This window comes from Zonotrichia leucophrys, chromosome 5 (assembly GCF_028769735.1).
Source record: "Zonotrichia leucophrys gambelii isolate GWCS_2022_RI chromosome 5, RI_Zleu_2.0, whole genome shotgun sequence".
NCBI lineage: Eukaryota > Metazoa > Chordata > Aves > Passeriformes > Passerellidae > Zonotrichia > Zonotrichia leucophrys.
In genome coordinates, this window is record NC_088175.1 from 46,358,932 (window position 1) to 46,476,931 (window position 118,000).

The window sequence follows — 118,000 nt, forward strand, 5'->3', positions numbered from 1 at the left end:
AAAAATCACCATCCCCTCCCTTGCCCTTAGCTGCTTTCTGTGGCTGGGTTTTGCTCTGGGCACACCTCCAGGAGCCAGGTAAGCTGGCATTTTGCAGCAGGTGACAGCTGCCACTCTTGTATTGACTGAGGCACAGAGGAGGAGGAGGCTTCCTCCTGTCAGGTGTAGCCATGATATTTTCTAAAAAAATCCTTTCCTTAGGATTTTTCTCCTGAGAAGCTGAGAGGCCTCAGGAACAAAATGTAAAAAATTATTATCTGCTGCTATGGAATGCAACAGGAAGATCTGTGATTGGTCTTACAGAGTTGTTTCTAGTTAATCTAAACCAATCACACTCAGCTTGCTTGGACTCTCCGTCCTAGCTACAATCCTTTGTTATTCACTCCTTTTTCTATTCTTAGCTAGCCTTCTGATGAAATCCTTTCTTCTATTATTTTAGTATAGTTTTAATATAATATATATAATAAAATAATAAATCAAGCCTTCTGAAACATGGAGTCAGATCCTCATCTCTTCCCTTACCCTCAGACCCCTGTGAACACCGTCACATTCAGGCATAAACTTGGCCAGCACAGAAGTGTTCCATGGCTCTTTGCAGTGTGCATAGCAGGCAAAACCTGAACTAAGAACTATTGAACAACAAATAGCACCTCAAGTGACTACTTCAGAATATTTCAGCTTCCAAAGTAAATTTTTCTCTCCTTAAAACTATGATCCCTTGATTTCCTGATCCCCAGAATCATCAAAAAATGGAGATTTCATGGCATATGATTTGGAAGTCTACATTGCCTATTGAATAAATTTCCCAATGAAAAAAAGTAAATAAGGGCTTGGGCTGCATTAGATCAAGTTTAGCAGCTAGACAGCATGAGGGAGTTTCCTTGATGAATTCTGTATTTATATATATATCTCAAATAATAAAAAAAAATCAAGGTTTTCTTTTATGACCTGTTTTTTTTCTCACTGTACTAAACAGGCTTTGCTTCATGGAATTAAAAAAACTCACTCTTCAAAATGTGTTTAATCAGAGAAAAAGCTGTAGTACCACACATGTATTGAAACAGAGAAGGATGTTTCTGGTTTTTTTGCTTTTTTTCACACCTAAAGTGATTCAATAAGGTAGTTTAAAGAGCAGCATAAGAATGTCATGCATGATTTGCTCTGACTTGGAGAAAGATGAGACGAACTTACCTCCTGAGTGGCACGTGTCCCTGGAGCTCTGTGGCTCTGCTGTCCCCACAGGTGCTCCTGGCTGTTCCCCACACCCCCAGCAGAACCTGTGCTGTGCAAAGCAGACTGCCACAAGGGAGAGTGAAAACCTGCCTGGGAGCAAAAGATGTGTCCAAAACAAATGGGCAGCAGCAAGAGGTGCTGTGGGATGGGCTGGCTCCAGGGATGCCCAGAAACAACCCCAAATTTGACTCAAGTTCCTTAGGAAGCCCTTGTTTGTCTCCTCAGCACGGTTTGGGTGCAGCAGCATCCAAAAGAGGAAAGGAAGAGAGTTGACATTTTGTTGTGACAGGTTGTGCACTCCACTTATCTCTTGCACTTACAGGATGCAATCTATATTCATGAGAGGAAAAGCATTTGCATTTAAGCTTGCTTAATTCAGAAAAAATTTGTGGACCACTATCCTTGCAGCATTCTGTTCCAAAGGATTATCAGAATGCTGTTCTTTGCTGCTCACCCACACCAGACCTCCTCGGGTTCCTTGGATTTAAATAAGCTTCAAGTCCTGCTCTCCACATTCCCCTATTCTTTATTTCTGTTATGTGAGCACCCCAAGGTCCCAGTCAGAATTTCAGGAGTTCCCAGGATGGTTCATACTGACATTCCCTGTCCCAGGGGGTATCTGAGCACTCGTGTCCATCACTGCAATCCAGCCCTGGCAGCACCCACAGAACCAGGGAGAATATTTAAATAACACAGAGTTTTCTGTGTGATCAGCCTGTAGCCACCACACTCTTCCAGGACCTCTGTACTCCTGTATGCCATTTATTCCTTGCCACAAAAACCAGCATCACCTTCCCACAGCAAACAGCTGAATGACACGCTTGTGTCTTCCAAATCCACACCAAAGAGCCTGGGTGGACACATCCACTGAAATACAAATCAGTTCTTGTCACTGTGATCAAAGGAAGCTAAGGGTCAAACAGGCAGTTGAATAAATTCAGGAGAAGATACTGAGATAAGTTTTATGAAAGTTTGATAGACTGACTAAACCTAATAATCTAAATATAATATTAAAAAAAGAAAACAATCAGAAAAACAGTATTAAAAATTATTATAGATTGACTTATTTTCAATTTCCTATGACCTAATTCTACTTTTCAATTCTAAGAAATTAAGCCAGTGAATTTAACGACACTGTGGAATAATCTTAAAAGCATTCTGGGAACTTGTGTCTTAACACAGGCTTTCACCTTGTTTTCCTTGGTTTGGGGGTTTTTTAAATTATTTTTCATTTTAAACCATGTGGTTTGGCATTGTTTTTTTTTGTTTGTGTAGGTTTTTTGGTTTTGTTTTTTAGGAAAAGTAATCAGATGAATCTACAAAGTAATAAAACACTTTGGAGTTACTTTAAGTTGTTTATCCTGTCTTCATGCAGCTTGTTACAACAGACTGACTGACTCCAGCTCATCATATAGGAGACATTTTTAGAATAATTTTTAGAATTATTACCAGGATAATTCTGGTATTTTAGTTGCCAGAATTATGTGCACCATTAAATACATGTGCATAGATGCAGGCTAGTAATGTATTACATGAAACAGAATGCTATGGTAAGCAGATGTTCCCAGGATAAAGTGTATCTGATGTGCAATAACTTGTTAAACAACCTTTAAATTTGTCAAAACTATTATTTAGCAAAGAAAGGTAACTAAAAATATTACCCAAGAACTTAATGCAGCTAAAAGTTCACTGGTTTATTTCTCTTATCAAGAGTAACAGTCTGAAACATTTTACATTAATTTACAACCATCAAAAGCTCCTTGTGTTTATCTGACATAGGTGACATTGGGTAGTCCAGTTAGCACTAATCATTATCCCAAAAATTCAATCTTTTTTAAGAGGTTAAACATTTTTGAGTCATTTGTTGCCAAAACACATGATCAGTCTACAACCACACAGAAAGTAGAAATTTACATTTCTACAGAGCCGCTACCATCACTATGAAGACACAATGCCAAGTTTACAACATTCTGCAAGTTCTCACTCTTCCCAGCATTCAAGGCAGCAAAAATTCCCTCTTCACTTCTTACTGCACACAGAGGAATTACAGTAAAAGGGGAAATTTTGATCCATAATGTCACATCAAGGGTAACAGAAGTGCTTCTGGGTCATTTGCTATTTAAGTAGGAAACGAACAGGGCTGTGGAACAATGAGGATTCTTCTCTGAGAAAGGGCAGGTTTTCTCCTCAGCCTCAGTCTGTGCACACTCCTCTCCTCTCCTCCCAGCAGTGAAAATGGCCTGAGCTCATTTGTGGGGCAGGAGAAGCCAAGCTGAGATCCCTGAGGGTCCCTGTGCAGATGTGCAGGGCTGGGCAGAGCAGGACAAGGAGAGGAGGTGCAGTGTGACAGCTCCAGAGCTTGGATCAGTAACTCACATACAGAGCAGCACAGCCCAGTTTCACCCATTGGAAACATCACAACTTTGGTTTCCATGAGTCCCTGCTGCGTCCCTCAGCAGCCAGAGCAGAGCTGTTCAGAGCTGCTCAGCCCCCCTGGCAAAGAGAGGAGCTGCCCTGCTTTCCCTGGCACCAGCCTGCAGCCCACAGCACAGCCCCTCTGCTGGGCTAGGCCAGAGGCCAGCACAGCACTGTCCTTTGGCCACTGGCCTGTGCCCACAGTGCCCAGCAGAGCAGGGCTGCAGCACCCTGGCCACTCCAGAGAGCTCCACAGCCTCACAGGGTGCCTGGTGGCTCCCTGGGGCTCCCTGCACTCTGCTTCTGCCATGGGGAGCCTCCAGCAGCGTGGGCTAGGGGCAAAGGGACAGCAGCACACTCCAGCAGGATGCAGCAAAGCCTCTCACCACCCCTCCTCCTGTTCTGGCATTCCTCAGCCATTCCTGCCCCAGGCACACTGCTTTGTGCCCTCTGCCTGGAGTCCCTGTCCCCTCTCCCACAGAGGCAGCAGCAGGACCCTGTTTGGGATGAAGCACAATGCCAGGAGCACACAGAGCTGTGTTCCTCCTCTCTGCTTTGCCAGCTCTCCCTGTGGCTCCTGCAGCAGCCCTGTGCCCTGCCTAGGCCATGCCCAGGGCAGCAGGGACACACAGCTCCCTCCTGGCAGCAGCACAAACCATTCCCCACCTCTGGCCAGGCTGAGGCAGCTCCTCCCCACAGACAGGAGGGGCACAGCCCCATCCTGAGGGGCTCTGCTCCCCAGCTGTGGCCAAAGCCATTGTCCCTCCCTGTCACACCACGGCCAAGATGTGTCCTTGCCCCACACACAGCTCAGCAAGGCTGAGGCAGGAGCCCCATTTGCTCAGAGATTCAGAGCCCAGCTCCTGGTGAGGGTTTCTGCTGTCACACTGGGGTGTTGTTCACACACAGCAGTCAAACTCCTTGTGCCAATGCAGTGAAACCCAGCAGCTCTGGCTCCACACCCTGGAAAGGGAGCACTGGCCCTGGCTGCCCTGGGAAATGTCAGTACCGCTCCTAAGAGGGCACAGAGGGGAGTTTGGTGCCCACTGCAACCCTTGGCATGGCCAGTGGCCAAAGGACAGAAATCACAAGTCCATTTCCAAATGGATGGGACTGTGGCTGTCTCCCTTCAGGGCAGAAGGTCCTCGAGGTGCATTACTCAGAGAATTGATTGTATGGCCAGAGGAGATGTGGGTGTGGGCAGGACAGCACTGAGACAACATTTTGATCAGCACAGATTTCCCTAGAGGCCCTCTCAGAATAGCTTTGTCTCCAATGGGAAGCACAGCCTGAGGAGAGGGACACAGAGCCTGGGAATCCTGAGGAACAATTTGCCATAGACAACTTTTTGTCTGGCTGAATCATTGCCCCTCTCCTTCTCTCCAGCCAGACAGGGAAAGCAGCTCTCCTCTGCTCCACAAGGTGCTCAGAAAAGGTGGAGAATACCACAACTGAGGCTCATACAAGAACCTTATTCAGCTTTAAAGAGTGCTGTACCAAGAGCATCATCTATGCACAGCCTGCATTTAACATGGGGCTCTGTGTTCACCTGCAGGTGCTCAGAGGGCAGAATTTTACATAACCTGGAAAATGCCTTTTGCTGTCCCAGGCCTATGCATGGGGACAGCACTGGGATTTAGGAAATAATCTGATCTGATGTAACAGTTGCAGACAGCCCAAAATGGAAATGTCCAGGGGGTCAGGGCCTGTTTTCCACTGCTGTGGTGCCCACAGTTTATCCTGGTATCACTCCAAGTAAGCCAATAGGTCACTAACATGGACACTGTGTGAGCCAGACCCTGAACATGCAAGCTGATATTCAACCTTTTGCTTCATGCCACATGTAGTTCAGAGAAAAACTGCACCTTGTGCAGCTCTTGGCCTCACTGGTTTGAGTTTAAACTGTGTCAGCCTCAGCTCTGAATTTCCTGTGTAGCAAATGTTAAGAGAGTCATCAATCCTGTTCTCACTTTCAGCGAGGCCGAGCATGAACCCAGCTTTGTTGAGGTACCATGCATTAATGGTTCTTCCCAAACCACACTGCTGAGCCTGCCTGTCCTCATCAGCTTTTAGAGGTGCTGATAAAGCAACGGGGCAGAGCTCTACAAACTTCTGCTTGGCGCCCTTCAGTTACAGAAACCATGGGCAGTCTCCAATTCAGGGACCCGTGAGGTATCCTTTGGTACCCAAATGGTATTATCTGGAAAGGAATCAAAATTCTGTTCACCAAAATATTTATATTAGCTGAGAAAGCCAAACTCTGCCAAGAAGGGAGCTGGCCAGCTTCCCTGGAGTGTCTCTGCCAATGTGTAAAACACAGCCCCACCTACCACAGCCCCTCTGTGCATGCCCAGGGCTGGTTCAGCCTTTAAGTTCAGTGCCAACTATTTGTAAGGCCTCAGAAATCTGGAGACTTTGGAGCGCAGCAGCCGAATGAAGGATCTCGGGAACATCTCTCTGGACTCCTGGGCTGTGTACTTGAAATAGTTCTGTGGGTGTGCCAGCACGTCAAACAGGGCTTTTATCAGCTTCTTGTCCTGGGAAAAGGGAAGCAGATTTTATATCAGCTCCACAGAGGAGTTATGGTCAGTATTACCGAAGTTTAATGCCTGTCTAACTCTAAAAAGATTATGGGGGATTTTACTTTTCAAGTGTTTAAAGGGTTTGGAAGCATAGCAGAGCAAGGCTGACTTTCAGGCTCCTGGAAAGTCATTGGTGTTCCAAATTAGCAGCTCCAGAATTTCTTCCCTCCTCATACATCCAAGAACAGCAAACAAACCACAAAATGAACACACACTTGAGCTGATATCCAGTAAAACAAAGGCATGCACTCAACTTGCCCATGGAAGTCCCCTAACCAAGGTCAGAGAAATCCACAAAGAGATTTCTTTTGCCTAGGGAGGAAAAGCCTTTGCTAACCTACAGGCTACAAGGAGCAGCACCCAGTGCTTTCCCAATAAATTTTCAGTTTCCGTGGTAGCTCTGATCAACCTTCAGTCCCCCTGAGAAAAGGGTCCCCTATCCCCTGCTCTGCACAGCCAGGATCTGCTGGGTCACCCCATTTCCCCGGAGCAGCTCATGCCTGGTGCACCAAGGAACAGCCCTGATGTAGAGCAGGAAGCAAGCTCACTTGCACCAAACAATGTGATTTCCAATCAAAACCAACATGTTCAGTGGAAGGAATGTACCTTAAGTATTTCTTGGTGATTTTCAGATGCATAAAGTCTGCCATCCCGAACAATGTCCTCTATAAGCTCCTGGTAATCCTCTGTGGGGAATGCACAAGAGAGTCATTTGCAGCTTCACTTCCCTTACAGACTCAATACCTCCAGTGGTTACACATGGAAGCCCTGCCTCAGAAGAGCCAGTAGTACCTGACATATTAGCAGTAAGAAAATATTCCTAACACTTTTCTTTTTATTATGAGAACAGTGTGCTCTGCTGAGCTGTTCAGCATCAGTCTGTCAAAAGCAAAGGAAATCATAAAGCACCAGAGATTGGAGTGCATGTGGTAACCAAGTAACCTGCCTTAAACCAACTGAACTGCAGGGACCCATCTGTACACACCCACAGCCTGGTTATTGACGTCTTTCTACAGGAAGAAGGAATAAAAAGATTATGTAAGAGGATGCTGTCTTAAAAGTATATATCATGACCTGAAATTCTTCAAAAGGAGAGGTCTCCCCTGAAAAATTACTTTTCCACCACTAGTAAAACTCTGCAGACCAGAGCAGGGATGGCTCCCTCACAATTAATCCAGTGTGAGCAGAACATACAATATCACCTCACTTATGCTGAAGTGCAAATCCTCAGCTCCAGTTTCACACCTCGTGATTCTGACAAGGCTGAGGTGAAAATCTTTCCCCTCAAGCCTCTTTTCAATATGGGTATTTTGCTACCTGATTCTAGGCCACAAATGGTAGCAGGAACACCATAAAACACAGGTACTTGGGCTCTACCTAATTCCTAACTGGGGCCACCCAAAGAAGATGGAAAGGCACAGAAGTGCATGAAACTTAGATTCTATGTCTGAGCTCTGTAATTTGCAGGCCAGAGCCCAGAACCCCAGATTTTTGTTTGGAAGACATGGTGGCACTTCAAAGACTGCAGTGCACTGCAGAATTCCTTAGATTAGGTTTAAATGGACCAGCTCCTGGTGACACGGCTGGGCTGCCCTGCTGCTTAGGGAGGGGAACCCTGCCCTGCTGCAGCTGCACCACACCAGCCCAGCTGCTCGCTCCCACTCACCATCATAGGTCACATAAGGGACCTGGAATCCCTTGGCACTGTTCCCTTCATTGGACTTGAACTGGATCCAGAGTTTCTTGGACCTGGAGGTGAAGGCTATGGGGCGCTCGTAGGTCTGGCAGGTCTCATACGTGGTCACCGAGTTGGAGGAAGCTTTCAAAGCAAAAGCACAATAGGCAGCTGTGGGACAATACTTCTTGCTACAGGGTTGTTAGAGCTGTTTTCTGTTACCACCAGAAAATGCTTGCTGGTGTTAAGAAAACTCCTCAAAATGTGGCAGGCCATCAGTGGATGGCAGGCCCTCAATGAGGGACTTCTTGGTGAGGGAATATTTTCCTTTTTTCTAAAATAACAGTCTACTGTTTGAAGGACGTGCCTACACTAGAAACTGAGATTGTTTATCCACACATCAGGCACCTGTAAGGATTAGCAAGCATTTCCTCTTTCCTAACCCAGGCTAGAACTGCTTAGCATAATGCATGACTGGTTAGCTTGAACCACCTACCCCTTCTTAACAATATTTCTCTCAGTTCACTGGCACATCATGGCCTTGTACCCTCTGAATTTCACTGAAACCTATGGGGCAGCATTGCCAAATAGGACTTCTTCATTTGCCATTTAAATAAATTTCTGCTTTTAAATAGATGCCAGGCAGACTACATTGAGTTTCTGCAAACAGCAATGCCTGTGTTTCACGCTGTGTTTCCCCCCGAGCTGTGCCCCAGTGGGTGTTCCAGACTCACAGCTTTTCCTCATCACCAGGTAGTCTCCACACTCGTCCTCGATGGGCAGGAATATTTCCGGGACCACGATGAGGATGCGGCGCTTGGGCGGCGGGTTGATGCTCCAGGTGCACTCGGTGTTTGCAGGGTAGTCCCCAGGGTAGTTGGGTGATTCAATGTACCCAGTGTAATCTCCCAGCTCCCCTCCACACTGCCTGTCTGGAAAAGGAGCACACAGTGCAGGACAAGGCAAAGAGAGGCCGCCCTGCAGCCCTCCTGCAGCCACGGGGGGCAGACACACATTTCCCTTTCTGCATCTGCTGCAGGTACAGCTCTCTTTGCCAGCCTCTTACATCCCTGTGTGGGTGTGTTTACAATGTGTGTGTGTGTGCAGGCACTCCAGAGCTGGTTCTGAGCAGTCACCTCTCTGCCCTCCATTCTCCCTCCTTAATTTACCCTCAGCTACCACAAATCCAGAGCAGTGGCTCCCTTTGTAATGGACTCCTTCAAAGGTTGTTATTAACAAGAAATGGGGAGAAAAGTTTTAATGGCACGACCCCGAGCAACCTAGCACCAAGTGGCAAAACACAGCCATCCCTTACCTTGACAGGGCTGATGGAACCAATCTGCAGAAATGGTGTCTCACAGACCTCAGTGAGCCATGTGGGGTGAGATGCAGGCAGCTAAAAAGGAGCAAGCTCTGCCTTCTCTCCAGCTCCCTGGAGCAAAGCTGAGTTTTGCCCTTAGGCCCACCCCAAACATTAATGGCCTGGTCTTTTAATTTGTAAGAGAGCATCAAAACCATCTTGCTGTACTTACTTTTGCACTGTGTTATGTTTGTTGAGCCATCAAAATCAGTAGTGGTGTTTCCAGGGCAGGCAACGCAGTAATTTTGTCCAAACTCAGGCTGGTATGTCCCGATTGCACAGCGAATACATCGGTGGGTTGAGGTGTTGTAAAAATGGCCAGGAGAGCACTGAACTGGACAGTAATTAAATAATCATGGTTTAAAAGTGGAAGCAGCATACCAGAATATGCTTTTATACATTTGTGCAAGACCTAGTGTCATCTCAGAAACTGAAATACCCTATTAGTAAACTGTGGGGGTAACAAAAAAGAGGTAATTAAGCAAATTTTAGTTCATCAGGTTATTCTGTGCAGGTTCAAATTTCCCAAACAAACACTGTAGAATGGTTCTGTGTGAAAGCAGCAATAAAACCACAGTAATAAACAATGAGAGAAACAAAACAACTTCAGTTTATCAGGTTATTTTGTGCAAGTTGCAAAGATCTACTAGCAAATGTAGTTTTCTGTGCTGCACAGTCTCTTTTTTTCCTATTCATTTTAAGCTCTGCTTACTCCCAAATAATTCTTGCTGAGTTTTGGAAGCTAGCTCAGCCAGGAGTCCTTCCCTACATGCTGCCCCAATCCAAATGCTTCAGATAAGCTCCAAATAGTTCTTGCATCTGTGATTCCACGTCTCATGTGGTCTCTTCCACATGCAAATTCCTGAGCTCTTCATTCCAGTTAATAGAAAGAATTTCTTTAATCTCCACTCCAATTTGAAAACTGAACCTCATTTATAGACTTGTTTTTGTTTATGTTAAATTAAACTGAAATCAGTTCCTCTTATCTTGATCCAGAGTTTTAACATCATTTTTTAGTACTTCAGTTTCACAAAATTAAGTATGAAAAGGCAGTCTTTGTGGGTTCAGTGGTTCTACACTGAGGGAAAGTATTAGATATCACACTACTACCAGCAATATTAATTCTTCAATGATACTGCTAAATTCTTACAATATGTTGCAATTCTCAGTAAACATAACTGAAATGAGAGATCTCTTAATCCAAACCACTACCAAATGTTTGCATCAGGACCTTATTTCTACCCCTTATTTCTGTGTACTTGAGGTAGTTCTGCGGGTGTGCAGAAAATATACTCTGCAGCAGTAGATTTTCTGTTAAAGACTTTGTCCTCTAGTGATTTATATAAGCAATTTTCTTTTACCCATGCTTTTGGTAACCAGTTTTAGAAAGAACTGAAACTGAATTTCCTCACAGCCAGGCCAGGCCATCTTGCTGTGAGATTCCTGCAAGGACTGACCCTCAGAAGGAGAAAGAGCCTTCTCTGAATGCCCCACCTGAGCAGCAGCATTTCCTTTTGCCGCGGGCCAATGCAGTTCAGACAAACCCGGCTCACCTTTGGTCTCACAGTCCTGGAACAAGGCTGCCCCGCTGTGCCTGGTGGTGAGGGCTCCTCCACAGGGAAAGCAGGACACCCTGCCAGCCTCGGGCTGGAACGTGCCCAGGGGACAGGGCAGGCAGGGCTTGAAGCCATCAGCAGAGTATTCACCAGGGGGGCACTGATCTGCCATGGGAGAGCACACATTAGACATGAAGGAGTGTTGGAGCCTGCACAGGACCCACAGCCCCACGGGGAAGCTGCTCTGCTTTGCAGGGGCAGCTGGAGCAGGGATCCAGAAAGGAATGCTGGCAACACCTGGAGCTTCACACCCCCAATGTGCACTGTGGCAGCCCTTGGGGCTGGGGAGCTCTTCGGGGAGCTGGGATGGATTTCACACCTTGTGCAAGGCCACACTGGACACCCAGCCTGTCCAGGGCTCCCTGCTCCTCTGGACAGTGCAATGATGGAGTGATTATCTCCTCATTCTGGCTAGAGAGCTCTTGAACTCCTTCCAAAGGAAACAATTTAGCATTGAACCTAAGATGCCAAAAACATACTTCCAGATTTCTGTTCAATCTTATTATTGAACATTTATATCTCATAACCATTAGTATTACTAATTGTGTGAAAAGCAACAAGTAATTGTGCAAATTCAGTAAACCAAACATTATGCCCCAAAGACTTTTAAAGCAGAAATACTCTTGTCATTCCTTTGATAATCTTGGGTAATGGTTATCTGTGCACTGAGCTGCTGTGTTCTGTATGGTGCACAGACAGCACTAACCCAATCTAACTGATTTTCCTTCATCACACACCTCAGTATTATCCAGCAAGCCCAGCAATATTCATGAGTATCTTTGAGAAGTTCTGGTTTTCAAGCTCTTCACAAAAGAACTGGCTTCAGTGTCAGCATTTAATAATTACCCTGCTCTGGAAAGGCACAAAACACTGTTGCAGTTGTTCAGCTGTGCTGAAAAACTCTGTCCTTTTAAGACCTGTTACGATAATAAACTGTTAGTTTTAGTTTATAGCTCCAATAAATCACTCAGTGAATAGCTGTTTTGTTAGGAAGTTAAATTGGCCTTGGCTTCATTTCAGGATGTATGAGTAACAACAAGCAGGGCATTAACTACCGGTCATGATCAATGATGAAGAGTTTTGTTTGTGGCTGATATACCAGGAGGAATCGCTGGGTGCTCCTCCTTGGCTTAAAAATAAAATGCAGCAGGTTAAGCAATGCTCTGTGGCTTATCAATGAGAGCTTGTGAGCAAGTCTCAGCTCCTGGTTCTAACTTTTTCCACCACACATCACTCCTGCCCTCATAAGGACACACATTCATTTGCTCCCACACTTTTCAAGCCTTTCTCCATTTTATAAACATTCCTACAGAACACTCATCTCTGTACAATTTGTGCACTTCCACAAACATGAATTAATTCAGGCTTTCATTGCAGCACTCCTAATAAGGTAAGGAAAGAGCACTATTTACAATTCCATGACAAGGAAAGACAATTCAGGGTTAGGAAAGGTGATCCTGAGAAGTGCCTACTGACTTCAGAAACCTGGAGGAAATAGAAAGACCTGAGCAAATCTTCCCTCATACAATTCCATGGCTCCATGGGAAATCAGTGCTCTGAGTGGCCTGGCTGGAAAATATCAGCTTATCTTTTTCCATTCATTTTAATTACATGTCAAGTTTGGGGTGGTTTGGGGATTTTTAGGTTGGTTCCTTTTTTTTTTTTTTTTTGCATTTGGGAGAAGGGATATCTCTGTTCTGTGTTTTCAACAGAAACACTAACCCTACAAATTCGGGCTTAAAACTGCACTTCAAGTTTCCTGAACTTGCTCAGAGTCCAGCAGAACATCCATCAGAGCTCAAAGGAATCCTGTCCCAGGCAGGAATCAAACCCACAGCTCATGTGCAAATGTTGCATTTGAGAACTTATCCCATCAGATCTCTCTTGACAACTTTGCCATCTGCATCTTACTTGTCTTGAAACCACATGTTGGGAAAATTGTGGAGCTCCCTGTGGAATACAACTGAGTTAATCTAAATCTTCTTGGGTTACTTAACAAAGTGCCTAATTTTTGAAAATTTGCATTGCGGAAGTAAACTTAAAAAAACCCATTCAGCCACCACTGAGATTCTCCATCTGGGCCAAAGGAGAACTTGTCCATTAAATCAGAACCATTTGAGTCAAGTGTTTCCTTCTGATTTTCCTAAGAGAAAGAAACAAGGCTGTCTAGCTACCACCACTGCACCAGGGTGTTCAAAGCTGAAAAAAGCTCTGCCTTCTGAGACACACCAAACACTTCAGGCTTTGATTGATCCTCTGCATTTGAGAAAAGAGGTCAGTACACCCACATACAGATTTTGCTATTTACAACCAAACAACTACTCAACATCCAATATAAATATTGGAATTACTCCGTGCCATATCCAAGTTTTAATGCCTCAAACTCACAAATATTTCTGTTTCTTCACGTGACTACATCAAATCAAGCTTTTCACAGTGGTACAAGTGTCCAGACAGTTCGATCCATAAACACATTCCCTGTAAACTGCCCCCAGCTCCTCCTCATCCTCCACCTAGAAATGTTTCCCTCATCCAGCCCCAGTGGAGCACAGAGCTGGGGGAGTGAGGAAAGGCTGTTTAGAAGCTCACAGCAGTCACAGGGGCTCAATTTAGCATAACAAATAAGACTTAGTGTTAGATTCAATTATAGTAACATTAATAATAGGGCTGTTATTTCAACACAGAAATCATCCAAACTCTATAGGGCTGTGCATAAAATTAGGATGAACCTTCTCTTAAAAAGAAGCCCAACAAAATTAACAAAAAACAAAAATCCACAAGAAACACCTCTACGAAGTTAAACTTCTCCAGATATTTGCTTAAAGGAAACAAGTACAGAAGTTTGTGAGCTTCAGTTCTGAAAATTAGAAACTGCATGTTCCCACCTGCCATGTGGGAAATACCCAGTCAGAACCAGATCTGAAGATTTGCAAATAATGACATTAAATCACAATTCCACTGGCTGGCTTTGCTCTTTTTTTCCAGAAACTTGATTGTTTTTTCCCCAAATGAACAAAAGAACCAATTGCCTCTGGTAGACTTCATTTCTGCAGCCACTGTCTTTGTTTATCTTCAATGCCCATTAAAAACCTGGTCTTGAGTCTCATGCAGCAGTTTTAAAGGGGGAAAAAAAGTGAAAGCTTTTCTGATGCAAAAACAAAAAGAAAAGGGGGGTGGGGGGGAAGAGAGGGGCCCACAGGGAACCAGGATTAACAGTTACAAAGACATTTAAAGGTTCTTCCCCTCTTTTCAGCACATTAGCCTTTGAGCATTTGCTCCTATAGACAAACGCCGTAGTATCTCAGGGGCTGAGAAGGTGAACCTCATAAAGGAGGTCATGATCCACCAGTTCACCATTTTCTTAAGAATGATGCCTTGACTTTATAAGGAAAATCACCAACAAGTGATGCAAATTGATTCTGAAGCGGCATCCTTTAAGTTATTGTGTTTGAGCAGGTCACACATTTAGGTCACATGAGATGGTTTCACATCCCAAGGATTTATGTCTTGAGTCTATGATTTTCAGGGCAAGCAGGTTAGCAGGAAAAACAGCCCCCTTTTCCCCCATTTGATAAATTCATTTCTTCTTCTTCTTGCATTTTCACAAAACTGTAAGAAAATACTCACAAAAAACAGCAGTTGTGCAACACAACAATTATAATGACTGCAAAGGCAGGCAGCACTTTGATTTTCCTTTTAGATACCTCTCTCATACTTTTATAATGCCAATATCATACCACACACAAACCTTTGAGACGTGGTTCATCATTTTGGATGAAATGTTATTATCTTATTTGCATCCTCTCAGTTGAGGGGACAAAGCTGCTGAATGCTGAGCAACAAAATGCACTGACACCTCCCACACAAGATGAAGCTGCTCATCATCCCCATCCTGTGCCAGTGCGGCTCATGGCTGCTGCTCTCTGAGGTGACAGCCCTTTGGGGAAACCCACTTGCAACTGCTGTGGAGCAAAGATATGCTGTCATATCCTTTCTTGCATCCATTTCAGGGAATGGTGATTCTCAGAGCCTCCTGTCAACTCTGGAAGTATTGGTGTGACCAACACAATAAAAAAAAAGACATACAAAAAAAAACCAACCAAAAAACACAAAAACAAAAATATAGATCAGGCAAGGTGTGCTTTTGACACCATGGGATGTGATCAAGGTATGACAGAGTTTTAAGCAGTGCAAGAGCAGCTAGATTGCTTGTTGTTCGAACTTATTTTCTTTCAATACAGAGGTTTCTGGTAAATCACTTTCTGAAAAGGAACTGGCAGTATTTAAACACTCGTTCTTTGGCTGTTAAATCTCTCTGAAGTCAAGCTCATACTGGACCAGGAGTACTTCTAGCCAGGCTAGAGAGTGAGACTGCATCCTCCCCAAGACAAATCTCCTCTCAAGGCAGCATGCAGCATTTCCAGCATGCTCAGAGGGCTCACACACAGGCTTGGTGCACTGACATTCCAAAATGGATCTTTGTTACCTTAAGATCTACTTCAAGGCAGAAAAATCACACTTCTGCTAGGAGAATCCAGTTTTCTGGGAAGGCTGATGAAGGTTCCATGTTGCAATATGCATTTCATGGGATATCCATGGTTATGGGCCTATCACTGGTTGCTCCTTGGAAGCCACACTCAGGACTTCACGGGATTAACCAACACAAGCCAGTGCCAAATGGGCTCATCATAGATACAGAACTCACACATAAGAAGGTAGAAAAGTGCAACATCTGAGCCCCTAAAGCATCAGAAAATCCCAAACAAAACTGTACAATAAACAGCAAAGTTGAAATAAACCACACTATCTCTTGCAATCAGCAGTGAATTCCCTTTTACCACAAGCAGATGTTTAAAGAACAGCAGGCACACAAGTGCCAGCATCCAGCATATTAACAATGATAAAATACCCTGGAAGCCACACGCAATGTGTTCCTGGTGTCTTTCTAATGCATTTCTTCTCTACTGTGCACCACTCAAGACCATAGAAGTCAAGACAGGAAAATCAGGGATAGAACTACCTTACCAGAAATGTGAAACCAAATGAAATTTATCTTGCTGCTGCAATTGCAGGCCAGTTACCCAGCACAAAAATTGTCAGAACAGGAGTTTGACTCTTCCTCTGACACTGCTCAAATACAAATAATGTTTCAGACAGTGCTGTGCCAGGGGAATTCTACAAGAGGACCAAAACTATAAGAAGACCAAATACTCCAAGTATTTGAAAACAATGAACTAAAACCTGCATTTTACTCAGTAACTGCATCAAAGAAGACTTGTAAATCCCTTTGGCTTGCTTTGTTCCCTCACTGCTTCCTACTCCTCTGGCCAGTCTCAGCCAAAGTCCTTTGCTGTCCAGAGGCTGCATCCACCACCTGCCCTGCATCTATCTCCTGACCAGTATCTCCTGCTGTGCAGCCTCTTTCTCCCCAGAACCACCAGCCTGTCTAGGTAAGCAGACCCCAATCCCATCCAGAAGCAGCTCTGCAAAACAATCAGATCAAAACAAAGGAACAAAACCAAAATTCCCTCTCCCACACAGATCCCTGAACCAGCTTCTTGCCTTTCTCCACACTATTCCCACTCTATTCTCCTCTGCCCAGCCTGTTTCTTAGCTCCTTCTGCCTGGCAGCCCAAGCAGCAGCAGCCCCCAGTCCCACCTTAGCCATTCACCCAGGGACAATCAGCTTTTCCAGGGAAATGAGGCATTCCTAACAATTCTCTACTTTTATGTCCTCTCAGCAACTGGGAGCTGGCTGCCCAGCTCCAGCAGCCTGACAAGTGGTGTAGGAGGTGTCAAAGATGCTAATTTTCTGTACATTTAGTGAAAATAAGCAGGGGAGCAAGTGCAAGGAGAGAGCCCTCACATCAGTGTAAGGGAAAGGCTGTGGTGTGAGTTCCACCTCCTGTTTGATCCCAGGGAATCTTCACAAGGATTTGGTCTGAGTGACTCGGCTGCAGAAAGGGAGGTTCAATGAGGCATTGCACCTTGTCAGGCACGAGCAAACCCAGCCTGAAGGCATGAGACACACAGGGCCATTCCAGTGCTCACAGCAGCCCTGTTGGGGTGCCCAGAACAAACTGAGGCACCAATTCAGCATCAGAAGAGGCCTGACTTGCGCAAATTGTTCTTCAAAACCTTTGTCTTCACATGCTCAGTGGCTCTGCTTTAACCATGGGCAGGCTGATTGGGCTCACCCCACCAAAGAGCTTTCTGGGTAGGCCTTGCCCAAAATTCCCTTTTCTCTCTGAACTTGCACAGAAATGCCACGTATGCTTCTCGTTTGTGCTGCGACATTAAACTGATTCTGCAGCTATCTAAAAAAAATTGTGTTTCTTTTCCGTTCCAATTTCTAATTGTAATTCACATTGCCTTCTCCACCTGCAACATTTTTAGCTTGCTCATCGCTGTTTTTTCCAGATGAAATCACAAATATCTTCAGAGTCATACTGTGCTCTGCACAATTGGAATGACAGATTTCTTCAAAGCCTTTCTCTAGCATCCAACAAAATAGCTTGAATATATCCTTGTAAACTCATCTTGGTGAACTTTCCAAAATTTTTAGATTTATTGCAATGTTCCAAGAAAGAAAAAAAAAAAAGAATTCTTAGAGCTTTTTCTGAGATTTCCTGAGTAATTCCCTGCTTGCTTGCACAGATGTTTTAAACAATTTGTCTGTTCTATGAACCCAAGTTTTTCTAGAGTTAGCAAAACTGGATTGGAAAATCTATTCTTAGGCCAAATGCTGGTGATGGAAGACATACTAATTCACTGTGACAAGCATTTTAAAGGCTTGCTGATTCACAATCCACCTACAGACTGCCTGCCCCGTGCAGCCTGAATTGGCTGTCATGGTTGTTAGGCCCCTGTGAGGATGTAACATCTGACCCCTCTCCTCAACTTTTGTGCTTTGGAAGAACTTACCATGGGCTGCATTATGGTGGTGCCCTCCAGTGCCATGATAATTAAGACTTTTCTCAGTGATGGCCAATAAAATCCCCATGAATTTCTAACTCTGTCAGGGAAACTCTCTGGGACTCTGAGCTTAATCAGCAAAGTGAGTGTGACTGTATCAAATTCTGAGCAGCATTTTCCTTGGGACGAGGGAGAGGTGAGGCTGTGCACAAGCTCAGGAACACAGCATTACCAAATTATTACTAAATTACTAAAGCAAAGTAAATGTAGTCTTAAAAGTAACATTGGTGATGTCAAGGCCATTGGTGCCTGATGTTATTCCCAGGATTTCCGCCTTTGAGCTCATTGCAGGCTGGGCCTCAGCTGTAGTGCAGTTCAGTGAGTCCTCGCTCTGCTCTGTAACACTTGAATTGCCAATAATAAATGCACAGGGAGAATTCCAGTAGCACCTCCACTTCTGCACACCCAGTCCTGCTCTCTCCTGGATGGGTGAACCCCGATCCCTCCGAGCTCCAGGCCCGAGCAAAGCAGGGAGCACGGGAGGCGCTCCATCCTCCCCAGCTCCCTCCCAACTCACCACATCTGAGCCCCGGGTGCAGCTGTCCCCCACCACAGGCCTGCTGCGGCTCTGAGGGCCTGGGAGCCCTCCTGGCCACCTCGTGGTCGGCGCCCGAGAGGCGGATGCGGAACTGGTCCCTGCTGACGGTCTTGCGCAGGGTGCGGATGGTTTTCCGGAACCGCTTCTCCGTCTTCTTGCGGGCGCAGCGCACGTCGCATGTGTCTGAAAAGCACCGGGGGTGAAAGGGGTGCCCTGAGTGACTGTGCACAGATCCCACCCAATTCCAATCACCAACCAACTCAAACCACTGAGACAGCCACCTCTGGGAACAAGTGTGAAATCCTCAAGGACAAATACACTGGGCAGCTCTTGGGTCTTTGGAGCTATCCCCATGCCTCACTCTTTCTGAAGCAGTGAAATAATGTTCAAAACAGGAGATACTTTTTATCATCATTTTGCATACAGGCAGAAGCGAAAAATACAGGAATTAAGGAGCAAATGGCAAGAAGCTTCAAAGCGCACCTGGAATTATTTCCCAACCAACCTGTCACCTCCTTCCGGCTCGTCTCAAGCTCAAAGTCCGCGGTGATAAAAATCTCTCTGGTCGCTGCCAGTCTACTGAGGGCTCCAGGGACTTTCTTGCCAGAGCTGCATGTTAGGTTTACATAGTGGAAGCTCTCCATTACTGAATTTTGTCTCTCTGCACGAACAAAATCAAAGGAAGCAAAAGCTTGGCCAGGTGTGTTATTGAACGTTCACCGGCGGGTCATCAGGAAGAGTTAAAGAGGAGCAAACCATCACCTCCACTGGCCAGTGAAAGAGCAGTTTGGCCAGGCTCTCACCTGGTGCACCCTCACAGAGTCATGACCATTCTCATGGCTTCAATAAGGAAATAAGGTTTAGGTAAAGGAAACACCCAGAATAAGCTCTGGTTCTGGAGTACATAACTTGTCACTGAGCATTCAGCACAGTTCCTCACTGTTACTCTGCTAAGGACAAACAGTCAGACACACTGATTCATCATATTGTTTAATGACTCCTTTCTCCATTTTTTCTTTTATTTTTTAAAGTACTCCTACTAATTTTCTGCTGACTTGGTCAATTCCCAGCCTATTCTTTCTGCTTTGGAGCAGATGGAAGAGCTGACCCCACTGCATCCATCTGGGGCTGCTGAAGAGTGAAAGGAAGACAAGAGACAAGAGGAATAACCCTATGACAATAGAGTCAGCATAAAGGTCAGGAGATTTTTCAACGAGGCACCAGACAGCAAGGAGCAGGTGAGAAAGGAAAGAAGAGAAAGATAAAAAGAAGAAGAGAAGGAAGGAATCAAATTTTTTAAAAGTATGGTTGATTTTACTGAGAACTTATCAGCAGCATTACAAACAAAAAAACAATAAGGCCTTTCCTAGCAAGACTGTGAGGATGGCACAAGGAAATCCTGGGATCTGAAATAACTGTTGCAAGAGACATGGCCAGGCAGGAAGAAGTGAAGAACAGAAAACCTTCAGTCCTCTATGCTTTGCTTGTGGTGTACTTCATATCTGGAAAGCACTTAACCCCTGAGCTTTGGCTCTAACCTGCTTACCTGCATTTTTATATCCATACCTGGTATCATCTGCTCCAGACCTTCTTGAAACATCTCAGTCTTTTTCAAACTACATTTTCCTTCATTTAATTTAAAGTTTACGCTTATCTTGATGGCTGAAGCATCTTCAGGAAGAAACAATGAAACACATTATTTTACAAAAAGGAGTAGAAAATTGAGATAGCCCTAATGCCACACCACAATGATGACTAAAAAAAATACAAAGTGATTTGATTTTTCACTGATATGAAGTGATCATCACAGAAAACCTAATGAGATGTCAGAACTCTCCTGCTGTGAAGCTGGTTCACAACTGGAATTAGAATGATGAGTAGTACATTTTATTAGGGGGCAAAAAAAAGTGAGAGACAGAGAAAGACCAGATCTACTATTGGGTGAATTAAACAAGGGTGAGCTGAAATCAAAGGAAATACTCCAAATCATTTCAGAAAATAGTTTATGTCTATGGCTGTAAATGCCTTCTAAACTTTACAGTCCAACAGCTCAACCTAAACACATTGTGTGTTGCCAACACTGTCCAGGTGTGGAAGACTAAAAGGAGACATAATTCCTGGCCTAAGTGTTTATTTCACTTTTTCTTTATTTTTAAGTCTCAGTGTGAATGATGCTGATGAAGCAGTATAAAGGGAATTTTCTGCAGCAATCATGAACTACAATCATGAGGAAGAAAAAGAGCAATAGATTATAAGAGGAGGGGGAAAGTCAAGAGAAACTTTGTTTCACAGTTATCAAAGAAAATAAATCAGTCAAACTATGTAACAGTAAATGTGGTGATTACCCAGCCAGCTGGAAGCATTTGCACTTTGCTGCTTTTTCTTAAGCTGAGAGGACCTGCCACAGGTGAGGGTGTAGGTATCTTGTGTTCCTAACAGACAGACAGACAGTAAAACACAGGCACAGTGCACACACTGAGGACTCCTGCAGCACAAAACACATTTTGAATTCGTTGACTGGCATCAACACACAATGTTGTTCATAAAATATTCCACATTAGAGCTTGTCTCTTCCTAAGCCATTCAAAGGATTCAGGAAAAGAGCATCAGTGCCACAAGCAGCACTGAGTCCTGAGGGATGGAGGGGCTGTGTGGGCAAAATCCCAGACCCCACGCAGGGCTGGAATGCCTTGACCCCATTCACCAGTGCCTCTCAGGGCCAATTAAGGAATGGCCCAGGGAGCACAGAGAATTCTCCCCTATCCTCCCCAGCTTCAAAAAGAAACCTGTTGTGAGAAGGGAATCTGAGGGTAGAGTGTGGTTGTAAAAGACAATGAAAAAGGGGCTTTCCTGGACACTGCCAGGGATACAGCCCTTTATTATCTGCAGTGAAAGAGGAGAGATCTCTGTTTATTGACTGTTTCTTGGGGCTTTCCTGACAGGGAGGAGTTTGGCCTCCCCTACACTGTGTACAGAGCCACATGCTCAGTTCTGTCAGCTCTGACTTACCAGAGAACACCTGCACATCTGGAGAGCAGCTCAAAAAGCATCTGTCACTCCCACCACTCTTGATGCAGTGCAGCAGCACCTTGGGTGACACACTATCAGACAAGGGATCTTTTGTCTCTGAATAGGATAAAACAAACACTCACAGGATTAAAACATCCACCTTCACCCTACCAATAAATCAGCATGCAGCTGCTTTTATAGCCAGCACCTGAGAGCACCCATGCAATTAATATGCTGCTCAGACAGAAAATTCAAGCCAAATAAAATCACTGGAAGATCACACCACAAGAGAAACTTCCTTTATCATGAGCAAGCCTTCTCATGCAGAGGAACAACAGGAAATAGAAGAACGAGCTAGATAAAAGCACAGGAAAGAAAGCATCAAAATCCCTCAAAGTATCTCCTGTTTTTGGGGTTGGTTTGCTGTTTGTTTTCATGAGTTTCAACATCACTACCATCATGCCTTGCTAAAAATTAAAGCAGAATACCAGGAACAATGACTCACACCACTTAACTGGACAGACCATCAAATTTGACTGTAACCACATGGCCCACCAGACACATCAGGAGCAGAAATGTATTTATTAGACACCTTACCAACACAGTCCTTTTTATTCCAGTGCAGCTTGTAGTTAGGCTGGCACAGGCATTCATAATCTCCCAGCGTGTTCACACACAGCTGCTGGCAGCCACCATTGTTGATGCTACATTCATTTATATCTGCAGAGAAAAGGTAAAGATGCTTTTAAAAAGTTGCTCTTCCCAAAGTTATGCACTGCAATTCCACCAGGTAAATGTGGACACAAAAACTGCTCAGTAGGGTCTTGAAGAGACTTCATGAATGCTGCCTGGACGCCCAGTTTCAAGAGAAACAGTTTGTCTTCATGGAAATCCCTTGGTAAATGTCAGACCAGATACTGGTGGCTCATAATTAAACAATATCCAGCCTCAGCAATATGATAACAAATCAACTCTAAGAAAAGCAGATCAAGTCAAATCTCTGTTTCACTGTGTCGAGTTAATTAAAATTTCTAATTTTAAATAAAAACAGAGAACAGGGCAGGATTCACACTGACCAATCCTCCAAAGTGCTCTGATACATGCAACTACTGTGGAACACTTTGGCTCTGTGAGCAAACACCACCATTGTGTGCGCCTTGTCTCTTTTGGCCAAATATCCAATTTTGGAGCCTTGTCCTGCCCAGGAAATGCCAAGAGGAGGAGAAATTTTTGCCAGCGCAGCACATGCTGCCTGTGGTGCACCCTTGCATGCTGCTGCAGGATGCAGCATTGGGCAGTGCTGCATGCAGGGTCAGCACTGGGGCCAATGCAATTTATCCTCCTCATTAAACCTGCATGGTGGGACAAGAGTTCACCCTCAGCAAGGTCACAGATGAGACAAAACTGGGAGGAGTGGCTGATGCACCAGATGGTTGTGCCACTATTCAGAGGGACCTTGACTGCCTGCAGAAATGGCTCAATGGGAATCTCATGAATTTCAACAAAGGGAAATGCAAAGGTCTCTGTCTTTGCTGCTCAGATGCACCCTGAGGAGGGCTTCCCTTCTCTCCCAGGGCTTTATGGCAATTGTACATAAACCCAGAAAGCTGCCATCAGGAAACCTGATCCAAGTCCTATCACATTTGTGCATCTGAGGGTATCTGCTTCCACACACACTTATCTCATTGCTAGAAAGTTCTTGTCACTGCTGTCCCCAGACTGGACACCCTCTAAGTGACAATTTGTTACAAAACACTGTGAAACACATTACAAAACCAGTCCGATTTGGGGGGGGAATGTGCTTTTGACAGAACTGGGACAGCAGGGGTAGGAATAAGCAGCAGAGGAATAATGGAGAAAGAAGGCAACACCTTTAACTGGTACTGCTACCTAAAATACCACAAATTTTGTTTTCATTGACCTTTTCTTATGATTTCAACCTCCTATCTCCAACACTTATTGACTTTTCCCACAGAAGTCAGAAGGTGCTTTCTCAGTGTCCTATCAGCTCTGACCAGCCTGTGATTGCCAGTCAATGAGGGACTTACTGTGGTATGAGAATTAATTAACATCTTCTGCACAGGGGTATGACAAGAAAAGGCCAATTAGCAGCCACAAGCAATATTACAGCTCCTTTTCCTCACTGGTAGCCAAAACAAATTGAATTAATGCAGAGGAATTAAACAGAAGTTGTCTCCTACTAAGTAGAGCACATGACAGTGCTATTCTTTATGTGGATAAGTTTCTGTGTTCATCAGGATAAAACATGGTGATGATGTAGCTCTGTAATCTTATTTGCAGAATTTCTAGAGGCAGAGGGTAGAACAGACAGGCACACAGGGATTTCTGAATTGTTATCTCCAACTGTTCTCATTCTGCCTGAGAAATAAACAGGTCTTAGACAGAATTTAGTAAACTTTGGACTCAGTAAGGTCTTGCCTAAAGCTTATATAAAGCAAGCTTGATTCCATTTAGTGTCCCAGTTATTCATGTTTCCTCATGTTAATTCTGGGAATTTGTCAAATGTCGAGCTTCTACGAACAACTTGCTCTTTCCTTGTAGGAAAGACATAAAAATTTAAGAGTATTAATCTTGGCCAGCGCAAAGTGGCACTACATCAGCTAAATTCCAGCCTACATCACATGAGGATCTGACACGTGCACCTGCAGAATTGTAATTTTCAGAGTCATTCAGAGCTTCCTGTTCAAGCCCTACTCCAGTGACTTTTCACTGAAGTCAATGATTCTTCTGCATGTGAACATTGAATTATGGACTTCAGATCCAAGCACAAAACCCATCAGTTTCTCCTAATAGCTACAGGTCCCATTTGCATGCAGGGTGTGAAGGCAAAAATCACTTGAGCAAAGCCAGAAACGAGCAGGATCAGTGTCTCCTTTTCATTATCGCAGCAAGGGGCAACATTTCCTCCGTAGGACACCTGGGTGTGCCTCAGTGTGTGTCCTGCAGGGCAGGGGGAGGCTGTGCCTGTGCCAGGGCTGTGACTGTGACTCACCTCCACAGTGGGTGAAGCCATAGAGGGCATATCCCTTGTTGCAGGAGCACTGAAAGGTGCCGGGCTGGTTGGTGCACGTGTGGTCGCAGGCGCGTTCGAAGGAGCACTCGTCGATGTCTGCAGGGGACAAAGGGACAAAGGGGACAGAGGGACATCAGCACCCCCCAGGCTGCCCAGGGAGCCCTGAGAGCCTGCAGCTGAAAACTCTTATTTCATTGGGATTACTTTACTTAGAAATTAAAAGTATTGCCTCTGGTTTTTCCTCCCTAAATGAAGTTCTATATGAATATACAGTGCCTGATTTAGGTCTGCTGAAAATCACAGTGCTCCCTGAGAATGCACCATCAAAAGCACCTAAAATTTACCTTACCATCAAAAGCACCTAAAATTTCTGTGCTAGTATATTTTGCATGCCAGGTAAGAGCGTTGCAAGACACAAAAAAAGTTCACATCAACTTCACTAGCACTTTTCATCAGCCTTTTTTCTTGGGCTTTGGCATGAAGCATGATATCACTTCTGAAACAGCCTAGGGAAAGCAACAGAAGTGACAGGGACAAAAGGGAGATGGAAAGCTTTAAGACACAGTCATAAACAGATTTCATTTAAATAAAACCCAAAAAAATCTCAAAAATCAGATGTTTATACAGTAAGTTTTTTCCATATAAATAGTTGTCCTTCTTTGCCTATTTACAAGGCATAAGAATGCACAAAAAAACTCAGGTGAAAATTACATTCTCTTGGTCAGTTCAGTTTTCTGAAATGCACCTTTAATGTCATCTGGTTGCCTAGGAAATCACATAATTCACCATTTGGCTGACTCAACTGACATTGTCTCATCCTGTTGCTTTTCCACAAGCACAGACCATTTTGATCTTCACATTTTTTTGTGCATTTAAGCAGCTTAAATAGAATTGCTAAATCTATATGTACAAACCACTACAGAGCAAAGCAAATATGCTTTGTGAGTCTCACAGGAAAATCCATGTCATCCTCAAAAGCAAATGCTCCGTGACGCTTTAGGGAACAGAGACTCCACTCTGTCTACAGACCCATAATTTCAGAGATCACATAATATCTTTTTCCTTTAATAATGAGCTCATGGCAACTAAATATCCTATTAAGAAATAATAGTTTCACTGCAATGGTGAATCAGTCAGGAAGATGGAGAGAGACACATTGCCTAATTTTCCCTGTAAATTATTTTAAGATCATCAAGGCGGGGGGAAGCATTAACCTCATAGAGAGCTTTTTAATATGATGCTGTCTCTGTCCCTTCCAGATAATAGCCCACTGTGCCATTAAACTTATCTCCTACAATAGCATCAAGCCAACTGTATTAACTCAACAGCTGTTTTAGAAGAAAAAAATCCAAACTGAGGAACAGAAATTATTCTGGAGTCCATTATCACTTCATCATTGTAGTAGATGTCCAAGCCACGCTGATTTGTCCTACTTTTGTTGTACCATTGTCTCTCCAGTGCACATACCTTGACAGGACTTCTCATCTGTTAATAATTTAAATCCTTTTCTGCAGCTGCAATCAAAACTGCCAACAGTGTTTTTACAGAAATGATCACAGCCTCCATTATTGGACTGGCATTCATCAATATCTGTAACAAACAAACAAAAAAAGGCTTCAGCAAATTAACACAGAGCTTCAGCACTCAACCTACAGCCAGATGCAGAAAATAGTCACGTCCAGTCAGTTGGAGGAGCCCAGAAACAAAATCTGGTGAGACTCCCACAAATTAAGGAAGGAAGGAAGATCAGATCCAACTCTTAAGAATGATCCAGCCCATTCAGCCCCAGGACAGTGTTATTTGCTCTCATTTAATGTATTCCTGCCAGTTGCAGTTCGGTAACGCATTCATAAAAGACCATTCCCTAAGTTATGTTTGGAAACACTTTGGCTCCAAGGCTCTCTAAGAGGTTTCAGTATTTTAAACATTCTCTCCGTTTCCTTTCTGTAAGCCCTGCAGAAATCTCAGGCAGAGACTTCCTGAACTACCCCGTCCTTTTCATGGCAACATTAGAATGAGGCCTTTATCTAATATTAATTGACTCAGGCCTGGGGATTTCATCATTTTTACTTAGCAGAACAGCCTTAACATCTAATTACAGGAAAAGCAATATAATATACAGCCTAAGCGTGCCTTTGCTGCTTGCCAGAGCTCTCATTAGAGCTGCTTGGAGCAGTGCATATTTATAAAACACATCCCTGTTTACACACTGGTGTTTACTCACCAGTTCTCCTGATGCCCAGCCAGGCTGGGGTTGGGTACCTGTGAGCACCCACACCTGCCAGTGCTGACCTCTGTTTGCTGGTTCAGCGCTCCCAAACCTGACCTCTGGAAAACGAGGCACAGGAGGTGGAAGTGGAGAGCGGGAGGGCAGAGAAGAGGAGATTCTCTGCATATGATACACCTGGTGTGAAGGAAAGCACAGCCTCTACCCCAGTGCAATTCTTCCTGCGGTCAGACTGCGCACAGCAGCTTTCCTCTGGGCTGCCTCTCTTTGGAGATGTGTATCTTGCAGGGCCTGGGAACACCTAGCAGGGGTACAAAGCCCACCTTTGCACGTCTTGCCATCGAACTGGAGGGTGAAGCCCACGGGGCAGCTGCAGTGCACTCCGGTGGAGGTGTCCTTGCAGGTGCGGTCGCAGCCGCCGTTGTTCACCGCGCACGTCTCTGCAGCGAGACAGAGCTCAGGGAAACCACAGTGGCACCAGGAACACCATGGGACACAAGGCACAGCCCCAACACACTGCTATTCAAACATTCAGCCCAGAACACACCAGCAACGGCTAAATACATGTGTTGGCAAAATCCCTGCCTCAGCCACTTCCAGGCTTTTTGTGGGAACCCTACAAACCAAAATGCATTCCATTTGTGTCTGAAACACAAATCCCTGCTCCTTGGTGATGAATCTGTTACTGCCAGTCAGTTTCCTTATGCCCACAGTGGATTCTGGCTGATCCCCTGACAGTTCTCACCAATGAGACACCTGGTCACACTCAGCACTACTAAATGAGTTTTCTTGAATCCCTCCCAACTCCTCTTCCCTACTGCCTGTGCTCCCAGTCATGGTGGGTAACACTCCCATGAGCATTCCCTCAGCCTGGGAAACCAGGTGCCATTCCCACCAAAGTTTGTTCCTCTAACTCACTAACTATCCTTAACAAAATCCCTCCTATGCAAACCATGCCTAAACCTCACCAAACCTTGCTAGTGAGCACTCCTAAAACACAGTCCTTCACATCCAACCAAACAGAAATAATCACACTTTTTAAAATTCATCCTCTTGTCATCAGTCTAACCACCTCAATCAGTCTAACTGACTGGACAAATATAATTTTACATGGCATGTATTGATTGAGAGAGCTGCAAAGAACGCTTTTGTATGTCTGCTTTTTGAAATTTACTTTCTAGCTCTGTATCCTCATTTTCTACAGCATCAAGCATATGCTACTTATTGTCAAGTTTTGAGAGTTTTACTGATTTATTCCCTCCCAGTCTCTCATCTCACATGCAGTATTGGCAGGCTGTATCCAATCTCCAAGGGAAGACAGAGTGCATCTTCTTTCTTCCTCTGTCATTCTTTTTTTTTTTTTTAGTCTGAACACTAGTGAATAACATTATTTCCTGAAGAGAGAGTGGATCATCTTAGGCAGAATTCAGCCCAGAGCTGAAGGTTCCATAAAAAAAACCAAAAAAGCCCCACACTAATTCTTCAGCCTAAAAGGTTTCAACAAGCAGCAGAATTATTTTGGAGCAGCACTTTTACCCATAAGCAATCGTCGCTTCACTCTCTTGTCCACATCAGCTGCTGCTGTGGTGTTTCCCTCAGAAACTTCTACAGCAGCTTCTTCCCTCTCTGTAAGAAACATGAAAAAAGCAAGTGAGTAAAGGTGCCCTGACTCATCTGACATCCAACACACACAAACGGCTCCATCACACACTGAATCAGGGACAGTCAGAACTGACCAGGCAGAAATAAGTTATTTTTCAAGAGCAAGTAGTAATAAAAATCATGAAGACCCTTCAGTCAAAACCATGAGAACGCTTTGCTTTTGTGGCTTCCTTACAAGTCATGTTTGCTTCAGTGTCCTTAACAAAACAAAAGATGTGCTACAGATGTAGTGAACAGCAGCAAGATGAAAGAGCTGACGGAGCTGCTCTGTTAGGAGTGCCCTGTCATCATCCATCGTGGGCTAATTACAACAACCAGCCAGCCATGCCTCAGCATTTGATTTCAATCAACAGACAGCAAACTCTCCCAGAGGCTGCAAGAGTTTATAAATCTTAAGTGCTTTCTTTACTGGATAACTGCCTTGCCAAAACTACACATTAATTGATTTCAGAGTCCCAGTTTTTACAGACGTACTCCTTGCTCACACTACTGAAGAAACTGAACCCAGGATATCCCACTGCTTTCGTTAGTGACAGGCCTCCTGTTTCAGGGGGACCAGTGATAATTACAGGTTGCAATAGTATTAGGTAGCTACTTAAACAGGGAAGCATAACTTGCCTGGACCCAACCAACTCACCCATGTGCTATCAGGTTCCTTAATTTTGAACTCCTTGACATTTTCTAGCCATACCATTATGAGGAGCACTAATCTTGCCCACAGAGCAGCACCACACCCCCTGGGGCTGGGGATCCCCAGCAAAGCCCTTCCCTGCAGTGCATACTGACCCAGGCAGGTTTTGCCATCCAGGTGCATGACGTACTTGGGGTGGCATCCGCAGACAGGCCCGTGCTCAGCATCGTCACATGTGTGCTGGCAGCCCCCGTTCCCGTGGTTGCACGTCACTGGGGAGAAAACACAGGGCACTCTCACTTCCAGCACCTCTGAGGGACCCTGGGCAGTCCCACTGCCACCTGAGCATCCCATGCAGCCCTGTCCTGAAGGGCTCCGAGACAGTGAGACACTACACAGCTCCCTCATGGAGCTGAACTTCCAGGTGTTATGAGTGATGGCACAAGTCCCAAACTACAGACACTACAGCAATCAACAGACTTGTGTGACAGTACCCAGAAAAAAACACCAATTCTGGTTCAGTTCAAACACACACAGCTCAGGTGTGCCATGTTAGCTAAAACACACCAAGCCCCATCTCACTGTTCCCTTTGGGAACCATAAGCACATGCAGAATGTTGCCTACAAATGCAGCTCCTCTGGTTCTTGGACAGCTCAAATCCCGGTCGGCATTCACAGGCAACTCCTCCTTTGGGTGTTTCTCTGCAGATGTGGGCACAGCCATGGTCTTTGTTCATGCAGCTCATGCCTTCTGTAAAACAGGAAAGGTGCCAGAGCATCAGCACCCTCAGCAGCTCTGTGTGCAGGCAACAAGGTCACTGCAACACACACACAGACTGAGCCTCTGGCTCTGGGAAGGCTCTGCAGGGTTGGGACAAGAAGTTTCAGAGAGGAAAGGCAGTGAGTCCAGTCCTGCAAAGTCAATAACCCCAAGGTTTCTCCTTCTGTGATCATTTCTGTGCCTGTTATTTGACTACAAGGTCAAAGAGCAACATCCACAGATTTGTACAGCACCTGCATTTTCATCCAATGCTCTCACTTTTTACTTCTAGGTGTTCATAAAACCTCCTCATTCCTTTTACAAAAATGGCAACATCCAAGTCTAAAATGAAGTTCTTATTTCTCTGCTGAAAAGAGCAGCCTGCTGACACAGGAATGTTTAGAACAGCAATCACAGGGGTCATCCCAATTTCAATTCCTGGCTTACAGAGCAGATTCCCAGAGTTATAACCTATCTCAGCAGTGAGCAAGAGCTGAGTCCTATCTCAGATAAGGCCAACATGCAGATCGCACACATGCTGTACATAAATTATCTCTATCATTAACCATTTTGTTTTCAATTTTTTTCTGATTTCAGTACACACCACCCAAGATAACCTCACTGGGTATTATCACAGTGTTGTGTACTTCTCCTCACCTTCCCAGTTAGACAGAATTTAGTGCCAGTGTCTGCTTTAACCAAATGAAGAACCAGTGTGACACTAATGACTGGATTTCTTTCGCTACACCTCCTGCCATTTTTATCTCTGCCAGCTCATGCACAGCACTCAATTGCCAAAGTGCTTTTCTTGGCCTTTGCAAAAAATATCAAGTCAATTAAACAGGGAGAAATAGTTTCTAAAATTATTGCCAGAGCTTCTTTCCCCTTGCTCCATGGCTCAGTGCAAGCAATGTCTTTGCCATTTGCAAGACGGTGGTGCAGCCTGCACACACACAACACAACAACACCCAGCAGCTGGCTGAGTTACCCAACGGCATCAACAGACCAAATTAAACAAATAGGTGTGCTTTTAACAGAATACCACAGGGTTTTTATGGAGACCTCTACAAAACCAGGAAAGAGAAGACATCTGAATGCTGTCCTTGGGTGTACAGAGAGCACACCTTTACCATCAAATTCTCTGCCTGGGCACATTTGGGTCCTTTAAAAGGACAAGTTACACCAAAGTGCTCTTTCTTCCCAGTGAGAACATTCCATTTATGAAGACCAGGTGGAACATTCTTTGGCTACAAGGGCTCGTCCCACACCACCCCAGTGACCTTCTCTGGAGCTGAGCAGAGGCACAATCAGGAGCAGAACAGCAAGGGTGACCATGCTGCAGGAAAGGGACTGTCAGTTCCACACCCTATATATTTTTTAAACTTACACAGCCCTTTTTTCAGCCTTACTACCAAGAGAAGCAAACCCCCTGCATTGTGAGGCAGAGGTCACCATTATTCCATTCCACTTCAATTAGGTCCTTTCTCCACACTGCTATTCTCACCCCCTGGAGCACCAGCTACAGGACCCTTTCTCTATTAAGACAGCTTTAAGCAACAAAAGAATGGACACTGCAGAGCCCAGATTATTCTGCTCTGCTGGCTTTTTGATTCCTTTCCCACAGTGAGGGCTCTCCACAAGTCCAGCAAGACAATGAGGCTTCAAATCCTGCAGCACACAGGCACAGCCCAAGGAGCTCACAGGAAAGCTGTCACCCATTATTGTGTCAGTCAAGGAAGGAGACAACCCATGAGGCCACAAATTAGCCTCATTAGCTCTGGTGTTTTTGTCAAAGTCCTGCTCTTAAGCATGCAGCATGGTTTGGTCTGTTAGCTCAGAGGGGTTAGAGAGCATTAAGAGAATTAGCAGCTTAGTTTCTGTCAACAAAGTTATTCTTTTGTCTCTATTGAGCTACCAAAGGGGAAACTGCTCAAGCAGGTACTTTGGTAAAGTTCACTGGCACCAAACAAATGGTTTATATGCTCCATTTGGGATTGCTCCATTCTGAGGGAGCAGACTTCAATCAGGTCTCCGCAGAAAGCTCAAACTGTGCTTTCCAGACCAGGATGCATTTTAATAACAAGGTGTCCATTGTGGAACAAGGTACTCCACCAAACCCACCAAAATCTGGCTGACCTAAAAGGCAGTTTCATAGAGGATACTCACATCCACACATTCCAGCACTTACTTTGGGACTGCTCTTGTTTCCAAAGCTGGTAGATCTCTCTCAGCCCCGTTTTACAAGGTTGTATTATCAAAGAGATGTCTGTAAAGCCATAAATGCTGTGTGGCTGCAAACCCCTTGGTGCACACAAAGTCTCCCAGGTCACATTGTTCCAGTGCTATTGCAATGGCAGACTGTGCTCCACAAACAAACCCCAAGCAAATTTTGCTCAAATCTCCCCACACACTTCCCAGACACACAATTTCCTCTGCAGGAGACCCTGTCCTACTGACCCACGAATATCCTGGGATGGATGGCTCTGGATTGTCCCACTCAGCCAGGAGAGGTGACTCCAGTGCTTTCATGCTTGAGCAGACCCTGAGCCAGGTGGGACCTTTCTGATGACAGAACCTTCTTGAAGTTACCCAGGAAACCTGAGATCTGAGCACTCCTGTCACAGGCAAAAAAAGCCAGCAGCATTTCCCCACCAGGTGACACTAAATTAATCTCTTACATGGGTATGACCTGGGTTCAAATATTTGTATTTTTTTGCACAGAAGGTGTCAGGACAACATTCCCAACCTGCTAAGAGCATTAAGGCTCCATTTAGGGCAGGCTCAAGCAGGCATTCTGCAGGACAGAGAGAGAGGATGCAATGGGACAAAGAGCTACCAGACAGTCTGAGAGAACAGAAAAATGGTGAGGAGCATCAGCAGAGGAGCAAAGCAGGACATCCCAGGAGTGCTTTAGTCTTTCCTTGTGTTAAGGCAGCTTTTCCCCAAAGGTTCCCCAGCCATCCCTGCTCTCTGCAGCCAAGGCTCCAGGAGGGACAGCTGGGATGTGCCCTGTGTGTGAGTTCACACAGGATTCCACGGTGCCTTTCATCCCACAGATCCCCTCCATTCCCACCAATCCAGCCCAGCTATGACTGTGAAATACCACAAGGGAGAGGAGCAAGATTTGCCAGCCGGAGCAAAGGCAGCCACAAAGATGCACCAGGTATTTACTCACAAAAAATTCTCTTTTCCCTCAAGTTTTTATATTCCCTATTATGAAGCAAGTGGAGCCAGACACAAGGTGCACATGCATGGCTGCCCTGCCAGCTGCTTTAACACCCTCCCTGGGTAATTCCTTCTCCCACACACACGAAGAGCAGCCCATTCCAGCAGGAAAACAAGGATAAAAAAAAGGACTGTGCACAACCTCCCAGGACACCCTCAGTTCCTGTGGTTTAACCTCCAGGTCCCTCTGCTCTTGTGTGTTCAAATACCAATTTTGCAGCCCACAGGGAAGGCGTCCCAGGCTTTGATATATGGAAATTTTAATGGGGCTGGGAGACAAGGAAGGAAATATTCCCTCACTTTACAGGTAAGAAGCAAAACTGAATGGATAGTCTAGGCAGTAGGAGCCAAAATCTGCTTTGATCAATGCTGTGAGGTCTCAGAACCAGCAAAGTACAAACACTGAGCAATGCATACACGAGGCAGAGAGCAGAAATCCCAGAAATCAGCAGAAAAGCAGAGAACAAAGTGAGGGTGTCATGGTTTGAGCTTGGCACAGAGCCAGTGCTCCCCATGAAAATGCCTCACCCTGGTGTCTGCTGTGAGATGTGACCAGGAATAAGCAAAACAGGCTCTAACTTAAACATAAAAACCACTTTATTACTTAAACTACAGGGAAATAGGGAGAGACTATAAGGAAAAAAGAAGAAAAAGAATTGAAAACCTTACAAAAAAACTATTTTCTTCCTCCCCACCACCTGACTTTCTCAATCTAATACATTCTCTCAAAACAACTGCCCAGCTTTGGCTCCACACGTTAGTATACTCAAACTGCAGTTCATGAAGAGGAAAGGAGTCTTTCTTGTTCTATAGGCTTCTGGAAACACACTGAAAACTTCGGATGCTTCCTTGTCACTTCGGCACCGCCCGGGGAGGAAAAAAAAAGTCTTTTTGCCGCTTGTGACATGTTCCTTCTATGCCCAGTGCTCTCACCACTGAGACATGGATCAGAGTTGCTTTTAGGGTTGTCTTTCAAGGATGCCTTGTCTCACTCTAAAAAGGCACAGTCTCTGCTTTTGGGACAACTGTCCCCCCCATATTTTTCTAACCCCCTGGGGCCGGGGGGTCCCCACAAATGAACTCTCTTGGTTTTTGAGGCACTGCCTCCCCCTAAATGCAGTCTGTGTCACAGGAACAATTGAGTCTATGGCTACAAGAAAAAGTCTAGCTAAAAGGCTACTCTAAATCATCTCTCCCCATCTAATCATCTCTACAATCTCCGGGCCAAGTCATCTCATCTCTCATCTCTCTTTTTATTCAGCTTCGAGGAGGATTAGCATTTTTGTAAGGCTCTAATCATGCAAGAAAGGGTTAAAAGTTTTCAGTCTCTGTCTGTCGGTCCCGGAACGGCTCTCACGCACGCTGCCCACACGCTGCCGCTGCGGCCGGGCAGTCTCTCTCTTTCTCTTCCTGGCTGGCTGCTCTCCTGGGGGGAAGGGGGGGGGGAGAGGGGGGGCTGGCTGCCCGAGGGCTGACTCTCTGGGACCCTCCACCCTTCCATCCTCGAAGCCCCCCCCCGAAGCCCCCTCAACCCCATCTCTGTCTAGGCCCCGGGCCTACCACGTGGCTGGCCCCTCCCCCGCCCAGCAGCAGCGGGCCGGGCGGGGGAGAGAGATTTGAACTCCTCGCCCGACGATGTCCAAAAGAGGAAGTGCCAGGGCAGTGCCCTGCTTTTAACCCCTGTGTATTCTCGGAGGTGTGTCCAAACCCCACTGGCTACACCAGGTGTCAGTATGAAACCCAAAACTTTCATTGGTTTGACCACAGCTTCTCAGAATTCTCACTTCTTCCTGGTCAAACCATGACAGAGGGGAAAGATAAAGAAGTGAGATTTGGGTTACAACCCAAGGGAAAAAAAAAAGTAAAAAAAGGTGGGGAATCCTCAGCAGCACTTTACAGTAATGAAGGGGGGAGGGGGCAAGGTAGAAGGGAAAGAGTCACAGCACGGAACCTGAAAAAATGGCTTCCAAAGAAAGCAAAACAAGCACCAAAATGTTTTACTAAGAAGAAAAAGAATGTATCAGGCAAAATAGTGTGCTGAGGGTTTTTCTTAAGACTGGCTTTGATAAAGATGTATTTTATTAGATAGACTTTATGGGAAAAAAAAAATCCATCTCTTTGTCCTCTTTTTTTTCCTTTTCAAAGAAAAATACCTATGTTTAGTGGATGTTTGTTATTATGGAAAAAGGACCTTTTAGGGGAAAAAATTATTAAGAGAAATTAAATGCATCTTTAAGAAAAGAGACAGAATTCCAAAGGTACAAATATTAGTGACAGGGAATGCTGCTGCTGTCAGTTCAAGAGAGTAGAAGGCACTGAAGTAGCAGCAAGTAGGAAAAAAGAGTTTGAAGTGTTTCCTCTCTTGGCATCAGACAAGACAAGGAGTTCAAGCAACCAATTTCAGTGCTTAGAGAGCCCCTCCATGGGTGCACACAAACTCACAGCCCTGCTGTGCCTGGCCCAGCCCCTGCAGTGGCAGCCTGAACCAGACCCCTGTGGGACCAAGCCCAGGGCCAGAGGAGCTGAGGACACAAATTCTTAACCCAAACAGAAGATCAATTCAGCTCTGTCAGACAGCAGCCACCTCAGCACCCTCATCTGTGGATGGCCATATATGTCTACAAATGTTGATCTCTTCACTTTGGGGATTTTTAGAGTGAGATTTGTTTATTCATGCTCAGATTCCTCTTATAGTTATGCCAACAATAAGCCATAGATTAAAGAAAGCCTTGCAGCTCTAAGCACTTCTAACTGAGATTTTCACTGTACAGTTCAATGGACAACTCCCTGATCTGAGCAACCACTTTAAAGCATCCCCTGAGGGCATCCAAAATAATTTTGTTCCATCTGATGCCTAATCAGATATCCAAGACTCTGATCTCTCAAAGGTCGCTTCACAAAGGTTTCACTCAAAACAAAGCACGAGATTTGAATACCTTTGGGGCTGACAAACAATAAATCTCTCAGCTGAAACCTAAACATTCTACGGGGAATCTAAAAGGTATCTGAAGGCAGTGCAGCTCTTGCCCTGTAACTAAAGCCACTGAAAATGGATATTTGTGGCCATTCCCTGGGTTGGGGCAGAGTTTTGGTGCCCAGCAGAGCAGCAGGGAGCCAGGGTGCAGCAGCACAGCCTTCAGCAGGCTCAGCACCGCACACACAGCCAGCATCAAAGAGAGGAAGAGATGCAGCTCTTCAAAGCCACTTGGAACATCCTGACACGCTGCTCCTTTCAAAGGCAGCAGGACTCCAAGCCCTTCCCAGCCTTGAAAACCCTGAGAGCCCCTCAGAAGGGGTTTGTGGCTCTGCCTGCGGGCGGGCGGTACCTTCGGAGCGGTGGATGCAGGTGTGCTGGTTGTCGCTGAGGAAGAAGCCCTCCTTGCAGCGGCACTCGTAGCTCCCCACCGTGTTCACACACACGTGCTGGCAGCCGCCGTTGTTGAACATGCACTCGTCTGTGTCTGAGGGAGAGAGGGAAAGGCAGAGGTGAGCTTGGTGCCCTCACCATGGCACAGACAGACAGACACCAGCTCGGGCTGGAGGCACCCAGGCAGCTGACACACCCCTTGGTTTGTGATCCTCGTCCCTCAGGCCTGGGACACCATCACCCATCATCACTCCTGTCCTTGACCGACTGCAGTCAAGGACAAGAGCAAGGACAAGAGCACAAGTTCTGGGAGCAGTTTGAATCTTGATTTTGCAACAGACTCTCAACAACACCAGAGAACACAGAAGGGCTCTGCTTGCAAGAGAACCAACACAACCAAAGAGTAGAAAAGCTTCAGCTAAGCCTCTGAACAACAGGACGCCCATCCCAATCTCCAATTCTTTGGAATTTTACCCCTTAATAAGCACAGGTTTTTGAAACCATGAGTGCCAAATACTTCTCCTAGCTTAATTTTCAGAAATTTTTAGCAGGAACTGAAAAAAGTCCCTTAAAAACAGAACAAAACCTTGCTGAGGCAAAGCACTGGTCTCATTTGCAAATTCATCTGTAACACCATGTTTGCTCCCTGTTCTGTCCATTGTTCCTGGCTAATAGTACAATGTTTTTAATTTAACATTGTAGCATTTCTGGCAGAAAACAGCTGTCTTTAAAAAAAAAGAGGAGAAAGAGAGGCTTTTAGTAAGAAGCATAACATAGTATTACAACAGATTTAATGTCCACTGAAGGCAGTGAGTAAGGCAATTGGAGGCAAAGGAATGTGACCTGCTGGAGAAAAAGAGCGGCTGACATATCTCCATCACAAAGAAGCTGAGTATTTTAGAGTTCTGCAGCGATGTGAATGTGCAAACAATCATGAATAAACAGCCACCACGAGCCTTTAGTGCTACAGATTTGAACTCCAGCAGATGTTTCTGTCTTACAGACCTTGGAAAGCTTTCAAAAAAATCATCTCTTTCCAACAAGTAATTGTCTATTTGGCTTAAACCCAGGCACACAGCAGAGATCTTCAAAAATAAGGGTGAGAGGAGGGCAATCCTGGCGTGAACAAAGTAAATAAACAGATTAAGAGAAGATGTGATCCAATTTGCTGCATGCCAAAATATTTATTTAACGTTTACATCACAACTCAAAATTGGCACATCAGTGGTAAAAACCTCACTGTATGTCAATGACATTTTGTTTTGTTTTATTTTATAGGTCTGCCATGCAATGCTGAGCAGCTTCCCAGCCACATAGCAGGTGGGAGATTTTGGCCTAGGTTGTGTCAGTGGTCACAAAGAGTTCAGCTGAAGCATGCCCTGGGTACAAGGAGAATACACACATGGCCCTGGTGCCATTGTCAGGGGCAGTGTGCTCCTCCACATCCAGCCCTCCGTGGTAACCTCAGCTGAACTCCACTCTGTGCTTACACAAACGCAAAAATAAGATGGATGTTCTGTTATTTTAAAGCATCCGCAGATATTTTGTTTCCTTCTCTACTTTATTGAGATGTTTGGAAGTTGGGGAGTTCAGCCTCTCCTCCACCTACACTGCAGAAAGCTGGGCAGGCAAGCAGGTAAAACCCAACACAATCCCACTGAATACTCCAGAGTTTCCTGATTTGTCCCTGCAGAAGACACAGTCTGGGGATGGTGTGACCCCCAGCTGATGTGCCACACACCAGTGGGAGCAGCCAGCCAAATTAACTGCAATTATTCAGGAAGGGCAAGGTTCCCTCTGACTGCCCTGGGTGTGGAGGTGTGTCCAGCACATCCACAGGAGTGCAGCACTAGAGGGAAACTGAGCCATCCCTGGAAAAGCAAATGGCACAGGGTGAGCACACAGGGTGCCCAGGAAGCAGGACAGCTCCACCAGCTTGAGGCTCAGTCCCTCTGCTCTTCAGTGGCCTCCATCACACACACTCCAAATCATCCTCTCCTTTTGGGAATACTCAGAGTGAGAAGCCCCCACATTACAAGACAACTGATCCTAAGCTAACTGTGGGACAGAGAGCACAATGATAGCACATGTTCCTTTATATAAACTCATTTAACATCATAACAGATGGCATTTGGCACGGGGGGAAAGAGCCACACAAGGATGATACCTCAATACCTGAAAATCCTTAGACTCACGAGCAACATTTCCTCTCTGTCTGCACTGAGTGAGCCCAGGAGACGGGCAGGTGTTGCCCAGGGGTGTGTTCCAGCATTCCCCACCCTGCCCCTGAGCACACCCCTTACCCAGGCAGTTGTGGCCATCGTGAGCCAGCATGAAGCCGTCGTAGCAAGTGCAGCGGTAATTCCCTGGAATGTTGAAACACTCGTGGACACAGCCCCCATTGAAGTCGTTGTCACATTCATCAATGTCTAAGGAATAAAGCAAAAGTCAGTATGATGGATGCTTGCCTGAGTGTTATAGACAGGGATGTGACTGCCTAAATGTGAGCAGCAACTGCTGTCCAAAACGGTTATTGTCTTGCAAACACACTATATTTAATGCATTTCTTGCTGAATGACTGAGAAAACGCCCTGAAACCCCCTGGCAGCTTTACCTTATGCTTTTTAAGGGCATAAACAACAAACTCATTATCAGGCTGAGTGAAATGAACAGGTGAATATCCATGCAAGGTTTGCCTCTGATTTTGTAAACAGGTGACAAAACAATCCCTATTTTGATTTAAAAATCATCCTTGGTAATTTTCAGTGGCTCTATTTTCTCAGAAATGCTCCATGCTGGCACAGAGAGAGCGCTGTGCTCTGCTCCCTTTACCTTCACATTTCCTCCCCTCGCCAGTGTAACCCATTTTGCACATGCACTTGTACAGCTTCGGGGTGTTCTGGCAAATAGCATCTGGGTGGCAGTCATCCAGCCCCAGGGCACACTCGTCCACATCTGTGAAAAGACAGCAGGCTCAGGAGGGATGTCAGCAGCAGCAGGAGAGCAGGGCACGGCTCCTGAGCACATCCCTGAGGGGATGACAAGGCTGAGCATCTCTTGTGGTGCTCACAAGAATATTGTGTGGTTTTGTGTGCCAGGACAGAAACAGGCAGAGACAGCATCTGCGCTTCAATTTCTGGCATATTCTACCTGCACATAGATATATTTGTATGCAATTCAGATAAGCCCAAGGTAAGCTTTTCTGCACATTTATAAATGCACCCAAAACAAACTCATAAAGGTTAGATGCTCTGTGAAATTCAGCTGATAGGTTCACAGAGATTCATCACAGATTGTCAATCTTTCTGATTAAAGGCAGTCATTGAAAGAGTTAAAACATTAAAAACAAAAAACAGTCACTGAAAGAGTTCTTGATCACATCCATGCATCACCTGCAGGAAGCCCAAGGATTTTTAAAATAACAAGGGGAGAGGATTGAAATGCGCTTTCAAAGTCACCACCAACAAGTTAAAAGACTGACTTACCATTAAACAGATGTATAATCGTAAAATATTATTTTTTAATACAAGAATAGTGTCTGGGCAGCAGCATTGCCAAATCACCTGGCCAGCCATCTCAAAGCACAGGAAACTGAAGCAAAATATCCAGGTGGAAACTTCAGAGAAGAGGAAATGAAGAGAAAGGGAAACACCAACAGGAAGAAGTCCTGGAGATGAAGAAGTGTAGACAGAAGAGGAAGAAAAGTTACAGGCAGCAGAAGACAGACATCAGCACAAGCTTTTCACTCAGCAGAAGAAAACTGAAGGATGGAAACAGGAAGATTTCCAGCAACTGGTTAAAAGGGAGAATTGTAGGAGCAACACCCTATGCAGGTACAAAAAGTGCCTCATAAAACAAGAAGTAGTGCATGAGTATCAGCAGAAAGCAACTACTTCAATAGCCAGCCACTTTTTATGGTGGGGATCACTTTCCAAATGGAAACTTCAGCCAGCACTTCTCCCATTTACAATTATAGCATTCATCCTGCTCTTTTTTTTTTTTCCTTTCCCCCAATCACAAAATATGCCTGTAGGTACAGCAGCAGCTGCCAACTGCAGAAAGTGTTCACTTGGTTTTAACTCCTAATGGGGTTTGGCAGTGGGAAACGAGGCAGAGAGCCAGTGCTAGCGCAGCCGTGCCTGCCTGGCTCTCAGGTGCACACAGCTCCAGGGATGGGGTCCCAGACACTGCCACCAGCAAGAAAGGAGAAGGTGCAAACAGTGGGAAGCAGCTGGGAAGGGCAGCAGAATCGGCTTCCTCTCAAAGCAGAGAAGTCAAGCCATTAAAAAATATGGGAGGCAGGGAATTGAAGGAGCAAATCATGCAAGGAAGGGTGCGGGCAACAGCTGAGGGGTCTCCAGCTAGTGGGACTCCGGTAGGTGGGGCAGACAGAAAGGATGGGCAGGAAGGACAGACAGAGGGCATAAAGGAGCACCAGCCACACTGTGTGCCCTCGACACCTCAGCTCCCCCCTGCCCGAGCCAGGGGCACAGAGCTGCCCCGGCAAGAGGGGTCCCAGGAAACACCCGGCAAGGAGGGGCTTCCCTCTAGGGCAGGACACAGAGACAGGGAGCAGATCTCGTGGCAGCTCAGCTGGGTTATCTTTACACCGCCCCTCTGTGATCTGCAGCGTGCGGTAAAGAAGCGCAAAAAGAAGCCGCATCACTAATGCATGCAAAGGCGTGGAAAAGAGAGCTAGGAAAAATCCGTAGGCACAGAGAGCGAGATTTCCCCTTACGGTGACAGCATCCCGAGCCCAAGAGAGATCCTGCAGGAACGAGACTGTGAGCAAACATCGCAGCCTTCAACTTGGCAGGAGGCGGCGGCGGGAGAACCCCGGGCTGGTTCCGCGGGGTCCGAAGGCAGCTCCGCCCGCGGCACACACCATCCACACCCCGCTCCCCAGGTGCCCGTCCCGGGGCTCTCCCCGCTCCCGGGACAGCGGGAACCGCCGGGAAAGCGGCGCTGGCAGCACCCGCGGAGCCCGAGCGCCCTGCGAGCAGCCCGGGCACGGCCGCAGCTCGCACCGGCACTGGCACCGGCCCCTTCCCTTGGCCGCCGGCCCGGAGAGGAGCCGGGACCGCGCGGTGCCCACGGGGGGAGCCGCGGTGCAGGGATGGGGCGAGCGGGGGCCGGGACCGGGCAGGGTCTGAGGGCATGGACCGAGGCACTCACCGGGCAGGGACCGGGGGCATGGACGGGGGCGGAGGGCACTCACCGGGCAGGGGCAGGGACCGGGGGCACTCACCGGGCAGGGTAAGGGACAGAGGGCACTCACCGGGGCGGAGGGCACTCACTGGGCAGGATAAGGGACCGGGGGCACTCACCGGGCAGGGGCAGGGATCGGGGACACTCACCGGGCAGGGGCAGCGCGGCGGGCCCGGCCGGCGCGGGCAGCAGCAGGAGCAGCAGCGGCAGTGCCCTGGCCCCCGAGGCGCCGCGGCGGCCGCCGGACCCCATGGATGGCGCTGCTGCCGCTGCCGCCGCCGGGCGGGAGGAGGCGGCGGCCGAGGGAGTGTCTGGGGCGCCCGGCCCGCCTCGCACTGACAGCGGGCGCGGGGCGGCGAGGGCTGGGCGGGCCTCCCCTCCCTGCCCGGCCCAGCCCTGCCCCGCTGCTGCCCCGGGCGCGGTGGGCGCTGCCGGCGCACGAACCGCCCCATCCCGCCCATGGGAGCCCCGGCAGCCGCACACCTGCGGAGCCACAAACACAGGTGTCCCATGGAGCCGCTGGAAACCCGGCAGCGGGAACCCCTCACACCAGGAGCGGGTGCTCCCCGCGCCCGGGAAGCATTGCCCGGCAGGACGAGCCTGTGGCAGCCCGAACACACCCGATGCGCTCCAGCCTCCATTGCGCTGGTTCAATACGATATTGACATTTTTACCGTGTAATCACACCCCACCGCAGAGCGTGAATCCCCCCCGGCTGCAGGCCATGCCAAAGCCACGCATCACCCCACCCCCAAGCCAACCCCATCTCACCTCCATTCCCAGCCAGGGATTTCTCACAGCTGTCGCTCCTTTGGCAGGTAAAATTGGCTCATACATTATTCACTGAAATTATAATTTCCTAAATAATGTCTGACCTTTCAGGCTGCGAGCAAGAGCAGGCAGTATTCTCTCCCACCCCTCCCTCCCATCCCCGTTTCACTGCCCTTTCCCTTTTGTTTTGTTCTGTGAGAAATACCGAGCTGTTTCTAGTTGCAAGGGCGGTTTATACACATTAGTAAATCTTCAGAATGAAACTTTCCCTCAGTCTTTGTTTCCTTAATGGCAGCTATAAATTACCACTCTCCTTTCTCACTGGAGCATCAGGCTTCATTGCTTTTGAAATGATCAAAGTTCTTCTCTTTTTGAATCCAATGAGAAGCAACCTTTTGTGTCTCCTGGACAGTTTCAGTCTTAGGCAATCTCATCTATAAATACATAAAGCTGCTCATTAAACACTCCAAGGATTCTCCAGCCCTAACCAATAAATGAATGAAGGGTTTCTCGAGAGTTTCCATGATCTCCTGAATAAACCTTCATACTTGGGGTGGGAACTGGCACACCTGCACATCTCTCATCCAGGGATATCACTCAGGTTTGTCTCCATAAACAGCTCTCCCAAATGGACTGAACCCATCTCCAATCCAGGCACATGGCTTCAAACCCCCTCACAGAAAAGCTGCCACTCACTTCAGGCACTGCCCAGTCCCCTCAATGAACTCGACCAGTATTAATTAAATTAACTTTCATCACAAGATTTGCAAAAGTCAAAGTAAGAACACATATGAAGAGTGCAACAGAAAAAGCAGCAAGAGACACTGAAGAGTTGTGTGACCAAAATATCCAAAGCTTCCTGAGGCACCCTAAAAGCAAAGCATCTTTCTTACTTCTGTAAACTAAAACATAAAGGGAGACATAAATATTTGGGAACGCCTGAGTTAGATCAAAAGATCTCACTGCAGCTTGGAAAACAAACAGAACAATATCAAATTTATCTTAGCTAATGAAGCCATTTCTTACACATAAATCTCAAAGTGTTTTGTGAAGGATCCTGGCTATTATTTCACATATAACACACATTTGTTTATGATGAGGAATTGACATTAAAATATCTTTTTAAAGACACAAACCAGACAAGCTCAGACCTCAACTCAGATGCCTTTCTGCAGCCTTTTTAACTATTTCTATTCACCCACAGAGTCACAGTGACAGATGACTGCTCTGGCCATGAAGACCTTTACTGGGAGAGAGAAGCTACAAAAATTCTTAAGATTCAACTTCAGCACTACGTATGAGGAAAGGAAAACAACCCCACCAGGGCAGTTGGACAGGAAGACAACCAAATGGGACTGTCGGGGAATTTTTTCCAGCAATTTTAAATAAAATCAAGTAACAAAGTTTCAGGGAAGAAAATAGATCCTGGAAAATAGCTACTTCCATAGAGGTAAGACCCTCAGTTCCCCTCCGCTCTCATTTTTACCATCACATGCAGCTGCCCCACACTGAGATGGAGACTAAGCTACCACAGAGCAGCTGGATATAAAATCTGCTTCAGAAACTGCACACCTCATGTCCTGAGGAGAGATGAATACTTTTGTCTGCAAATTTGGGTTAAAAACTGCTTTATGTTTCATAATTCTTGTTAAATTTCATTATTTAATGATGACCAAACAATACCTGAAGACATGCAGATTGCCATTTCATCTGCACTTCAATGAGAAGTATCAACTCTGCTGGCCTGCATCATATTGACCCAAAATTGAGCATGATGAGTGCTTGTGACAGCAGCTGAAAACAACTGGGAGGGCTGGGAGATGCCAGAATGATAAAAGAAAAGTAGGATGCTGACAAGCGAGGAAATACTTTCAAGTATTTAATTGTTCCAAAGCACACACAATATGTCTCAGAGCTGTAGTTTCAAGCCTTGCTCATCTCCAGGTGTACACTGAGTTTTGAGTAATTGTTTTTCTTTGAAATGTATCACTCAAATTTTTGCACTTCCCATCGTAGTGTCCCAGGCTTGCTGAATTCTGTGTAAAAATAACACATCTTCAGTAACCAGCAGGACCTGCACAGGACTCATCTGAGACAGAGGAAATTTGTGCATTCTCTGGTCACAAGGGGCATTAAAAACCCCTCCCCTGTAATTTATATGCCTTGTCTAAGTCTTTTTATGTCATTTGTAGAAAAATATTCCCCAAACAAATATCAGATCCACCAGTGACACTTTAAATGTTGCAGGATCTGCATCTTAATGTGCCACTGTCACTGAAATGAAGAACAGCTCCTGTTTATTGCAGAACTGAACACAGCATGGCCTATTAAGACACACACATTTCTGAGTTAATAGGGAAAAAATGGAGACACTTTATCATGTGAAATAACTTTTAGACATTTGTATTTCCTTGTGAGAACTTTCCAAGTCATTGCTACAACAAATGGTAACATTTTGGACCAGAGCAGTCAGTGAAAACAGCCCCTGCAGTTGCACAACACACTCTGCCCACCAAGGCCCTGCTCTGGGTGCTCCTTTTCCTTGGAGGAAACCTGAAAAACCTGAGGTGAGGTGAATGAAGCTGCACTTACCTCAGCCCCACATCCATCCCTGCAGAGGGTCAGGAGCAGCAGGTCCATGCCAGCCCAGGGAGCAGAGCTCTGTCTCTCACAGGCCCAGCACACCCACAGCAGGTACCAAATCCACAAATGCATCCCAAAACCTGCCCGAGGATGAGGCCAGAGCATGGCTCAGGCCAAGCTCACCCTCTGGCATTCCCCAGGATCACCCCCAGCTCAGGCAGATTGATGCCTTCCCCCAAGAGAGATATTGATATTTTTATTTGTTATTTCCCTTTGCTTACAAAAAGCCTCCACCACAGACCAGGTGCAAAACCTCCCATGCAAAACCAACCCAGGGGTGTGAGAGGTGAAGCACCAGAGATACCTCCAGATGAATGATCCAATTCCTTCCCTTCTGTCTTCCCTGGCGGAATAGAGCATCCAGAGATGGTCTCACACACTTTCAAACTGAGGGAATGGCAGCACATCTGAGGGTGTGTGTGCTCACAGACCCTCCCAAGGTCTGTGTGGTCCCTTTGCCTTCCCTTGTCCCCATTCCCTGACTCCTGAGCAGCATCTCCTCCACTGCTGGCAGTCTGACTGACAGGGATGGCCTCTGATGTCACCCTGGTTTTTTAAGATTTTCTAAGCCTTCCGATGTTGACATTCTTGTAGTGAACTTTCTCACACACTTTCTGTAAATAACTCATTGTTTTTCATTCCTTTATGGAGGAGGAGAGAGTTGATGGACTGCTGGTTTGACCAGTGTCATTGCAGAGGTGTCAATGTCACCTTCCAATCCACTGTCACTTTTGTAAAACTATAAATATTGGAGTCAGAGAACAAAACTTCCCTTTTTTCCCTTCACCTAGAGAGTGGTGGTGTGCTTGTGTTCTCTCGTGTCTTTCAGCGACACTCTGGAGCTGGGAGGGAGCAGCTGTAGCTGGACAGATCAGACACCAAACTGTACAACAAAGATCTCCTGAAATGAGCCACTAATATGTCCCACAGACCTGCAGCCAGGCAATGAGCCAGATGATCAGCAAAATTATACCAGACTTTTTGAAAATAGCACATTAATGCTATTTTTTCATGTTAGAAGACAAATTTTATTGCAATTCAGCAAATGAGCTACACCTGTAAAACCTCTTTGTATATCCAATTCACATTTAATGTCCAATGGATTGAAATGTCACAGGAAAAAATAAAAAAAGGAAAACAGTACCTGGTTTTGTCATTATAATGTAAACTTCAACACGGCCCTTAAAAATAACAAGCCAGTGATTTCCCCATGTAGTAAAATATATAGTTTATAAGGTATTGATGCTTTATCTTAGTTTAACAGCCAATCTCTAGGTATAAAATAAAGAGCTACAAAGATGTGAAGTACGTGTACAATTTCTTCAAGTATTTTCAAGTACCCTATAGTCTCCTCACTACGGACAAAATTCATTTGACAATATACAGAAAATGTTAAATCTGAATAGTTTCACGGCAGAAATCTTAACATATTCATGAATTTAAAACACATAAAAAGTATGGGTCATCCAGCTAGTAAGTCCCATTTGAACAGTTTGAAAAATACTCTTTGTAATGGAAAAAGTTGTGGAACAGTCCCCAGCTCATGAATATGTTTTCAGCTACAGAACATCAGGTGGTTAAAGTTTATGGGAGGTAAAGGCTTTTTTTTTCTTTTGTATAAACTTACCATCATAGTATTTAATTCCATTTAAACCAAACTGTTAATTTGCATTTTCTTTTTGTATAAAGTATCATTGTAGCATTAACCAAAGAAGGCTAAATAATTGATAGGTGATAGCCAAATTTTTCCTCTCAAATCAGGTATGAGCCTGTAAACATGTTTGGCTAGTTTAGCACTATGTACTTACTGCATGATGAACTGCTTACTTTTTTAACACTGCATTTCTCTCTTTAGAATGAATGTGTGCTGTTAAAAAGATTATCTTTTCTCATTAACAGTTACCAAAAAATCCCCACTGAACAACAGAACAGCACAGCCACACTAACTGTACCTACCAAACCTGCCCCCTTATTTTGGAAAAATAACAAGAAAAAAAGTTAAAACTGCATTACTCTGAACAAAGGGAGAAGGATTTTACAAAGCTCTGGATAAAAAGGTGCTGATAACACTCTTTGTTCCCATAAAGTTCAGCAGACTGGCATGGCAGGAGCAAATGCTGGATCCTGACCTTATCCTGTGGGGCTCCTGCTAGAACAGCCATGAGAGAAAGGGGTGGGTTTGAGGTGGGATTGTGGCTGCTCCTACAGCCTGGGCTGTTCTTACACATGGAATCTCCTCCCAAAATCCTGTATTTAATATCTTGCTCTTCCTTGGCTGCCTTTGGAGCTAACAAAACCAGCTTTGGTTCTGCTGCATCTCAGAACCTTCCACTGCTCCGTCAGTGGAGCAAATCCCTGCAGCCTTGGAAGTGCACAGCAGAAAGTGCTTTGAACCCCAACAGGATCAAGCACAGGCTCCCTGTGAGAGGAAGAGGAAGGTCTATCTCAAACTGGTTTTTAATGTGGGAATAAAGTAACCTAGGAGGTGGAAGAGGATCTTTGTGTCTTCCCTTTGCACTGGACAGCCAGAACTCACTGATGGGCAGCACCATCCCCCATGGGCCAGCCAAGGAGCTCACCCCTGGCAATCACCAAATCCCAGCCTCTGTCCATCCCAGCCACCTCAAACTCTCCTAATGACAGCAAAACAATCCACACCAAAACAGCCATTAGGCCAATGGTATCATGTCTCACTAGGTAAATTTTTGTGAGGAAAAAAAAAAAAAAGATAAAAAAAGAATCTTAGTTCAGGGTAATTACCTCATGCAAATAAAATTAATCCACCCTTAATACTATGAGATATATGGTTTTAACAGGATCAACTCAAGTGTTAAGGTCAAACTATGGAATCTTCCTTTCTTACTTAATATTCCCTGTGAAATACACAGGCCTAGTAAAGTCATTGTCAAGACAGCAGAAACAAAAACAACAAAAGAAAACAAATGAACAAAAAAAACCCCAAAACAAAAAAAATTGCTATTATTAATGCACAAACAATTTAGGGCAGGTGTAAAAAGACTATCCTAACATATTAAGTTGAATAAATGAAATTCTTAGAATGCAGTAAAACTGTTTTTTTATTTTTGCCCTTCCAAAGCAGGAAGAAAAATTTTAAAAGCACCAAGAAAACCAACCCTGCACACAGAGAATACTCCTGTGAAATGCTCCTGGAAGCTGTGAAAGAATCTGCACCCACCCCATGTGAGGAGTGGCTCAGACATTGCCCTCACATCCTCCTAATGCTACTGTGAAATCAAAGAAGAATCTTGCTCTGATAAGTAGTGACAAAGGAACTTCTCAGTTTAATAATGAAATAAATAGGACAAAATTAAAAATAGTCAAAAATTTAATACATGTGCTATACTCATAAATTATGGAAATAAAACTATCACAAGATGTGACTAAGCTGTAGGTAAAGGTGCTACAACATTCTATGAACCAAAAAACTCGGATTCTGCTTCTCCAAAGAGAGACAATACTGAGATAAGTTTATACAGTGGAGACCTCTTAAATACACAGCCCTGAACTTCTGTACAGTAATTTGTGATGCTGATAAATCAGCCTGTTCTTAAGTCACATATTCATTTCAAAGAGATTTTTATCAGAGGAGTCAAATGAACAGAGATGCCTTTAGGCATTTGCCAAGTTCCAGATCTCCAATAAATTAAGCTTTCAAAATGTTTGTGTTTCATAGCAGAAATGGCCTAAACTTTCTTTGCTAAAAACAAAAGCCCAAATGAAGCAGACTGTGACAATGGGATCCAAGACATATGCACTCAAAAGGAAAAGAAAAAACCTTAATACCACTGTCCTTTCAGAAACATTAAGAAATCTTTTTACTTGTTAGTAAGGTATACTGTTATTACTTCAGATGGGACATAAAGATTTTTATTTAGTCATCTGGCATCTGGGGAACTCATGTCCCTCTTTATTAGCAGTTAAGAGAATTACCAGCAGCAACCATATACCAAGCTTCAAAAGGCTGGTTTAAGTGGAAATGTTCTTGTGTTATGAACAATTATTCCAGGTTTTTCATTTAAGTGGGCTACACTGTAAATTCTGAATTGCAACATAATATAGCCAGTTGTATCATAGAAGATTTTTTTTTTTTTAAAGACAAACTTACAAAACACAATGATAGGTTAAATAAATAAAAAACATCAGTTAAAAAACAGGCTTAATTTCTTCTTCTGTGCAATTACGTACCAATATGAAAAATATTACTTTGATCTCTGGACATTTCACGGTTCAGTCTCCTGGATTTCACTAAAAATAATACTGACAACAAAAATAAAGGAAAAAAATAATTGTTGACAAATCAGTGCTTTGGAGCTATTAAAAGCAGAGATCAAATCTGTAGTTCCCTTGCAGCAGAACATGACCCAACACCTTAAAAATCAAACATTGGTAATAATGTTAATATATAAAATATTAGTTTAAAAACTATAGAATGACCTTCTCAGCAGAAATGGAGTGTATACACTGGGGTCTATGACATACAGCATATCTGAAGGCAAGTTCACAGAATGCTGAAAGGCTCACTGCACATTTTCTATGGCAAGGAAATACTGCAGCTTTAAAATAAGCTGCACAATACTCATCTCTATCTCTTTCACATGAAAGTGTGTAAAAAGCAAATCAGCAAATAAACTCTAAAATAGATTTATACGAAAATCCTCTTTTTTACATTGAGTTTACAGCTTCTATCCATTTGCCTGTACTATTTCTGGAGTTTCCTTCAAGAAAAGTCAAAGTTGCATTTCTGGGCCATGAACAAGTTCACGATACAATGTACTGGCAAGACAGAACTTTTGCATACTAACAAGGCTCACTCCTTGTTGCTTTTTGTTGGGTGTGTAAAGACAGTTTTTCCTGTGGGACAGGAGGTCAGATGTCAATTCCTTTGACCAGAGATGCCTCCAGGGTGATGTTGAACTCCTGCAGGGTCTGCAGCACCCGAATCAAAGAATTCACCAGCGTGTGATCCTTAATCAGGGCCATGTCCTCATACATCTGGGCTGTAATGGGGCAGTCTGCAAGCAGGGCGATCCAGTGGTGCAAAAGGTGGTCTCTGACAAGGGCCCAGTGGGCAGTTTGGGAATAAAAATAAAGCCAAGTTAATTTCACATCTGCACAGACATCATTTTTATTCTTTGCTTTAAGCAGACCTACCATGCTCTCCCCTTCTCTTTATGAGACAGGAAGTGGGGAGTAAGTGCCCCATGTGCAACATCTTTTTCATTTCATTAAAATATTACTAACAGCAACAATTATAAAGAAGTTTTTTTGTACCTGGCTCCAAGACACACCAGCATCTGAAACTTGCCATCCTTCCCAATGTTCCTGGGGGTGTTGTTGATAGCAGTGATAAAGCGACAGAAATTCCTGGCCCTCGTCTGCCAGTTCTCCTCTGGGACCATCTCACTCTGCTCAAGGGTCTCATAGTATGTTTGTGCTTTTTCTTAAAAGAATGGTGGGAGATAATGAAGTTCCATCAGTGCATTTAGGAGAGAATTAAAATTGAAATGCCTAGGATCCATGAATTTCCTGAATCATTACCTTTAGGCACTGTCTGTTTCAGTCCTGTGTTCCCCTTGTATAAAACTGGGATTCCACTTCCTCCCCTCTGAACAATGCTAAAGAGGTTCACCTATCTACTGAATTTGAGTGCAGTAAAATGATCATGTAAGGGGAACAGCAATGTTAATGTAGCTACTCAAAATGTAGAAACATTATTAAAAATAATTCCTTTTTTAAAATGTGTTTGTGAACTCAGTTGATTTATTTAGCTTTGTGTCAAGGGATCTAGACCATTGTGTGAAAAATGCATGCTTATAATCCCTTTACTACAATATCCAGTATCTATCAACAGCACTAGATCCATCTGCTGTGCTCTGAAAGACAACTCAACCTCTTACAAGTGTGATTTCTTGCTTTCTCTGTGCTCAATTAACAACAAAAAGGTTACCCCATGTCAATTCACCATTCTGTTTATGTGCCCCTTCCCCAGTAAGAAGGTTTGTTTTACACTGTTACTGCCAGAAGGACAAAGCCCAGGTGCTGCATTAAGTCAAGTCAGCTTTGGCAGAAGACAGAGGCTCGCTCTCTCTCATGTCAGCATGAGCAGGTAGGAGCTCTTATGGCCACTCAGCTGCTGAGATGCCTCCAACAAATCTGCTCTTCACACCAGCTGAGACACAACAGCAGTGATAAGGAGCACAGCTGGAAGTGTTTCAGACACAAACAGGCTCTGGGATGTCGGCCTCCCACTCACCTAGAAAGTCCCAAATGAAGACGTTCTTGAAGAGTCTTGGTGATTTAAATCCGTGCTGGAACACTTGCTCCAGAGCTGACACAAGTCCACTTTCTCCACACAGCAGCAGGGTCAGGCTGCCTCTCTGCCAGCACACACAGAAAGCACACACTCATCAGCTCACCTTGGGACTCTGGGACACAAGTGTCCCGCTAAGTTTTTAAATAAACAGATGACTAAAGTTCAAATCTGCTGTCAAACAGTGACCCCGAACAGGATGGCTCAGCTCTCACAAGCCCTGAGCATTCAAAAATGGATTGACTTCTCTACGAATGAGGCTGAGGAAAGCATTGTCAGGGCCTCACCATCATCATCATCAAACAAAGCCTCAAACAGGCCAAGATAATGAGCAGGTTTTACCTATAATAATTATCACTAAAGAAAATTAGGAAAATATTTTCCTCTTTTTTAAAGTAACAGATCACAGACCCAGTGTAGCATGTGCCTCTTATCAACAAAAACACTTAATGCTCAGTAAAAAACAAAGTCCAGCTTCAGCACATGATGGTAAATTCTATTCTACAAAACCAGTGTATGACCACTTGAGATTACTATCAATGTGATCACTGACTAGAATTCCACTGGATATGAATCTGTCAGGCCATAATGAATTTAGAAGTCAGGTGTTACAGGAATGTAAGAAAATCCTGACTGCCAAGAGCCATCCATCCAGACCCAGCACTGCTCTACACCTCTCTGGCTCACAAGAGCTGGACAGGGGCAAGATACTTAGATTTGTTTCATAAAATCACTGCTGTGTCAGCTGATCACATGTGTAATGCAAAAGAGTCTTGAAGCGCACTTCTTCTTCACTTTCTTGGGGGTGGGGGTGTTTTCAGGGTGGCCTTTGTTTCTTTCCCTTTTTTTTAAAATGGCCCATGGGTTTTTGTGTTTTAAGTAGCAAGATAATGCAAAACAGACATTAAAAACCTACTTAGAACTCAATGCAGATGGAAAATATCAGTTAATTCAGAACAAACTAAACAGTAAGCAGTGCTCTTGACAGTGTATGGATAGAACCCTTGGTGGAATTTGACTAACAGCACAATTTCCAATACCAGAATGTTAACATTCAATTTAACAGAATGCTCCACTTAGCAGCAACACACAGGTATTTGAGGCTGTGTTACCTCAGTATCTCATTTTTGCTGCACTTCAGGAATTCCCAAGCACATGGCTGTTCATTCAGTTTGGTTACTTCTGCTATATATTCTCTCAGAGTTTTAGGACAGGAGTGCCATTACACAGACAACAATCTCTCACCTCCTTCTCTGGCTTGTGGAAATGCTTGACAATACCATTAACAGCTTCACCAATAGCTTCTTGTATCTGACCAGTATTTAACTCTGCAAAACACAAAAATATATCCAGTTACAGCTTCAGAAATTGTACCTTGTGTGTGAGGGTTATGGCACAGCATAAAGCACAGCAGAGGAGCACTAATATCACTCATTCTGTTAAGGAAACAGTGCTGGGCTGTGGGTAATGAAAACCCAACTCTACATTTATTTATTGTTAAGGAGGTAGGAATGGAGATGGTTTGGTTTTATATTGAAGTTAACACTGTGGTGTTTCAAAACACCAACAGTGGAAATGGTTTTTACACATTATGTGAATGGCCAGACCAGGACCCAAAGCTAAGAAAAGGAGCAGTGCTTTGCTCAGGACTGAGAAACCTGGAAATACCTCCTGTGGTAGTTTTGCTGCAAACCCAAGTATGGTTGGGAACAAAGTAACCACCTGATTCATCAGGAATAAGACAACAACAGAACACTGACCTCAAGAGCAAACAAAGAAGTCTGTGAACAGAAACCACTAGCAAGATTCTTCATCCATGAAGGACAGACAGAGAAAAGGCAGCAAATTTCTACCTTCCTCTGTAGCATCCTTTCCACAGGTGAAGGACAATACAAAAAACCAGGAGCACAGACAGATCTGCTACCCTTTCAGATTTCAAAAGTTAAGTAGACAGAACAGGATGCCCAGGACTGTAATTTGGAAGTTAGTTGGAGTTCAAGCAGGACACTGGGCCGAGTATCAGAGGTTCTGCCCAAACTCCCATTGTGTTTGCAAGCCCTCAGGTGATGATGCAGAACAGGACAAGACAGGACAAGCCCCAGCACTCACTTGGCTTGTTGTTTGGTGAGATAGTGACAAATCTCCTGATCATGCTTGGAGACTGCTGCAGGGGAGGGGTCCGGCACTGCCGCTCGTCGGCCTCCGTGTGGGAAGTCAGCAGCTCTCCCACCAGGATCCTCTCCAAGCTGCCATCATCCATCCCCTTCCCCAGCCACCTTCCACAGGGAAACCTAACAACACCAGGGAGATAAATGCATCGATCCAGATTCAATTCCATGCCAAAGACTTTCAGCTGCAGTTGTCTAAAGCCCAAATCCTGCTAGAATAGTTATTAGAAAGACTTCATTCATCCAGCACCAAGTAATAAAGTCTTGACTTTGGCTTTTGCCAGCACAGGCAGCAAAAGTCAAACAGCTTTTCAGTTCCAAGTTTGTGCTGAGTGTTGCAGTAGATGATCCATCCACAAAGCAGATTTTGCCTGAGTCCCACATGTAGCATGATTTGAGGAAAAATGGGTAAAAGGGGAAATCCTACAACATCCCATGGATGGGTGAAGAAATGCACTGAATATGCTACATAGCAAGCCAGCTGTAAAACAACCCCACAGCCCAAACATATGCTTAAATGCCAGAACACCAATACTTCTACTGAATTGGGGTATTAAATCAGACACTAGAAAGCACACATGCTCATTTGCTCATTATCACTTCTTCTGAACCAATGTTGATGGCGGTTTAATCAGCTTAATTGGAAAACTGAACAGCATCCAAAAACAGAATCTTTCCTCTTCATTTAATTACAAATGAACTGGCATAGAGAGCTGAGTGGACTTGCCCACCAATTTGACATCAACATGAGCCTGACAGTTTCCCTAAACAAAGGACAGGGCATCAAACTATTCTGTATCTAACACAAATAAATTTAATTATCACTCTAAGTTTCATCCCTTTACTTTTCCCCATGTAAACACATGTTTCTAACACTCATAAGGCCTTGTGTTCCAGCTTGTGTCCACAGGTGTCTCTGTAACACCTGGACTACCCAGACATAATATAAAATATCACCAATATTTGGTAAGCAGCAAGCTCTGACTTGCTGTTTCTTCCTTGGGCTCAAGGTAGATTATTTCTAAGCTGCACAACACTCAACTCATCCTCTCCACCAACAGTGTGATATGAGACATGAGCATCTGCAAACTGCAAACCCTGTTTGAATTCAGAAGAACCAGGATTTGTTTAATGCCAGAAGCCAAACAATCTTTCTGTGCCTTCAGGTCGAGGCAGCTGTAGACACAGAGTCCCAGGAGATCAGACCTTTCTAATCAAACAAGCCCTGCTGTGCCAGCTCCCTGCAGGAATTCTACTTACCCACATGAAATGTCAGGGTGATACTTACTTGTAAGTATGCCCTGTTATTTCATTTCTGACCATAACATATTCCACAAGCCACTTGGCATACAGCCCTGAATTATCATGTCCTATTTGCACTGTGGTCAGTTTTCCCAGGTTCTGGCACTGAAAACAAAACAAAGAGTTTGTCAGAGGAAACTGAAAAAGCAAGCAGCATGTTGGGGGAATAAACTATTAGAGAACATGCTCAGAAACTCAGCAATGTGGTTTCTGTTTCTGACTCCGTGGTTGGTTCTGGGATTTTTAGTGGTAGGCTGCTTTACTTGGTTTTGTTTGCTTATTTTGTTAAATACTGTTTTGATCTGCACAGAGCAATCAGCTGAACTAGATTTTTCAATTCAATTTCACCCAATGAACACAACACATATGCAGAAATCAGAGCAGAATCACTTCTTTGTTTCCCAACAGAAGAGGATATGACACCTCCCACAGTTGTAACATAAAGACAGTCTTGTCTATCCCTGCACTAAGGAACTGTCATTCATTTTACTCTGCATGTTATTAAATATAGGTCAAATGTGCTATGCAAAGGCACAAACTATCTGTGACTAACCACAAAGATATTCCACATTCATTCCACAGGTGAAGGACAAGCAGAAAGCACCACTGGACCAGGAGCACAGACACATCTGCCACCCTTTCAGATTTCAATGTGGTACAGCAAGGGGAGAATTAAAAACTGAACAAACAGAACACTCAAATCAGGCTTTGTATCAAGTAACACAAACCTCAAAAGTCATTTCTAATATGTTCCTGGGAATCTGCAGGACCCCTGTTTCCCCCAGCTCCCCCGAAATACAGATCCAAGGATTGGCTGTGAACATTGAGCCACCGAGTTTCTTGCTGGGCACAATCAAGATATGGTATGGTATCACTGCAAACACAAAAGAAAGAACATTTCAAAAATGAAGAAGAATAATTATGTAACCTCTTTAGTCAAGAGAGGAGCAAAAGATAAGCCATAAAACAGCACTGCAGCACCATGAAATTAAAACAACATCAGAGATCCCAGTTAATCACGCTGCCACTCGCACACTAAGCACTGACTGACAAAGGGGAAGTGTACGCATACACAGCAGCCACTAAGAAGCAGAGCTGACAGCAGAACAGTGTCAAGTGAAGAAAGAAATTTGGATGAAATAATGCCTTCTTATGAAAAGAAATTTGGATGGAATAATGCCTTCTTATGAGTGTAATCCCTTTTTATTTACCAACCTCACAACATGGCACAAAGACTTACTTAACCTCAGCTTAGTGACAAGGAAGCAAAGACATGATATTGCTGTACCCAGGAGTGCACTGTACACCTTCCCCAGGTCCCACTCAGGTTCTAACTGCAGCCTTTCTTCACAGGCATGGATGGCAGCAGCATTCACTGCCATGGCTGAACAAATCCAGTGAAAATACAGCATAATGCTGCACATTTCTCTCTGCCACGTCACTCTTTTTATACTAACTTTAGGATTTATCAATCTCTCAAAGAACAAGCAATTTTTTTCCCTTCTAAATAACACCAGGCATATGCTCAAGTGCTTTCTGGTCCCCTGGTCTACCTGTGAGTGATTCCATGCAGCATCACCTGAGCTGCTGTCCCTCCTCTGACTCTCAAGGCATATCCTCTTCCACCACCCAGCATCTCCAGCCCAGCCCTCTGTTAACCAACCTTTTATAATATAATCCAATTCTCTGAATAGTCACTGTGTTTCTTGGCTTTCTGCCCTTCTTTCATAGTGCATAAGCAGATTACAGTCAGGGCTTTTCAGATGAGGCATTTAATGCATTTCTCCCTGAGCATCTCCTCAGCTGTCAGTGCCCTCGAGAAAGCATTTGGTGGTTGGATTTTCTTAAAAGCCCAATGCTCACAGCATTTAAGAATGAATTAAAATGTTTCCCTTTTTATTTTCTGTGCTGATAGTCCTAAAGTAAGTGACAATTTAACTGCATCCAGCAGACCAGATTTTCACATTATCCAGAACTTGCCTGCAGACCAAAAGCTGTTTTGCTTGGATGTCTGTTTGCTTTGTCTTTCATACACACAAGCGTGAATCACAACACAGCACCAAGGGTAGCCTTTCACATATCCCACCCCCAATTTCATAAGCTTTGCTAAAGTCTTTACTTATTTTCCCTTCCAGTGATGTCCTGTGGCATCAGGAACACAGATCTTTAAAAACTCTGTAACACAGTTAAGTGTTATAGCTATCAACAATAGCCTAAAAGTTTCTCTAGGGTATCTCTTTAACAACCAGAAGAAAAAAATTGCTGAGGAGTTCTGATGCAACCCTCAATGGGCATTTCATTGTTACCCCAAACCCAGAGTCAGGCATGCAGCAAAGTAGCCTGAGCATAAAAAAGGCAAAAAGAAAAGGTTTGTTTTCTTTTAATTCCCAGCATGCATTAAGATTCTTGACAGTGAACATCCCATACTGTACTTATTTAGTATCATGCAAACAAGCCCACCACAAAAATTTCAACTGAGAACTCACCTCTAACTGAAATTATTAGAGCTATGCACTTTACTAAGTCAGAAACAAAAGTGACAGAGACAGGAACTCCTGCCCACCAGAGAAGATCATGGAAACAGCAATACAGCACCCACAGATGGATCCCAGGGGAAAAAAGCAGAACCATTACATTAGGGCATGTTGCTCAGAGCTATTTAAAATTTTGGACAAGGACTCAACCAAATCTAGAAATCAGAGCTGCAGGGAAAGCAAATCCTTACAGATTGTTGTGAAAACATTGGTGAAGCAGAAGTAATCCACAGCATTGAATGACAGGAGATGATACAGGAACTGCTCCTTCTCATCATCGCAGCGGAGGAACGCGTAACGCTTGTAGAGCTTCCTGACAAAGCAAAACACATAATCTGTCACAGCAACAAGATGCTCCCAGGGAAATGTTTTCTACTGTGCACATTTATTAGGTACACTGTGAATAATGGGCAAGCAATTACAAATGAGGAGTGATACTGGGAGAGCCAAGAGTTTTCAGTGTGCCAAGATACACTGAGTGTCTGCAAGGCTGACATGGCCAAAGTGAATCAGTTCAGCTCTCATTATCTTCCACCTCTCAAATGTAACATTTGGTTTAAGGGTCTTCTTCCATCCAAAAACACCCCAAGATAGAAAAAGGAATTTTGCACTTGAAGAATACTCTGACTTCTTTTGACCATGTAACATGACAGAACTGAAGTGAAGAGAGTTTTCCTAAGTTACTTCTGAGCAGAGAGTGCCATGGGAGAGCTCTCCAACACATGATGTATGACAGAAGACTGTTCTCAAAGGACATAAGGCAAAAACTGGGGCTATCTGCTTGTATTTGGCTATAAGTGATCACCCAGGGCCTACAACAACCTGCACATTGATCCAGGGAATAGTTCAGCTATTCACAGCTGAACTATACACAGCTCCTGACACAACCAAACTGACAGGCAAAGGTGGCAACCAAGAAATAATACAAGTGCTGGGCATAATCATAAAAGAAGAGCATGCCAAAATATATCAAAATCCAACTGATGCTGCAGGAATATGTAAACCTTCCAGAATGCAGGAATTAGGCACTAGAAATGCTGACCCAGCTGTGGACAGGTTGTTCCTGCCAGGAGGGCATCCTGACAACTCCCCTCGGTTTCAGGTATCAATTTACAAAAAAGTCAGCAAGTCACAAGGCAGAAACTTGCAAAACAAATCAATGATAGTCAACAAACAGGCATGTTCTCACTCACATAACAAACCTGACACTAGAGACTGACAGGAAATGTTCAATGAAAATAAAGAGACTGAGCCTTAAATTAACCTGACCTGCCAGCAGCCACAAGAGTGGCAAAGCCACAAAAGTCTCACAAAGGTGGCCATGTCTGTGTTACATTTGCACAATCAGAATCACATGTTTGACAGCCTGTCAGGGTATGTGCTGTCCTGTTTCTTCAAAGGACAAGGTTTCTCTGTTTCTCAGGACATGTGATTTCTCCCTGCTCCCTTTGCAGACTAGAAAGAAACCAAACATGAAACATTTTCCTTATATTTGCTAACAAATGTCAAGTAAAGAGAATGGGATAATTAAAATACCTAACAGCTGCTTCGAAAGGAACAACACGCAACCTTGTTAACTGTTAAATGGCAGAAGTTGCACCATTACTTTTAGTACCTCACTGAACTCAGCACTGTTTCCTCTAAGAACAAGTGGGGCACCCTGTCGGATCTCAGGATCTCAGTCCTGAGGTGCCGGGCCACCGAGACCACCCTTGGGGGGCTCGGGACTCCTGGAATGTTGCCAGAAGTGTCTGGTGGCTGCACTTTGACCCTACACAGGATGAGGATAGGAGGACTTCACCGGGGTGAATGGTGAAGGGATTAGCTAATTAGAGGGTGAGACACAGGGTTTAGGATTTATGTACAGGGGGGTTTAGAGGAGTAAGATGGAGGAATTGGGGTGTGTCCTGTCCTCCTTCTTCTTCCTCTTCTCCTCCATCTTCTTTGGCCATGGTGGCACTTTTGGATTGGTTATTACTGAGAGTGCACCCAGCAATGAGAATAAATGGTATTGGGGAAAAATGATAAATATTGTACACGTAACAATGGGTATAAAGATAGGTGGCTGCCCCGGAGGGCAGACAGTGTGCTCATGGCTGACTGCTGAGCAGATCTCTGTTCGGCTGAAAGAACATCTTTTAGATAAACAATTAATAAACATAAAAACCGAAAGAAGAACTGAAGCCTCTTCTCGTCCTTCGATACGCGGGCTGCCCCAAGGCCACCTCGGGCCTTTCCAGGCCCCTCAAACAGCCGAGATAAAGCGGACAGCACCCTTTCAAACCACACTGCCTACAACAGCTCTCTTAAGTAGGATATGTAAATATGCAGCACAAGCACACAAGATTACAGAGAACTGATGTCATCCTGTACAAGTTGCTCCTTTGTTTGTGATTTTCATTTTAAACATACTTTTGCTGCAGTCTCCCTCTGTTCCAAAGAATCACAATTTGCCTGATAGATGAAGAGAACACTGGCCAGTGTTAAAAGAGGTTTTTTCCTTCTCTTTTGTGGGGGTACATGGAGTGTGGTGGTGTGTGGAAAGTCCTCTCACAGCACGTGCTCTGCATGGGACAAGCAGAGCTAAATTTAACCTGATCCAAACTGTTGACTTCACTGGAGAGGCTTAATCTCAATTTGGACATACAGGCAGATTTATCAGCTGTCCTCTCTCCATCCTTCAGCTTTTGCTTATTCTCTGAAGGCCACAGCTTCATCAGAAAACACAACATAATACAAAACAAGGTAAATCTCAAATAATTAGCTGTTGGGGTTCAGGGGGAGTGGGGAAGAAATTCCTTGGAAGATGGTGAGTGGAAGGAGAGGAAAGGAAGAGCAGACAGCATAGGTTAAGCTGTCTCCAGACAGAAGTTTCAATTAAAATTAATGACAATTACTATGGCTTTAATTCCCACACAGTAAACACTGTATCTGATTATTATGAAAGCAATTCACCTTATGCTGCTGAGCAGGCTATAAATGTAAAAATACGTGTCAAGAACCCCAGCATTGAATCCTAATTCCCAAATAACTCCCACACTTAGAAGGCCAGTTTGTTCCATGCCTTATGCACACTGCTAAGCAGATGCAAAAATAGGCACATCTGGACTTTTGAAACCAAACAATTGTATAGATTTTAACTTTTTTTAAAGCTTTGCCCAAGATAACCCATCTTACTTTGTGAGTTCATGATCTGAAAGCAACTGCTTCAGATGCCTGGAGAGCAACTTCTTCTCCATAGAGAGGCGAACCCAGGCTCTGGCCTTGCCAACATCTGTTTTGATCTCACTTATGTTCTGGATATGCCTGGAATTAAACAAAAAGACATGCTTGGTATTGTCAAAGCATGACAGCTCTTTTGAACCAAGCTCAGCTGAAGTTTTCCAAAGAACAGAAAATATCAGGTAAATTACAGAAAAAGAAACATAATCACCTTACTATTCAGCACAGTAAAAAAATCCCTGCAATCTAGCTCAAAGAGAATAAGAGCCTGAAAAGGAAATATCTGCAATGCAGTGCCCTATTTACAAAATTCTAAACCAGGCCCATTGTCTCACATGATTTAGGACTCATTCTGGACCTTATCACTGCAATATTTATGGCTGAATGCTTTGGAAAATTAAACACTGTCTTTGCATGCTCTGTAGAAGCTTTTCTTGCACACAAGGCACAAATGGTATATTTTAAAAAGGAAGGCAAATCCTCAATTCACTCTTCCCTACTGAAAAAAATGGATGCTGTAAGGAAAAAGAAGGAAAAGACAATTCCTGCCAAGGTTGTTTCAGAAGTTCTGCATATTGCTTTTTCAGTGTACTGAAAAGAAGACATTGGGCAATAGTTTTATTCACACTACAGTACTGAATGTTAGATAAACCCATTCTTTAGATCAAACAAGTTTTTTAAACTGCATTCTTCCCTGAGAAGCAAAAGTGGTCTCAGAACTCTGCAACCAACTCAGCAATGACTGGGAAAACGCAAACACTACACTCACACCTCTGTGGAAATAAAACAATACACAAGATGTCAAAAATATGAAAACCTTGTCATGGTATTTCCATAAGTTAATAGCTCAAACAATATAAAAACTCCTCAGAATGAAACTTGTTTCTGTAAAGGTCAATGAAAACACTGAACTATCTACTTTAAAACAGCTGAACAGGTTCCCTCCCCACAGCCCCTCCTGCTGCATGAAACACAGGATGGTGCAGACACAGAAACAAGACTGCAAATCTCAGGGGGTCTCTGGGTTGTTTAACAGCTCAAACTCACCTCATATCCTGGATGAGAGAGATTCTGAGAGGTGACATGGCTGGACTTGTATCAGACTTTCGTCTTTCTGAATCAAGAAGTATTCCTAGATTCAGAGGAAATCAATTTCTTGTTAGCAGAAATTCATCTAAAGATTCTAAAATCAATATTAAAAAGAAGGTGAATTAACACCAATTTGCACTCTTGGTGACTCTTTGAAGGTACTGTGGTGTATTTTCACTCCAAATGACATGAAAATCTAACAATGCTACACAGATGGTTCTACAGATCAGCACACACTGAGCACCAACCCATTACTGAGTGCAAGTCCAGCTGGAATTGCTATGACATTAAATGTTTTAAAACATATAGTAATCAAGTGTTATTTTCTAAAGACTGCCCTGTTTTCTTGCTGTGCAGTAACCCTGAGTGGCACTACTGACACCACAGAACAGTGTTAAATATGTTGTACTCAGTACAACACACATCCTGTGCTGCCTTTAGTTTGCATACTCCTGTAGCACCACTACTTTTTAAACATCATATTTTGGGGTTTTCAAGCAATATTATTACTCTTACCTTTCAAATTAAACTCCAGAATGAAGTTTTATATTGAATACAATCCCTGCCCTCAAACTCAAGTTAGAAAGCAAGGAACAGATTGTGCCTTACTCTGATACACAAAACCGCTATGAACTAAGGGACATTCAGGGGATCTTAAAATTTCCAAATCTATGGTTTTGACTGCTTACAGGATCTTGTGCATGTTGCTAATACTCAAATCTTTGCTTACAGCAGCTTTAAATAAAAAATAAAAGGCATCCAAAGCCTCCCCCAAACCTATTGTTTTCTCCAAATTTATATCCTATGCCCACACCTGACAAAAGAAGAAATGGTCAAAAATTACATTAATAATCCTAAAACATATTACCAGTGGATCTTATGCACAAAATTGCTTCTACTGCAACACTTGATGCAATAAAAATTAAAATATGTTTCTTCATTTGAAGTTTCTAACTAGGAGTAAGCCTCCTGTTCAGTTGTTTTTCAAGCCATAATGTAAAACTTCAGGGTGTACAGCACAATTTTCTGTGCTTGCACTGTTTTCCACCCTGACCCATAAGATCTTTTGCTCTGCAGTCATGCAGGGCCTGTGTGTCTCATGGAGGTTGATTTACCAGAGCAACCCATTTCACAGGCTATCTCTGAAGCATCAGCTATTTCTGGGTTTCTGACTACCAATCCAGACCCAAACAGGTGGGCACAATACAAACCAGTTGATTTCCCATAAAACATACTGAGACAACACACCAGGCCCATATTAAACCTGTAGTAACCATAATATTTGATTCAGTGATATGAAGTGAAGGGTATTTCCAAGGGAAAAAAACTGCTTGGTGTGAATCTGCAGACAGCTCTTACTCACAGCTTTTAATCATCTTCTTCCAGCAGATGCCAATCTTACCTGAGGTACTGAAGCTGCCTGATGTGGTTCTTCTTTGTCTGTTCTCTAGGTAATGTAACAGATGAGACCACAGAGCAGACTTTCCCTAAAATGAAAAAATATTAGTTAAAGAAATCACTACCAGCTGAATTAAAAAAAAAAAAAGTCTGAAACATGATTGAAAGTACCAGCCATGACAAAAACTTTCTTTAAAGATGTTTCTACCTATAAACTCAATGATAAAAACCAAAAATAAGACAAAAGTGGGAGGAGCTTGGGAGCTGTAAGGAGGCTGAGAAGGAAAAGCAAGAGTCAGACTACTGGGATCTAATGATTCTGGAAATAGGAAAAAGTCAATGGAACTTCTTCCCTCTTAGTTAATTAGCATACAAGAGAACATTCAAAGGCTTGGAAAACGCGGTGGAGTTTTAAATCTGAAGCTGTGATCTGTCCTGTGGGTCTCTCCCTGCCTCTCCAGAGTAAATGACAAGGGACACAGAGCCAGCCTGAGACACCCAGGCCAAGCCCTGCTCCCCTCAGGGTCATTCAGGGCTAAGGATAAATGCTGCCCATTTCTACAACCTCAAAAGATTCCCCTCAATTTCATCAAGTAAAGCACCTGCATAATCACAAACACAGTCAAATATCCCAAAATAAAAGCAGGACAGTTAAAGTTTATCAGCAAAAATACCCCAGTTCTACACACTGTAAAACCAACTTAAAAGTTAAAATTTGGGATGTAGTATTTAGGGCAAGATAAATCCACCATCTGAAGTTAAAAAGAGCACCTTGCTCATTATATTGCTTTCTTAAACCCCTGGTGGCTTAAAGCAGAGAGTGAGAAAATCTTTCACTGGGCAGCTATAAAGATTCTTGGATTCATCATAAAATAGTTCACATAATAAACCATAAGCTTGCAAACCTGCAGAAAGGCAGCAGTAAGCAAACAGAGACTCTCCAGCACATCAATTGGAATTACTGACAGATAATTAGTATTACTTATCTTCCTAAAGTACTGTACTAACCTGAAATCCCAGTAAAGATCTAGCAATTCTGCATTTCAGAAAAGCTGTCATATTATGAGGCCATATTTTTATTTACAGCTTTGTGCAGTAAAAAGCCATGACTGTAAAGCAATAGTTGTCAATTCCACACTATCAATTTCATCTAAAATTATCTAAGTGCCTTCCCAGAAGTGCAGTAATGATAGTTCATCTTTAATTTTTTCTTTTTTAACCATATTCAAAAATCTCTAACCATTTCCATGCTATAGCTCCCTGCAGCTGACATAATGAACTATTGATCATGAGGGATTATTCCAGAAGTGGCACGCCTCCAGAAGAATAAATCCTAGACTGTCTGTAACATCTGTGATGACAGAAATCTATTAAAAATATGCATTCAGTGGTGAGGATATCAAAAAATCCATTGTGCCTTGTGTGTACCTGACAGATCCAACAGGGAAAGTCAAAATTCCAAGTCTTATTATAAACAGATAAAAAAGAGCATGAAAATACCACCCAGCAAAGAGTTACACCCAGAACTGAGTTTTCTCCCAATAAACACACACATGCACACACAGTCTAGTGTTCAGCAACCAGCTGCCATGGCAAGGAGAACTGCAACAGATCACAGAAAGCAGCAACAAAGGGTCCTGCAGCAAAGTGATGCCAACAACCATGATGGATGTGAGGCCTCATGCAGTGTCTGCCCGCTCCTCCAGCACCGTGGACCTCTCCTTTAACTTCACCAAATAGCAATGATGAGGCAAGCTGGATCTCTAGGGGGAAGGAAAACAGCCTAAGGAAAGTAGTGGGATAGAGAATGGGCAAGGGAATAACCAAGGCCTTCTGAAAGTCCAGACTGCTTCAGCCATTAGATCCTGCATCACAACTGCCCTGCGTCGCTCGGGACAACGGAAGGCATGGATTCCCTTGGCAGGTGGAAAAATCAGTGGGTAGCTAATGTGGGACTACTGGGTTCATCAGCAGGGAAAAGGGAGAAGCAGGGATGGGTGGAAGGAAAGCCATCCTCATTACTATGGTCAGTTGAGAAAGAAGAGTCTTCCTTGGCTCATTATTGAAAAATGAAATCAAATCGATGTATGAAACAGAAGGCTTTTGCATATTTCATAAAGGCCAGAGCACACAGAGAACTGGTGGTGCTTTTTTTACTTTTGATTTTTTTAAACTGTGGATCATACTGTGAGATACACTGCACTTCCTCCATCAGGCCTCTATTCTATTCCACCACTCTATCTATTCCAGCACTCAGCACTGCTTGCCAACATCTGCAATCAATCCAAAGCATTAACCTTATGAAGGGTTGGCCGTCTGCTGCTCTGAAAGGCCCAAACCTGGCTTGAGGCAGAGTAAACTGATGCTCTGTCTTCTAAGACGAAAGCAGTACAGCTTCTATCCTAAGTGATATACAAGAGGGAAGGGAGAGAATCACATGATAAATCTTCACATACAAAACTGTTATATAGTTTGAAGGAGAGCAGAGTTAAACACTGGTGTTTGGCTGCTGGGAACAGAGATACTGGATTACAGTTCGCTGGATTATAAACATATATTCTTAAAAAAAAAAAAAGAAATTATAATCTTCTCCACCCTTGCTACTCCTTTGTACAAGGGAGGAGTAAAGTTGGTAAAGGCCCTCCAAACTCCATCTTCTCCCACAAGTGACTCCAAACAGAAGAGCAAAACAATTATTAATTTCACACAAAACCCCAACACCTCTAGCTAGTCATCTTGTAACCATAATTTAAGTACCACTACAGCACCCAGGAAGAACCAAAATAGCAAGATTGTTACTCTGAAGTACTAAATTATCCTTCAGGAAAACAATTCCCCCATCCCACTGACAGCACCTTTAGGGTAGGCGGCCTTGTAGCCTGTGCAACTTCATTAATAAAAATATTATGAACACGGCAATAGTTGGAGGTTTTTTTACCATCCTATTAAATAAAACTACCAAAACCCACCAAACCAAATGAAAACCCCAGGTTAAATGGAGATTCCTCCAAGAAGTCATCTGTGGAACACATCTGCAAGTGCATTTGCACATATTCCAAAACATGGAGACACGCAGGGGGTAGGAACTGACATAAACAGACTGCAGGACACACATGTATTTTAACACATCTACATACACACTAAAGGTGTTCTCTGAAAGCAGAGAGAGGAACAGCACAACACAACTTCAGGAAAGTGTACTCTGCAATGTACAGGAATATTTATTCCTCACCTGTTTGACTTGCAGACCGTGGCTCCATATTCTTTCCAAGAGGTCACACAGACTGGCAATCAGGGTGTTCTCTTCCACTCCAGTGATATTCACTTCACCATGACCAAGCTCCACAGCTTCTCGACCCATCTTCTCAACCAACATCCTCTTAGTCTCAAAAACACAAGGCAAAAGAGAGGTAAATCTCTCCCAGGAATTCCCAAGATCACTTACACTTTTAAAGTGACTAATAAGGAAGCACATGATAAAGTTTTGGCAGAAAAACTGGCTGTATATATGTATTTCTGGTTTTCAAGCCTGGACAGCAGCAGTGCTCATCTTCTGTTGTTCTAAAAAAAGGGTTTGCAAATGGGCACATCATCCTCCACAGAGTGACCCCAACAAAGGGAACAGCAGGTCCCACATTAACAAGCTGGATGCTCAGCAGCAAGGCCACAAAACAGATCTTGGGTGCTTTGGTGCCTGGATGCACTCCCCAAGAGCAGGGCACTTTGTCCCCCTCCTCCCAGAGGAGGTGAATGCACCCAAGTGTTTCCAAGCAGCACAGGTATGTCATTCTTGGGAGATGCTGCTCTGCCACAAGGGCATTTGGATTAAACCAAACCCATTCTGGAGTGCACCTCTTGAGCTTCCTCATGAGCCACATTCTCGTAAACTGTGCGCAGTTTCATACTGCCCACCAAAACCTTCACCAGCTCCTGAAGTAAATCTTCCAGGCACAATAAATTCACCATACAGCCAACTGGAGGGAAAAATGGTGAGGGAAGCAGTTCCAGTCGTCTCTTACACATTTTTTCATCTTTGTCCCTATTCTGGACTCAATTTCAAATGAGGAATACTCCATTAAGCACCTCTGCACAGTTTTGCTGGAGATTAAGAAGTCCAAGTTAGTCCCTGCTGCTTCTCCCCCGCACTCCCTCTGGCAATTTCTCACTGTCACAGAGCCAAGTCCACCTTCAAAAACTTTCACCATCTCTTGTGCCTCTATTAAGGGATGGGGATTATTTGGACAGTTCCATAAATTGAAATCAGAAGTAGATGCACATATTAAACAGAGTTTCATGAAAAGTTGTATATAATTACTGTAGTATCTCCATTACTTTAGGCAAGAATGTGTCTATTTCATAATTATTCTCTCTGCTGTATTTTTATAAACATTAACATTTGCTTCAGATTAATATGTTGTCAAATATATACTGGTGAAGCATGTCTAATGCCAATTAGACATTAATTAATGTCTATTAGACATTAGAATTAGAATTTTATAATAATTATAAATTATTATATAATTAGAAATTAATGCCAAATTTCTTTGTTAAGTGCTTAAAACATACACCTCAGAAATGCAGTTGTGAGAAAAGCTGCTGTGTCTTCCCCACAAGCCTCTCTTTTGGACTATTCCCTCCTGTTAAAATTGTACTGTCTCATTAGTTATAACTGAAATGTGCTATAATAGACTTGGGCAGCAGGATGGTAAAGACCCTTCAGAATATTCAATCTCTATCATAAATCTGCTTGATAAAGTCTCTGCTCCTTGCAGAATTTCTGAATACATTATCTCTTCATTAATTTTTCACCACCATGCAAAAATCCTTATAGGGAAAAAGCAGAAACAGATGGTAGAAAAGTGGGGGGGTTTCCAACATCCTGGATACAAAATGGTCCAGAATGGATGGATATGAGGTGCAGGATATGAGGTGCAGGAGAGCAGGATTATTCTCTGTATTACCTTATTTCTGCATTCCTTCAACAAGCCTTCTACAAACTTCCAGTTTGTTTGTGCAATTACTGATGGAGAGAGGTTGGAGAGCTTGGGCTGCCGGATGGTGCTGCCCAGGTTCCTGGCTTCCTGGATGTACTTCTGCATTGGGGGACAAAATGGACACAGACAAAAGTGCAAGTGAGACTTCTTGGCTGAGAGAAAAAGGTAAATTTATCTTTATAACCCACACCTCTGGAGTGAAGAGGAAAGTATCTCCTCTTTCAGAAAAGGCCCATTTTTTATCCAGCATTATTTAGGGCTGAGACACTTAAAACTGCTATTTCACCAGAGGTCAAATCCCCATTTATACTGGCTACACAATATTAGAACACACATTGCTGAATTACAAAACACAATACAAACTGCAAAGGATATTCAAGATGCATAGAGATTCAACTACTCCCTGCACCACTGCCAATTGTCTTTTTATTTTTTTCATTTAAATGAAAATTTGCTAAAACTGCCCAGACCAAGAGTATTCAAGTGGTAGACTGGTCTACATGAGGACTGCAACAAAACTTTGCTCTTTCAGGAAGCAGCTGCAAAATGCAAATGATAGCAACATCTCTCAGCTGTGAACCAGCTGCATTTTTGACGAAAATCATTTCCTGAACCCACTCTACTCAAAAGTGCTCTTCTGCTCCTATTACTGCCATCAAGGAGTTGCCTTTGTTTTCACCCCAGAGACAAGAGTGATGTGACAAATATTTTGGAAGCCAGGTGATCACAGGTTGGTTGGGGTACAGCTAAATGAGAATTAGTGACAAAGTCCTGTACAGGCACTGATGGAATACTCAGGATTAGTACACATGTCAAATTAAAAGGAAACCTCTCTAGCTTACATTGAAATAATGACCAACTGAAATGTCAGTGAATAGATCTGTCAGACACAACAAAGAGGGAAAACCCCATTTTCTCCACTGGCCTTGCACTAAAAAGCTATGATATATACATTAAATTATGCATCTTTATCCAGAACTATGATTACAGTCATATTGTGCATTGGACATACCAGATAATGCTCTGACACAGATTTTATAGAGGGCATGAAGGGCCAATCATGCTGGTCCCATAAACATAACTGCAACTGAAGCTCTGACATGGAAAAGTCCAGGTGCTGGCAGGATAAGTTGGTAGCAAAAAGCCAAGCAGATGTAAAGTGAAAGTGGTAAGACATATGAAGTAATAAAAGCAAGCATGCAAAACAGAAAAGGAAAAGAGTGAAGACAAAATACAATGCAGAACTCCCAAGCATTCAACATAAACATAAATTCGTAAGTAATGAATCTGAAAGGGAAAAAGAAAAGATGGTGTTAAATCAGTGGATTCGTGTAAACTCTTCCCTCCACTGGGCACAAATGTTTGCAAGTAAAAAGTCTCCATTGCACAGATTTTTGTTGGCTGCCACAAAGCTTCAATTAGTTTAAAACTCCCAAGGCTGCAGTTTGACACCTCCTGCTCAGCCTGACCCCTGTGTTCATCTCAGAAGAGCTCCCTCCCCACTCTCAAATTTACTGTGGAGTCTGAGGTTCACCCAGAGAAGGGGTCCATGTTCATCCACCATTATGTCATCAAAGAGGTGCAGCATAAACCCCTAAAACAGCAGCACCATTACCACTGGCACTCAGTACCCCCAGCTGAGCATGCATTTCAAAGTATTTATTCCTCAGATATTTTTTGCCTTTTGCAACAGAATAACTCCTATAAGAAATGAACTTGTGAGGAACCAGTTAAAAAACAAAACAAACAAAACACCCCAGAGACCAGAGGTAGACTTTTGCCTTTGTAATTAGCTCAGAAGCTTACATGCTTTAACAATTGTGTTGTTTAGCACAGTAATGAGGTTAGAAATCAACTACTATTCATTTCTGTTACATCTAATAAAAAGCACTTTAGAGTTAGCTGAGCATATGGAACATGTCAAAGCCAGAAACTACTCGCAGAGGTTTTTTATTATGCAGACATTTTTCTGTTACATGGTTATGGATGACAGAGATGACACTATAATTCAACAACATTTTAACAAACCAGTAAGTAAATTCCGGAACTGAGTACACTGGGAAGACAATTAAATCCATCACTACCATAAAAGGATGAACTGAACAAACACACTTGAGTTTCAAAACACTATCCTAACAGACACAAGACTACTAAAATTCAAAACTAAGCTTTTCTAAGGATATTTAACAAGGCAAAATAATATTGTTTTCAATGAACAACACACAAACAAAAGCAAAACTCTGGGATTAGTAAACAAATAAAAAAATCTCTAAAATTTTGAGCCAGTCTATTCTTGGAATTACCTATAAATCAACACCTGGTGTAACAGTTTGCAGTCTGTACCATATGAATCAGAAACTGTACTGTAATTAGTTCACTTCACCCAGATCTTTCAAAATCACTTCACCACAAAGAAAAACTGTGTCAGCTGTAGGAGCAGTGGTGAGAGATGTTTTAGTTCAGAAGCTGGGTAAATCAGCATCAGACTGCACTGTGCAAAACAGGCAGCCACAAACGTGACAGTCTGGGGGGACTTCACACTCTCACCTCAGCAATGAGGCTGTCTCTCACTCTGTCACCTTAATACTTTTGTTATGGTCTACAGAAGACACTTAGGCCAAAAGGCAATGCCCCTGATTTTAGGATGAAATTAATCCCTTTCTAGAGGTGGTTATGTTTCCTCCATCAAATACACAAAAGAAACACAGGGTCACTACGTTATTCAGAGACAGGAAATAGATGGCTGAAAACTATTAATTGCCCTCTTCCCACTCATCCCCTTTAAAAGAAAAAAAAAACACAACAGAACAACTTGAAATCATATGATTATATTTTCAGAGAACTCTCCTATATGTAGGATGAAATAATTTTGTCCTGAGAAGGGGCAAAAATGACATAACTTTTATAATAAGAAAATTAAGTATTTTTGGTCTGCTACTTCATTTGTATTAAATACACTTAAGGGAGAGCAGACAAGAGCTGCAAGTAACTGTCTAGACATTTCATAAAGGTTGCAGAGCATTTCTCAGGCCATTAGGAAAGCAAAAAATCAGATCTCTAGAGCTGAGCAATTTTCACCTCTCTCTGGTCATTGTCCAGACGCAGGTGCTCCGTGTGCTGCTTCTGCCTGTCCTTGCGCCTCCACTGAGCAGGAGCATTCCTCTTTGTCCACCTGCACGTGGGGAATAACATCAGCCAAGTGTCAGGAGGCAGGGCAAGGGCAGAGGCAATCAGAGGTTTCCACTTTATTCTATGCATTCTACACTTTGTGAACATGCTGACATGAGTTACATCAGCCAAAGCGCAGCTGCAAACACACACACAAAGAATCTCTGGAATATTGGGCAACCAAAATGGTTTACAATATTCAATCACATACATTTGTTCTGTATTTTTTCTTTTTTTGGCCATTTTAAGCATTGCCCCTCCCACTTCAAGGTTTTTATAAGAAAATATCCTAAAATATTTACTAGTTCCTACATAAGATCAAATAAGGTGATCTCTTTTCATATTGACAATAATTGCAAGTAACTAAGTACACAAACTATCATCTCAAACATGAGAGTTTTTTTCAGTAAATTTGCTTCAAGAACTCTGTATTTAAAAAAGAAAAAAAAACAACCAAAAATCAAACCAGACATAGCAAAACCCCCCCTTCCCCATCATCTGATCTGCTCCCACTTGAAAAAAACAACCCCAGAACTGACTTTGCTTTCTAAGACTTTGCTTTAGTACTGTTCTATAAATCTTGCCAAGATTCAGCACCTGTTGCCTTAGCTTACTCACTTATTGCTTGCTGGGCCAGTGGATAAAACATCAGACTGAAGCTTAGGAAAAAATCCAAGCTCATATTTCCCTTGTCCAATTTTCATGTCCAGCAAGTGTGGGTGAACTGCAGTGTGATCTATTTTTGCCAGCCTTAATTCAATAGATTTCTCTGAAATAGTAAGAAGGTTAAATTTGTTAAGGTGTTTTCATCAGACATGTATCTACAATCACCTATTTTCGATTAAAAGCAGATGTCAAATTAAAGAAAGAAGTGGAAGCTGCTTACTGATTTCAATAGGGACATTAGTACAAGAGTGTTTCTGACATCAGAGAATGCCACCAAAAGGAGAAAAAAAATGTTTATCTTTTTAAGCTCAGACATCTTTCACACACAAAGCATGCAGGAAAACACCCTAGTTCCACTTAACATTAATTTCATCTCACATCTCAACATCACAGAAAATGTTCAGTCCCCCATTTAAGCTTTACATCTCTGCTATTTTGGTCTGGGTTTTTTGAGGTTTCAAAACAAGAATCATTACTTAATCTAATGCCTACAACAAACAGCACTGACCAGTTGCACTGTCAATCAAGTGCCTCATGGCCCTTACCAGCCTCATCAATGGTTGTGCATTTCTGATACATAGACGTGCGCAGAGTCGGTGTCCTGACATTCAGCAGCCTGATTTTATCCACCCTGGAATCAAAAACTCTCAAAACAGGGTCTTTGTCATCCTCATCATGGCACATAATCTTATTGTCAATGAAGGATGCAAACATTTGGGTCTCCAGGAATCTCGAGAGGAAAGGCAAGTAAGGTTCAGGCTGGTCGGACAAGAAAGAAGCCTAAGAGACAAGAAGAGATAAGAGTGTTTGGGAGTCTGCAAAGAGACAGACACATCCACCAGAAGCACCAATTTTTCTGATCAAGCATGTATGAGAGTGCTTTGGTGCCACTTAAAGCTTGGGTTTATTATACATATCAATTCTATCCCCAAAACAGGCAGTCTGTATGAAATTTTCAGTATCAGGACAATCACCTAGTACAGCACAATAACTGGTACACTGTGACTTTAGCATTCCCTTCATCTCCGAAAAGTTTCAACAGGATCCCAGCAAACCACACCATCAGTACTGCAGGTGTGCAGATTTGCTACTTCTGGCTGGGCTTTCACAGCTTGTGAAATCAATGGGAATCTTTTCATACAACTTGGAGGGAATCACATGAATGTTTTAGCAGACAGTGCTGCAACAGTCTTCACCCATGTGAGCTCTCCTGCTGACAAATATCTCCAGCAAAGAAGACAGAGCAAAAATTTGAAGAACTGGGTCTTATGTTTCTCTACAAAAGAGTTAGGAACACATGTGGCACACATGTACATAAGCATTATTTGGGATCATGACTTAATTCATTAACATATTTGGCAATTCCTCTGGTCAAAAATCAAACAGTTTCCACTTGTAATATTTAATCTTAATGTGGAGGTTAGCTCTGAAGTCAGGCTTTCTAAGCTATTTTCCTAGGACAAGCTGCATTTTTCTACAGTATCCTTAAAAGAGTATCTTTAGCTCTCTAAGTCTGTATTGGTATATACTTTGCCACATACCTTAGATGTGACTTTTTTGGGAACACTGAAATTCAAAGAAGAAATTACCATTTTTACAGTACAGTTTTCCATCTGATGGCCCAATACACAAAGCCTTAAGTTTGAATACTGTTTTACCTCTTACATTGATGTACCTTTTTATTACAACTTACTTTATCAAAGTTTTGCATCTGTTCTCTGTTTGTAAACCAGGATTCCTTGTCCTGACTGGGCTGAATGACAAACACTTCATAATCTGCAAACATTTGTGTGAAGCGGTTGGCAAAAACTTCCCGAATCTGAATGTTCAGCTGGTAAATCTTGAATTCTTCTTCATCACACTGAATTTTAAGATCCTTTTTGCTACTAGTCTCTTCTCGTACCTCCAGCTGAAAAAGTAAGGGAAAACACAAATAATTTGTATTGATGTTTTGTCAGGTATTCCAGGCATACAAGATTTTCATCTGCCATTCACTTGCTACTCTTCAAGCCAACATTTCAATAAAGAAAAATAATTACTGTAAAGAGCTAAATCAAAAAAATGCAGACAGAAACCTTTGCCTAGAAAATTTCTCATAATAAACCAAAACTTACTTTAGTACTGTTAGCACTAGATATGTTTTAAATTTAAAAAGGGTAAATAACAACCATATACATGCCCATGCATGGCACAGCCTTAACTTTCTCTTACCCTTCAACCATCTGTACAGGCTTTTCAGAGGTTCTTAGTACCCCTAAAAACTTGCATATTAGGCAAATCTATATCTGGTGTCAAATAATTCCAGGTTTAGAGCTGCTAAACACACACCAGTTTTCAAATGAAGACAAATGCACAGTAACAAGAAGCTGTGCACGACTAGAACCCAATTGCTGCAGCCTAAGTCCTTAGCAGTGTAAATCACAATTCCCAACTATACAACTCAGAGCAATCTTAAAGAAAAGAAAAGGCATTTTCAGTTAAGATGTGGGCTAAAATTTATCAAAAAAAACAATAAAATTAAGATATTCAATTCATAGGGGGAAAAAAATCACCAACAGTGAAAGTCTTCACTCCATTCCACAAAAGCTAAAAAAACTCCCAGGCCTTTCAGCTAGTATATTTTATGCACAAAGGGGTGCATTGTGTTTTTTGTTTCACAATTCTAATCACTCAAAAAATCCAATCAGGATCACCAAGCGCATGTCCACTTGCAGGGAGTCAGACAGTCATGAACTCTACAACATTAACCAAAGCATCACAGTAAGCTCATTGCCAATGTATTACATATAAGCAAAATACTATATATTCTTGACTGAATGAATAAGGTATCTATAGAAGACTGGATGCAAACTTCAGCATTATCTAGATGTCAATTTTAGCCACTTAAATCATTAAACAGTGGCGCCAATTTAGAATAAATCTTAAAATCAAGAATTAACAAGGCAAAGTGCTATTTTAAAACACATTATTTTGGTAAAGAAACAGTTGGTGGATAGCAAAGATTTTCCCAGATGCTGCAGGGTTAAATCCCATTCCCCCTCTCTCCTAATCCTGTCCTTGTCTCTACAGGTGCTCACAAGGTTTGAGAACATGAAGGAACAGAAAGCTCTTTCTAGTGAAGACAGACATCCAGCATCTTTGGACCATGACTTCAGCCCATCTGCCACTGCAGGAACAGAGAGAGTGCAGCTCATTTCCTATCTTACCTTTTCCAGACTCACACCTGTTCTTTTAACAAGTGCTTGGAGTCTTGCAATAGTCTCATTTTCCTTTAGCAGCTCATAGGAATTCAGAGGTGATCCTGCTATGTTCCCATTTCTTTTATCAGAAACCAGGTCACATGCTCTGAGGCTCTTCATCTTGGAGGCACTTTCACTGCAGTGCAGGTTTCCCTCAGGTGGAATTCCAAAAGCCATCAGAATCTCTGAAATCTCCTGAATGAACTCAAGTTTATTTGGAAACTGGGGTAGATCTTCTGGCAGCTCAATGAAATGGTTGTCTACATCCACAAAGCACAGGTTTGCCTGGGATTTAATTTAGAACAGGACACCATTACAGCACCACTAAGCACATTATTCATCTTTGGGATTTGAGCTTATTTAAAGATTCAAAGACATTTGCATTTGTTTGTTTATTTTGTAAAACAGAGTTGCCCCAACCATAATTGAACTGGTTGGTTGGCTTTGAAGAATGTAATACAAAACTTACATTTCCAGGTCTTTTGAGGATGTAACTGAGAAAGAAGACTAATTTTACAGACATTTACCACATACAAAATAGATTATAACATAAATTAGGTACAGATGTGTGATTGTTTCATACATGTACAGGTAAATTTTAACTACAGGATAGATGCAATTCTATCTCATACATGTTTGTATAAAAGCAGGTGACTGCCTGTTGTTTAGATTATCAGTGCATTTCTCTAAAAGATTTAGCAAATTTCAGTCTAAAAGATGTGCTGATACTGCAGAAGTGCAATGAAGTTATCTTCTCTTTTTCTGTAAGGAACAAAAGGCAATTGCCTGACAACTAAGGCAATTCTTGGAATGAGCAAGTTTGTTTCCAAGGGGAAAAATGAAATTAACTAGTTTCCATTCTGTTTTTCTGTTCCAATCTCCAACTCATTTACCACCAAAAAACACCAAGGTGAGGAAAAAAAAAAAAAAAAAGAAAAACCACCTATGTGGCTTCCACAGCAAGATCAAAAGAAGCTTTGCATCTTTCAAGGTTTACCTCACTCTTTATTTGGCAAGGAGGGAGGTTCCCCTTTTGCCTTCTGCATTGAAAAATCAAATGGGTACAAGACATTACATAACTACACACACCACAGCAAGAACCCCAGTCATGTGTGAAACCTGTCTGGAAAGTTAAGAACAGAGAAGTAACTTTGCTCTTCTCTGGAAGCATTTCAGTTTCTCTTCCCTGCAGAATCAACATGGGCCGTCCTTGTTCTGTTTAACCTTCACCATACAAAATATTTCACTCAGATTGTGGGGTACTTCCAACCTAACTGCACTGCATCATTCTAGGAGCCATCCCTGAATTCAGGCCTCACTACAGCTTGGCAGCAAAAACACTTTTCAGGTCTATGAGAAATTACATATCTGCAGTTACTTCCTGTGATTCAGTAAGTGCAGGAGGATGGAAGCACCACCACAATTTAATTGGAAAGAAATAATTAGAAGATATCAACCTCACATGGAATGAATGGTGAATGATTCCAGAAATCAGTGCTACAAGGAGTTCTGATAGGAATTTCTGTGGGACTGACCAGAGGTAGACTAGAATAAGCTGTGCCTGATGTGACCTGTTGCTTTAAGTAAACTTATGAAAATATAGATTTAGTACTTGTGACAGGTTTCTATAGAACAGAGGGTGTCAACTCTCCTTAAAACAAAATATCTTATTGAACTTCAACATTTATAGTGAAAAAAGTTACAGCACAACTGAATTCTTACAGCACAACTCCACTGGACATATTGTACTAGCTTGCACAGAACCAGTCCAGTTCATGCCCTGCTACAATATTACCCATAGTAACAAAGGAAAGCATAAATCCAATTCTCTATTTCCTAATGTTCTAACATTTCAATATGGAGATTGATTTCTTATGCTCAAAGAAAAGCATATAAAACAATTTGATATCTCTTGTATAGATGCTTTACTGGAAATTAAATCACAAATTAAATTAGCTGCTGCAAAGGAATCCAAGGTCAATAAAGAGAATTAACACATTGATTCTCAAAGAGTTTCTAGTGCACCTTAGAAAGTTTTTATGCAGGGCAGGTGTGATTGCTGAAATTCCCCAAATATCAGCACTGCTCCAAGGCAGCATCTGAAGCCAGAACCTGAACTGAGGAGTTTCAAGGCTCCCACTGTACCCACAGTTCTGTGACAATCAGAAGTCAAATCAGCTGGTATTTGTCAGAAACACTGTAAGCACTTCAAGACAGAAGAGAAATAAAGCTTTGAGACCGGGCAAAATGCCTACCAATCAGTGCTGAGGGAGAAACAAAAAGCATTGAATTTGCCTCATGCAGTCTGCAAAATAGCAAGACAGACTCAATAAGAAACTCTTCAAACAGTTTAATTGTATTACTTCCTTTTACAACTTTCTTTAACTGATGCCATTCCACTTTCCTTCCTTTTTGGATCAGATTCTGCAGAAAACATCACTCTTGCTTAATAAGCTTGGGTGTACCCACAAAGCACTTGGCCAAAAAGAAATCAAACATTAACCTTACCCATGCAGAAACCCTAATCCTCAAACTGAAATTAAACTCCTTGCTAATGGAAGGAAAGGCCAAATTCATTGTTTGCTAAAATTGCTTATAAATATCTGAGCTAACACCTGGTTAATTCTTCCAATATGTGATTTTCCCTTCTGCAGGGCTCCTCTCTAAGAGCAATACACACAGTTTAAATACTCTGAGCTCCTAACAATGATTGCTTATCATGCAACTTGTAATTACATTTTCCAGAAACTGGCCTGTATGGAAGCATTTTTTAAAAAGTCAGTGTGCAGCAATACTCTAAATAGACTGTAAAGAATATTTTCAGGGACACTCTGTAGTTATCCAGTGCCTGGTTAATAGCACAAAAGATAGAGTACTACCCATAGGCAAAGATTCCATAGGTGACTTCAGCCTCTCTGAACTCAGGGAAGCTGAGGTCATCCTCAAGAATTGCACACAAACTTCTGAACAGGCCATGCTCCTCAGGGAACAGAAATGGCAAAAACATCTCCTATGCACAGCCCTTCAAGAGGTATCAAACCAGTGTTTTTTCTGTGAAAATGAAATCTGAAGTAAATCAGTGACAGACACCAGAACAGTCAACCTCACTATGCTGACACACTGCAGATCCAACAGAATGGAATACAGTAAGGAGAGAGGGTTGACCTCCTCAAAAAGTAAGAAAAAATTACAAGGCACTCATTATTTGTGAAATCATGGTCATCCAAAGCATTTTGCATGCTAGGAACTGGCCAAGTACACAAAGCAGAAAAATAAAGGAGTTCTTTGGCCACAAGGCTTTAGTTATTTCGTCTCTGGAGGCAGCACAGCTGAGTGGGCTGTGAATAGCTGACAGTTCTCTACATGGACACAGTTTATTATTTTACTCACACAAAACTAAAGTAATATAAAGACAAGATCTTGGCAATATGTATAAGTAGAGATACAATTGAAAGAGCATCCTTAAGTTAGGTACTTGTTATTCCAGGTTTCTAGAACAGTCACACTCTTTTATTTGTTGCTTACATATCAGTTTTCTGATCAAAAGAAACCCCAAAACAGTTACACCCCACTTCACTTCAACAGCAGCCTGTCACGGGAGAGGACACATTACATCATCTACAATAAAAGGTTCTCCTGAGACATTACGCTAAGGAACAAGAATGTCACATCCTAATTTAAAAACCTGTCCTTCCCATAAACTTTCAGCATTCCAAGTAACAGGGTGTCCAGGTGAAAGCCTTACAAACCTTAGAAATGTGAATCTAAGCAAATCAGTGTTTGTGTGCCTGGTGCCAGTGCCTGCTTCCCTGAAGCCAACAGCACCATTTTCCATGGCCTTAGTGGGGTCTGGAGCACACCCATCCATCCCAAAAGCATAAGACAACTGCAATTCTTTAATCTGACCTGAGGTACAATAAGGGCCAAAGCCCCACACAGATCTAGCAGGGCCTGCATCAAGCTCACATCCTTCCTTTCAGCTCTGCTCAAAAGCACAGAAGGAAATTATTCAGCTTCTGCTTGAATAGAGCACTGAAAGGCCAAAGCCCACTCATCTCCAGCCTGAATCACCTTTGAGCATTTTCCCCCACCTTACAAACACCCCCCAGTGCTCCAGCACACCGAGAACGTGGATTTGCTGTGTGCACACATGGCTGACTTGGGGCAAGTGTCTACAGAGGGCCTCAATTCTGCAGGATGCTCCTGTGCTGTCACAGACATGTTTTATGAAAAATCCTTTCCTTAGGAGTTTTTCTCCTGAGAAGCTGAGAGGCCTCAGGAACAAAATGTAAATAATAATTACCTGCTGCTGTGGAGTGCAACAGGTGGGTCTGTGATTGGTCTAATGCGGTTGTTTCTAATTAATGACCAATCACAGTCCAGCTGGCTTGGAAGGAGCTTTTGTTATCATTCCTTTTCTACTCTTAGCTAGCCTTCTGATTAAATCCTTTCTTCTATTCTTTTAGTATAGTTTTAATACAATATATATATAATAAAATAATAAATCAAGCCTTCTGAAACATGGAGTCAGATCCTCATCTCTTCCCTCATGCTGGGAGCCCTGTGAACACCACCACAATGTGCCACTCCTGTGAGCCAGTGGGGACCTCCTGCACTTATTGTCAGCACTGCTGTCCTCCACGCCAGCCCACTCCCAGAATTTGGGAGTGAGAACAGCTCACAGCCCAAAGCCACTGCAGCCTTCAGAAACTCCTCAGGTGGCTGCTCACACTGCAGCACAAGAAAATCTAAAACTCTGGTTTGCCAAGAAATTTGCAGTATTATCAAGGATCAAGCCAGCAGCAGACAGCCTGAGAATGCATACAAAGCAGTGATTATCTTTCAATAATTATCTTGGTCTAATGTGCTAGCATCAGAAGAAAAAAGGCTTTTCAGGAGACCTTTCTTATCTTCTGGAACAACAGACAAAAATAAAAACCCACAGAATTTCTTCAGGTTTAGCACTGAATCATCCTTTTAATGGCTGAAATAAAAACACTGAGAATATATATAATCTGTCTTATACTAGCAGCAAAAATGCATTTTAGGTTTTAAAGTCTTTTAACAGAAAAAGCTACTGCCCAAGACCCTTGGGATCACTTCATTAAAAACAGGCTTGTTAATGAGGTACTACTTTGATTTCACCAGTGCTGGAAACTCAGCATTGCTTATTTCCAATGAAAATCATTTCAATTTCTACCATTCTCCTAAATTAGAGTGGTGAGATACACACACAAATCCTGCTGCATGAAATGGTTTAACTTGCTTGTTAAAAATGTATTTCTGTAGCACTGCAGAAGTTTCTTTAGAAGGAAATGCAAACACACATCAAAAAACCCTATCTTAGTTCAGTACTTGCTAGGTTTGTGATCTGAGAGGAAGCTGCTAAAACCACTTTTATTGATGAGTTTCACTGATAAACAAAGCACATTTTTGCCAGCAACACCTAAAACGGCCACAGGTTGTTCCCTTCCCCTCTGACATCTGCAGCACCCCATTCTAGCACAGCTTTTCCATGCCCTCCCTTCCCTCCTGGGCTCCTCACAAGCCAGGGAAAGCACAAGGATGCTCCTGCACACACAGAGCCCTCAGCAAAGCAGCAGCACCTGTGGGAAGGAGCACCCTGCTGCTGGCATGCACAAGGAACTCAATTCACACCAGACCTCAGCATTTCCTGGTTTTACTGGGCTGCAGAGTCAGCTCTGCAGGTCACTCCTGGTCTTCAATGAATTCCCCATCAGGGACTGTTCTGATGTACCCAAGGGATAACCTAAAACTGAATTTTGTCCTAACACAATTTTTTTGTTGGAGATTTTAATCATCTGCTGCAAGCATTAACTTCTGGGATACAGCTGGATTTCCATGCTGTAAAGCATCTCCTGGAAACACCAGATGTGACCCAAATATGAGAGGCTGCCACCAGAACAAGCCTTAAGGGCATATGTGTGCAAGACTTACACCAAACCAAAACTAACAGAGTTGAGACAGTATTCTCACATTATTAGCCTAAAACACTTTGAGCAAAACAAATAAGTCCTTTTAAAACTTCATTATAAAACCACAATGAAGAAGTCTACAGTGGCACTGAGGTATCCATGCTGTGCTAGACAGCAGTATTATTTTCTTCCACAATGCCCTTCAACTGAGAAGCACTAACTAGATTTTCTCTCAAAGCTCACCTCTCTGGCCCCTGCTTAAATCTGATATTGCTTTCTTTTACAGCAGCTGTCCCACACATCCACATAAATAGATTAGGAACAGAGATGCAGCTTAGGCAGTTTCAAAACAAAGAAAAGAATTTTTTTGCAGAACTCAGAATAAATTACAACACAGAACAGGTCTTTGTATACCCTTTGTGACAAGTGAGGAATATTCTGCTATCAGGAGCCTAGAGGAGCTCCTCATATAACCCTGATGAGTTCATAAAGGTTGATATGCATTCCAAACTTCAGAGATAAACACTGCTAAATGTATTAATAGCCCCTCTGATACTGATGATAAATTTGTCTTTATTGAAGTACAAATAATGGAATCCATATGCCCTCTCTACTGCTCTACAACACATCATTCATGTTGCTTGGCAGTTTTTGTTTGCTGTTCTATGGGGGTTTGTTTGGGTTTCTTTCTTGGTTAGCTGGGCTTTTTAAAGCGAACTCCCTATGATGAAAACCTCAGTAATAGTGAGCTCCTGTTCTTCCCAGTCTACTTAACCCCTTGAATAAACAAATCTATTGGTCCAGGATAACTTTTTAGTATTTCCTAAGAGAATGGAGTCTCCAGTCCATTTCTATGTCACAGCTACATCTCCAGCCTGCAATGCAAAGGATTCAAGAGCTCACAAGAAACCTTACCCAGCAGTGACTACCAAGGGAAAGACTTCTCACACTAGCTCAAACTCATTGTGCACAAAGTTTTAAGAGCTCACTCTTCAAATAAGGAAGAGAAAAGCTGAAACTTCAGAAGGACAAGGAAATCTCACAGCAAATTCCACCACATGGGGATGTTGCTGCTGCTTTCTGCCTTGCCTGTCCTCCCCTCCCAGACAATTCTCATCTCTGTAAGATACTAGCAAAAATCTATTCCTCCACCTTCTCATAAAAGGCTACCTGTAAAACAAAATGTAAATTGAGGTGTCAGATCACTTTTTAATAGTACTTGGATTTCATTTCAAACATCTAAAAATAGATCAACTGCCTTACTTTAAACCTCCAAAATAACCTGATTAATCCCCTCCAAAAACTATTTATCTTTTAAATAACTGAAATGTCTATTTGAAATCAAAATATGTTTATTTAGTTCAAAGTATTACAGTGGTTTTAAAATGAGGAAGCTCTTTACAAAAGGAGAACAATCTTTTAGAAGCTTGTGGTAACAGTGAAAACATCCATAGTGCATATTAACATGCATATCCACACATTCATTTTATTTCATCAGCTATTCTCTCTAAAAAGTGTACTAACCATATTAATTAGGCCTATCAGTGCAGCCAAAATTCTGAAAAAATAGTAAACCAAAGCAATAGACTGTTGTTTTCATGGCAAGAACATACAATACTCTGTTATTAATTATTCCAGTGGAAAATTAAAAAAAAAAGAGCAAGACAATGAAGAAATCAAGAGATTAAACACTTCAGTTTTCATAGGAAAAAATAGTTTGGAAAAAAAAGTTTTACTTTGAACTTGCCAGGAAAAACAAATGAAAACTACCAGCATATGGATTTGAGAAAAAGAGCAATGTTGGCATGGAGACCAGACTGGAGGTTCACAAAAATATCTTGTCTTTAATTTCACGCAGCTTTTTCAAAAAGGAAGGGTTTTTTTGTGTCAAGCTATGCTGCAGCACTGCCTGATAATGAAAACAAAAACCAGCACCACCACAAAACCCTGGGCCTGCCATGCTTTCCCAGAAATGCAAGTGGTTATAGAAGAAAAAACAGAGTCATAGAAAAAGGCAGAGAATCCAACTAGGGCCTGCAAGTAGGGTGTTCCCCTTGATTTACAAAGTTCCTCCCCTGAAAAGTTACACCTACCAGTAAGCAGGGGTCAGACACTTCCTCTGCTGCCCTGGGAGGTGCCTTGACCCTCCCAAGCAGCCCCTAAACTCTCTGGGCATGTCCCTGCAAGGAGTGCTGTGAACTGAACAGGGGGATCAAACAAGTGAGGACAATCTCCAGCAGGCTGAAGGCAGAGCCAGCCCCAAGGAGGAGCTGCAGAAGCTGAACAGAGCATTTCCTTCTCCCTGGCCAGGGCTGCTGCTCCCAGGGCTCCTCAGCAGCCCCCCAAAAAGCAGCAGTGGCTCAGGGACACACAGACATCCTGCTGCACACTGAAGCTGGCACTCTAGGAGAAAATCTGAAATGGTTTTGTGCACACACCTGGCAGGCTGGGTCCATGCAAACCAACCCCAGGAGAGAAGTCCAGGGCAGGGAAAGCAGCCTAAGCCCACACAGCAGGAACCAGCCCAGTGCTGATGCCAGCTGAGCTCTGCTCACTCAGCACCACAACCTTTTGGCCACAGGTGGGGAATTCACACTGCACTTCCCAGCATTACAAGGCTAATTTTTCCAGCACAAAAATGTTCTTTCATGCTCACTTCATGATTTATTTTCTCTTTAATTATCCAACCCAAACTTCTGTCATTTGCATCAATAAATCCCCCCTCTAGCAAACCATTGCTCCAAGCATACCCCCTGAACCCGACCATGAACTTAAGCTTCTTTGACCAATTTTCAGTACATCACTTCCTGTAAAATTACAGTTGAATTCTATCAGAGCATACAATTTCAAAAGCAGGGCTTTATCTATTTCACCAAATTTTTGTCAGCATCTCTAAGAAACAAAGACCTATCCCAAATCAGAGCCAGCAGGAACTTGGCAATGGCTGGTACAGTTAGCACTTGTGTGTTGGATCATTTCTCACTTCCCTCATAGTCATGGACAATATTTAATCAATCAAGACAAGCTCCTCTCACCTCTTGAGGAAGTTCCAGCTTAGACCTATCATCCAGTCCATTAGAGTGCAAGCCCATGAGGTAAGGGACAGGAGCATCTAGAAAATGAAGGAGGGATGCTGGAAGGATAGGAACATACACGTGCTGCCACTGAAATGGAAACATTAGTGCTGTGATGGTCTCTGCCACTGTCATCAGCCTCTGATAATCTGAAAAACATCAAGAAAATAATATTTTTTTTTCACAAATTCTTTTAAGGAAATGAATTTAAATTAAAGAAATGAGAAGTTGCTTGAAAACAGAAACCACAAAACCCAGTGCTAGCTGAGTGGCATCATAATGAAAACCCAGACCTGCACACCCAGCACATTTTGCTGAAACAACAAAGAGAGCTCAACCCAAAGTAGGTCATTCTACAAGTCATATGGAAATGAGCAAACTAACCCTTAATGCATGCTAAGTCACTTTCTGCTACCTCTACCAGGGTCACCAGGAGCACCAGTTTGAGTACAGAAGCAATACTGTAATCAGCTAAGAAACACATCAGAAATAATTTCTTTTCTCTGTGCTCAGGGCTTTCTATGGAAGCCTTGGATGCAACCCAAGGCATCTGGTATCTCTCAGATAAACATTTTTTCAAAGAGTGTTTAAATGTCCATAAAGCATGCTGTATAGCAGCCAAGCCAACAGTGTGACTGAAATAACTATGCAGAAAATGAAAAGGATCAGCTTTGTTTAGCCTTTGCAATGCACAACCAAAGGCTCAGTTCAATGTAAAAACAACTCATGTCCTCCTAGAACTTGGGAGCAGTGTTAAAATACCTGTGCAACACACAGAGATCTTTTCATGTAGCACTGGTGGCTACAGCAGGTCACAGTGCTGGGCAAACACTGCACCCTCCTCATCTGTAACTACAGAGCCATCTCCAAGGGTTTTTAAAATCCCATAAAGGGGGAGGCAGCACCAGATGTATGTGCCAATACAGCTGCTGAAACATCCCAATAGCCTTCCAGCTGCCAGGCTGGAAAGGGTATGAAACACTCACACAACTAGGGCAATTACTGCCTTCTGCCAGGCTATAAGCACAGCACAAACTGGAGACACAGGATGCCTTTTCATGAGACTGCACCAACATCCAGTGGGTGCAGACTGCACCAATTCCAGCCAGGAAAGAGGAGGGAATACAAGATAAAAAGTCAGTAACCTTGATATGTGAGTATTAAGGTGTGGGGGATGCATGTCTTCTCCTTTCACAGAACTACAGACACTGTGAAACTGAAAAAGACCCTTGAATGGGCAGCTCAGGTGCTGAGGTTTCTGAAGCTGTTGCACACTGTCACAGAGGGCAGATGGAAACTGCAAGAATAATATTTTTCTAAATACTCTGGAGAAAAATTAAGCTTAACTGTGCACTTGCCAAGTTGATGGCTTTGATTCCATCTTTTAGCCAGCCTCCACTCAAGACTTCAGACAGCAGGGGAAAAAAAGGCCAAGAAATTCAGTTCTTGGCATTCACAACTAATTTTGTCTGGGGAAAAAGTTGCAGAGTTTGGGGTCTGCAAAGAGCCCCACAACCTAAGAGGAACTCAGCACAGGTTTTGCTAACATCACCCATAATTCTGCAACTTAGGTTTTTAATTTTTAATTTTCACATCAAGTAGTGGTGGTAGAAAAGGTTATTGATGGAGCTACCTGTCACTGCCTCAGAGCAGACCTGCCATGAAGGACCCTTCAACCAGAACAGGAGAGAACAACTTAAAACAGGTTAAAGTTTTTGCCAAAAGCTTATTTGGACTGAAATACCAATGAACATCACAGCAACACTCCCCTACTCTGCCAGGACACCAGCCTCTGCCTGCACATCTACGTAGGGGTTTGCAGCTTTAATCACGGCCTGACTGCAAAGAAGTGATGAATTAATGATAAGCTTTGGGAAGAGGAAGATTCTATTCCATCCCCTATTTTCTTCAGTTTTTAAAGGACCTTTAAATGTAGCCATAGATACACAAACATTGCAGCTGGTTGGTATTCAGCTTGTTTATCTGGAAGTACAAGTCTTAAAATAGAAACAGTGTTTTCCTACTACACAAAACCCCCTGTCTGATCCTGCTGGATAATTTAAATACAACTTCTCCCTCTGTCATTAGGCTAACTTTAGTATCAGCCTTCCACATTAATTATAAAGTAACATCAATAGGTCAGAATCTCTATCCAGTGGGCAGCCACCTCCTGCCAGGGAGCTCTCTGCAAAAGCTCTGATCCTGGATATTCACATGGCTTCAGCCATTCCCAAAGATTTGGCCTGCCCAGCTGCAGCCTGCAAGTAACAGTGACTGCATTCTGCTGCTGGCAAAAGGCAAGGACAAAGGCAAGAAGCATGAAAATATAAACCAAAATAACTCTTATGTTTTCATTAGCTATACCTACCCAGAGAGGGTATGGAGGGAGTTTTGGATTTAAAGAAGCAAGCAACACAGTTCTTGTACCAAAGAATTACACAAGATTTAAAAATAACAACAACAAAATGATTAAAAGAGTGAAGAAGTGTTTCAGCAGTGCTGTTGCTCTTGTCCTTGAAATCAGAATGTGCTTTTTCTGGTGTCAATGACACGATCTTTTGGCCTAGTATTGTACACAAGCACTGGCAGGAAAATAATGACATATGACTAGGGCACTGTTAGATGGGAAATGCTTAACTGAACACTGGACAAGGAAAAGAAATCCACTACTTTTTTAGTATGGCCACTTAAGAACACAGAAAAAGCATGATTTGTTATTCTAACCAACTGCTGTAAATAAAATACATTATCTCTTAAATTGTGTATGAGAAGCTACATAATAATATTTATCTGCAGAAGATCTAAAAAATTAAAAAATAAATAGAGAGATCCTGTGCCTGGAAAAAGAGGAACAGGATGGGAAGAAGCTGGCAGCTCTAAGAACCATAGTTCCACCTCCCCATTTTCACATTCTACCAGAGAGAAGTCTGTCAAGTGCCCACAGAAATCCTCTGACTCAGCCAAATTTAAAACAATTATACCATCGCATTTTGGAACGTTTTTTCCTTTTAATCTTCCTACTTCATGGATCACAATGGAATACTGTTGTATTTGTCAAGTAACTCACAAGTCACCTCAAAAGCCCTGCAGCTGCAGTAAGAGCCAGCTGTGGTTAGCAGAAGCAGAGGGGCGCAGCATCTCCTGTTGTGTGTCTGGCACAGGGACTCAAGCAGCAAGGTTCCTAAATCACTGGAGGCATAACCAGAGTGTCCTATGTAAGAGATCAGAGCTAGGCAGCACAGAGTAATACTGCAAAGACATTAAACTAATACCTTAAATCTCCAGAATGAATATAATTTTAAACTAATGAAACAAAGATGGGGAGGAGTGATTCAAAGGCAGGGCAGAAAAAAAACTCCCTTATGTGTGCTGTAACATGGCAGCAGACAGCTGCCACCCAGAAAATAAAACTCTCCTAGAGCACAGTCTGTGGCAGCAGTGCATTACATTTCTCCTTTTTTTGTTTCTAGCTGTTTAGAAAAATTACCTCCAAGCAGATTTCACAGCTGTCTTAACTCAGTACACACTTTTCAGAAGAGCTCTAGGTGCTCTCTGAGATAAGGAATAAGTCTATTTCACAGTTACAAGAGCAACATAAATTACAGAAATGCAAACCAGCTCCCACAGAATATCTGGCAAGGGCACTTCCCACAGGCCTCCAGCACCACTGGCTCTTTCCAGAGTTCCTCAGCACTTGCAGCATCCTCAAATTCCTCCCTCTCTGGCACTTTTCCAAATGTTGGACCAGTCTCTCAACAGGACAATCCAATTGAGGCATTCATTCCCCACACTTGGCTTACAGCAATCCAAAATACACAAGGCTGTGCCAACATAGTGGGACAAAAGAAGAATTTCCAGAAGCATCAAGTCAGAAACATGTCAAAGGAATCTTAAACCAAAACACTTCCTCTGCCAAGTGAAGTTACTCCTACTCCAAGGACTGACTGAAACTTAAAACACTAAAATAATTTGTTTCCAAAAGAACTGCACTTGGCAACAAATTCATAGAGACATATAATTATTAAAAGGTTTGGGTTGGAAGGGACCTCAAGATCATCTAGTTCCTCCAAGAGGTTTGGGGTTTGGTTTTTATTTTGGTGGTCTTTCATTATTTTGTGTGTGTTTGGTTTAGGGGTATATTTCCAAGTAAATCTTACAAATCTGCTGATCCTGACATGTACTGTTCTAAATTTAAATCCACTCAATGAGTATCACAATCTCACCTGACCTAGGAGAACAAGAAATTTCTCAGTCACCTCAGCTGTCTTGGGTTGAACAAACTCAAAGGACATTTAAAAACTCAGTATTTATATTCTGAAGGACAACCTGGACTCACAGTGGTGTGTATGCAAGAACATGAAAAAGTCTTTACAAAAGTAAAGCCATCCCTGATTCCACTTAGAACTGAGTGCACAATCACCTGTACCTCCATTCAATATTTCCTGCTTTACAAACAGCAAAAAACAGATGTTACTCAACCATACTGAAGAAAGAAGAGAATATACTAGCACCATATTCCAGTTGAAAAGAACAACGGAGGCAAACAAACAAAAACTAAAGAAAACAGAACAAAAAAGCAGAGAGATTAAATCCCTCAGAAAGTGCTTAATAGAAGTTATGTTTCAAAAAACAAAATTGCCTGCTATTACTGAGAAGGCACTGCTGCAGCCAGTTCACCAAACCTGAGGCTCAGAAGACAGCAAAAAATTAACTATTTTTCTACTGAAAGAAGACTTTTCAACCAAAAACTAAGGTGAGAACTTGACAGAGAGACAAGACACCTCCATAAAATGTACAGCACAGCCCAGCTGAGCCCAAGCTTGGAGTGAGGCAGAGAAAGAGTGGGCAGAAACTGTCCTAACTGATCCCTCATCCCTCTCAACTCCAAATGGCTGAGCCTGCAAACAAGAAACTCAAGTGTTCCAGGGCTATTTTAATCCTCTGTAATTAGCCACTGATCAGACACCTGGAAAGGGCCCAAGACAGAAAGCTGAACCAATTAGAAGGGCTTGGAAAGAGAAGCCAGAATCCAGCAGGCCAGCCCAGAGAGGTGAGCTGAGCTCCAGGCTGGAACAACAGAGCACTCACAAGGGGATGGCCTGGAGGGAGCTCCAGGAGCATTGCTCCCACAGGGTCATGGACATGGGAGCTTCCAACTCTCCACAGGAACCTCAGACACCTCCACAGACACCACCACACCCTTCTTCATCGAGGGTGCTGATGTTTGAATCCTCCACTGGTATCCACAGAAACTCTCCTTAAATATATCTCAAACATATCAATGCCTAATCCATTTCAGGGGAAATCACAAAATAAACTTGTCTGCTAGACAAGTATTTCTAGATTTGCTATGAATTTGTTTTTTAAATCCAAGAGAGTAACCACTACACAGTTCAGTAAGATTTTTGACTGCATCTGAATTACTGTGCAGTTTTTCTCTTGCAGTTCACAGTGTCTATAAAATGATACAACTGTAATTTAACACTCTGATGCCTTTACAGACTTTTAATCACCCTGATTGTACACACAGATCCATCCTTGGCTATAGTCTATGCACAGATCTTAACACAACACAAAATCTGTATTTCATGCTTGGAGAAGGCTGCTGATAAATGTAGGTAATGTTTTGTAAATAGTTACCATTTGTCTTCCACCTATTTCAAGGGAAGTAAACACTGAAAACAAATTTCAGTAACACCATGGACTAGCCCTGAATTTGTCTTGGGATCTTTTAGGCTTCCTAACCATTCCTATAAAGTAGTGTTCAAATGCAGGCTGTCTGCTTAAACCACACCATTCTGAACAAGTGAGTCTGGACTAATGTTAGTCAGCTTGGGCCAAAAAATAAAGTATAGAAATTATATTTTGGCATAATTCCACATAGTCTGTGTTAGAGCAACAGGATGTGGAGTAAGAAGGTCAGTATCCACAAATTTCAACACAGAAAATAGATACCACTCCCACACTACTCACTAATTGATAAACATGCTATTTCAGCTCAGTTGCTGCCCATCCTCTTCAAAACAAGCTTTAGCTCTGTGCCTTCAGAGCTGTAACTGTTTCAAGGCCTTCATGGGGATGTGGGATTTGAGCTCAGTCAAAACTTTTTTCAGGTACTTCTCTTTCAAAGTAACAACCAAAATGTGACTTTGGGTACTCCAAGTTTTCCAAGAGAAAACTGTATTTGCATGATTAACTCTTCTTCAGAATCAGATATATACATAATTAACTGTGTATTGTTTCAGAATGCATGGCGAGCTCTGCAGAGATAGCAGGGAGTTCAGCTGAGCAGCTAGACAGGAACATGGAAAAGGCAAACTGCTCTATCCAGGAGCACAGTTCCAGAGCCAACAACAAAGAGGACAGCCAAACCACAAATAGAGGAGATGATGTGAAAAGCCAGTTTTAAGTTTAGGTGTCTAACAGCAGGAGCCAATGCAACACTCTCCTTACAGTACTTTTCTTTACCTGAAGACCTGCAGACAGACCAGCCAGACTGCAATAGCATGCTCATGCCACTTTAATGCAGCTATTCTGCTGTTTGTGGTGCTCTTAGCATTCAGGACACAGTAAGACCTTGTGCCAGTACAAATACAAGAAAAGAAAACAAAACCCAAGTACTCACGCTGTGAATAAAGCAGTATCTGAAACTCCAAAAGGGCACAGGTAAAGAGTTGAACCACATTTTCTACTCCAAGCAATTCAAAAACTTCTTTAACAGGAAAATCAAACAATGGTAGTTCATTGGTGCTTGGCCTCTGGCAGATAATTGGTCCATAAACACCTGAAAACTTCAATGACCTTCCTGCTGGAGGAAGAGGAACCTCATAGAGAATATTGTAGATGTAGCTCTCTAAAGGTAGCGGTGGTGGCTGAGGTGAAGTCACTGCTTGGTGAAGCTGTTCCAGAACTTTCTTACAAGCTTTCATGAAAGACATTGGAGTAATCAGACAAATGCACTTGGAGACATAGAGAGTGTCTCTGCTGATGTCGTAGGAGTTAAACCGCTGCAGCTTTGAGACAGAGGTGCCATTGCAGTCCCCAGTGCTGCTGCAGCTCTCCTTGTCATTGGAGGGAGGGCTGTGAAGAATGTCATACTCAGCATTGTGCATGTGGTACAGGGTCTGCATTGCACTGCAGATCTGTTTGCTAGTGACCTCCTCAAAAAACGTGAGAGAAAATCCAAATGTCCGCGAGCCATCTTCACGAGTGATAATGAAAGAGTGGAACTGAGGTTCTCTGCAATCTGCTTGTGTCTTGAAAGCAAGCCCTTTAGGCATACACAGCTACAAAAAAGAGGAAGGGGAGACAAAATCCATTAAAAAACACTTTTCCCTCCCCCTGCCTGCAGAAGCATTGGTGAAAATGGGATTTAAAATCCACAGGCTGCCATCACATCTCACTTTAAATTCTATTAAGTGTTACATTTCTGCACAATACAGTGATATGGTTCTAAATCAGAAAAACAAAAGGAATATATCAAAAGGGCTGCATGCAATTTCTATTGAAACTTAATACTATTTTGTTACCAGCCTCATATTTTTTTAGGAATAAAATAATAAAATTCAAACACACATAAAGCAAAGTATTTTTCTGGTCACCAAGACCAGAAACCTGAGAGAGAAAACTACTATATTTTATCTAAATTAAGATACACCACATTCCATTAAATGGAAAAATCATGCACAAAAAAGGATTTATTAATTGCAGACTAATTTATTTCTCTACTAATTCTCTAGAAGTAACAAAAAACCCAAAAGCCATGAAGTGATACTGACCATTCCCACTGCATCCTGGTCAAAAGGGTTCCATTCAACATTCTCAGGATAGCGAGCAAGAACTTTGGATTTAAATGTGCGTCTTAATGGAGTCTGCTCAAAATTTTCCCCTGCAGATGAAAGAAAAACACACAAGTAAATATTTCATTCCCTTTTTGAGCAAAAACAAGGCCAAAAAGCAGGACATCAGCAGGCAGACTTGAGGGTAAGTGAATTAAGGACACATTCCTTTTAAGAGAAACAGAAAATGCAGACAGTTGGTTAGCATATAGTCAGACTGCAGATATTAGCAAGGATTAGCTTTGTAACATTTCTGTGTCACTGAGTATCTGTGCTTTTCCTTAACTGTGGCAATCTTGAGATTGTGGTCATGACAGCAATTCTCTAAGCCACTCTCCAGATATTTCAGATTCTTGTTAAAACACAGCGAAAGCTTCAGTTTCAGTGCAATGTTGTTATTGAAGAAAAGCACAAATAGACAAAATGCAAAGATGATGCAACTTTTAGATAGACATACAAGTGGCATCATGAGATCTCTTAATTTCATTTTCAAGACTCAGGAAAAAAGATAACCACCATCTATTGCAAGAAGTTAGCTGTGAAGGAAGAGTCTAGAAGGTTAGAAGGTCAAGAACCACATAAACGTCCATGAAGAAAGAGTATCAGATGAAAGTGCTTTTTTTTTTTGCCCCACACTTTTTCCTTTACCTTCTGTTGCACTTGAAATGAAACGGCTGCCACCATCTTGGGTTTTAGAGGCCTGTATATACTGGCATAAAGCTATATAACAAATAAAAACAACACTGCATTATACATTTCATACTGTTGATTGTGATCCCGTCGCTAACACACACCAGAAAAAACATACAAACAGCCAGAATTAGCATGCAGGACAGGCTACTCCCCTAATATGCTTTTTCTACATACACAACTTATATAAATTTCTCATTTTATCTACATATTTCTAGAAGGAGATGATCAGTATGTAAGAGAAGCTCACTGTTCCTGTACACACAGCCAGAACACTGACGCAGGAGGAACAAGTTGCTTGTGAAACTAAAGTTTTGCATTTTAACTACAAAATATTCCCAAAGAGCAGATGATGAAACTGACCCCAAGGACAGGATCATTTCAAGGTCTTTAGAATTGTGTGAATTTAAGTGGCATGGTCAAGCTTTCCACAGGTGCTATCCATGCACTAGATTGGCTGAAAGCCTTGTGTGGAAGCTCTGAAATTTCCTCTAGAGCAATGACAGCCCATTTTGATAGCACAGAACCTTCTGCAGTAAATACTCTGAGTGTGAGCAGTTGCTTTAAAAAAACAAAAATGTACAACTGTGTATCTTAAAATATGCTTAGCTATATTACTAGAATGCAATTAGCTAAATGAGCATGCAGCTGTTGACAGCTGCACTAACAATCAGGCACAATTGCATGAAATCATATGCTTTAAATAAATGGAACTACTTCGGCAACACCTGCAAAAGAGAAAACACACTCCAACTCCTCTCTTGTTTTCTTACATGCAGCAATTACAAGGCGATAGAAATTGATTTCAGAATTGGTTGGGTTTGTTTTGTACGTCTAGAGTAATATTTCAAGTTCAATTTCAAAGCCAAGTTAGAATCTTTATTTGGCACAACACTTACTTGCACTAAGTAGCCACAGACAGAGATCTTGCAGCACTGTCTCTGCACAATACAGAACCCAGCACACACATTACACCAAAGCAAACAGAATTTCCAGTGAATGCTTAACAAGTCCTTTGACAGTTGAGAAGCCTGGTAACTGTTGATTTTCTTTAAGTCTTAAATACTATCTCAGACAGGGAACTTACCCTGAATCAGGACCTAGGACAGGTCTCACAATACCCAAAATATTTACATCTATTTTGTTAATTCTCTGGGTTTTAGCACTGAAATTGAAGGAGGCATTGCTTCCATTATTTGTCTGAAAAATCAACAGCTCAGCTAATCTTCATACAAAATCACACAGCTACATAATTTATTAATCTGTTCAACCATATCATTCGATAATATCATTGTTCAGAAAGAAAAAAAAGCGTATTTGGGAAAATCTGAAACATGTAGAGAGAGGAACAGTTAGGAATAACCAGGACACAACTTCACTGAAATATAACCATCTTATGAAAGAGTAGAGCTAAAGACAGAAAAGATAACAGCATCTCCACAGCTAACACAACCATAAAAGATGAAAACAAGCATTTAAAGAAACTTCCAGTCTCCCAGAAAGAAAAATGGACATAATGCCACATCTCTACTGACACAAACATCCACTCAAGTGAAGTCAGTCCTCTGTAAAAAGCTTTTAAAAGTATGTCAGGAGATTTAACACACCTACTGTTTTCTATATTTACATCTGTGCAGATGATGTAATGTCAACTTTTAGATAATTGAGGAAAAACCTCAGACATGTACTAAGTTGTTTTGTTCCTTAGCTGGCTTTTTTTTAATCTTCCACATACGTAGAGGAGAGAAAATACACGAAGGCCAAATTTTCTCCTGAACTTGAAAACCACACAGCACAAACACCGAGTCCACCTATGTGCAAGGATATACATTTTGAAATTAAAAAGGAAGATCTGTGATTTGAAGACCTTTTCATTAAGAGTAGTAACACTGCAAAATACATGATGCTGCATGATTAAAAAAAAAACCCAAAGCCTAACAAACACTGAATGGATGTATGTTTACCTATTTTAAGAAGCCTTGCACCATCTCCTCCCAAGAGACATTCTCACCAACACACTCTTAAATTTTTTAGAGCTGGAGTCTGGCTGTAATTTAATGAAAGAACCAAAATTGATTTCTGGAAACCACTGAGTCCTGATTCAGACAGAAACATAAGGAACCCTGTCAGGCCTTGCTGCCATCCATCAAGGCACTCAGCTGTGGCACAGACACTGCTGCTGCCAGCGTGCCCCAGCAGCACCCTCCTCTCCTCTCCTCCTCACTGGAATGCTGCTGCCAGCCCTGCAGGATGCTCCTCTGCCCTTCCACAGCAGCACAGTCTCCCATCCCCAGCCAGCTCTTCTGGGAGAGTCTTCATGCTTGGAATACCAAAAACTCTCCAGACCATGCTGACTCCCAAACATCCTGGTTCAAACAAGCAGGTAATGTCAAGGGACAGCTCAGAAAGTTGGAAAGTTCAGCCCAGGTGATCTGTGCAAGCCCAGGACACTGGACACTCTGTTTTCCTGCCATTACAAGTAAAGGCAATCCGAGCACCTCTATTTCCTTTTCCTGAGCTCCCCCTTCTCTCCTCTCTAGTGACTGTCACTAGACAGCCATCAGCAGTGGAGAGGGGGAAAATCCACAAACAATATTTACTTACATCCAGAGGCAAAAAGCAATTAATCCTAAATTTCTACATTTATGATCAGCCTCAAACAGAGACACCCTGCTACAGCAAAGCACCAACTGCCGCACATCTCCAGCAGCAAAAATAACTCAAGGTTTCAAGATGTGTCTCTGTGTGAATTACAGAGTGACAGAATTAAAAGGAGATTCTGAGCTGGAAGGGACCCACAAGGATCACTGAGTCCAACTCTTAAATAACAGGAATCAAGCCACAACCTTCATGTTAATAGCACCATGCTCTAACAAACTGAACTAATCTTGGTTTACTTCAGTTAGTTGATTAATTCAGGAAGAATTGAAATGGTTTTGATAAAAAGAGTGAAGAGCAATTTTAGCAAATGCAAGAGACTAACCCACCAGCAGAAATGGACAGTTGTATTCGACAACTAAGAAACTGAAGGCATAAGAGGAAAAATGAAGGCATGAAGGCATAAGAGGAAATAAAACTGATAAAAATATGATGTATGCCATAAGTTGAGATAGAGCAAGTCCCCACACTTAACAACTATCAAAGAACTGCTATCCTCATATCATGCTTTTTACATGGCTTCTCTCCCTTAGCAGAAGTAATGGCTAGAAAGTACTTTCCTTGTCCAAGTTATAGTAAAGAGGTCGTCAGAAATTATTTATCTATAAATAATTTCTTTCTTTTATACACATTCCACACAAAAGGAAAATTTTGGGGATTTTTAATGGAACACAGTATTGCCTGCTGAAGACCAGAGAGGTCTTTCAAACACCATTCTTCACATACACATTTACCCCTCAGGTGTTTGTTATATCAGAGGAAAAGCTCCACAAAAATCAAGATGCAAAATGTCCCACACACTGCAGAGTTGCAACTACCTTGGACTTAAATCAGAATCAATGACCAAACAGCTACAACTATAAGATTATTTGTCAAGAAATGTCAAATAACATATGAAATCCACAAACACCCAGCAATACTTCAGGAAGTTTCAGGCCAACATCAAACCTTCAAAACAGTAAGAATCCCATAGCATTTTGCAATGTAAACAATAACATGAAAGCATAGAGAAATATAATTTAACCAGACTCAATACAAATCCACAAGCACCAGTTTAGTGCAGCCCTGACACTGCACCCAGCAGGGGAATGACAGTGACACAGAGCATCTCAGAATTTGTCACTGGATAAAAAAAAACACTCCCTGTGTCATTCCACTCAAAATAGGATCAGTGAAACAACATGGATTAAAAATAAACAAATAGAGAATAAAGAAAGGGTTAACAAAGATTAACATTTCACTAATCCAGTACAGTCACACAAACAGCTTAATTAGCTCATGGTGATTCCCCAAAACAGGAGGGAAGCAGAAAGTAAAGCACAGACACAGACTGTGAAACTGGTGAGCTGAAGAAAACACGTGCTAGAGCTCTAATACCTGCTGCCTCCTGAAGCCAGCCCTCCTCCTGAGGCCCAGCCCAACACCTGCTGGCTCCTGCCATGCCAGGCAACAAATAGGTTTTTCAACACCAGCCACCATCACCCAGCTCTGGTGATGCCCTTTGCTTCCTCTCCCATTTTTCACACTTTACCAACCGTCCCCATTAAACATGATAGATCCCTGCTGTCCTGGAGATGGCTGAGCACCTGCCTGCCCTGGGGTGGTGGAGAATAATTCCTCTTTTGTTTTACCTATTAAGCTGTTTTCATCCTGACCTGAGAGTTTTGCCACTTTTATACTTCTGATTCCCTCACCCACTCCACAGGAGAGGAGCGAGAGGCTGTGAGGGGCTGGCTGAAACCACAGCACCGTGTAATTTGAGAAGACATGCATGAAAGACTTAAGTTATTGGAGGCAGCTTGCTTATCAAAGCTGGACACAGCCTCTGAGGAAGTCTCCTTGGCTGACGGGTGTCCAGGATTGCAGGTTTGGCCTGGCTCCTCCTGGGCAGGCAGAGCTCAGCTGAGAGCAGGCTCAGACCACAGAGGTGGACACTCAGCACCAACATGATTAAATACCACATCAGAGGCAGGGAATTCTCCAATACCTCCCTCTCACATCTTTTCAGCAAACTCAATCTGATGGACTGAGTTGTGTGCATAAAGCAAACTACAAACCTGCTCAGGATGACCAGAGAGTTGAAACACAATACATTTATTTGGAAGATCCAGCTCAAACAATCCAGCTCCCCTTTTCACAGCAGCTCACACCGCTGCTCTAACAGCCACCTAATGCTGTTTGCAATGTATGGAACCATGATGGGCTTTCAGTTTCAACTTTATTTGCACCACCTGAAATTATGCTGGCCTACATATCTGTAATTTGGACTTTGTAATTGCCAGCACATTAGAGCAGCTAATGCATGCACTGCAAGTATCCTACACTGAACTAACAAGTACACCTAATTTTATCAGTCCCCTCCTGAGTCACCTAACACTGAGCATGAGCCACATCACCACAGAATTTGTAGGGTATGCTGGAAACCTCCCTGGCTCTCATTTTCATGCTGCTCCCCCTTCTCATCTGTGTTACTTCTCTTGCTGCTCCACCTGTGAGCAGTGGACAGCAGTGCCCGTGTCTGATGAGAATTAGGACTTACAAACTCATGGAGTCTCCAGCCTAGGCAGGACAGCATTGCTTTGGAAGTCTCATGCATCCATCTGCATGAAGCTATCCATACCAATGGATATGACTTTTTTGTAAGATTATAACAAGGGGGGGGGAAAGTTCTATAAACTAAAATGAAAACATTCAATTCAAAACCTGCAAATGCCATCTACCAAGGTTTCCTCAGCTTTGAGCGGGAATAAAAAGAATGAACTCTGAAGGTCTAATTTTAGCTCTTTCCTGATTTACCCAGAGAAAAATATGATTCACTGCCTTCTGTATTCCTCTTCAGGAAAAGAAAGGGGGGGAAAAAGGGTCTTCCCAATACAGTAATAAGAAAAATGGTTAGGTTATACAACTTGCAGATTCACCTACTTATGACCTTGCATAGATGTAACATGTTTCCACACGCATTGTTTACAAATTTCTAATGCACATTTCCAAGAAAACTTGTACATGATTCTAACAATTCAAATTTCCCTGCTGACTAGCTTGCTTCTTCGTAAGAATGTTTTTAACCCTGCATTTTTTGTCTTCAATATCTCAAATTGTTATTCTCTGTAAATCCTGCACTGCCATGAAAAGTTTTCATTTACATAATAGAACAGTGGTTTAAGTTGTCCTTAATGAGAAAGGGAAAACTTTTTCAAAAAAAAGCCAAGGATACTTTGCAAATAAAGCCTTTTTTAAACAGAGTCATGGCCTTTTGAACATGCTGTCAGTTCACCATTTGGCTTTAATATTTACAAAGTGACTGCAGTGCTGCAACTCTAAAACTTATGCAAGACTATCAACTGTATAGGAACTTCTCCCTGTATCTCATCTAGGGAAAACATCTTTGAGCAGCTATCTCAGATGCAGACCAGCTCAATTTTCCCTCTATGACAACAGAGAGCAAGTCAGAATAGGTTAGCCTAGTTACCAGAAAAAGTGCCCCAAAAACAAACTAAACGGTGGTGGCAATACTGATTTTAAGGCATCATTTATACTGCCACCTTTGTTTGCTCACTGAGTCCACTCATCTGCTCAAAATAATTACAGAACAAAGATCCAGAAAGCTTGACTGGTTCTGATTAAGTGGTTTGCTGCTTCCACCCAGCCAGTCAGCTTCTTTCTTTAAATTCCTGTGATACAGCCTGCTATTAATTCAATTCATTCTGTCTCAGTGTACATTTATTGTATACATGACATCTTCAAATAAGAAATTCTTAGATAGCATGCAATTAAAACATTATATTTTCCACATAAAGACACTTACTGGAATCTTTTAGCATACAGAGACTATCAATTTCTGCTGTCACTAAAATGAATGTCTTGAACTAAATATAAAACAGCTTCAACATGAAACAGTCATATTGCTGTAATTAACAAATGAATAAGAACAGTGAGAATTTGTACCAGCAACAGAAACTATGAGCCATGCACTTAGGGCAGCCCTCCTGTATTACTCAGCACAGAGAATCCAGAGAAAATGGATTTAGAGAAGACCCTACAGACCCTATAACCACACCCTTGAGCTCTGCACTTTCTGCCCCACAGCTCAAAGGATCTGGGAATGGTGGGAACCCTCCAAGTCCTGCAGGGGGGGAACTGGAGACCCAGCTGACAGAGCAGAAGTTTTCACAACTGAGGGCTGCAAGGCAAAAATCACAACAAGGGGATTTGAACAGCACCTAAACCATAAACATCATTCCCAAAACAGCCTAATTCTACCCTGCTTCAAATAAAAAACTGTTATAAAGCACAAAGCCATACTTCAGTGAAAAGGCCATTCAAAATGTCTTTTCTCATTCTTAAGCTTCAGGTGAGAATTTTTTAAGAGCAAAACCATACCTGTCAAAGCACCTAAGAAAAATGTTTCCAAAGATACAATTTGCCTTAGTTCCAAAGATAAAAGTAACACTTAGAATGAGGTGAATCCAAAACCAGCAGCATAAACAGCAATGCGATTCCCAGTTCTGCCAGCAAACATCCTCAGTACAAAAAATAAGACTACAGACACTACAGTAAATAATTATGTTTATCAAACATAAAACTACTTCAGCTCCAAAATTCATGGTCCAAGTCTAAATAAAAACAGCTGATTGGCAAAACAGAGTGCACACACTTCTGGAACCCACAATCTAGAAAAGATGAAAGTGTGGAGTAAATAAAGGCAATCTGGGGAGAGGGAGGAACTGGGGGAAAGAGCTGGTGCATAGACTGAGGGATCTGAGGACTTCTGGATTACTCAGACTGACACATGACCAGCACCTAGCCTGTGAAAGCAAATACAGGGGCTTAAGATGCATGAAGGGATGCAAAGACAGTCAAGCCAAGAATCAGTCTCTTAAAACTGAAGGCAAGAGTGTTTGGTTAAAAATAAGACTAGCCCTATTCTAACTTGCCAACAAAAAGGTGAAATATTCTATTTTCAAGTCTTAAGAGAAAACTGGGATAATCAAACAAGCAATTAAATTATATGGCCTGAACCATAATAGATGTGAAATAAGATGGAAATCTGTTGATTCAATCTAGCCTTTCAAAAACATACAAGAAACAAACAAAAAAAGAAAGAAAATCCTAGGCCAAGCCTTCTGGAGAACACCACCATTCTGATTTTTAGGACACTCTATTATAATACTAAAGAAAAATCCTTTCAATAAATACAATACATACACAGAGAGCTGTTAACACAGTAAGAATAAGCAAGGGTTTACTTTTAAAACAGAAAAATTCTCTGATTCTTTCTTCAACAAATATTAAATCACATGTAACTAGAAGAAAAAAAGCACCTCTCTAAAATGCAGGAAATAAACATTCAGAGTCTGGCAGACTAAGGTAAGAAATTCATTATACAAGAATTCTTGGAATAAAAACCATGATTCAAGAAAAGCTGCAGCTGCCAAGTCTGTAAGCAAAGAGCCACTCCATCAATAGACAAATGCTTTCAGATTATGACTTGCTTCCTTCCTTCCAGTTCCTCCTCCTTTAACAGAGCTGCACGTATTTCTCATTAGAGAGGACTCCCTTCTCCAACAAACCTCTTGCTCAGATATACACAAAGAAGAATTCTTCTCTTTTATCCTGAAACACACAAACCAACCCTCTGTCCCACACTTCCTATCCCCCTGCCCCCGTTGGCAAGACCACCTGGCAAAGCACAAGCTGAATTAATTTGATATGGAATTGGGACTTGAACACTTTTTAAAGCAGGTTAAATTATCCATGAGAAAAACCTTCAGGGTCACTTTCACTTCTCTGCAGCACTGCTGTTGGAGCAGCTGGAATCAGGTGTTTCAGCCACTGTCTGCAGCAGCCTCCACCCCACTGCATTTGTGACACATCTACCACAGCTGGGACTTCCTCCAAAACCTTCTTTATCAAAGTTACTGTTCCACTTTCCCTGACAGAAAAGCTTGAAGGCAAAGCAACTTCACTGCCTGCCCTTCTGAAACAAAGGTGAGAATATGAGTACAAACACACAGGCATGGATCCCAGGGCCAGTGAAATGAGTGTGGATGGAGTGCCAGCCTTCCTCTGGGAAAGCTGAAGGATGGGCTTTAGAGGGAGGAGGGAAAAGACAAAGAAATAACCAGTCTAAAAAGCTCTGATTTTTTTTCCTGTTTGTCATCTAGGGAACCCACAGTTGCTTGTAAAAATCCCTTATCCCAATCCAAGGAGAACATATTCCTTTGAACATTCAACTGACTATAAAATTCCTCCTCCTGCAGACTTTAAAAAGGTGAGAGAGAAAAAAAAAGAGTTAACCCTAATCTGTTAAAGGTCCTGTTGTTTTCCCATTTTCTTTTGCTTCCCAAAATTCAAGAAAAGTAATGTTTCAAAAATCATAACATAAATAAACTCACTGTGAAATGAAATAAATTTTTAAAAAGGTCATTTTGCTAACTGGAAATTCAGTGTAAACTCTGCCTGATACAAATAATCGTTTATTCCTTTGATAGGTAAATTCTTCCAAGCCCTTCATGGCAAATGAAAATCTAGGAGTTAATAGATAGCCATTCATCACTTAAGTCCCAGCATTCATCTAGTTGATAACAAAACATGTTGCCACACACAGCCGGGAATCGTTTCAAATGCTGCAACAATGAATTTAAAGCACCACAGAAAAACAGCTGAGGCCATCTGCATTCTGTGATTGTAAGGTCAGGAAACCAAAAGCTTTTGTTTTTATTGTTCTGCTCCTGGTGCAAGGAAGGCGGGAAGAGGTGGGACAAGGAAGTGGCAGGACAGGGTAGGGGCAGAAGAAACCACCAAGAATCTAAAGCAGCTTTTAACATAGTCCTCAGCTTGCATCTTTAAAAACATCCTAAAGATTTTTTTCCTATAGCTTTTCTTTTTGTACTCCTTTGTATGTAACACAGGAAGGCAGATGGACCATATAAAATACAATGTATTTTAATCAAGACTGTCTTAGAAATTTTCAATGGAACGGTCTTAAAACCAGAATTGTTTTACTAAACCAGTTTTCTGCTCTAGCCCAAGCAAAAAGACTTACAGAAAGATATTTAGGTCTGTTTCCAACTAAACAACAGAGGCAGGCCTCAGAATTTCAATGAAAGGCGTGTTCACAGCCACAGGGGTCAGGAGGGACACACTATTTCCATTACACAATAGATCTGCAATATGTGCAACAGAAGACACTAAGAAAGGAAAAGGGTGGCTTACCTTCAGAATAGAAGCAAATTCTTTTACATGTACTAAAAATATGTAACAGAAGTGAAGACGAGCATATTTTAAGCATATTTAATATAGAAACCAGCTGTTCTCCTCATGCCCCCCTAAGACTGGCAGATCCAGTGGGACTCTTCAGGAAAGCCTGAGCACAGATCATTCCAAACAACTCTTACCAACAACCATGGTCTCCTTTCACAGTGACACACCCCATCCAAATATCCCTACTTTTTGGGCTTCCGCAGCCCTCTGGCTCCGAGGATTGATGGAAACACAGCTGTGTAAAAAAATAAGGATCAAATCTTACTGAAGCACTTTTCCACTCCTTCAACCAGGATATCACTGAGGTTTTGCATTGAAAAGGAAAAACATTTTAAAAAACACATGAAGTCTTTCAGCAGGTTTCAAAACCATACAGAGGTCAGAAAAATACAGAAAGATCAGCAATGCAGTAATTTCAATATACCAATCCTGGCCAGTGTGCTTCACTTTACTATCTAACCTTTGAAAGGAACCTGCCTTAACAAGGACTGCTCCCCTTCTGAATAAAACAAAATGTGTCCTGTAAGAAAGTCAGGTTGCTTGATAGGAGTGATTTCTAATCACAGAAAATTAATCAGATGTGCTGACAGTTTGGTCAAGGGATATGACAAACCCCAAAGCTTATCTCTGCTCTGGCTGGATCCTTCTTTATCATCTCTCCACCCATGCCTCCTGAGCTCTCTTCCCTGTCACACATAAGCCTATCAAGCTCACCTTTCTCATCCAGTTAAAAAAATTCATGTCTGGCTAACAAAAAAACCCCTAATGTTTTCAAAGACCTGAAAACAGAAGTCTCAGGTCCAAGTTAATCACAACTGTGTATCACCACTGTGGTCCAGGTCATAAACAAAGACCTCAGTAAGGACAGGAAAGAGACCACAACACCTTACACCTGGGTTGGTCTGCACTGCCATAAAATCTCCACCAAAAGAATTCTGAGAAACAACCAAGATACTGGTAAACAGAAATTTTACCAGTCTTCAGCAAACTTTTGAAGGAGTTACTTCACATTTCAATTTTAAAAGGAGCTTACTTGACATTTCCCAGATCCCACACATAAAAGAGACAGAAAGGACATGACAGCCTTATGCTGGCACCAACCTTGTTGACTTAAGGGACTTATGTTTTCCCCAAAGCAACTCTAATGCTCAGTAGGACAGTGCTGGGCTTGGGGGCCAAAATTAGGAAACAACAATTGGCAAGGCAGCTTGCTGAAAGTAGCAAGTTAAGGAGGAATAACAGGCAAGTAAAGCTCCTAAAAGTTAATGCTTGTACTGCAAAAAAGAAACTTTTTCAAACTCACCTGAAGCAATGTCAAAGAGTATCTGTTTCTGTAAAACCAACCGTTTTTCCTCACTCAGATACTGAAATGCTGCTTTCTCTGAACAGGTTCCTTTTGCCTGCCATGTTGTCTCTAGATCACTTACCCATGAAATGAGAGAAAGTTTCTTTCTCAAAATGCCTCAGTATCCATATGTAAATGACTTAGTACAGGTGTACATACACATAGTACCTGACTGTGGCTGATAAAAGAGCCAGTAAAAAAACCCCAAAAAAACTAAATAAAAAAGCCAATATTCTATACTTGTACAGCAAAGTTTGCAACCAGTGAGCTCTTGCCCATCAAACCATAAGTGGAGTAGCACTTTCCTGGAAAGACAAAGACACATGCCTTGAGCAGAAACACTCCAAGTAAATTCTACATCCTTCACCAGTTAGTGCTGGAATGCTTGATAATTTCTCAGTGCAATAATGTTTTAAGCCTCACAGGGATAGCATTCCAGCTCACTGCAAACTTGACTGCAAACCACAAATCTGAAATGGTTGTCAAGAAATTGAGAGAGTAATTACTGCACAGTGTGCATCAGTAAGTAATTGCTTCTGACACTGTCACTTCATGGGCATCATTTCTGCTACATGAGCCCTGCAGGTTAGTGGGAATTCAAAAGATAACTATGAGAAGTCATTACCAAGAACACTCAAGTAGGACTTGCCTAAGTCAAAAGGTGGATAAAAAAAAGCTGTGATGTTTTGAAACTTCAGAATCAATAATTTGAAGAATTGGGAAAAAAGTTATTATTTGCAAAATGGCAGTGTTTCCCATCCAATTCACTTCAGAGCTTTTTGTGTAGCCTCTCTCTTGCAAAATAAACTGCAAAGATCCCCAAATATAACAGGAAAAAACAAACTAGCACCAAAAAAACCCTAATGGACAGAAAGCCAAATGAGCCCATCTTTGTAAGCCCTGTCTTAGTAAGCTAAAATTCCTATGGCTTTTTTTAAATTCCTATGGCTTTTTTGAAAGCCATAGGAATTAAGCCTTTTAAAAGGCTAAAAAAACAGAGTTGTAAACCTTGGTTCTTTAGACAAGGGCTAAAGAACCAAACCTTAAATTTACTCTTAAATCAAGAACTTGTAACCTTTCTCCTCCCCCACACATTGCCAAAGAGCCTTCCAAGTAAACCAAATTTATAACTGAATACAGAAAGGTTTTGAGGGGATTATTCCATAAAGGATCCAGCTCAGTTGACCCAAAACACAAACATGATAGAAGATTGGCATTGCAGAAACATCCCCAGCAGCCTGTGGCTCCAAATGCAGTTCAGCAGAGTCCAGCTGCTTCCCCCTTACATCAGCTCTGCCATTCTTTATCCACATATCAGCTACCCTGGCACGTCTGCCTCAGTTCCCAAAGAGACAAAAGACCTTTTTGGCACTCAAACATGGCAAACAGCTCCAGCTTCTTGGGAAAAGATAGAGGGGGTAGGGAAGAGTGGAATAAGCTACTATCTGGAGTAAAACATTTCACATGTGCCCGTGTAAGCCCAGCCAAAAGCTGCTGCCTGTCCACAGTGCCCTGAGGGAAACCAGGTGAGCTGAGAGCCCTGGGGCCACTGCACCACAGGGTGAGCACCTTGCCAGCAATGCCAGAGAGGCAAAGGAGCTGCAAATCTCCCCTCAGCCTCAGAATGAACCCCCAAGGGAAGAGGCACCGGTGGCAACTGTGGGAAGCTTGCATGGATACCATCCACATGCACAAAGGGAGGAAGAGGGGGAAAAAAACCTACCAAAAACAAAACCCCACAATCACAGAACAATTCAGCCTTTGGTAAAATCAAGCAATGGTTCTCAGCAATGGAATTCACTTCTGCAGCAAGTGCTGGTGCCACCACCACAGCAAAGACAGAGGAATTCACTCACATGCTATTTAACAGTATTGCAGATGGACTCCACTGCAAACACCACAGCTGGCTCCAACCCCAAATGTATTAAATCTGAGATTAAAATGCCTAACAGAACAAACTACAAAACAGTCAAATGTCAATCAGAAAATTATATCTGCTGATTTAAACTAAGTTTGCATTTCTTCTTCCTCCTCTTTCCCTTTAGCCAGCCCTTACAAATACCTTTGCAGCAAAATAAAAGCCTGGAAGTATTTAAGTGTGTTTAACTTGGAAATGAACATGGGTACTGATAAAAGCCTTACTTCATGGACTTCCAGAATGGAACTAATTCCACTAAGCAATTTATTGGCTTACATATGTGGCAAATGCCTTCAATCATGTCATCACACACTTTTTTTTTTCAAGTTTATATCAATACAGAATTCCATTAAAACAACCCCTAACAATGCACGAAGATAAACTGTCATTTTAAATTTGAGGCCAACAAAATAGAAAAATAATGACACTTCAATTACAGACAGGGAAATGAGGTGAGATAACGTTTCTGTTTTCCTGGTGAGAAGAAATACTTTCTCTGAGATTGTCAGAATAATTTTGAGTGGAGCTAGGTGAATACCATACACCAGGTATCATTTTTTCACACACCAGCAGCAATCCAGTGGCTCCTGTGGCAACACAGAGATGCCTCACTCATAACCAGTCATGTTATGCTCCTTAATCTACATGCAGAGATCTTGCCTCAACACCATTAAAAAGAAAATGCAAAAAAAAAGGGTATGACAGAGGAAGAACCATTAAAATTGTATCAGATCATCATACTAGAGAGTGAAAGCAGACCTAACATGAATTCTGAAAAGGCCCCTGAAGGGTCTCTACAGGAAAGATATTTCCTGGACAAATGGGATTCACCTAACTCTTATTTTCATTCTTCTGTAAGGATGAAGCTCATGATCAGGTGGAAAAACTCAAAGCACCATGGTAAGGACTTGAGCAAAGGAACACAAATTCACCTACCAAATAAAGTGATTTTTAGACCAAATCTTAAAAAAACAGGTCAAACTGGGAAGAAAGGCAGTTAAAAAGTACAGGTGGCAGAGTAGTTATTGGGTTTACTCTTCTTTTTTTAAAAAACAATCCTATTATTAAATCAACAACCTTTTCTTCACAGATCATAGGCTTTTTTTTCTTGACACTGATTCTCTTTTGTAACATTGGTATTTCTGAAATAATTATTATCATCTTTATGATATAAGGATTCAAGACTGATGAGTCAAGACTACCAAGGTACGTTCAATAGATGAAGGTAATTAGAACATGGGTTCCAGATATTTAGATCTGAGTTCTGTATTTCATAAAAGCAACCCCAAGACCACAATTTCACATAAATGTAAGGCAATGGCAAGTTAATGCTCTGCTTTGCCACTCCATAATAAACAAACTCTGTTGACAAGTGATTGCTTGTAAAAATCCTTTTATTCCATGTTTTTTTTCCACTAAAACCCCAACAGTTTCATAAAGTGCAAGGCTTCCCACCATCATTCAGATCACATCTGATTAACTCAACAGACAAAGGACTTCAGCTGAAAGATGAGCCTCAACTCCATTCTCATTTTCTTTCCAGGGCACAGTCACACAATCTGAATGAAGAAATCCTACCATAATGTTGCAGCATTACAATCATTACATTACATACAGTAGATTTTTGGTGATGTATTTCATCATCTCCAGATGACCAAGGGCCAGCAATGTGCCCTTGCTCCAAAGAAGGCCAATGGTACATGGGGTGCATTAGTCAAAAACATTTGCAGCAGGCTGAAGGAGGTGATCCTGCCCTGGAGGGGCCACAGCTGTGCCCAGCTCTGTGCCCCTTAGTACAGAGAGTGCAGCAAGGGTCCACAAACACGAATAAGGGACAGGAGCCAAGGCTGACAGAGCTGGGACTGTTCAGCCTGCAGAACAGAAAAGCTCAGGACACAATCTCAGCAATGTATATAAACATCTAATAGAAAGTGCAAAGGTGATGGAGACAGGCTGTATCCCATGCCAGAGCCAGAGGTAATGGGCACAAACCAAAACCAGGAGGTTCCATCCAAACATCAGGACACAGCTTTTCACTGTGAGAGTAACTGAGCCCTGGCACAGGCTGCTCAGGGAATGTGTGGAGTCTCCATTTCTGGTGATACCCAAAATCACCTGGACATTGTTCCAGACCTGACAACTGCCAAAGGTCCCTTCCAACGTCAACCCTTCTGTGGTTTGCTCTGTGAAGGAAATTCACCTGTGACAGACCTCAGCAGCGTAATGAAAAATTCATCCCTTCTGGAAACAGTAATGCACCACAGTTCGTCTCTCTCTCACCCAGCTTAGCGGCTGACACTGGAGCTTAAGCTTCACCCAGTGCTGGGGGTTTTGTTTTGTTTTGCCATCACCTAGCAAATATCTTCTGTGTCCTTTAAGAGGTCACCCGGTGGGAACACAATTATCAAAATAAGAAAGGACACCCAGAATTGGATTTAGGGATAAAAAAGCCCTATCAATAGAGACTCTTTAACCCGTGCTAACTACAAGTCCTAAATACAGGATTTCTCATTGCATTAAAACAAATATATATATATATATATATATGTTTGTTTATATCCTGTGCCTCTTCCACCAGCCAGCCAACTTTTTCAGGAAAAAGCCTTACAGCTGTGCTATTCAGTAAGCTTCCAACATACAAAGGGAAAACGCCATCAGAGGTGTCTCTTCAAACAAAGTAAGTCCACCGAGCACCAATTCCTGAGCTTATCCCTCATTTCCAAGCCTGAAGCCAACGCTGTAGCGCCCACATTAGGGCCGAACACCTGAACTGCGCGGCTGGGTGAGCCTGCCGAGAACAAAGTGTGCGGGCAGCATCCCCGGGGCCGCGCAGCGCGGCGGGCTCCGTGCGGGGAGGGAGGGAGGGAAGGAGGGATGACATCATGCGGGGCCGCTCCGGAGCCCTGCCGCAGGAGAGCCCCGGGGGACACAGAGGGACACGCCGTGCCCAGACCCGCAGGAACCCGCTGTGCCCGGCCCCACAGGGACCCTCCGGGACCCGCTGTGTCCGGCCCCACATGGACCCACAGGGTCCCTCCGGGACCCGCCATGACCGGCCCCACAGCCCCGCACGGACCCGCCGTGCCCGGCCCCGCATCGCCCCGCAGGAGGGACCCTCCGGGACCCGCCGTGCCCGGCCTCACACGGACCCGCCGTGCCCGGCCCCACACGGACCCACAGGGACCCGCCGTGTCCGGCCCCTGCCCAACAATGGGCACTCACGGAGCCAATTGTCTCAACAGGACGAGGATTCAGAAGCTGTTTTGCAGCGCAGAAATCAGAGGGAGGGGGGGGAAAGAACCAGCGCACAATGACCCTTTCATTGAAACAAGAAAGGCTCGCAGGAAGTACAGAGTGTTTCCAAGCCTTATCCGAAAGCCGCTGAAATATAACAGAGGCCTCTCCATTTTTATCAGTGGACACTGGAGGAGGCTATAGCCCAAGACACAGTTTGAAAGCATTATCAGTCACACTATCATGCATTATTAATAACACAACAAACTCAAGAAAACACACCCGAATTCCACCTAGCCCTTATGCTGTGACATTATTGGAAATTTTCCCCAATCTTCTTTTAAAATCTTTTCTCAAATCATGCAAAAATCTGTCTCCTCCATAAACACAAAAATCCCTTCTCCCCCCAGCCCCACACCTTGTCACAGGTAACACCATGGTGGAACAGCAGAGACCAGGATACAGCACTACACTACAGTTCTACATACTACAGGTGCAGTCCTTGACCAGGAGAGCAAATACAGAAAGAACAGCATGCTCCAGCTTTCAGACCTGCACACTCTGAAAGGCTATTTTAAAAAAGGCACTTACATCTTCCAGTTTACTATTAGATAGCTAGCCCAAAGTAATGCACTGTTGGTTTTAAATTGAATTATGTGCAGAGAATTATTCATGTGCCTATCAAGAGCAGGGAGCATTACTGAGTGTGCCTTGCACCACATTACACAAATAGATTTGTAGTAAATTAATCACAAAATTAACATCTTTCTAATTGTTTTTGATCTATAAACTTCGTTCATTTTCAATTTAATTAAAATAAACCCTCACATATCTCTCAATGAAATTGCATTGCATTTTGTTCTCTTAGATTTCTTAAACCAAATTGATACTGTAATTTGCAGTGCCATTGCAGAGCAGACTGTTTTGCTGTACTCACTCCTCAAGCCTCAAACTGTAGCCTACAGTCACTTTAACATTAGACAAACATGAATTCTCTTAGGGAAAGGTACTGCTCAGCACGAGGGACAGGTGAGAAATTTTGTTTGAAGTCATTAAACAAAAAAAAAAAAAAAGTTTCTGTAATAACCAAAGTTTAGAAGAGCTCACTCAATGCAAGAAGTCAGTTCTAATAACACAAATTCCACTCTACAAGGAACAAGCATTTATTTAGTGAGGGACAGCTTAAATGCATCAATGTAAAAAAAAAACCTCATAAAAGCAAACTAGTAAAAAACACCGAGGCTAGGGGTGAGAGACTGTACTACCGGTCAAGTTCAGAGCTCAGATACACAAAATCAGTGCTGATGTTAGGTCAGATTTTCACCACCACATTCCTTCACCGTTCTTAACTGCTAGAGATGCTAAGCCACACTCTGATTTAACTGAGGCCATGACAATGAGACTGAAGCTGAAGAGAGGAGCTGCTAAAATTTAATGATTTTTAACCTTAAAAACACTGTTGTGACACAGTGGTGTGGTTTAGATGGATACGGTTTAGTTGCGGTGTGAACATTCTCACCTAACAGCAAAGTAATCACTTCCTAATCCGATTTCTTTTCGGATACTCCTGCAAGAGAATTCTTGTCCCGGGCTACGAAAAGAAGGTAACATGGAACACGCAAAAGGTTTTCGCTCTCTCCCAAACCCGACTCGTTCAGGGTGCCCGTGTGTCTCAAGCGCCCGGCTGAAGTTGGTACGCGCAGGGAGCGCAGGACATCGCCGCTGGGGCTCGGACCGCCTAAAGCCAGGGCAGCGCTCAGGGCGCGCTCTGCCCAGCCCGTCCCACGGCGCTGCCCGGCCGGCTTCGGGGTAGCTCGGCCACTTGTACCGATCCCGCTCCATGTCCGGCCGGCCGCTCCGCATGCCCGGGGAGCCGCAGCGCCCGGGGCTCCCGGCGGGGCACGGGCAGCCACGGCAGCGTCCGGGGCTGCGGGGCAGGGCAGGTACCGGTGCGGGCAGCGCGGCCGGACCCCGCCGCCCCTGCGCCCAGCGCCGCCGCCACTCACCGGAGAGCTCGTCCGGCTCCAGCCCGGTCTCGGTGTCCAGCCCGCAGATGACGAAGTAGTCGGCGAAGCGGCCGGGTGCCGAGGAGCCGCCGCCGCCGCCGCTCATGCTGCAGGGCGAGGGACGCGCGGGGCTCAGCGGGAGCGGGGCCGGGCAGCGGGGCCGGGACCTCCGGCTGCGCCCGCCGCCTCCATGGCGGCGCGGGGCGGGCGGCGCCGCGCGGCATTCTGGGAACGGCCCCCGCCACTCGCGGGGGGGCGGCGCGGCCGCGCGCCGCAACGCCGCGCCTGCGCCCTGCCCGCGGGGGTGACGTCATGCTGCTGGTGCTGGCGCTGCCGCTCGCTGCTGCCGGGGCCGCCTGAGGGGGCAGCCGTGGCGGGCGGTCAGGCGGTCACGGCCGTGCCCCGGCAGAGCCGCGGGAAGGGCTCTGCTCCCCCCGCAGGCACAGGATCAGGGGATGGGCCGGGCTGGAAGGGACCAGAGTCTTGAACTGCCTGCTCAAGCAGTGTCACATGGCACAGGAGTCTGTCCTGACCGTTCTTGGGTGTCTCCAGTGGGGGAGACCCCACACGCTCTCTGACAGCCCGTTCAGTGCTTGGTCACTGCGCAGTAAAGAGGTTCTTCCTCACATTCAGGTGGAACCTCTGTTTCTTCCCGTTGCCTCTTGTCACTTTGCTTGGCACCACCGAGCAGAGCCTGATCCATCCTCTGTCACCTCCACATTGATGAGGTCCCTTCTCAGTCCTTTCTTCTCAAAGCTGAACAGAATCATAGAATCATTTAGGCTGGAAAACCCTCTGAGGTCGAGTCCAACCTGCTGTGTCCAGGCCCAGTTCCCTCAGGTTCTCCTCACAGGAGAGCTGCTGCAGCGCCTTGATCGGTTCTGCAGCTCTGCTGGCGCCCTGTCTCTGGCACTGAGGAGCCCAGAACCAGACACAGAGCCAGGAGGGCACTGCCAGGGCTGCTCCCCCAGGGCAGGATCAGTGCTGGTGCTCTAGAAGTGTCTCTGGGCTCCTGTCCTCCTGTCCCCTCCACCTTCCTGTCCCCACAGCCCCAGTGGCTGGCCTGGCTCCACAGCTTTGAGAAGCAGCTGCCTGTGCAGGGAAATGCTTTAGGGATTGTTTGGCTCTCAGGTTGTTTTCTTTTTCCTATTTGGATTAACATCACTCACATCTCTGTTAACAGCTGGGCTTGCACAGAGTGAAATCCACTCTCCCCTCTGGCTCAGCTTGGAAAGGAGAACAAGCCCTGGGGAAGAATGACCCAAACTGAGCTGCAGAGGGACAAGTGACACAAACCCATGCTCTGCCCTGAGAATGATTTTTTCCTCAGGCTATAAGAGGCAACTGGGATGGCCTTGCCAGCCTAAAATTAGACCTATAATCAGTTCCCCTTCCTCTCCTCTCTCAGTTCTCTATTTTTGGCATTTATATCAGAGTCCTTCCAAATCTTGTAGGGCTTAGAAGAGGAGAAATTAAAACTTTGCAGTCTTTAATTATTATTATCCAGGACTAACCAAGTAGTTAAGGTTGCATCCATAATGCTGAATCAGTCAGACACGAATCTACCTTAAAACACTGCCAAGCATAGGAAACCTCACCTATTTGAGTTTGCATTGCCAAGACAGGCCAAGCTGTCTGTAGAGAGTAGAAGCAGCAGCACATGTAAGAAGACTTCACTGCCAATGGTTTACAACCTTTTGCAGTACAACTAAACTCTTATGCCACTGAGCCCAGTGAGTTGTGGACAGCTGGACATCCTTCTGGGAACCAGGAAAAACTCTTAGGATAGCACTGGTGCTATCAGTGTTCACCTGATTAAGACTGTATGGCCTTAGAGAATGGGTTAGCAGTGGAGGAAAGCATTGCTGAGGTTTGACTGAGAGGTCAGTTTGAAAGCACTATTTAACTCGGGAGAAAGATTTCAATAGAGATGGCAGGGTAGGAGCAATATTAGAGCGGAGGGTTTGAGTTTACTCTACAAAAAGCACAGTTAGATTGTGTTGAGCCTGCCTGGTGGTGTGTGGAAGGCACAACAGAGAACAGAAATAGCTAAATCTGGTTGCTCTTACTCTGCTGTGTTCTCTAGCCACTTTTTGCACATTTGTCTTCTCAATCTGCTTTCAGTGTGGCAAAGGACAATGTATTCAGCACGTGGTGAACCTCTTTTAAGTAAGTCTGAACTGTAGTTTAACCCTTAAGACAAAATCCATAGCCTGAGGGTCTCTTCTGACACTAGCAGAAAATTCTAGGGAAACAGCTCAGCTATTGGCAGGGGCTTTTTGTCAAATAAAGAGTAAAAGGGAGAAATAAAAAGTTGTTCATACACCTCACCTGTTCCAGAAATAACCAAGAATTTTGTAAATAATCAGTAAATAAAGTTGATGGGCCACTAAGTAAACAGAGGTTTACCAGAGATACTGTTGAGCTGCAGTATTTAAATGCACACATACCCTGCTATGCAACAGGGTAAAGGAACAGGAAATATCTTTTTAAAAGGAGAGTCTCAGACTAAGAAACTCAGATTTGCTTTGAATTGCTATGAGAAGTGGACAAGATGGGTAGAACTGTGTGAACCAGAACCAACAAAATGTTAGCCCAAATTTTTGCTGTTTTGTCAGATAAATTCTCTGCATTCCAGGACAACTTGCAGGTTAGTCCCTCTCAAATCTGTGCCTCCAGCAGATGAACCTGAAAAGTTCGAGCTTTTTCCTCGCATTTTGTCAATGATTCTCTTTTCCACTGTATCTTTTTCCTCCCCAATTATTTAATTTCTGAAATACTCTTGCCTAGTCACCACACCAAAGAACATCTGTGACATCTACTTCAAAGGCCAGTAGCTTTAATCTGTCAGTCATCCTGACCAATGTTCCCATCACAGGAAACACCAAAATATGGCAATTCTGTCAGGAGACTTGGCAAATGGCTTACATGTCCTTGAGTAAAACAAAAACACTCTAGACACCATTATGAATTCTTGAAAGCATTCTTTATGATGTTTAGAAAATCTGTGGAATTGTGAATTCTGTGGAAACTAGGATTCTTTAGCCAGAGAATCAGAAACACACATTAGTAAATAGGAAGAGATTTAAAACATTCATTATCTTTGGCAAGACCATCAATGTTGATTCAACTGATATTTTCATCATTGTATTTTCAAGCTCAGACCTTTAAAACAGTCTTTGAAATAGTGAAGAACAGAACTTGATACAAAGATATCTTGAGTATTCCTCATACTACCTAATTCAGATTTACTTTGCCAACAATCCCAGTCATGATTTTTGGAAGAGTTTATTTACTGAGCAATAGGAAAACACAACAGCAAATTACAGCTCCATTCAACATTGCTCAGAGAATTGAAGAAGTCTGCAATGGGGTATTTCTCTTCTTTCTGGGCAGCTGTTTCCCAAGATAAGCTAAGCTTTGAAAAGTAACAGAGCTCAGGGCACAAACAAATTGCTCCAGTTGTCAGGGTGCTGGTTGTATGTGAAGTCTTCTAATGACTCTGATTAAGAAATTTACCCTGGATTCTTTAAGAAAACAAAAATCCAATCAGTGACTTATAATTAAAGCAATCCTCTCCAGTCTGCAAAACCAGGCACTTGAATCTGGCTGCAACTTATTGACCATGTATCTGGTGTGACAGCTACATGGCAGACTTGAGGAACAGAGCCTGCACACGGGATCCCCTAACACACATATCCTCACACATCAGGGCACAGCTCAGAGCAGAGCTGGCACTTCAGGGGGTGGGACATTTCCTGAGCTCCCATGCAGCAGTGTCCCTCTTCTCCCCAGCTCCAGGAGCCCACACTATGGACTGAAGCTCAACTTACCAACATCTACAACCCCCAGCTCCCATTCCACAGGGCTGCTCCGCAGCATCTCATTGCCCAGTCTGTCCACACATCCAGGGCTGCCCCATACCGAAGGGCTGGAGCACTTGGTTTTACTAAACTTCATCTGGTTGGTGATTGCCCAGCCCTTGCCCTGGTCTCTGCAGGGCCCTCCCTCCCTCGAGGGAGTCTGCAGCTCCTTCCAATGTAGTACAGTCAGTATAGCAGGCTTACTTGGTGCTGCTTCCAGTCCTTACCTAGCATTCCTTCCAGTCCTGTGTCCGGGTCATCAATGAAGATGTTGAATTGTGTGTTGAAGCAGTGAAGTCCCACAGCTGCACGAGAGCAGAATGAAGATGTTGAGGATGGGGCTGAGGACAGAACCCTGCAGAACCCCATTAGTGACAGGGCCCACAGGTGCTGTCACCCCATTCACTACAGCCCTGTGAGCCAGTGACTCACCTGTCACACAATGAGCTTACCCAGCTGAGTGCTGCGCATTTTCTCCAGAGGGATACTGTCAGAGATGGTATCAAAAGCTTTACTGACTCTTCTCCATGATTTTATTGGGCATTGAAGTGAGACTGACAGGCCTGTTTGCATGGTCATCCTCTTCTTGCCCTTCTTGAAAACTGGGGCAATATTTGGCAGCTTCCACTAGACTGGGACCTCTCCAGATTCCCAAGATGCCGAAATCATTGAGAGAGGTCTTGTGATGACACCATCCAGCTCTCTCAGTACTCTTGGATGAATCCCATCAGGCCCCATAGACTTAGAGAGATCCAGCTGAAGAAGCAAATCCTGCATAAGTTCAGGGCTGACTGGGAGTTTGTCTTTCTCACAGGCATGAGGAATCAGTTTAACACAGAACAAAGAGTCAAACACAGAATGATTTAGTGATCTGCTCAGAATACTTCTCCATGGCATGGAATTCTTCCAAGTACAGTAAACACTGCAAATTCCAGGTTTTAGATACAACTCCTCAGGGCTAGGTTGTAAAAGATAAGTCAGGAGTTATAAGTGTAACATTAGATCTCAATTCTGAAGCAGAATTTTAAAAGGTATTTCCCACTGAAGCATTCCCAGCCCTCTTGAGGGCCTAGGAACCTCTAAATTCCCACAGCTGCACAGGAGCAGAATCCTGTGTTTGCAAGACCATCTAGAGAAAGGAGCTTTTATGAGCTTCTCACATATACACCAGTCACTAACTGAGCTCTCGTAATCCAGACCCAGATTCTTCCTTGTGCACTATAAAACAAGGGAATGGGAATTATCACACTAGGTGGAGCATTTTTAAGATCTGGAAGGGGAGTTATGGTATGTTAGTAAATGTATGATGCCATTATTTATATTAATTGCCAGTACTAAAAGGCTGTAACTTCTTTCAGTTGGGGTGACCTGGAGCTATAAAGCCACCAGCTGAGAGTTATAGATTCTGTCATTGAAAGACATCAATTGGTCATAAAATAGTCAAGAGTATTTACTGCTCTTTGTTGGAAATCTGAAAAAGTTGCTCTGGACCCTGCTTTCCCATCAAAACCCTTTTCCATTTCCCCCTTAGCACTGCCATACTCAACTACAGGGCTCCCAAACTCCACATGATGAAAATTCTCAGAAACACACAAAAATCTTCAGCTGCCTAAAAACAAAAGATAACTTTTGACTTTGCATAACAGCATAATTCACTAACAAAAGCTTCTTATTTTTGACTTTTACTTCTTTTGTCTTACCCTTTCAGCAAGTTTTCTATACAAGGAAGAAAAAGCATTTCATAAACTGGCCTTGACAGAATATTAAGGGAAGGTGAATGAAGCTGCAGTAACTTTGGCACCAGGGTTTTCCACAAGGGATTAATGAAAAAAAAGGCACTTTGTGAAAATAGATGTATTTGAAGAGACAAAAGTTAGACCCAGTTGCCTTCCAGTACAAACCAGAAAAGCTTTTCAAAATTACTGCTGTGAGAAATTAATTCCAGAGATAAGTTGAATTTACCTATTTATTTTGAAATAAAGGTAGAAACAGAATTAATCTCATCTACAGAAGTAATCAGCTCAGTTGAATTTTTAATCAATCATTAAAAATCCCATTTAAGAAGAACTCAGCCCTTTAAAACAGGTTAATAAAAAATTCAGCTTAGTGGGAAGTTCAGAATGCTTCATTATAATCAAAAAATACAGCATTTCAGATTTTATATAACAGCTTTATTATCAAATGGCAAGAGACACTTAGTAATGATGTCATGCAGGTATCACAAAAAAGCTTCCAAAAGATAATCAGGTCACCTAACAGCTCAAAAATCCCTTGCACTTAAAAAACAAAGCTACATCTTTCTGATGTCCTGGTTTGTTTCATGGTAGCCACTGTTTTTGTGTCAAAATGTAATGGCTATCTCTTGGATCACTTGCTGGATTCCCTAAAGGAAAGAGTAGGCTAGAACAGTACCCACAGCACAGTGCTCTTTTTGCTTTCCACAAGGCCTGCCTTACTCTGCACAATGCTCACAAGTCCTCATGGGATAGGGAAGCACCTCAGGCTGCTGGCAGCTGAAGATAAACACAGAAGGGATGGGTTGAAAAAAAGTTAAAGTTTTGAAAAAGTAAAGAACCCTATTTTGAACCTTTTTAAGGTCTTAAGGCTTTTAGTTATTGTGATGGGAGGCCAGTCTTGGCCCATCTCCATAGTGACACAGAACCCAGTGAAAATGTCAAGTGATAGCACAAGTCATGTTAGATTGAAAGAGAGTTCAGCTCCTCCTTTAGCAACAAGGTTCCACCAAAACATTGGTATGGCAGGGATGTTACAGCAGCTTCTGTAACTGACCAGGAATTGAGACAGATTTTGAGAAAAGCCACTGTAAAATAAGTGGTAGGTAATTGATTCTGAGAGTTCATCTGCATGAGATGTTACCTCTGCAGAAAAGGAGCTGTAAATCCACAGCAGCTTCACACTCAGTAATCCAGGGGACACTTGCTCACATGGCTCAATTCACATCCAGATTTACTAGGGAATAAATCCCCTGGGTAGAGGAGCTCTGGAGATTAGAATGGCAACAATAAAAGTAATCATTGATCAGTTTTCAATGCCAAAGTACACTTTTAGAGTAAATTCTAAATAACAAGAGAATTGCTGGAGCTGAATGATCTTACAATAAACTTGCAAACAG

General features: G+C 43.0%; 2 protein-coding genes across 8 annotated transcripts; both read right to left on the bottom strand.

The window, feature by feature from the left end:
* Positions 1-2,918: 2,918 nt before the first annotated feature.
* SCUBE2 (signal peptide, CUB domain and EGF like domain containing 2) lies at positions 2,919-45,774 on the bottom strand. Of its 4 annotated transcripts, none has more exons than XM_064715074.1 (22): positions 45,236-45,774; positions 39,142-39,264; positions 38,613-38,738; positions 36,269-36,403; positions 29,583-29,708; positions 29,113-29,229; positions 28,201-28,290; positions 26,988-27,104; positions 25,905-26,027; positions 24,417-24,533; positions 22,001-22,123; positions 21,404-21,520; positions 20,740-20,826; positions 19,961-20,065; positions 18,900-19,055; positions 18,374-18,577; positions 10,819-10,986; positions 9,438-9,599; positions 8,640-8,837; positions 7,897-8,049; positions 6,837-6,916; positions 2,919-6,185 (listed from the first exon to the last, which is right to left on the bottom strand). In XM_064715074.1, the coding sequence occupies exons 1-22, from the start codon at positions 45,336-45,338 to the stop codon at positions 6,033-6,035; spliced, it is 2,883 nt and encodes a 960-aa protein (XP_064571144.1). In that variant the 5' UTR covers positions 45,339-45,774; the 3' UTR covers positions 2,919-6,032. The 4 variants fall into 4 exon arrangements, with proteins under 4 accessions (XP_064571144.1, XP_064571143.1, XP_064571145.1 ...); XM_064715073.1 differs by lacking the exon at positions 45,236-45,774 and adding an exon at positions 41,667-41,779; XM_064715075.1 differs by lacking the exons at positions 36,269-36,403; positions 38,613-38,738; positions 39,142-39,264; positions 45,236-45,774 and adding an exon at positions 34,503-34,680.
* Positions 45,775-48,208: 2,434 nt separating this feature from the next.
* DENND5A (DENN domain containing 5A) lies at positions 48,209-111,214 on the bottom strand. 4 transcript variants are annotated; one of them, XM_064715077.1, is made up of 24 exons: positions 111,005-111,214; positions 92,539-92,610; positions 91,831-91,940; positions 90,678-91,338; positions 84,014-84,201; positions 75,010-75,327; positions 73,497-73,712; positions 72,349-72,583; positions 71,756-71,906; positions 71,048-71,141; positions 67,937-68,068; positions 66,208-66,360; positions 65,273-65,377; positions 62,980-63,064; positions 61,536-61,620; positions 60,444-60,572; positions 57,458-57,579; positions 55,461-55,606; positions 54,719-54,837; positions 53,372-53,553; positions 52,508-52,590; positions 51,206-51,329; positions 50,224-50,392; positions 48,209-50,002 (listed from the first exon to the last, which is right to left on the bottom strand). In XM_064715077.1, exons 1-24 carry the CDS (start codon positions 111,108-111,110, stop codon positions 49,819-49,821), a joined length of 3,969 nt encoding a protein of 1,322 aa, XP_064571147.1. In that variant the 5' UTR covers positions 111,111-111,214; the 3' UTR covers positions 48,209-49,818. The 4 variants fall into 4 exon arrangements, with proteins under 4 accessions (XP_064571147.1, XP_064571148.1, XP_064571149.1 ...); XM_064715078.1 differs by lacking the exon at positions 92,539-92,610; XM_064715079.1 differs by lacking the exon at positions 65,273-65,377.
* Between the last annotated feature and the right edge of the window lie 6,786 nt (positions 111,215-118,000).

Excerpts from the sequence above, each read along its gene's own strand:
- SCUBE2 (XM_064715074.1), bottom strand. The coding sequence starts at position 45,338 with ATGTGCTGCCATTCCCTCAGTTTGAAAGTGTGTGAGACCATCTCTGGA. Across the intron at positions 36,404-38,612 it reads CGATGGCCACAACTGCCTGG|ACACAGACGAGTGCATGTTC; the intron begins GTAAGGGGTGTG and ends TCTCTCCCTCAG. Across the intron at positions 27,105-28,200 it reads GAAGCGACGATTGCTTATGG|AGACGTGCGCGGTGAACAAC; the intron begins GTAAAAGTGCTG and ends GTCTCGCTGCAG.
- DENND5A (XM_064715077.1), bottom strand. The coding sequence starts at position 111,110 with ATGAGCGGCGGCGGCGGCGGCTCCTCGGCACCCGGCCGCTTCGCCGAC. Across the intron at positions 84,202-90,677 it reads GATACTGCTTTATTCACAGC|ATTATCAGAGGCTGATGACA; the intron begins GTGAGTACTTGG and ends GATGTTTTTCAG. Across the intron at positions 68,069-71,047 it reads TGGACAATGACCAGAGAGAG|AAGTACATCCAGGAAGCCAG; the intron begins GTGAAAATTGCT and ends CCCCCAATGCAG.